This window comes from Melopsittacus undulatus, chromosome 12 (assembly GCF_012275295.1).
Source record: "Melopsittacus undulatus isolate bMelUnd1 chromosome 12, bMelUnd1.mat.Z, whole genome shotgun sequence".
Lineage (NCBI taxonomy): Eukaryota > Metazoa > Chordata > Aves > Psittaciformes > Psittaculidae > Melopsittacus > Melopsittacus undulatus.
The window spans coordinates 2,505,476-2,648,162 of record NC_047538.1 but is presented as its reverse complement, the minus strand read 5'-3'; the positions used below and the strand labels follow the sequence as shown (position 1 = coordinate 2,648,162).

Here is a 142,687-nt window from a genome sequence, read left to right as displayed (position 1 = left end):
TAATCTAAATATCCTCATTCCCCCAACATCTCCATTGCTGTATTTCCCCACACTGCACCCCTACAAGGCAGAAACTTCCCCAGCATCCCCCTATAAGCCACTGGTGAGCTCTCCCCATTCACAGCAGGGATGAGCACAGAGGTCCCTGACTGCCAACCCAGCATGAGGAGTTACCCCTCTGCTCCCTTTCCATCCTTTCTATATACATATATAGATATATAGAGATATGACATGGATAACATGTGGTCCTCCACCTAATGAGCACTCTCAACAAGTCTAGCAGCAGATATACACCCACTCACATCCCCTTTGGCACCCTGTGCAAAGCCATGAGGTGAAATTCAGCATCTCAGCCATTGCGGGTGCTGGTGATGGTGGGGAATGTGCTCCAAGGAGGTTCAGATGCTCCCCCCATTGCAAAAGGCAGTGCCTGACCTCATACAATACCTGGTGGAGATGAGTTGCTGCCCAGGAGGTGGTCTGGGAGGCTGCGGACACCAGGTATGAGCTCATTTAACACCATGCATAAAGACCCCCTATTAAAGACCCATGGCAAGACCTCCTACCACATATACCCATGAGCCATGCAGCAGGGACCCACCACACCCACACCACATACAATGAGTTGTTTTAGCATCACCTGGATTCACTTCTCTGGCAAATCCCACTGGATTAAGGCCGAGCTAGTGAGTCTCTGCCTGCAAATAGGAGCAGCTGCCCACCCCCAGCTACATTTGGGCCTCGCAGGGCTTCATTGCTTTCCTCATCTCTCAGCATGTAAGACATTGCCCTCAGGGAAAAGGAAATTCATTCTATCCTTTAGAATTCAGCTCGCTTAGCAGCAGTTACAGCAGGATGCCATTCCCAAGGCTCCCTTCTTTCTCCTTCCCCTGCTGCAAACCAAGCACTGGGACCTGGCTGCCTCAGGGATGATGGGGACAATAATTCCCCTACTTCTTTGAACAGGAGCAGACACATCACTGACATCCTTCCAGGGGGAGAAAGAAGCAAATGTGGCACTGTCTGGAACTCTCTGTGCCTCAGTTTCCCCACAGTGACTCCAATCCCTGCGGACACCCCCCAAGCACCAACACATCACTTCAAAATGACAACTCCCATCCCTCCCATCCCAGATTTCTTCCTGGTTCCAACGCTTTCATTTACTTTCCTTAGTTCATCCCTCTCCCCATGCATACGGATGCAGGTCTCTAAATGTGGCAGCTACCAGCTGCAGTTTAACTCCTGCTTTGATTTCTTCTCCAGTGATGGATTTCTCCCCTGCCCCCCTCCAAAAACAACCCAGGTCCTTTTCCACCAGCTCTTAATTCTCCTGCCACTTCCACGCTGGCCTTGAAGAGACCCCAGAAGCTTTCAGGCTATTTCCTGTCACCCTTCATTAGCTAACATGCTGCAAACAAAGGCTACTGAATTAGTCACCCGCAGCTGCTGGGTGTCAGAGCAAAGGTCTACCCAGCATCGGGCTGCTTCTCCCTCCCTTTCCCACACCTGCATTCAGGGATGAGGGACCTTTCCCAGACAAAACGACTCATTTTCTCCTTTCATTGCATGTTTGCTTCTAAATAGCCACAGAACCGAGCAGGCAGCACCACCGGGCTGCTCACAGGGGATTCGTGCTTCCTTTTGCTTCCGTCTGAGCCTCTCTGTTTACCAGCCTCATAAAGCCGGCTCTGTGCCACCAGCTCCGGGCTGCACCTTCTCCCCGGAGCCCAGCCCATCCCAAACATGCAAAGCTTGTCCAGAAGCCTCCTGCCAGCTTTGTCCGCTCAAAGTCACCTTGTCCCAAACCAGCTCCACACTCCAGGCTCGCTCGACAATCATTAATCGGCTTCTCCGCATTCCCGGCATGGAAAAATGCCCCAGCGGGTAACCCTGTCCTGGCATTTCGACATGCCGCTGGCTGGCAAGCTGGTCCTCTCCGCTCTGCTCCTCCTGACGCTGGCGTACAGGTTCTATAAGTCCCGTTTGAATGCTGGGGGTAAAATCCCACGGGCCAATGAAGAGCACAGGGAAAATGCTGCCCGGGATCTGGATGGGGATGGGGATGATGTGGTGGGACTGCGGCGGAGGAGGGTGTTGGGTGAGGAGGTGAGGAGGGGTGGTGGGGATGCACATGTGAGTGGCACTGGGACACTGATCACACCTCTCCAGTGGGACTGGAGTCTGCCGAAGGGTGAGGAGGAAGAGGAGATTGTTTCTGAACTGGGGCTGACTGGCAAGAAAGTGGGAATGGGCAGGAGGGCAGGTGAGCTGGGCAGTGAGACAGGAATTGAGCTTGGAAGTGATCTCGGAAGTGAGCTGGCAAGGAAACTAGGAAGTGAGGCAGGAAACAAACTGGGAAGTGAGGTGGAAAGTGAGTCAGGAAATGAGCTGGGGAGTGAGCTGAGCTGTTATGAGTCTGGGGATGCAGCTGAAACCCTGAGCAGCTCTGGGGAGAAGGACACGCTTGCTCCCAGCACAGGGCTCTCCCCCAGGGCTGATGATGATGATGCCCAAAGCGTGGAGCAGGATTTGGCCAGCAGAGGCATGAGCCAGGAGGGTGAGGAGCATGGGGGGATGATCCAGACCCTCAGCATCACCTCAGACCTGGCACTAACGATGACAACGAGCAGCATAGGGGCAGAGACCTCCTACTCTTTCTCCTCGGTTGCGAAGATCCAGGTAGAGGAGGGGTTCATCACTGAGCAGCGGGAGAAGGATGGGGCTGGGCAACCAGGCCCTGGCCTAAAAGGCAAAGTCTATGACTACTACGCGCAGTCCATCTCCCAGTCAGTGTCAAAGAAGAGGTCTTCTCCCTACATCCCTCTGGGAACATCCCAGTGCCGCAGCTCGGAGCAGGTCAATGAAAATATACAGCAGCCAGACCCAACTTTGGCGATGCGGGATCCCACCATCTCATCCATAGCTCCGGCATCTACCGGGAGCTTGGAGCCCTCTCCTGAGCCACCATCTCCTGGCCGCAAGAACAGCATCCTCCACATAGCAGAGAGTCCCCACCTCCAGCTGCCCATGGAGGGGTTTGGGGTCACAGCACCAGTTGACACACGGTCTGCAAGCCCCTGCCCAGGGCTTGTGGCCAGTGCTGACCAAATACCACCATCCACCGACCTGGACCTGGGGAACTGCTACGAGGTTCTCTGCACAGCCAAGGCACAGAAGCTCCAGCACCTCCAGGAAGCTGCCTACAAGGTGATGAGTGACAACTACCTGCAGGTGCTGAGGACACCATCCATCTACGGCCGTCTCAACGCCGGCGAGCGGGACCTCATCCTGCGGCAAAGGATGAAGGGCAAGATGCACGTGGTCGTGGCAGATGTCAGCCTGCAGGAGCCCGGCCTCCACACCAGCCGTCTCTGCTGCTATGATGATGGAGGGGACTGCTGGCATCACCTCTGCCACATGCCACCAGAGGTGGTCTCGCAGGGGTGTGCTATGTGCAGCATGTTCAACTACATCTTCGTGGTGGCCGGCTGCAAGGGCATGGGCCGGATGCAGAGACCTTCCAACCGTGTCTTCTGCTATGACCCCCTGACCAACATCTGGAGGGAGATCTGCCCCTTGAACCAAGCACGGCCGCACTGCAAGCTCGTGGCCTTGGATGGCCACCTCTATGCCATTGGTGGTGAATGTCTCTACACAGTAGAGCGTTATGACCCCCGGCAGGACCGCTGGACCTTCACCGCACCCCTTCCCCATGATACCTTTGCTGTGGCCCACACGGCCACAGTGTGTGATGGGGAGATCTACGTGACAGGAGGCACCTTGCGCTATGTGCTGCTGCGATACACTGCCCGCTCGGACAGCTGGAAGGTCAGCCCGGCCAGCGGTGGCAAGAACAGGACAGCCGAGATGGTGAGCACCAATGGCTTCATCTACCGCTTTGACCTCCACCCTGGCACAGGCATTGGTGTCTACCGCTGCAGTGCCAAGGCCAAGCTATGGTATGAATGTGCCACCTACACCATGGCCAACCCTGGTGGCTTCCAGTGCGCTGTAGTGGGCAGCTTGGTTCACTGTGTTGGACGGCACTTCCACATACGCTTCTTAGCTGACCTTATCTCTCCACGCTTTGGGACCAAGGAGCTGCAGCCCTTCCCATCGCCCCATGGCAGCCTCCTCCCAGTTGTCCTGATGCTGCCAGAAGGAGGGGTGCCACAAACACAGGTTTGAGGGATCCATGCAGCAGTGGTGGTGGCTTAGGCATGATATGATGGTGAAAGATGGTAGAAGAAGCCAGCAGCCCACACTGGACCACGTAGCATGGGACCAACACTACCAGGGCAATGTTACCCACACGTAACACCAAGCAGGCATCCTTCCAGGCCCTGTAAGCAAGCAGACACTGCCCTTGGATACTGCCAGTAAACCCAACCTTGAAGACACAAAGAAGAACAAAGTTGGAGCTGGGTGGACTTGTTTGCTTAGAGGTATTTAAACATAGGTGTGCTTGCTTGGATGCAAATAAGCCACAGCTTGCTGCAGGCTCCCAGGTGTGCACTGCCTGGGTGGGTGCATATTGACGTGGACACACAACACGCAGGGGATTTTATGGTGGAGGAATGTATCAGGGAGGTTTGATCACTAAGGAGGTATCACACCATCGGCATGGAGCCTTTAGGAGCCTTTAGGCTTGACTGTAAACATCACCCCAGGGCTGGCAGCTGGGGTGCCCTGCTCCTACCAGTGCCTTGTTATCTGTTACATAGAATCCCAGACTGGTTTGTGTTGGAAGGGACCTTAAAGCTCCTCCAGCTCCAACCCCTGCCACGGGCAGGGACCCCTTCCACTGGAGCAGCTGCTCCAAGCCCCTGTGTCCAACCTGGCCTTGAACACTGCCAGGGATGGGGCAGCCACAGCTTCTCCGGGCACCCTGTGCCAGTGCCTCAGCACCCTCACAGGGAACAGCTTCTGCCTTATCTCCAACCTGAACTTCCCATTTCAGTTTGAACCCATCACCCCTTGTCCTATCACTGCAGTCCCTGATGAAGAGTCCCGCTCCAGCATCCTTGTAGCCCCCTTCAGACACTGGAAGCTGCTCTGAGGTCTCCACACAGCTTCTCCTCTCCGGGCACAGATTTATCTTCTCAGCACAGAATGCTATATATATTTATATGTACGTGATGTAAATAAGTACTATAGATTTATAGACAGCTGGTCTTAAATGAAATTAAAGTGAACATTGGGTAAAATTAACCACGGCTACTGTTGTGCATCACTTCAAACCGTAGCCAAGTCTAATGGGAACAAAGAGGCTGACGCATGTTTTACATCGCTAATTACTGCACGAACAACATCTCTGAGGAGGCAACCAACAGCAAACCAAGGCCCTGGATGCAAGCAGCTGGTCTTTTATCCCCTTTTCCTCGGGTTTCACTAATGTCACTCTGCTGTCTCCATGTCCTGCCAGAAGCCTACTTCAAGTAATTGCATTTCCTTCTCCTCAAAAGGCTTGTCATCCATCATCTTTCAGCCCCAGACAGGTAAAACCAGCTCCCAGATGGATAAAACCCTCCTGAACCTGCTTCCTTGGTGGCAGTGGTTCACGAGCATGAAGTCATGGATGCACTTGAAGCGCCTGGAGATAAGAGATGGTGCTGGAGCAGCCCATGGTATCACCATTTACGCCCTGCTGCTCGTAGTGATTCAGGAGAGCTTAGGTTAATGTCCTTTTATAGTGCTCCCAAAAGCATTACTTCTCTCATCACTGTGTGAAGGCCTCCTGTTTCTGCCTTCGGGGTTTCCTATGGAGGTCAATGGCATCCACCCATATCAGGAAAGTGTGGGGGGCTGTGTTAATGAACCAGCCTCTGAGATTTGCTCTGTAGCTGTAGCATGTGGGTGATGCAGCCTCTCCCTGTGCCTCAAACTGCTGTGGTCCAGCCTCTTTCACCCACCTCTTCCTACCCCACTTCAGACGTCTGAGGGACGCAGCCTCCTGTATCTCGGCATCTCTCTATGCGGGGATGTTTGGGCTGGTAAGCCTTGTGAGTCAAAACCCTCTTCACTATTACCTCCTTGTTATTTAGCCACCTCCACAGCCACCAATCAGAGCAGCGAGCTCAACAAGATGGATTCACACATACTCCAACACATTTCTACTTCTCCCCCAGCAAACCCCAAGTCATGGCTGCTTCCCCAGAGCAGTCCAGCCCCTTTGCAACCTGCAAAAGCTTCTTGTCCCCATCAGCATCCCGGCTCCATTCCCTTCATCATCCCTGCCGCACTAGGCTGGGCGCTGGGGAACAGAGGACACGTTGGCTGGATGGGAGCTGGGCATTTGGAGCCCTTCCAGGTGACAGCTCTAATTTCCATCCCCTGAAAAGCCTTCCTGGGATCCTGCCCTTCTTGCCATGCCTCCTAGCTTCCGCTTAATATTTCACCTCTCCTTTAACTCCTTACTGCCAGGCTGCAACCTCAAAACCCAGCAGCTTTTCCTCATTCCCCAGTGTGACAGTGAGCAATGAGCAATAATGAGCCATGGGCAGCTCTCCCCCTGCTCCTGCACTCTCCAATATTACCCTGATTCTCCTAGGGAGGCATTTAACAGATTAAAAGCACTGGGGACATCTCGTGCTGGGGCACTGCTTGTTCTGCAGGGAAGGACAAGCAGGTTTGGAGCAACAGCCTGCAGGGATCCCGTGACTGATGGTGAAATGACTTTTGGCTGCAGCTGAGGGAAAGCAAAGGGCAAAGGACAAATGAAAACCAGTATTTAGACCTGGATGACTGGGGTTTCCCCCAAATACCAGCGTGATGCCACCAAATACCAGCTCCTGCCGCTATGCCAGCTGCTGGCCATTGATTTCCAGTTCTGCCAGAACCCCAGCTCTGTGTTTCTGATGAGCAGCAGCTTTAAGCCACAGGCTTGCAGCTCTCAGGAGAACCATAAGACCATTGAGCATCTTCAGTGCAGCTTGTGATGCTCAGGATATTATTTATTTACACTGATTGGGCTGGTGAAGCTGCCAGGATTTACAGGGAAAGGGGTTGGGAAGCACGTGGTGCATCCTAATAAAGCTCCACCGTCTGCCCCATGGAGCTACAAACCACCCCAAGCAAGTTCAATTAATGAGTACTTAGAGGTCACAATAAGCTCAACCAGGCTGGGGGTTGAGCTCCTGCTCTTGGCAGCTTCTTTTGTTGCTGCAAGACCAGTCACTGAAAGCCAGGACCCTCACTGGGTCGGGAACCATCAGGATTAGATGCTGAAAGAGAACACAATGAGCACCAGGCTCATTTCCACCATTCACCAGCAACTCTTCCATCCCTATAACTCCCTCAAGGATACTCTTTCCAGCACAGAGCTCCTTCATCACCAGCACCTGGACCCATTACTGCTCTCTGAGCCCCCCACTCTGGTTCATCTCCCAGAAGAAGGGTGCAAGCACTAAACTGCGCTGCTTTGCAGCCACATAGAACCTTTATGCTAACTTCTAATCAGGAAGATCCATTATCTCCCCTCCCATGTATATTTAGGCAATTACATAGTTTAATGTACATTGATTCTGATTCTTCATTTTGACATTTTTGATGATGAGAAGAAACCAGGGAGTGACGCAGTTCTTATTTGCTCACTGCTCTTTTTCCCCTTTGCAACGTGCCAGGCTGGATACGAATGGAAATTGGAAGTCAATTAAAGAAGTGCAAAAACAGCATTTTAAACTCTTTTTTTTTTATTAGTTCAACACGGTTTCCTCCAATGTATTGGCTACAGCAGGGTGGGAAAGGAAAAAACCTCAAGCAGAAAAAGCCAGCTTCTCCAGACATGTTTTGCATTTAAAGCCAACGTGATACATGAAAGAAATATTAAACGTAGTGAACTGACAAATTAAGTCTCTTGTTCCTGACAAACAGGAGCAAACTCGTGGCGCTGGTTGAGGAGCCAAGGAGGAATTTCAAGCCAGGGGGAAGGGAAAGACCCATCAGAGCATCGCTAGGTGCCAGGAAGGGAGGTAGCATCGCTCAGCCCCTGGCCATGGTTTCTCCTAGACTCTCTGGAGTGTTGCCTACAGCAATATCTGCACTGCTATGGGTTGTGATGCCATCAGGAAAGCCTCCATGAGAGGTTTAAAGCCAAGGAGAGGTGTCTTGTCCTTTCCCATGCGCTTCTTCGCCCCTCCTGCACCTAATCACAGCTGACCACCTATGTATGGACCACCAGCAACCCTTGAATAGAGCAGATCCTGGAGGCAGCAATCCCAACCAGGCTGACCACCAGCAGCCCTTCAGCAGAGCAGATCCTGGAGGCACCAGCCTCAGCCTCTCTCTGCTCTGATACACAACCAGGAACAACCCAGTTGTGTAAACAGGGAGCTGCACCCAAGCTGCAGAACCTACAAGCAGATGCTAATGAACCAGAGCTCAACACAACCCATCACTTCTAAGCCCCAGCCATGCTTGGCTGGTGCCAAAGGGACATTTCCTGGCAGCATCCACAAGGCACCACCCTGGGAATGTCCGCCAGCTCCTTGTGAGCACGGAGAGGTCAGCGCTAATGAAAGATGCTATCGCCGATGCGGCGTCTGGCCAGACAAATGTAATTAGCGGGATTTGCAGAAGACAAACCTTGGCGGGGACAGGGAGGGAGGGAGCACATCCCCTTGTGATCGTTTTGGGGAGAAAACACGGCCGTTTGGAGGCCTTCCAAGGCAGAACAACAGCCTCGCCAACGACTCTTTAATTAAAACGCGGGTGGCGTTCGAAGGGAGAAGGGCTGCGTGTGAATAAGCGGGGTGATAAAATATGCATTGACTCCAGCAGAAGTTCTCCCTCCCCGGCACAAGCTTTTGCTTCAACTGTTGATGGGGTTTTGATTCACAAGCTCCAGAGAGGAGGGAACATTTGCCAGCCACTGTTTCAACCCCGGTGGGTTATAGCCATGCTGTAGTTTAGGATGTGTCGTAAACACAGATCAGAAACGCTATAGAAGGAGGGGAAAAAAAGCCAAACTGTGCTCCTGGCTGGAGCTTAGCATCCTGAGAGCTCAGGCCAAAGGCAATTCGCTGTTACTGGAATAAAATCAATAGAGCTCATTTTTATTTACAGAAGAGCCAAATAAGGGAGAAGGAAAAACTCCTCGAGCTGCAGGAGGGGGATAGGGGTGTTTATGGATTTCAGTTGGGTTTCACCCACAAGGCACTGGGCAGTGTTTTCAAGGTGAAAAGAAGTAGTTGGGCTTTTCTCAGTTACCTTTCATGGACCTTACTAAAAACAACCCCAGGTTCTTTAGAGGTTCCAACCCTGGGGTGAAAACCTGCACCCTAAGAGAAGCTGGGGAGATGTTCTCTCTCAAGAAGCTACCATCTAGCAAATAAACCCACATTTATCATTATATCAGCTCTTTTGGTTCATCACCCTCCTACAACATGCTTTGGGCATGGAGAAGGGTTGAGCATGTGGTCTGCGGACAACGGAGTCCATACAGGGTCACTGCCCCAAAGTTAAATTCCCACCAGGGTGAATGACCTTTTAGCTCATCACTGTTTTCCAAAGGGGAGGATTTGGGCTGATGCTCAGGTTGCTTCAAGTCAACATCATTCGTTCAGTTCACACCTCCCAGAAATTGCCTTTTTGCCAAGCTTGAAGGCACCCAGACTGGCCACAGCCGATAAAGGGCTTAGGGTTGATGCCAAGAGCCAGGGAGGCTCCAGAAAGGGTTTGGGAGGAAGGACACCAGCTCCATCCCAGCCATCCTATGGAAAACCCAAGCCTGCAGTGGCTCAGCCAGGTCCTGTATTTCCCTTCCCCAACAGGGACCTCTTCTCCTCCAGTACCTTCCCAAGAGAGGTGGGGGGGATTGCATTTATCACGATAGTCATCAATGCACAACAACTACCAAGAAAGCAGCTGGAAAGCCAATAAAAGAGAGAAATAATACAGTAAGGAATCAATGGAAATGCTTCCACACTGGGAAGGAGCCGAGTAACTGGATGCTGCCCAGAACAACATCCCAGGCAGCTTGGGAGCTTTTAGGTGGAGGTGGAGGCAGGAGGGCTTCAGCTCAGCTGCATTGTAGCAGCAAGGGGGTTAATTTGCTGCTGTGATGGATTTGCAGTGCCTGAGGTCGATAAACAGGGCAGTAATTATGTTGCATTTCTCTGACGGCTGCAGATCCTTAATAAAAATCAACACAATAGTTCACTAAATCTCAGCGACACGCAAATTCCATCCATCATTTTGCTCCCGGCTGAAGCTTCCCAACTCTGCTGCTTTGGGGGTTGTTTGATGTTTAAACCTGCCATAAAAAGGTTTACATCAGTTTCATACCACCACCACCCCTTCGGTTCCAGTGGGAGGCATCCAGGTTTATGCCTCCCTCCCTAAAAGCAGGATGAAATACCAGCAAAAGGGTTTTTAACAGCCTGCAGCAGAGAAACAGGCAAAATATGCACAGGGAGCATTAAAAACCTGAGGCTGGGAGCAGCTTTACACTTGGTTTGGTGACAATAAACCCTCTTTCCTTTCTTTTGCCTCTCCAAAACTGAAGAAACTTCACCAAAACATCATTTCCATGGAGTGCATCCTAGAAGATTTATTACACATGGATTTCCCTCCAGACATCTCCCCAGGATGGAGGATGCTGCGAGTGACCAATGCCAGCACAACCCCTTCCATCCCTACTATTGTGGTACCCTGTATCCCTACTCCTTGCACTGCTTCACACTGATGTGGATGCAAGACTCCAGCATCCCCATCAGTGATCTGGCTCACTCTTTGCTCCCTTCCAGCCTGGAAATGTCACATCTGTACCACAGACTCACTAACTGGCACGTCGTCCTTAAAAATAATTCCACAGACATGGAAGAGAAGCACGCATGGATTCACAGACACCCAAAGAACCAAAAAAGTGCTGCCAGCTTCATCTAGAAACAGGATTCCTACAAGTAAGAGCTAAATTTAAAGGGAATTGACTCCAAGCTGCTGCAGGTTGTAATAATCTTCTGTGGGCTCCAAAACCTGGGCTTGCTTGGATTGGGAATGGTGCATCTGCGTCCTTTGCCTCTGGAAAGTGATGCCCTATAGCCACAATCACCAGCCCTGGGCAAGCATCCTGCCTGTTGTGCTCAGGAAGATGCAGCTTTCCCAGCACTGGCAACATCACTGGTACCCAGACCATCACCCTGCTTATCCATTACTACCCTCCTCACCCATGCAGGGTGCAATCCCACTGCTTCCCTGCAGGAGCAAGGGAGATTGATCTGGGTGGTTAGATATCAAGTCCTACTCCCCACATCGGCTTTAACCCCCTCAGTTTGTATTTCCAGCCTGGGGCTCCCAGCCTGACATCCAGCTGAGGCGAGGTGCTGACACCAGATGTGCTGCAAAGAGATCTCCTGGGTTGCTATGCAGCTGCTCTCCCCCCTTTTCTTTGCAAACAGATAAACAGAGATGAAGCCATATCAACCATTTGCACAAAGAAAAGCATCTGCACCAAGCCAAGCATCCGAATTCTTTATTTCTGCATGATAGGCCTATTGGAGAGCTTTTTATTTGCAATTAAAATGCAGCCATCACAAGTATTTCGTTTCCTAATTGTTTTCCTTCCCCCCTCCCTCCCTTCCTTGTTTGGGATGATAGACTAGGGCTGAAGTAGCAGGCTGGAATGGCTGGGAATAGCTCCTATAATAAACCCAACCCTTAATAAAAGAGAATCAGGTCTTGCTGCTGCAGGGCTGTACTTTCTGACTTTCTTCTTTGTTGGGTTTTTTCCCATTCCCCAGCCTGTAAACAAGAGCTCATTAGGGCAGGGTGCCTCATTAGCAAGGGCCTGTCTGCCTTGATGTTTCCATCAGCAGCACAAGGGCACCAGGCTGTTTAAGCCAGTCTATCATCATCACCAAGCACTGCAAATACCTTAATCCGCATCAAGCAAGAAACGCAGCTCTCTGGAGCATTGGGTTTAAAGATAATAAACAGGAATAATGTGGGAATGGCTCCTTAACAGCCCAGTTTCCTGCAACCCAAGGTGTGTGCAACCATCCCAGGTCCTTTGAGCTACCAGCCATCTGGTTCCCTATGGAGCGGTGGACGTTTTGCCCTTTCCCCACCTTTTTCCCAGAGCATCTATCATGGAAAAAGGGTCAGTGAGCACAACATAGCACGCTGCAGCATCCAGCTGCTTGCACGGGTCATTTGGATGAGTAAAGAATAGCAGCAGATGGGCAATTCCCAGCCAGGATGGGCAGGGAGAAACCTGCAGCAGCTTCAATAAACACAAGATCTGGGCCAAGAATGAGGGAAGCATATGCAGGGAGAGGAGATAGGGGGTGATTCAGGATGAGCCAGAAACAGCCTCTGAGATGCAGGAGGGTGATGGGTACAAGGCTTGGCATTTCAGGAGCCCAAAAAGATGGAGAGTCTGAATTGGTGCAAGTAAATAGGACCCGGAAATCCCACCTCCTCCCTTGGGGGCTCATGGACTGCTCCCTAACCCCTTGCCTGCTGGGCTGGGGGAGCTGCTATGAGTTCCAAAAGATAGCAATACCAGGAACTGCCTGGTATTTCAACCTGGGTGGTTGATGCCATCCAGATCAATCTCCCTTTTCCTGCAGGGAGCAGTGGGATTGCATCCTGCATGGGTGAGGATAGTACTAATGGACAAGCAGGATGATGAGCTGAGCACCAGTGATGCTCCTGTGCTGGGAAAGCTGCATCCTCCTGCCTCTAAGTACTGGTCACAACAGGCAGGCTGCTTGCTCAGGGCTGGTGCTTGTATCTGCAGGGCTTCATTATCCTGAGGCAGAGGATGCAGACACACCATTCCCAAAGTTCCTGCTGGACCAAGAAACGTTAATGTTGTCTGGGGCAGAGCTGTAGGAAGGGGCCCCCACAGTCACCAACAGCACAAGCATCACCAGCCCTGTCCGAACACATTAGGCACTTTGCCCCTTACATAGCAGCAAGACACACTTGGAGCCACCTCAGCATTCCAGTCACTTCTGCTTTACAGCCTCTTTGCCATTTTGCTTTCTCGGCACCAACCCTTCCGCTTTGTTTTTCCTTGCTCTGCTACATGGAAGGTGCAAAGTTGCCTCTTGGGGAATGTCAGCAGAACCGAAACCCAAGGAGCGGAAGAAAAGCTGAGCTGGCTCCCGGTTAACCTGAAGAGTTTTGCAAGGGAAGGATGCAGCTTTGTATCCCCATTGCTCAGGATAAAGGGTCAGGATGGATGCTCAGGGGGGATAGGGGTACCCAGTTACTGCTGCATCCCTTTGGATGACCCCTTTGATCCGTTGCTGGCTCCATCCCTACATACCCAAGCTAGTGGCTTGCAGCCTTGAAGGGTCATTATCCTTCTTTGCAAATAAGACACTGGAATCACAGAGGTAAAATGAATGGGTGAGATTTATCAAAAACATTACACCACAATGTGAAGAAGGTAAAAACTTCCATCTCCATCCTGACATCCAGCATCGGGATCTACCAAGCGCTGGAATAGCTTTACAGGGGAAACTGGACCTGGGCAAAGCTGCCTCTGGCTGTTTCTTCCACCACCAACGCACTGTGGAATAGCCCTGCCTCTGAATGTCCAGGTCTGGAGATAATGATTCATTTCTTGTTCTCAGATGTGACCTTCAGGGTTTTGCTTTGCCAAAAAGAAGGAAAACTCCTTCTGTGCTGCTGACAGCCCTCACACATGTCCCCAGAGCAGCGATGGATGCCACAGCAGCAGGATGCTTGCTCCAAACCAGCCTCCAGCCCCATGTGAAGGGCCCAGACTGAACTTAGCCAAACACCCAGCAGGGACAGGAGGAGGATGCAGAGCAGCAAATCCCAACTCTGGTTCACCAGCAGAGGCTGCAAACACCTGATCTGCACCTTCCCGGGGGCACCATCCGTTCATCCACCCCCCCCATCCCCATCATCTGCTGCAGCCTCCTGCTCTCAGCACACTTCACTGATTAATGACTAATGAGCAACCGGTTGTGTCACTTCCCTGCCCTCGCCAGACAGCGCTGGTGCGAAGGTCTGGCGTGGTCCAAGCCATCTGTTGAGGCCGTGAACTCCGCACCACCACCTCCCATCTCTGCAGGGGAGGAGGAGCCACCTTTGTGCTCAACCCCTCTGTGCTGCAGGAGGACAGACAGGCTGCAGACAGATGGGAGATGTCTCCCTCCCGGCCCTTCACCTCTCCAGCTGCTGGATGCTTCAGTGATGGAGATTTGCATCCTAAAACTTTGGAAGCTTTACTGGAGCTTGGCAGAGGGAGCGGCACTGGCTGGGGCAGGCAGCACCATGAGAACAGGATCCTTCCCGTTCTCCAGCTGAGGATTCCTCCACCGTTGGTAATTAACAGCACCAGTGTCAATACTGGAAGGCAGTGGCATTTTGGAAGCCGTACACTGGGTGATTTGGCAGAACATCAGCCAGAAGCCGAGCACCCCTATTACCAATCTACCCCACACCACCTCTGCTAGTAATGGACATCTGCACCCATCACTGAATGATTTTATTGCAGGGCCGAAGGGATGTGGAAGATCCACAGGGATAGCTGATAGTCTTCACCATCCTAACAAGGACCGACGTGGTCCCCAAGGCCACTGCTACGGTGGTTGGTACAGGCGATGCTCTGAGTGATGGTGGTGTGGAGCAGAGTGCTCTGTGGTCCTCCCTTCTCCCTGTTCCCTGCCCTGGCATCCCCTGCCTGCTCCCCTCGCAATCCCTGGGCTGTGCTGACCCCTCCTGGGCTGCAGCCTGCACAAGCAGCCGCCTCTCCTTCCTTACCACTATTAGAAACCGAAGAATGAATCCCAACCTGCTTCCCTTCTATCCTGAAGGCATCCGGGGGCTGCCTTCGGGCCAAAGCACACGCGTCTCGATGCTTCTAACCTGCTGCCCCATCGCAGGGATAGCTACAGAGCCCTTTGCCCACCAAAGACATTGGGAAGACCATGGAACAGGTGAGATGTTCAACTGGTTTTCTAACTCCCCCTTCCCAAAGCAGTAATATGAGGATAAACAGAACAGCATCCACTGGTAACAGCCCTGGACCACATCCTGCAGAAATCACCCTCAGATGCTGCATACTCCTGGAAGAGCATCAATTTAAGGGGGACTGTGGCCTCGCCAGCATGAAGCAGAAGGATGCTACAAGGATGTAGATACTAACAGGCAGCTTTCAGCTCCCAAGACCCCCTATCAGTGACTCCCTCTCTGCAGTCATTACCCTCAGTGAGATAATGAACTCCTGAGCACAGTACTCAAGCGACAGCTCTAACAGCTTCTGCTCAAGGAATCATTAAAAGCAAGTACTGGACTTCAGAGATCAGTGGCAGAAGGAGTCTAAATCCATACCTGCAGCCTCACTGCACTCACCAGTGAACTGCTGCTTCCAGAGATAATGGAGCATCAGCTGGATGCTCAGCAGCCACATGGAGAGCACTTATGGGCAAGTGTCAATTGAGGGCAGGCCTCTTGCACATAGCACAGGGAAGCCCCAATCCCCAGGGTGCTCCCTATGGGTACCACAACCCCCTTCTCAACCCTAGAGCTCCCTATAACACAGTTGCTTTGCTTCCCTCCTCCCAGGCCTCTTTCCCCATAAATGCCCTTGCAATGCCCTCATCTCCCTCTCCCACAGCTGATATGAAGGGTGGCAAAACCTTTCTATTCCTTGGATGTGCATAAAACGACAAAGACCAAAAGCTGGTGAGAAACAGCGTTTTAAGGGTTATAAGAGGGACAACCACCACTCTGCTTAAGTTGCAATAAAGTGTTGCAGTAGTGGGGATTTATGGCCCATAAAAAGCACAAAGCACTGATCGGAGATGTCTTCAGCAGTTTATAAACACATAAACCCCTTCCATCCCCTTCCACACATCAGTGCTTCTCCTTGGTGAAAAATTAATGTGCCTTATGTGCTTGTGAAAGCCCACCAAAGCCTCCTGGACAGTCTGGAAGGCAGCAGGGGCCTTTATGGGCTCATGCAAAGCCCAGCAAAGCCTTCAGGGTGTTCTGGAAGAGGAGATGCCTGAAAACCCAAGAGCAAACTGAGCATCTCCCTGTGTTTCCGCAGGGATATGGGGTGGTGCAGAACAGCACAGCTTGGGGTGTACCCCCAGAGTACCATCTTGCAGGGCACATAGGGAAGAATGAAGCCACAAGTACCCCTTCCAGGGAGAAAACAGATATCAGCATTGGTTCACTACATACAGAAGTGCCCAAGATCCTGTCCCCACAGAACACAGCTCCTAGATAAGCTACCATGATCAAGGTATCTTTTAACCAAGCTCCAGGTACTTTTGTACCCCTCGGCCACAGAACCTTTAGAGACAAGGCTGGAAGACATGGAATGATGCTCTTTTCCTCTCTCAGGGGAACCAGGCTTTATAAAGAGGGTATGTAACTGGATAAAACCAGCCCATCTCAGTCAGGTCTCCTGGAAATGGCCAGGACCCTAAAGTAGAGCAGGGGGACCCTCATAACCTGCATCTTGCCCCAGATGCTTCCAAAGACCTTTTCACGGTCAGATTCATTTGTGTGATTCGGGATTAATAAGAGGATCTTTCCCAAGACATTAAAAATAGGGAGAGGAGGAAAAGACAAATGATCAGGCAGCCCAAGAACAAGCATGAAAAGAGGTTTTAAGGTTTGCCAGGACCACTAGGTCGTGGACCATGTTTCCTTCTGCAGCAATGAGAGCTGATCTCAGCATCTTCTTCCAAGCTGCTTTTCGATCACTAACGATGGCAAAGTGCAGCATCAGGTGAAGATTTCTCCCTGCCCAGGTATGTGTTTAATGAAGTGAAGAAGTTCCAACACTGCTTTGCCCCAGCCCTCCAATGCACACATTAAAGATGCTAAATAGCAACAGCCATAAACTAAACATGGCAACCATGTGCTGGATGCACTCAGAGACAGTGCTGGAGGGGAGGGAACATCCAGACATCAAATGTAGCTCAGGATGTCCCCAGAATTCACCATTCTGAGCATCTTCACTCTGCAGCCCAGTTGCCAACTGCTTGCAGGGTGTTCTTGCCATCTAGTGGCTCCTCGCTTGAGTGCAAACACAAAGTGGGATGGATTTTTCCCCTCTCCATTCACTATTTCCACCTTTAAGCTGCGTGAGACCAGGGGATACACGACATCAGCTTTGTTCTTCATCTGTATTTTAGTCACCAGATTACTTCTGCATGCATACTATACGAACAATCCAACTATGTGATAAGGAAGTGTAACCCTGAAGTGACAAGGACTCTCCTGACTCAGTTTGTGCCTGTTGGTGTGTCTAAGAAATCCTGGCACCTTACCAAGGGTGTGATGTTTTGAAGGTCTACCCAAGGAAGCTGTGGCTGCCCCATCCCTGGCAGTGTTCAAGGCCAGGTTGGACACAGGGGCTTGGAGCAGCTGCTCCAGTGGAAGGGGTCCCTGCCCATGGCAGGGGTTGGAGCTGGATGAGCTTTGAGGTTCCTTCAACACAAAGCAGTCTGATGCTGTGATTTTCCCCTGCTTTATTTGCAGCTTGGACCCTTCAGAGCTTTTCTTCTTTCACTCCTGCCACAGTCAGCGCTTTTGTGAGGTTTGTCACTGCTGCAGCAAAGGAGCGTGTGTTTCTGCAGGAATAACGTGGAGCTACAGAAGGACACCCTTGAGGCTCAGCTCCGGCCATCAAACTGTATTGCCAAAAATCATGCAAGCCACACAGGCATTTGTGTGTCCATCACAGCTCCCAAAGCCTTGGTCACACCAAGACCCTTATTCCTTCTTCCACTCTACAATAGAGGACACCCATTTCTTAATGCACTTGACCCCAGATACAAAGGAAAGGGCAGAGGAGAGCTGTAAAACACAATCCCAACCTATGATTTCAGTGGATTTTGACCAGTTTATGGTCTGAGCCCTGGCTCTAGAAGGGTAAGGCTGATTTAGAGGACCCATGCACAGTGTGCTGTGATTTCACCCCTCTCAAGAGCCCCGTTCAAGCCAGAAGTTGCCATCAAGAAGCCTTCACAGCATCTTAATAGGCCTTTTTACAGGCAGTGATTTGCCTTAGTCTGCCATCATGTAGACTGTGCTGAAAAATCAAATCACTATTTGACAAGGCTCAGTGCTTACTCAGTGGCATATTCTTCCTATCAACTCACTCAAACCCATGGTTAGGAACAAGATAACACTTGCTGCTGCTAAGTGAGCATGCAGGAATACTCCTCCTCCTTGGTGTGATATATCGCATTGCTAATTTTTCTCTCTATTTTCATTTTTAAGCAGTTAACCCCTTATATCCATCTTCCAAAGCTGTTTTATGGGGGCAAACCTGAATTTTGCCATAGATAGTCTCTAGAAGGAAAACAAGCATCAAAATACACACAAGGAGTGAGAAGCTTGGAGAAAAATGCATCTTAGCAAATTGACGAGACACATCCAGATAGAGGAGAATCAAAGGCCATCTCTGTGCAACATGAAAGGAGAGATGGTATTGCCTGGGATAGTGGGGACAAGGGGGAAATCACACACTAGGATGCCAGGGAAGGCAAGTGGGGGTGAAAGCTCCAGCCAATCTTGCCTGGAAGTTTCTAAAGGCCATCTCTGCCCACATCCTTCCTACTTCTCAGGGCTAGAAACTGACCCAACTAAAGGAATCAGTCATCTTGACAGCCATGGTCACATTGACAGCTCTTTCCTGGCTTGATGGAAATCTCCAGTAGGAATCAAGCCTCCAGCACAGCACCAGAACAGGGCAAATACATGGCATTTTGTGACATTCCTCTGTGGTTTCCCAGTGCGGAGGTCACTGGGGGAACAGAAGCAAAAGACTCTCCAGGAAAGGCTGGAAAAGAGGGCTCAGATAAGCTGCTTGAGACAAGATTGCCCTAACCAAGGCCAGGTAGACAGGTTGACCCCAGCTAGGATGCAGTGATGGAAAGAGCATCTTGTTCTGCTCCAGCAAGACAGGAGGACAGTGACTGTATCCTAGAGAGAAGAGATGCTCTTATAAGTGTCTATGCAAGACTTCACTCCTGATTCCAAGAGAAACCCTGAAGGCAACAGCTCTTCTCACCACTGCAATGAAGTGGTTTTAAATCAAGCCTAGGGAGGAAGTCCAGGTCAGCTCAGGTTTCCTTCAAGACAAGAGCACACAAGTGGGGAAGAGAGCAATGGAGACAATTATTGCAGCTTCTGCCTTCATCCTGCCTTGCTGTGACACAAGAGCTCAAGCAGGATGGCACAAAGTGCTGTTTGTTCTTCCTGAGCGCACACACCTACTTGCTGTAGGGATACATTTACACTGAGGGGCCTGAACACAAGCTTTAGGAGCCAAGCCAATGCTTTTGAAAGCAAAGAAATCCCATCCCTTAGGTCAAAAGATTATTCAGGGGTACATGGTCACACAACTGTTGTGCTATTCCCAAGCTCAACAGACTGGATACCTTGAGAGAGTCACCTCATCTTGTTCCAATAGTCCCCTGTAGTGTCCCACCTACCCTTTGGCTACCAGGCTCCAAACCATTGTGTGCAGATCTAGTCTCCCAGACCTCTAAACCCTTCTACTCCACAGTAGGTCTTAAGCCAACATCTATCTTTATTACCAACCCAAGGCTCTTAAGAGGGAAGCTTCTCTTCTTGAGGATTATTGAGACCAAAGTTGACATCCATGAAGTCTTGAGGTGAGCAGCTTTTCCTGTAGCATCCACTGCAAGCCCCCAGCAGTGACAGACCCATCTGGAGAATACAGTCAGATACGGCCTAGCATTGCTTATATATAGGATTTATTTCAGGGGGATCCAAAACATCTATTTATAGGCTTCTAACACTGGCATCTGAGATAGCTTTGAGCACGTCACATCCTCCCCCAGAGAGGCCACTTGCCTCCTGGTGTGCCTTTAACGTGACATTGCTTGAAGAGATGAAAAAGCCTGTTACAAGCTGGGAAAGTGATGCAGGCAGTATTCTAGTAACTAACCTACATATTCCAAAGGAGGAGTTGCATCCATATGGAAACCAGCAGCTGCATTGCCTCACCATTCCTGCCTGCAAGGAAGAACTCACTTGGAGCACATCTTATCCAGCTAGTTCTTCTCAAGTGATCCATCAATGTTCCTGTTTGACTTCCACTTTCTTTACTGATGTCTTCCTCCAAGCAGAGGTACCCACAAGGGAGCTACAGCAGCAAAGCACTTATTTAAAGGTCAGGGTTTACCTGCATGAGCTTTTCCCCATCCTTTTCCCTATAAAGCAATGCAACTCTGCTCTTAACCAAAGGAAAGGTTCTCCTATACAAGGATGACTGTACCCTCTATCGTTGAGCACCATTAGGAAGGACAAAGCTCCTGCCCATAGATGCAATTCGCAGCTTCTTCCCCTGCCATTTATCACTAACCAGGTGAAAGCACAACTCAAGCAAGGGTGGCAGCACAGGGCAATGTAAATGCCAAGGAGCTGTTGAAGAGCAGTTCTGCAACCAGGCACATGGTGGTGGCACAGGAGCAAAGCCAGGAAGATCTGGCACCCTCAGCCCATGGCATAAACCTGCCTAGCTCCAGTTCACATATGAGTGTAGTGCTTCAAGCACAGCTATGATTTACAGCCCCCGAGACTCAGTTCCTCCTCCCTGCAACCACTGATCTCCATAGACCAGCATGCTGCGATCAAGAACCTCATGCAGGTACCCAGGAGGCAGGGGCATCTCATGGTCTCTAACTGAACTGGAGGAACAGAAACATCTTTCTCTGGGTTTTTACCCTTTTTACAGCAAAAATTATCTTATTGCCTGGATATAAACCTTAAGCAATGCACAAAGTGACCTGGCCCTATGGAAGGGGTCAGAAATAGACTAGAAAGCTCTAACATGCCGAGAAGTAGGGGACTGGAACTTGATGGTCTTAAACCATGCCATGATTCTATAGAGAAACAATTCTTTCTGCTTATTCAGTTGGACCCAAGATGGACTTTACTGACTGGTGCTGGGCTGAGGAAAGGAGCTGAGAGCAGAAGGAAAAAGCAGAGATTCCAGCACCCATCTGGAGTCATAAATCACAAAATGAGGTTTTGTGGAGCCGCAAAACCACACAGAGACATGTTGGGATCACAGGGGTTTAACCCAGCTGTCCACAAACAGTGTTTTCTCTTGAAGGAAAGGGATTTGCTTAAAAACACAGGCAGGGAGGGGAGCTTCACCCCTTCTGCCCATGCCCCAAGTGCCTGCCAGACACGGCCTCTGTTATCCCTCTCTGCCCCATCATGTGCATCCCTATGCACGTGTCAGCCTAACGACCCAAAGGCCCCTGTGTTCATAGGGTTTTTAATACTATACTATTTAATCTAATGACCAGAAGCTTTCTAATTTTTCTTACGCATTTAAGGCATCCCCCCTGCTGACCCAAACTCATTTCATGTCAGTCCAAAGGCCTCCATGCAGACAAGGGCTCCCTGTGAAAAACCAGCTTTGATGGTGTCCCTGACATCTTTCTGTCATGTGTCAGCAGCATCCACCGTGACCAAGGCACTACAATAACAAGTCTATCCAGTGCAGAGGTTGGGTCACATGCATAGCTGCAGGGAGAAGAGATGAAGAGCAAAGTCATTATATATATCTTCAGATCATTAATTACTCTTCTTCCTTACCCTGACATATACGCAAGCTCTATTTAGCCAAGCCAGACACCACACCAGAGGCTACACACAAAATAAAATGTGGGTCAGGGCAACTTTTTATAGCCTTGAGTAATGAGTGGGGGGACAACCATTTCCTATGGAGCCATTCCTCATCATCACATGGCATCACCTCCTGACAGGCATGATCTACAACCCAGGCCCTGCGCGAAGCTTTTATCACCAACTGGCCCGTGCAAGCCTGTCCCATAGGATAAGAAGCAACACAAGACCTTCAGAAACTGACTGCTGAAACACTCACATAGCAACAAGTGCTCATGCAAAGAGCAGGTCCTGGGGCATTCATGAGACTACCTGAATATAAACCCTTCCCTGTGAGGGTGCTGAGGCACAGGGTGCCCAGAGAAGCTGTGGCTGCCCCATCCCTGGCAGTGTTCAAGGCCAGGTTGGACACAGAGGCTTGGAGCAGCTGCTGCAGTGGAAGGGGTCCCTGCCCGTGGCAGGGGTTGGAGCTGGATGAGCTTTAAGGTCCCTTCAACTCAAACCAGACTGGGATTCTATATGATAAATGCCCACACCATAGATTTCAGGTGTTGGTGTTGTGTTTTTCTCTAACAAGTGATGCGGTGCCTGAGCACAGATCAGTGCTGGCACACACTGCAGCAGTGTTAAGGCAGGTTTTTCTGCCCCAATCCTGCAAATACTTCCCTAAGCCCACAAATAGTGCTGCTTACTTAGAGCTAAGCACATGTACTTAGTTACTGAAGTATGGCTTAAAGAAACGAGAGGCAGAAAATGACTCAAGTTATTCTTATTTACATATATAACAACTTCTAACAGAGAAATCAGCTTATTTGAACAGAGCAACTGCAGACCAGATATGAATGAGGCTTCTGCTCTTTGTGCCATTAGTGTTCTTGGGTGTGAAATACAGAGACCCTTGTTGGCAGCTTTTGCTGTTGAGTCCAAAGGAATCAATAGCATTTCAAGCGGCAACACAGCACCCACAATGCTTAACCATGATGGTTAAGGTGTCCCTGCCTATAGCAGGAGGTTGGAACTGGATGAGCTTTAAGGTCCCTTCCAACACAAACCATTCTGGGGTTCTATGATTTCAGTGCTTGCCAAGCATCCCTGGCAATGACTTGGCATTGGTTACAGCTACCTCCAGGACTGAAACAGAAATCACTGCATATGATGGATGTTTGTCTCCCACAGCCCTTAGCCAGCGGCGGCACAACACGAGCCATGGGCTCAATGCCTGCTTGTTCAATGAGCAGGGTGCTAGCGAGGGGCAAACTTCTTGGAGGCTTTTGTGGTCCAGCAGCAGACCAGAGGGTGGAAGAAAGCCACAAGTGTGACCTTTGGATACCACAGTCTGACTGCCCCAGCCCAGCTCCAGCTGGTTTCCTAGCCAAGATGCTCTGAGCCAATGTTTGATGTCCTCACTGCAGGGTCTCAAGGCTGTTCAAACCTCCGGCTCCATCAAACCGAGACTCAGCTCCCCAGGGCAGGACATAAGCCTTCCCTCCTGTGTCAGCAGAGGCTGCTCCATGCTGCATGTACAAGACTGATGACAATCATTTGGGCTAGACTCCAGTTTAGGGGTAATTGATTGTAGAACAGCTTAATAGAAGATGCCAAGCCTTGCACTTCAGAAGAGTCAGAGCCACAAAACCAGCCCTCTGCTCACTCCCTCCTTCTCCAAAGCTTGCCTTCTTAGTTCAGAACATCTTCCTCCCCATACCTCATCACCCCCAGAGTGATGGGTAGAAGAGGTGGTACCACAGCATCCCTGCCACCACCTTCCCTTCAGCCTGTATCCTGCCCCTTAACATGATTTCAGTCCACTTGGTAGGCACGTGATGGATTTGCTCTGCTTGCTGGAGCCGTTCAGGAGGTGATGCTGCTGACAGGAGGAGGCAGCTGCTCCCTGGACCCTGCAGTTGGTGCTTACACAGGTTTAGACATGCTCCATCTGCCCAGAGCCCATGAAGGGGAGTGCTGAGCAGAAACAGAGCAAAGCAGAACACCAAACCCAGGAACAGCAAGAAGGGAATGAAGGGGGTTTTATCCTTCCCTTGCTTATGCCAGAGGTGGCAGCTAAAGATTGATCATTGTTCAACCCAAAGGGAATTGGAGTATTTCTTATTGAGGGTTTGTGTTTCTCAACTGAAGAACCCCCACAATGCCATCCATCCCCCCAGTATAGGTGGTCTGCCCATCTCCAGCTGCCTCCACACCCAACAGCCACAGATGCTACTCAGATCACAAATACACCTGCCCTGGTTGCCTGCTAGGGGTTAGAGAGGTAAAACCTTGATAGTCAACCCCAAAGCATAAAGGACATGCAAATAAACCCACTCAGACCCAAGCTATGGGGCTGCAAGTGGAGGATGCTCCATGAGGCACCAGCCCCCCAGCCCTGTCAAAAACAGGGACCATTTGCATTGGAAGCGAGAGGTCCAATGCAAATGATCCCCTTTTAGCTCCATTTCCCCTGCTCAGCCAGCCCTGAAGCTCACCCCTCCTGGCCAGGCTGGGTGAATACAAGGACTATTGCTCACCAGCAGCTCATCACCTTGCAGGAGCACTCATGTCTGCAGGAGACCCCCATCCTCACACAGCAATGCTGCTTCCTCCCTTCAAGTGACCCTTACACTAAATCATGCTAAATAAAAACCCAAACAGCAGCCCAGCGTGGAGCATTCCTAAGCTGCTATGGAGCAGCTCCAAGCCTTCTGCATCAAACAAGCAGACAGTGTGACAGTGCCTGTTTCTGATGTCTGCACCTTATTTTTCTCCCCCCTCCTTGTGTTTCCCAGCTTGATATCCATTCACACTGATCTCTCTGCCTTGACACTAACATGACATAGCAGGTGAGACATCCATCTTCCAAATTTCCCTGCTCCTTTTCCCTTCCTTTTGACATAAACTTGGCACAGAAGTGCTACCAAAAAATCCTCTGCTTGGAGAAACAAATGACTCTGTCCAGACCAGGAGCTCTGAGGAGGAATGAAGGACATTTCTCACACACACACCCCCCGGCCCAGCTCCTGTTTCCAGGGCTGGAGGTGTTGCAGGTGCTAAGCAGAGAACAGGATTGAGTGGAGAAATGCGTGTGGTGAGCAAGAGCTGTGTGTTAGGTGGGATTTCACTTGTCATTATTCACTGCTGTGTTACAGCTACCAAGCAGGGCTGTCAGCTGGCTTCACCCATCTCCCACCCCCCTCCATCCAGACAGTGATGGATGCCATGGGAGAGCTCTCACCAGCATCTCTATTTCACGCCCCTAACTGGATCCACATGAACCTCCTCAGAGACCCTGGTGCTGAGCTTTGCTCCCTCCATGCACCTCGGACAGCAAGGAGGGGAGGTGATGAGCACAGCTCCCCACATGCACCCATCCTGCACCCAGTACCAGCTGTGACCTCGATCAAGTCCCTTCCCCTCTGAGCACCTGCATTGCTCCCCTCAAAGCTTTTTGTCCCTTTAGGCCACCAGCTCTTCCAAAGGTGCAGCCCAAAGCTTTTTTCCCCTTGTTTAAGCTCCTTGCATGCCACTAACAGCAACAAACGCTGATCTGTTGAGCTAAGAACGCCAACACTGCCTCATATCCAACCCAAACCATGCTATGATATGATTGAAGCCCTGTGCACACCTCATTAGCAGTAAACACCCTGAGGCTGGGTATAAATACACTTCCAGCTACTGAGAAGGACTTTGCTCATTCCCCTTTGGGATTTGAGCTCCAAAGGGAACCCCTTTATCCCACAGCAGAAATAGAACTGCCCCAGCAGCACTGTTTCCCCCCTCTCCATCCTGCAGGGATGCTTCAAGCAGGATGCAGCAGGAGCAGCACGAGGAGAACGGTTCCCAGCCCAGCAGATCGAGTCCTTGCAGATGCTTTTTCCCCATGGAACAGGCAGTGAGAAGGACACAAAGCATCTTTCCTGCACAAAAGCCCAGCTCTGGAGGTGGGCAGCTTCCTGGTGCCTGCCTGGTGCTTTGATGATGCTGAGCACTGTGGTTGATCAGAGCCTAACAGGGCTTTGTGCGTCGCAGTGATTTGGGGCTACCTGGTATGAAGACAAAGGGCTCTCCAGGTCTCCTCCAAAGCCAGCACCACCTCAATGAATGTTCTTTTGTGGAGCTACCCAAAGCAACAAGTCCTGCATCTCCAGCAACATCTACCCCCAAGGTTGGTTGATGGCAAGGGGTGGAGATGATGCCCCAGGACAGCATCTCCTGGCCCACTGCAAAGGATGCTCATCCACCAGCTTCCCTCAGACCCTGTCCTAAGGGGTCTTGCTCTCAGTCTTGGCTCAAAGCCCTTCCTGCCCCACTGCACAAATTCCAGTGCTCCCTTCCTCCTTCCCAGCTTTTACATCCAGTCACCACCACCAACCCTTGCATCTCCTGCCTCATTTACACCTCCTTAACCTGCATATCCACACGGATGGCTGGCTGCAAGCTTTGGGGGGCTTTCCCCCAACATCTATGTTATTTCTCCACTGCACATGAGGACTATCCACCTTAAAAAGCACCAGAAGCACCCTGAAGGATGCAGCTCCCAAACGCACTAGGGTCAAACATCTCAAATACAGCAAAGCTGCTGAAATCTGGCCTTTTGGAAAGCAACAAGCACAAGCCAGAGCTCTTGTGGGTCGGGTGGTGCTGGTCTACAAGCATGGACACATTGTGGGGACTCATGATTTGGCTTTTGTTCAAAGGTCAAGTGGGAATGAAGGGTTGAAATCAATTATCATCTTGTGACCATCGAGGAGAAGAGCTTGAAGTGGGGCTGGGGAAGGGGTGTGGGGTGAAACTTCAGCCTTTGACATCTCTCCCCTATGTTCCAGGCAGTTCTTTAGATGATTTGAAAAGACAAAGTCATCATTTGAATGCACAGCACCTACTCGGAAGCAAGGCTTTTAGCAAGACCAGGCAGGCAGGGAGATGCACATACAAGGCATCATTCAGAAGGAGCTTTGCCCTTGGAAGCCAGTCCTATCTCATTACTATTCCTTACATTTCTCTTCCCAAACAACTGCCCAAATTGCTCACATGGACCAACCTTCAGACCCAAGTTCTACCTGGATTAGAGCTTTTATGGACATTTATTCTGTTTCTATTCTTAACACTTACCCACAGTGAGATGGCTCCTACTCTGCTACTGACATTGGGAGCTTAGGCAAAATATGTCAGCCCTCTAACTCCCTTTAATTTTCTTATACCTTAATATAGGAAAAACCCCTCCCCCCCCCCCCAAGATGACATGAATTCACATTTCCTATGTGCTATAATCTCCCTCTAAAACAACCGGAAAGCCTGCTCCAAGACCTCTTGAAGCCAGGTGACCATACCCAGAACTTGGCAATCTCCCCTGTTCTGTCAGGTTCAAGCCATTCCCCTTGGCCTGTCCCTACAGGCCCTTGTCCCAAGCCCCTCTCCAGGTTTCCTGCAGCCCCTTTAGGCACTGGAGCTGCTCTCAGGTCTCCCCTTCAGGAACCTTCTCTTGTCCAGGCTGCCCCAGCCCAGCTCTCTCAGCCTGGCTCCAGAGCAGAGCTGCTCCAGCCCTCACAGCATCTCCATGGCCTCCTCTGGACCCATTCAAGCAGGTCCACATTGTGCCAGCACCATTTCACCTCTCAGCATCCAGACTTTTCCTTAAGCAACCCTCAAGCTCGCAGAGCTTCCACAAATCTGGAAGTTTCAAATAAAACTTTGACCCAAACCTGACCCAGAATGACCTAAAGGCAGGCAGGAAGAGCTCACAGTAGCTTGATGGCCCTGGAGACAGGGGGAACATGAGCTTGATGTTGCAGGGAGGGATGGCAGCACGCCCAGGGCAGGTTTAGCTGATAACTGAGAAATGCAATGAGACATCCTCTCTCTATCTGCCTCGTTCACCTTCAGCAGCAAGGCACAAAGGCTTTCGGTTCTGAACCACTGCAGGGCTGTTCCCACTGCTGAGGAAGCCTTCGAACGATTGGGGTTAGAATGAATGCAGCTTCTACTGTAGTTCTAACTGCTCTTGTCATGTTAGCAAAGCTTTAGAGCAGTTAAAGGAGGCACAAGCTCCAGAAATAACTTGGTTAAGGGGGTTTAAGATGAGGGCTGGGGAAAAGGGGAATAAAAGCGTGCTCCTGCATCACGCTTCATCTCCTTCTGCCTCTACAAAGGGCCTGAGCAAGAATTGGGTCCGTTTTGCCAAATCACTCACTAACAGAGCAGGCTCCTTCCAGGCTCAGCTCCCTTCTGCATTGCAAGTACAGACACTGATGTGCGCTCAAGCTCTGCTTGGAGCTCCTACTAGAGGCCACAGACACGCTCAGCACCCACTAATGCCTCATTTGCTTCAGTATCAAGGCTTCATGACCTAGACACAGGGTCAGTGACAGGTCGAGACCACACAAAACACTAGCCAGGTTCCTAAGCTATGATGCTGAAAGGTCTGAGGACTTAAGCAGCATTCAGCCCATCAAAAGCAGGAGCTTTCTGCTCTGAGAAGGATCTGAGGCTCACTCAGACACCAAATACAAAGCCCTGAACCCAGGACAGCCCTTCTCAGGGCTTTCACATATACCTGAGGTTACCAAGAGTATTTAAAGCATGCTCAAGTACCTTTCCTCACCATCTGCAATCAGAAACTCCCCTAATGAACATTAGAGGGGGCAGAGCCATCCTTCCTGCATTGCTAACCCTGCAGTCTGCAAAACAGCCCCAGCCCATCTCCAGTGCACATGAGTGTCAACCCAGCCATTCCTGGGGCACTGCAGGAAGGGCCTGAGCAACAGGGACTGTGTTTTAACACCCCAGGCCATCAATGAGCAGTACCCAGCGGAAGTATCAAGGACACTGTAAAGCACAGGAGGGGCCACATCCCCATCCCATGAAGGCTTCAGTGACCTCAAGCTCCTACTTTTGGTCTCCAAGAGCTTCAGATTCAAGTGCAGCAAGAGGGGCTAACAATCGGGTAAGAAGCAAGTCAACGGCCAAGCCTCAGTAGTTACTTTGGAAATCCACCCTGTTCTGGTCATATCTGTTCCCTCCTAGAACAGAACAAGCCTCAGTGAGTCCTCAAGTTGGCCAACAAACTCCTGGCTGCAAGGAAAATATCTTATACTTTGCAAGATGCCAGAAGAGGGGATAAGAGAGGCTTAAAACCACTGGGAACCAAACGGGAATCGCAGCACAGGCTCCAGCAAACTTCAGGGTGTGCAGAAAATAGCTGACCTTGACCCCAAGCCAAAAGCTTGCCCAAACCATCCTGTATCGTACCCATGGCTCACAAACACAGCACTTCTGGGCTGCCAAGGGATGAGGCAGGGTTAAATGACCTGAATTTAGCTCCACTCTTTTGCCCCGACCCCAGGCAAGCAAAGCCTTGACAGCCTCAGACATCCCATCAAGGAGCCTATTGCACCAGCCCAGGAGCCAACAGCTTCCCTCCATAAACCATCAGTACTTCAGAGGAAAAGGCTTTGAAAACATGGCCAAGAGACCCCTTTCTCTTCCTTTCCTGAGGGCATCATCACCAATGGAGGGGGAATTCTTTCGTTCAAAACACTCATTGTATGGGTCTGATTTTCGCCCCCATGGAGCCCAGCCATGACAAGGGCAGGCAGAGCAGTGGTTACGACCCAGCTTCGTGGCTAACTGAGCTTTTCAAAAGCAGCTTCACTTCCAGCCCAGGGCAGGAAGTGAGTGACTTCCCATAGCACAGGAGCCAAGCTCACAGCTCACCACAGTCCTGATTGAGGAGCTGAGGTGGAGAGGAGGGAGACAGCCCTGTGCCACAGCACCCAGCACATACAGAGCCCCTCTAAACTCATTGTGATGCGTGATGAGAGAGGCATCAGGACCAGGGAAGGTCCTGTCCCTCCCATTCTGTAGCATTGTATTGAGTTCATTGCATCAAATTCAGGTTTTTCTTCTGTCAAATCCAAGTCAAGATGGAATTTGGCAAGACACAAGCACCTGCTTTTAAAGGAAAACTGGGAGTCAACCTGTGCTCAAGCACCTCTAAAGGACCCATTTTAGGGCCACGGAGATGCTGCGAGGGCTGGAGCAGCTCTGCTCTGGAGCCAGGCTGAGAGAGCTGGGCTGGGGCAGCCTGGACAAGAGAAGGCTCCTGAAGGGGAGACCTGAGAGCAGCTCCAGTGCCTGAAGGGGCTGCAGGAAAGCTGGAGAGGGGCTTGGGACAAGGGCCTGTAGGGACAGGCCAAGGGGAATGGCTTGAACCTGCCCAAGAGAGGGGAGACTGAGCTGAGCTCTGAGGCACAAGCTGTTCCCTGTGAGGGTGCTGAGGCGCTGGCACAGGGTGCCCAGAGAAGCTGTGGCTGCCCCATCCCTGGCAGTGTTCAAGGCCAGGTTGGACACAGGGGCTTGGAGCAGCTGCTCCAGTGGAAGGGGTCCCTGCCCGTGGCAGGAGTTGGAACTGGAGGAGCTTTAAGGTCCCTTCAAACACAAACCAGTCTGGGATTAAAAACAGCAAAGTTCCCCTAACATCCTTGGGAAGGAGAACCCCCTGTCACCAGGCTATCCGCACACCTTTGTTGCAGTGGCCTAACCCAAAAGCGGTTTCATCCCTGTCCCACAGGAAGCCAGCCTAAAATCTCTTTCCCCCAAGACTTGCTTAGGGGGCAGCTCAATGCGTTGCCACCCCAAAGAACCCATCAAGTACATGGAAAGGCTGCAAGTGGAGACAAGCAAGGCAGACACAGAAGAAAGAGGACAGAGCCAGCACCCCCAGAGCTCCAGGTCCCAGCGCTGAGGCCACAACTGACCCGGTGCAGCCGGGAGGAGGAGGGTGAATGGGAGGAAGGCAGAAGGGCACCGCTCCCCGAAGCTTCCCAGCAGAGGCCACGGAGTGGCAGCAGACATCTGCTGATGGAGAGCGATCCCAGCTCCTCCCGGGAATCCCCAGAGCTGGGAAAGGAGGAGCAGTTCGCTTCTGCTCTGATAAACCGGGCAGAGGACAGTGAAGGCCTTTCTCCGGGGGAAGCCAAGCGTTCCAAAGCAGGTCCAGCAGTGCCAAGGCTCTCGCAGGATGAAGGGAACACACCAGTGACATCCATGTGGCAACCACCTTTCCCCCTGTAAGGGCTCCCAAACCTCATCCTGCTGCAGGTGGGCAAAAGCACCATGGCCAGGAGGGCACCAAGCCACCCATCTCCTCTGCTCCCTGTATGGCCCTTTTGGACACTGTTTGCTGCCATGCTGCTGATACCCAGATGCTTTACAACATGCTTATACCATTAAAAGGTCACTGCTCTAGTCTTAATGCTACAGAGGGACTTGAACTGGAGCCCCATCTTCAGTGGTCCACGAGGAGCAGCAAGGATATGGCATCCTATGGTTGTGCCAGGCACTGCAAAGGGGTGGCCTTAGGAGCAGGAGGCTCAAGGAGGCTCTCAAACACTCCTCCATCCCTTGATGGAGAGCTGTGTCCGAGCTCACAGCTCTCAGACCACTCATTGATCCTATATGAGCCACAGCTCCAGGTATGTGCATCCCTCAGGTAGCAATATGGGACAGTGAAAGGACATCAGGCTGGAGATGATGTGCACAGTCAATGAGGGCTTGCAAACCACCACTGAGGAGTTTGGTGGATGTACCTGTAGGTAGTTGAGTTGGCACAGGAGACAGCAGGATGGACCAGCAGATTTCACCCCCTTGTTCATCCCATCACCCCTCTCCTTGAGGATACCAGGGATTGGGACCACCCCCCTCCAATCAAGAGCAAGAAGGGATCTGCCAATCCTCCCCCTCCACATGCTTCCCAGCAGGACCACACGGGTCCTGCCTGCTGCCCACCACAATGCTGTGCTCATCGCACAATGGAGACCTTTAAACATCAAGGCAACGTGACATTTGGGAAAGAAGAGATCTTAATAACACATCTGAGCTTAATCATTCCACCCTGTCAGAAATGCACTGTGATTTATCACCAAAAGCAAGTGTGAGGACATGGTGCAATGCCACTGAAGTCCATAAGAACAGATGCCAGGCCCCATTCCCATGGCATCTCCTACAGTGTTTATTAGCAATTGATTTCCTATTCCACTCTCAACGTGTTGCTTATAATAATCTCTTTTGGGTTCACTGGGACTGGGTGAATCCTGCCATAGGGCAAAGGAGCATTGCAGCCACTCCCAGGCTGAAACCAGCTCTATCCACAGAACTTTTTTGGGTTACAATATAGTAAATACACTCCCAAGTGCAGGTTTCCAATATAATAAATACACTTCTTTTGCTCAATGTTGTTCTTTGACCCAACAGGTCTTGTCCCATTCGGGAAAGCATCTTTCCAGGGCAGTGGGGTGAATTAAGCCTTCATTTCAAGGTGCTTTTCTACATGTATTCCCAAGCCTAATCTTGGGAAGAAGAGCAGATGAAATGCTGGGCTAAGTCACCTTCTGACTGCAATAGAGCCAAAACAACTGATAGCAAAACAATCCCGCTTTCTGGATCTAAAAACCTGGGAAACAAACGGATTTATAGGGAGCAGTGGGATGCCATGGCTGCCCTCCCTTCACTCTCCTTCATGCCCTGCAGCCACAACATCCCTACCTCCAGTGGGCTCCCTCCACTGCTGGGTTCCAACCACTTTAAACAGTTTAAATCCTCCTGGATTTCAGAGGACACCCTGGAGGCATCCACAACTGCTGAGTGAGCCGGGACAGACCCCCAGTGCTCTGCTGAGCCAGCACTGGGAGAAGGCAGGGATCCTCCATGCAAGGTCTATGTGGGTTTAGCAAAGTCCAGGAGCCAAGTTTTGGCTTAAAGCTGCACCCTGGTTTCAGGCTTGCTCTATAGCAAAGAGGAACACAGCAAGGTGCTGGGTGCTTATTGCAGTGGCACAACCCATCAAGGCTAGCCTAACGACATGCTCCAAGCAGTCCAGGGTTATGATACAGATTTGCATCACCTTTCCCACCTCCCTTTGTAGTGGGTTTCTAGGGTCTGATCCATCAGACCTTGAAGTCTTGAGGGAAGGGGGAAAAACTTGGCCAACCTGAGGCTTTCAATCCCGCCAGGAGCAGAGCAAGACCAAGCACGAGGCTGATTTCCATTCCGTGCAGATCCCGAAGCCTTCTCCTCCGAGGATTTCCACCCTTTAGAAGTTAATTCCCCAGCAACTTCAGTTTAGAGCAATTTGCAGTTCCCATTATGCCCGCTGCGCCGGGCGATAAGTGTGCGGCTCCGTCACTATCTGGCTCTCTCCAGCCTGGGAAGATAGCTCTGCCTCTGCCCACAAGAGCAGAGGTGATGTTAGGAAAGTGAGGCCATGGATTATGATAAGGGAATGGGTGGTTTTATATGCTGAGCAGCCTTGTAACTTCCCTCCCTTTACCCAGCCTGGCGCAGGCTATTTTCCATGCTGCTCTATCTCCTATCAATAGGAAACAGTCAAGTGCAGCCAGCACGTTAGAGCAAAAGACCTTTCTTTTACAGATACTGCATCATCCAAGGCTAATGTAACCATGGACTTAAAAAATTGGCCAGGTAATGGCTTCAAGAAAATCCAAGTCCACCAAAAAAAAGTGTCCTGAAGACAGAATGATTTTAGTTTTAAGGGAGAAAAAGTGAAAAGAAATAACAAGTTCCCCATTCCAGGAAAAAAAAAAAAAAAAGCCTTTTGAAGGCATGTTAATTTGTTTTCCCTAATGTTGAGAAGTTGTGAATGTTAAATATCTGCTTTTAAGAGTGGGCCCCCAACCCTGCTTTCCATTACACTGGGCATCCATCCAGCCCCAATAACTGCACTGAAGTCAATGCGTTACTTTGGATTTGGGCCAAAATAATTCAGATCAAAATCTCCTCCTGTGTTTATGTTATGGGGACCTGATCCTGCCCCGTGCAGCCTAAGGAGTCAGGTATTACCATCACCATGCCCTCTTTTACATGGGCATGTCCCTTCTCCCATTGTAGCAACGGACATCACAGGCTGCAACAGTGCCAGAAACAGGAGACCACTCCTGAAATACTTGAGCAGATTGAAAGCAAAACAGTTAAAATTACCTTCTTTCAACAGCTTGTCACCTATGTCAAGTACTAAAGCAAAACAATTGATTATGGAGAGGAACTAAGAGGGAAGAAGAAAACCTTTCCCCTCCTTCCTAATGGAAATTCAGGAAATGAGAATTGACTCTTGGAAAGAAATACCCTCCCCTGCCTCTTTTACTGGGTATGTCAGGGGATATTTTCCTCCTACTTTACAGGGCATTAGTGGCCAGATTGGCTTTCATCTCAGGCCCCTGAACTGGTCTTGACTAAAAGAAATCATGTTTAGAAGTCAGCATCAATTTCAAGCAAGCCCCCACAGGCCGCACACCAAAGGGGCTCTTTGAGCTAACATCCATCCTTTGCTTTCTCAGTGTTAAATACAATAAATAATCAATACAACACAACTAACACAACACTTCTTCAGATTTAAACCAGTCTGCAAAGGGCCTCAGGAGCTTTGTACCCAGTTGATACCTCACCACCAAACTCAATGAAGTCAAGAGCATCTTATAGGTGCTCTGGTACAGCAGCATAACACAGTTCAGAGACCTGGCATCCACGTTTGGCTACACACAAACAAATCTCCAAGATATATGGACTCCATCTGGATTAAGAGGATTTATCCTGCAGATTGCTCCTATGGACTCCATTAGCTGCAGAGCTCACACCAATGCAAGCCCCACCAGGACTCCTGACCCAGGTTTTTGCATCAGGGATGGGGAAAACCCACCCAGGGAATATGCATTTCTCAGACCAGGGTTTTTTCCTCCCCTCTTTTAATGTTTTGTCTTACTGTGAATTGGTGTAATCACTATTATAGGATGAGTAAAAAATGGCTGGAAAAGTACATATTAGAAGAGAGACAAGCCACCAGAGTTGCACATTAGGAAAGCAAACAGCTCAATCTCTTAGCAATGTCTTATAACAATATTCAGAGAAAGCATCTTACAGAAGCAGGATGTAAGGGAAGAAAACAATCCTCACCCCAAGCACTTCTGGGTAGAAATGGAGGCAGTTTTCAGGCATCATGTACACCAACAATACAACCAAACACAGCTCCAAGAGCTCCAAAGTAGAGATCTGCTCTTCTCCACAGAGCACCACCCAAGCTCATGGCATTATATTGATCTGAATTGAAATGGAAATCACAACCTTGCATTAAAGCCCTATAAACCAAACCAATATGGGGACTTTTATTCCACTATAAGATAATACCTGGCCATCAAAGGTATCACCTACAAGGAACAGCTCAGCATTGCTGAGAGTCTTAAGCCTGCAGAGAGTAGCAGGGTGCAGGGGGAGCCTGGGCAGGGGGTGGCAGCCCTTAACTTAGTAGCTAATCAAACATTTTCCACCCTATTGTGGCAGCCTCCACCCACCTCCTGACCTTTTTCCTCTTGGAGTAATTAGAAGCTACCTGGTGGGAATGAAAGAGGGGAATTGGAGTCTTGCTCAGTGGGATTTAACCTTTTCTTCCCCTGGGCTTTTTGTTTTTCTCTTAACACTGGAAGCATCCCCCATTGAAACTGGTTTTCAGGAAGAGATGCATCAACCTCGTGCAAAAAATCATAGCAGGGAAATCACAGAACCATCGATATCCTACAGAGCTTGTTCACAAAACAGCAAGGAGAGAACAGGATTATCACCCTGCTTTTACTGAGAGGTCCCACCAAAGTTAAATTAAGAGAGGAAAAGTAAGAACTAAACCAGTTGTTTTAAGGCTAAAGCCAAGTCCTTCAACCAGGATTTCATCATCTACTACCACAACTGAAGTTTGCAAACCAGCCTCCTTAAGAGTAAAACGTGCCTAATAACAACAGCTTGCACTGGTTTAAAACCACCTTGTTTCAGGCTCACACTCTTCATCCAGGGATGTTTTGATTAATAGACAACTGACATAAGAAACATCCCCAAGGAGCTAAATCTATTCCTACATCCACATCTTTATCTGCAGTGCTGATGGAATATCCCATATTCCCCCCTAGCACAGGGCTCAGAGCAGAAAAAGCCCTTTCAGCCTCCCTAAATCCACTTGTAGAGACTTAACCTTACTTATCACTGCCTTACTTGCTGTCAAGTCACTTCATACAGCATATTCCTTCCCCTCTGCTACCCTACCAGCACTAACCTCCCATCATCTATCTCATAACCTCCTACAACAAACTACATAGCACCTACCTTGATGCTGAAAAAGGCAAAATGAAAGCTTTCCAGAACTTGTGAGATGTGATCCCTTCTATTCCTTTACATACACCTTGCTTTAAGTTTTCTAAGAGCTTTACAACTAAACTTGAGAACTATATCAGCACTCTCTAAGAGTTTCCTTCACCTACTTGTACTCCTTCTGAAGGACAAAGCAACTGAGCCTCTCTCTAATCAGCCCCATGAGTAATCACACGTGGAGCTCACACAGCCAAAATGTGTTGTGCCCCTTCCCATAAGATGGGATCCATAGAGGACTCCAGCCCTATAAAAGCCAATGGTTCCTCAATTTCCTTTCTTTATTCCTGGGAAGTATCCTGGTCACCAGTCCTTGGTATGTGCTTTTATCCTCCAACCTTAGTTATTTAAGTAAAGCAATATTATTATGTTGGGTTGCTATGTGTAATCCAGATGAGTTTTGCCTATAGTGAAGGTATATTATGGGGATTTTAATTCTCAGTATTATAATTAAGCACTAGGAAAATGCTTCAAGCTCTCTTATTTTTTCCTTCATATTGCTATAACAATGCATTTATGCAATCCTATAGTTGGCAACAAAGCAGCTCCACTTATACAATACCAGAGCTAAATACCTGATCTCAACTGAAATAGGAAGAAAAATTAGGTTTTGCCCTCAGATACTAAATGATTTTAAATGAAAGGCTTTAAATGAGAAAGTTCTAAGCAATCTGAATAACATTGGGGTTACAACCCAGCAAGCCTGATAGACTCATGTAACGTTTCCTGAAGGCTGATATGGCCTGTGTGAGTCCTGTGTTATTGTTATTGCTTGATTTCTATCATTAGGTGGGTTAGCTGAGTTGTTCCTGCTGTTTCCATAGAGCAGAGGGTAAAGAGGGGCTGGTTTCAGAGTACCACATGGTTATAATCACCTTGTGCATTATATAGAGATGTGAGAAAACATAGCCGTGAACTGCTTCCTTTATTTGCTACCTGTCTGAATCAGTCTATGTATTAATTCCTCTTAAGGAAAGCCATTTTGCATCAGAAAGGGAAGCATCTGACATGTTCAGGGAAGTCTGGTGCCTCTGAGCAACTGGTGTTGCTAAAATCTGTATGTTTAGTGAAGCTATGCCTTTAAATCTTGCCATTTCTTTGCCTGCCTCGTGGGAATCCAGGGTTCTGCTGCTGTCTCAGCTTTCCAATGTAATAGAGGCCAGGTCTTACCTGATTATATATCACCTGGTGAAAGAGGTGAATTGTATCTGCAGCTGGGATCACTGCTTAACCTTATTGCTCCCAGGCAGGGTGAAATACCCCAGCTGTGAACCGGAGTGGGACAAAAAGGGCTTCTCCTGCCCATCCCTTTCTCCTCTGCAGCGAGAGGAGCTGATGGTGCATAGTGCAGTGGCTTCCAATCCAAGTCCTTTCAGGACACAGGTGAGCTGGAAACTATAAGGGAGAAGAGGAAGAAACCTTTGCAAATGCACTTTTTGATCTACCTTAACAACTGCTATAGAGAATTAAATGGAATTCATTGCTGTGATGAAGGAATTAATGGCAATAGGGAGAATCAGGCTCAGGTAGGAGACCGGAATCCAAAGAAGGGAATAAAGCCTTGAAATTCAAATGAAAAAATTATTATATAGGCATAAAGGGAAGCTATTTTACACCTGTAAAACTAAATGTATAAATATGAAGCAACCGCTCCCTCTGGGAAGAGAGGATTGTGCTTTTAATTCACCCAGACAAATATGCAGCTTGGCTCCATCTGATTCCTTCCACTTCAGGAAAGACCAAACCAAACCCTTTCTGTTTTCTCCCCTCTGTGCTCACTGCTTCTTCCAATGACTTCTTGCTGCTGCAATGGCAGCATCCAGGGGCCGGATGAGGCTTGTGAGATACAAACCCAAGAATAGGTTCTGGTTAACCTGGTTCTCCAAGCTTGGTGTTCCTCTTGCTTACATAAAGGGCTGTCTTTACAGTGGATTCAGCTCCCAGAAAATCCAGACAGCTGTGGAAGCACTGAGAGTGGCTGTGCTGTTAGATCCAGGCATCTCTGTGTGCTTTCCTTACCCCCCAGTGCAAGGAAGGAAGAGTGATGTCTTTATGGGGGTGAGAAATGTTCTGGCCGTTAGTACTGGAGTGGGACTAATCCGGGAACAGGTGAGTTATGAGCCAGATAACAGGGGATTTGGCTGCATATCCAGTGTGGAGGCAGCTTGAGTTATTTGAGGGCAGGTGCTCTGCTCTCCTTTGTCAATCCATCTTTAGTGTGCCTGAAGCTGGGGGCTTTGAAAGGCACCTTAGAATCATGACACCCCCTTATTCCCATCCTGTCCTCTTTCCTCTTACAGCATGTTGGTCCCTGGGTGCCCAGGCTCAGTTTTTCCCCCTGGGATGAGCTGTGCCCTTCCCATCTCCTCCAACAGCCCATTCCCTGGAAATATATCATTTGCAAATCCCCTTTTGCATCGTCATTCTGCCCCAGCAGCAGCTCTCACTGTGGCCATGTCCTGTTCCAGGGTGTTCTTTCTAACACTGAAATCAAATGCATGGAGAAAAGTGTTCCCCTTGCCTTGAAAACACCTATGAAATGGGAAGCGAGGCCAGGAGCAGGAGCATAGGAATCCCGTTGTATGCAGGGAAAACCCAATTAGTGTGTGCACCCTGACAGAAGTAGAACTGAGCCTTTTAGCAAGGAGTAGTTAATCTTCTTTAGAGAAACTAAGCAGGGACTACCAGTGGAACAGAAGTTGGTGCGGGACTGTTGAATATCTCTAAAGCCACTTAGAGGTTCAAAGAAGGAACAAGGCCATTGCCAGCCTGATTATTTTGATTTGTTTAATGAAAATACTCTGCTCATTCCATAGATGTTATGCTTTGATAAGGTAATTGTTCAAGGGTGCAGCTTACATCCTAGTAATGCTGCACCCTGGGCAAATTAAACCTGACCCAGTGGAGAGGCAGATCCAAGGAGCCCGGTGGTGTTGTGACACTCAGCCTTTTGTTCAGCACCCTGATGGGGAGCGGGATTGGGGGAGTTTTAGTCTTGGATTTGGGTCTTGCCTTCCCTGGATAAAGGAGACCTGAATTCCTGTTACATGCACAAATTAAGGGTAGGGTTAACCCAGATCCTTGCGGAGTTGTATGGTCAGTGTTGATGGTGCAGGAGCAGCCTGCATTGGGGGAGAAGTGCAAACTTTTCCTTTGGAAATAGTCCTGGAAGTGAAAACTGCTTTGCCCCTGCTCCAGGGCTTCAGAAAGGGACTTTTTTTCCTCCTTCAGCAGTGCAGTTAAGAGCATCTCTGGCAAATAAGCAGAGCCTTGCTCCCCTAAGGAAGAGGAGGAACGAGAATTGCAGATGAGCACCCAACCTGAGGGCAATGCTCGGAGATGGAGAGCCAGGCAAAGACCTTAAATCTCCCTTCCCTGTCTTTGTTTCTTTGAGCCCACCTGCAACCAGCAGCAGATCTTGGCGATGAACGTGGTTTGGTTTTACCCCAGGACACATCTGGGGTCTTCTGGGACCCGGAACATGGGAGGGCTCCTCTGCAGCAGCGGGTCGGGGATGCTCTGAGAGGCTTGAGTGGGATCAGGCACCAACTGTCTGCACCCAGATCCCATCTGCTTCGTGTCTGGACTTTAATGGGAAGGAGGAAAATTCATTCCTTTGGATTTGGCTTCCCCGGTCCTGGAGCCACCTTTTTAACCAAGCAGCCCGTTTTTCCTGAGCCTGCACATATTCCTTTGCTCCCTTGTGGGTTTCCTGAAAAGAACCCCCAGACACTTGAGGCTCATTGTGGTGCTTTTCCTTTCACGATCTGTTCAATGGTCATCTAAAAAAAATGCAGAATTCCCGCCTAAATATTATCCTAAACAGATATTTTTTTAAATCCACGGTTTTCAAGGTGGATTTATCGCCCTTTAAAGAGAGATTTATTGGATAATCGCTTAAAAAAATAATGCTTATTACTCCGGGATCTCAAATGGAAAACCTTCCCACATTAGTAATCTGCTTGTAATTGCAGAAAGTAGCAACTTTTCATTAAATCATTCATCCCCGGGCGGTTTTCCTTTCGCATCCTACTTGTGGAGGGGAGGAGAGGAAAATCGGGATCAAAACCCGCAGGTTTTAGTCGCCCAGATGAGACTCTTTTGGCTTCTAAGGAGATTTCATATTCCTGGATCCGCACGGTTCTGGAAATGGGATGGCATCCCGAAAAAAGAAGAGTGTGACTTGAGGAGAATGAGGATGAACAGTAAAAGGTGGTTGGGGCTGCTCGCCGCCGGCACAGAGCTGATGCTCCGGCGATTTTAGGGGCAGGTTTAGCCAACCTGTATCTTTCTCAAGTCAAAAATTGCCCATAGAGCCCCTTTTTCCCTCCAGCCTGATGCTGTCAGCCCCCTCCGAGGAGGTATCCGACGTGAGGAGCCCCTTTCTCCCGCAGAGGGTGCCAGGGGATGGATGCTGGGGTGAGGGATGCTCCTAAAAAATCAAGCCAAACCCATTCCCTTCTGCTTATGAGTTGGCTTTCAGCGGCTGCTTCACAAGCCGTTTCTCCAAAGGGAATAGCGATGTGCGGCATTTATCAACCAGAAACATACCTTAGGAAACCATGGAGATGGGCAGGGAAAGGGGGAAAGCGGGGAGGAATTCTGCCCCTGTTCCTTTAAGCAGTTACTTGCTCCTTTCCTGATTGATGCTTGTTTTAATCTATTGCTCGCTGCTCCCAGGAGAGAAAAGAAGGGGTCTCTCTTTTGTGAACATGGGTAATGAAGCAGAGCAGGGGGGAAAGGGAAAAAAAGAGGGGGAATGTCAAAGATAGGCTAAAAGAGGGGTTCCCTGTTTCTCTGCTGGCTGCTGGGGTGCGCAGGTACCACCCGGCCCCCCGATCCGCATGTGAAATCGCCATTTCACCCCTGCACACTCCTTAATTGTTAGAAAAATGATTTGTGAAATTGCTTTCCAGCAGGAGGGTGCGTGCGTCCCCTCCGTCCCCCTCTGTGACAGCCCCTGTCACCCCCCATGCCCCCCGAAGCCCCATTCGGGGCTGTTGCCACACGCCAGCGCATCCCTGGAATTCGGAGCAATGACAAAAATCAAAGTAGCTCTTTGCGCAGTGGCTAGAGGAGAAAGTGAAGGGTTTTGCCTGAAAGTGTCAAATCTTACCCCAGTTTGGGGAGGGAAACAACTGCTGTGTTTGATGGGGGAAGGCAGGGACCGGCCCCGGCTTCTGCGGTTTAATATTCCCCCGGTGCTGGGAGAGCAGAAACGTTTCATTTCCAACTTTATTCCCAAGCTTTCCCCCCCTCTTCATCCGAGCAAATAATTGAATTACGGCGGCGCTGGAGGAAGGCGCCGGCCGAGGGGCTCCGCTATGGTCCCGCAAGGCTCCACCCGCGACTTTCCTGACCAAAACTTCGGGAATGCCGAGGTTTTGGGGAGGAGAGAAGCGTTCTTTACGTTCGCCGGAGCCCCGAAGTCGGGGCAGCGCCGGAGCTGCGGAGACTTCGGGAGCAACTTGACACCTTGGAAAGAATTCCAGTATTGCCGGGATTTTGGGTTGTTTTCCCTCTGTCCCGTCCTTTTTTGGGGGGGAGTTTGGATGAATTTTAGGCTTGGAAACGGGAGAAAACCAACTCGGGGCCACGCAGCCGGGGTTTGGCTGAGCTTGGCGGCGGCGGTGGAGGAAGAGGGTGAGGGATGAAGATGTGGCCGGACTGGGAGGGGTCCAGGCAGGGCTTTAGTTTCAAAGCAAAACCCAGCCCCGGTGAAGGGAGGGGGGGGGATTAGGGGTGGCGATGCCCTCGAGGCGGGACAGGGAGGGGGTTTAGGGACTGCATTTTGGGTCCAGCCAGGTCAGAAGCTTCGGTGGCTGCTTTATTCCCCCCCCTCCCCTTTATCCCCAGGGATGGTTTTAAGAGAGCCGGGGGGGGGGGGGGGGGGGGAGTTTCCAGCGGTTTGCACGGCGAGTCCTTTTACAGCTGCAAACAAAAGGGGCCGTGAGCCCTGGCGTCATGCCCCGCTGCGAGGAGGATTCCTGCCCCACTCCGGTTTTGGGGGGAAAACATTGGCTATTTGTTCAGCCCGGCCCGGTGAGCGAGCGGGCAGCGAGCGGGAGAACCGTGGGGAGCACCGGAGCTGCCCCCCTAAGCCCCCGCTCCCCCCCCTCATGGTACCAACTGAGCAGCTCGGAGCCTGTCTCTTAATTAAAGATGGGATGTTAATGAAGGAGGCGCTCAGGGAGATACCTGGAGGAGATGGAGGGGCCGGACCCAGCCGGGGGTGGGGGGAGAAGATGCTCCGAGCCCGGGTTGGAGCGGGACAGGACTAGCCGGCTTCCAAACTACGGCCGGGAATGGGGTGGAAGCGGTTCCCATATCGCCTAGGGAGGCAGCGGGCTGAGAGGTGTTGGGTGCCGGGCTCGGGGGAAAAGCGGGGGGAGGAGGTATTTTATTGTGTTAAATTTTAGTATTTTATTTATTTGCGATATTTATTTTATTTGTTCGTTATATATTTTAATTTAATATTTATAGATTTATTAATAGTATCCATATTATTATATATGATATAATAACGCACCCCTCCCCCCGGCCGGTCTCACCCCGCTGGGACCTGCATTAATGTTCAACTTTTTTAGGCACAAAAATATCAATTTATATGAAGAAATAAATAGAATAAAATAGAAAAATGAACACATCCCATCACCCTCACCCCCACTTCCCTAAACTTTATCCTCGCTTCTTTCACCCCAATATATTCCCAAACTGGGGGAGCCCCCCGCTCAGCTTCCCACCCAAAGGAAGCTGAGCCTAGTTATACATAACAATATCTTTAAAAGTGATGCTAATAAATAAAGCGATCCAACCGAAGGCGAGCCCGTGGCTTTCCCTGCGCGCTGGGAAGCTCCTGCCTCTTATTGGTACCCCCTTCCCCGGCCGTGGATAAAGGAAAGGAGCCGGAGCCTATCGCCGCCCGCTCCCCCCCCCCCTTCACCGCCCCAACTTCGGCGCTTTAACAACTTCTAAACCCTCCATCTGACATTCTCCCCCCCGCTCTTCCTCCTCCTCCTCCTCCTCCCACCTCCCTTCCCCCCCCCAATACCAGCATCCTTTAAGCGACAGCACCAACCACTTAAGGAAAAAAAGAAGCCAACAACAAAATAAGGGGGGACTCGCTCCCCCCTTTCCCCCCCCCCTTCCCCCCCCCCCCCTAAGCCCAGCCCAGCTCCGAGGCAACTTGGGCCGCGCCTGCCTCTCCCGGCAGTCGGGTTTACATTCCTGCGGAGCGCCCGCTCAGGCCGGGCGTGACATAGCCCTAAAACTTTACGAAGACTCTCTGGTGGGTGCCCCCCCCCCCTTCCCACCCCCTCCTCGTTATTCCATATATTTTTCATTTTGGACCCCCTTTTGGAGCAAAGATTTCTCCCTTGTTTTGCAGCCGCGGGCTGGAAGAGAAGCGCTTCGGCTCCGAGGAGACGCATCCCAGCATCCCCCCCCCCCGCCCCGGCTCTCTCGGCTCTCCCGGGGCTCAGGGGTACCCTCCCCCTTCCCCTCTCCCCTCCCCGGTTTGAACCGGACCCTCTCCGCTGCCCCGATCCCCCCCTCCTCACACCATGGCAGCTCTGCCCGGGACGGTGCCTCGGATGATGCGCCCTGCTCCAGGGCAAAACTACCCTCGGACGGGCTTCCCGCTGGAAGGTAGGTCCGGGAAAGCGCCTCCCTGAACTGCTCCTTCCCCAGCACCTCGGGGGGACCAAGGGTAAAGGGGTGGGCCCGGCCTCAGCATCCAACTTCTCCCCAGTATTCAGCTCCTTCTCGCTTTAAACGCTCCATCCCTGCAAAATTACCGGGATTTGCTTTATTTCCCCCCCTGTTTATATGGTAGTTTCGGGCATCCCGCAGATTTAGGGGGACAGGTTCCCACGGGTTAGGTTTTCCTTTTCTTTTTCCTCTTTCTTTCTCCCTTCCTTTTCCCCCTTCTTTTTCCTTTTCTTCTTTTTTCCCCTCTCTTTCCTCCTTTTTCCCTTTCAACCAGCAGAATGCCCCAACGCTTTCACCATCCCGCAAAAATGGGGAAAACCGACTAAACTGATCGTGTTCCACTTTTCCAAGCGGAAAATAAGGGAGGAATAAAAACACTCTTAAAGTACATTGTAGCCAGGGTCTCCTTGGCCGGAGCTGGCGAGGGGACGGGGGGGACTTTGTAGCTGTCACCTCGCCAAGTGTCATCCCAATCTCGCAGCTCATCCATTTCCCCATCATCTGCTTTCCTTTATTATTTTCCCTGCGTTATGGGTTATTATTTCCAGGCATACACCGGGAATTACATATATCTAAAAAAAAGGGCAAAATCCAAGCGGGACCCTTCTCCCCGCATTTATTAAACAGGAAAATTTCCTCCTGACCGTGATCAAGTGGCGAAACTCAAACCTGGGCAAAACCACGCAGGCTGCAAAACACACAAGCTGGGGGGATTTGGTGAAGTGCTTTTCTGTAGCAAATGAAGTAAAACAGACGGCAAGGGAAAGGATCAAAGGATTACAACAATATTTGCACAACATGACTGGGAATAATGAAAAGAGAGAGCGGCCGGCGGTTTTAGTACCTCTTGAATGTAAAATTGGCCACTCGAGTGTTATCTGTCGATAATGATATATCCAGGGAGTGCTGGCCGAGTGACTTGGAATTAGTGGTGCATGATTCTTGTTAAATCGCGAGGCAATTTCTGGAATCGACTTTTCTTTGTATAAAGAACAGCCCCTCGCCCCCTCCAGCCTTCCCGCAAATTACCCAGCTGAGTTCGCTCCCCCTTTTTTTCCCTATGTTTTCCTTCTTTTATTTTCCCCCCCTTCCCTTGTTTTCCAGCCTGTGAAATCGTCTTAATCTGCAAGATCTCCATTGCGAGATATTAAATACATTGGGGAGAGGGATTAAGGAGCCGCCGCTCCGGAGGGGGGGATGCGCTGGACAAGGTGTCAGGGAGCCGCGCTTGTACCGCGCTTGTTCCGCCTTAACCAACACCCCCCAAAACCACAGGAAAAATCAAAAGGGAGAAAAGCCCCTCGAGGGTGTTTCCAGAGGTTATTTCCCAAAAGTTTGTTTGGAAGCAGCTGTAATTCGGAGAAAAAAGTGGGGTGGGTTTCTGGGGGGAATGGGAAGTTTCTTTAGGGGCTTGCTATGCGGTTTTCAATCGTTCCTTATTTCAAACGTTAAAGCTTTTAAACCAGAGGTGTGGAATGACAGGAATTATATAGAGAGGGAGACACGGGCACAGCGGCGTGATGGGCTACGGGCTGGTTTAATTTCCCCTCTATCAACGGGAAAAGTCTTTCCCCATGATAAACGCGGAGGCCAGGGGATGAGCGAGAAGTTTCTCCCTTCTTTACAAGCTTCAGCCCACAAGAGAAGCTGAAGGTGCGGGGAGGGATGTGCCCCCATTTGCCGGATTTTCGCCTGTTTTAACTTTTTCCCTCCCAATTGTTGGGATGTTTTTTCCCCCCTTTTGCTCTCCAGTTTCCACCCCGCTGGGCCAGGGCCGGGTGAACCAGCTCGGAGGGGTGTTCATCAACGGCCGACCGCTGCCCAACCACATCCGTCATAAAATCGTGGAGATGGCCCATCACGGGATCCGGCCCTGCGTGATCTCCCGGCAGCTGCGGGTCTCCCACGGCTGCGTCTCCAAAATCCTCTGTAGGTACCAGGAGACGGGCTCCATCCGTCCCGGAGCCATCGGAGGCAGCAAGCCCAGGGTGAGTGTAATGCTGGGGCCGAGCTGAAGCCCTCGCCTCAGGTTACAATGCAGATTTCTTCAGCGGGATAGAAGTTTCTCAGGTGGATACTCAGGGAAAAGAGGGAGGAGAGGAAAGGGGTTTAATAAAGCTGCGATTTGCAGGCTCCGATGGGTAGAAACTGATGCCGAGTTGAAGGCTATGAATAACTTAAAGTGATTCCCTATCCATGTGCAACAAGTGGTGTGAGTTCAAGCATTTGCTTCGGCCCCGGGGTTGTGGGCAGGAGGAGAGCTGATGTTTTAGAGAGTAATAAATCGCTGGGTGTACATTAAGCATTCCCTGCACCCCCTCCCTGCCTCCTTCTCCCATAAGGCTCAGGATAAACCCATCCTGGCTGGTCTCTGTACTCCCCAGGGAATCTACTTTAAGGGTGGCCAACATTTTGCTTTTTCCCTTCTTTCTTTCCCTCCTTTTCCCCATTCAGATCCCCATTTTCAGCCCCCCAAACTAGCAGCCAGGGTAAGGAGGATTGAACCGAGCTGAACAGCTTCTCTTTTCAATTAAAAGCGCTTCTTCTCTCCCCTTTCCCTCTCTCTGCACACGCGGGCACGCACCGGTGTCCCTTGATCACAAAAGCAGGTTGCAACTCCTGACGTGGAGAAGAAAATCGAGGAATACAAACGGGAAAACCCCGGGATGTTTAGCTGGGAGATCCGAGACAGGCTCCTGAAGGACGGGCACTGCGACCGGAGCACTGTGCCCTCAGGTGAGAAGGCAGCTTGGCAAGAAGGACACCCCGATTCCCATAGGAAAATGAAGGGAATTGAGGATTGCCACCACAAAATGTTTCTAGGGGCTATAAACATCTTCTTGGCCTTTGCTTTGATAGAGGAGAGGGGAAAATAAATCACCCCAAGAAAAGCCACAGCAGCAAATAAACATCACGGGGGTTGTGCCCTTGCCACGCTGCGGTCTGCTGGGAAAACAAACACAAACACAACGGTTTTTCCAACTTATCCCAACTCCCATGAAAGCGGGGAAGGATGCCCGGTGCAGAGGGAGACTGCCTGGATGCAGCCCCCAGATCCAAAGATACAGGGACACCGGTTGTCCTTTTGGGATCTGCTTGCTGAGCGGGGGTTGCACAGCAGCATCTCCATCAGCAAGGGATCCCCATCGCCCATGGAAAGTGACCTTGTACCCCAGTATCGGGCCTGCAGGGATGTGCTTGGGGTCTGATGAGCTTTTTAGGTCCTGTGAGCTCCCTTCTATTTTTTGGGGGGATGAGCCTTCTCTGTAGGTCACATCTCCCCCAAAGCAGGACAGGGACCAGATTTGAACCCAGCTTTCAGGGTCCTATTTGGGACTGGGGTGGCAGCTGGGTATTGGGGGTCTTTTCCCTGTCACAAGGTAGGTTGTAATCCAGGGGGTGCGTGCCTCAGGGTATTGCACTGGCTGTGATGCTCTGGAGGGTGTTGTGCACAAGCGGGTGCTGCTCACGTCGGCTGTATCGGGGGGACAGTGATGAGCGCATCCAACTTCGGGTGTCCACTCGGTGACCTCAGGAGTGTTTTGGAGGGCACAGAGGCCCAAGCATGTGTGTACCCCTGGGAAAAGGGGGTGCAGATGCCCTTCGTGTGTGCACAAGGCCTCCTCCCCAAGTCCCGCAGCCCCAGCTTGGGTTTTCCCAGCCAGCTCCCACCTCGCCTTTCCAGGCAGCTTATACTTGCCTTTTTGTCTTTGACTGTCTGAGGTTTAGTGAGTTCGATTAGCCGTGTGCTACGCATCAAATTCGGGAAGAAAGAGGAAGAGGAGGACTGCGACAAGAAGGAGGAAGATGGGGAGAAGAAGGCCAAGCACAGCATAGACGGCATCCTGGGCGACAAAGGTAAAGGCGGCCGCGAGTGTCCGAGGGCTTGACTTGGAAGGGACATTGAGGAGAGGGGACATGTCCCCCCTTATCAAGAGTAAGACAGGATGACGGCTTCAGAGCCTCTTGTATTTGCCCTCTCTGCAAGCAGAGTCGAGGGTGCGACGTATGGCTCTGGAGGGGATGGTGGTACCCAGCCCCTCAGGCGGCGGATGCTTCCCCAGGAGGAAGAGTTGCTGGTGGTTTGCTCTGGATTAATTATATATAAGAAGGGAAAGGAGATGGCTGAGGGGGGTGGGAAGCATCTCTGATTTCTAAATGAATTTGTTAAACAGATTTCTCTCCTGCTCTCTAAGTGGTCCCCTGAAACTCCAACTGACAGTTGACCGATTTGGCCAATCAATATCAATTAGAGGAGCCGGGATCGGCGCTGCCGCCGGCACTGGGGAAGTGGGGAGGGGAGATGGGGAGTCCTCGGATAGGGGGAAACGGGGTCTGAACCCCTAAATCCAATCAGGGGCAATAAATGTGGCGTTCCTGATGAAAGGCATGAGGCCAGGCTGGTGTGAGGGGTAATCTCGCTGTTGTCACCTCCCATGTTTGGCACTTACCTTGTGGGAGGAAAAATGAAACTCTGTAAAGGCTGTAAATGTGAGGGATGAGGTGCGGCACCGTGGCACTTGTCATTTGCTTTTTGGCGAGATCGGTGGGGGTGATGACTCCCCTTCGCCCCCCAGAAAAAGAGGGAAAGGTGCTGGTTTTAGGGGGCATCATTGAGGTTTATTGATGAGGGAAGTTTGGAGCAGCGGGAGGGAGGAGCTGGAGTATCGGTTTAAGCAGAAAATTATTCCCTTGTGTAGCAGAGCTCAGCACTTTTTTTGGGGGGGAAACAGCAATTATCCAAGACTTGGGGATGGGCTTCAGGAAATTGGGGTTGGCTGCTTTCCTCCCAAATTGATGGTAAAATAGCGATGGCGGTCGGAGTTCCGGGATGAGAGGTATTTTCCACATCCTCAATCCGGGTGTGGGAAGCAGCGGGGGAATCGCTTCCAAAGTTTCTTCCTAGCCACAAAGTTTTCCCTATTTTGGGACAATGCGGGTGAGTGGGGAAATATCGGGAGGGCACAAAAAAAAAGCTTCTCCGTGTCGCCATCAAACGTTCCTGCGAGTTTTAAATGAAGGTGCACAAAAGGGGTTTATTTAAGGATCCGATCCCCCTTTTTTTTCCAACCTTGAAGATGAACTTCACTTACAAAGACCTTCAAGTCTATTGAAGCTTTATAAGTAAAAGATTCCTGACCACAAAAGCAAACAGTAGAAGAAGAGAAAAAGGGGGAAAAAAGGGGAGGGGGGAAAAGGGGGAAAACCCTGGGCTGCCTTAAAACGGGAGTAAAGGGATGGGGGAGGGAGGGCTTGTCTATTCTCATTCAAAATTCGGCAAGGAGGAGAAAAAGTTTGGACAAAGGGCCGAGGAAGGGAAGAAAGGGAGATAAATTATTCAAAACTCCCTGCTGTTAGATAGTTTTGTAATATTATAGGACCGTCTGTTGGAAAAAGAGGAGCCGTTGGACGTTGCAAAATGTTGCTTGTGATTTGGAAACAGGCGATGCTCATTTGCAAATCGGGGCTATTGTGTCCGCTAAGAGCTCCCCCCCATCACTTCGGGGTCACTTTCTATATGGGGGGGGGGGATTTGGGGGTTCGAGATTAATTTTATTCGAGCCTCATCACTTAAAAAAAATTACAAATTTTAAGATCATTTATTTACTTTCTTGTCCGTTCCCGTTTTCCCCATCACCACCCCCAAAAATCAAACGCGTAGGGATGGAGCTGGGGGCTTTTGATTCCTTAAGACCAGTGCGTGTCAATAAGCAAAACGAAACGCTCTCTTCTTCCTTCATGGGCAATATCGCGGACAAATAAATCACGGTCCCTCAGTTCTGTGTGAAGCCAGCTCGGTTTGAATCCAGGGCAAATTCCTGACGCCGGAGCCCTCGGAGCTCCGCGGTACCTCTGCAGCGGCGCTCCCCTCGCGGCCCTTCCGATAAACCCCGCTTTATCCTTAATATTTTCAGTCCTCTTTTTCTCTCCTTTTCCATCGCGTCCTGGCTCTTCTGATGGGAAATTTACCCCAAAGAAGCTCCGGTTTGGGGGCACGGGGGGGGTGGGAGCATCAACCGCGGCAGCGGGATGGAGCCGGCGGCGGCCGAGCGCTGCCGCGATCGCAGCAAGATCCAACGCGATTAAAACCTAACCCTTAGAAACTGATAATAATGAAAACTAAACTCGAATTTACCGCCGTCAATGTGTGTTTTCACGTCCGGAAAAGTTGCAATGGCCCCGATTAGGCGAACGGGTGATTTAACTTGTCAAATATTCAGGGGCGGTGAAGGTAGGCTCGGGTTTGACTTTTAGTTTTGGCTCGAAAATAATCATATTCTTTAGAGATGCGGGTCCCTCCCCATCCATTTTCCTTGGGAAAATAAAAACACAGCCGCGCTCCTGCCACTTGTTCTCCAGCTCCGCTTTTCCTGCGCGGCTTTGGGTTGGGTTTGAGGGGGGGGTTAAAAGCATTTGTATTATTCTCGCGGATGGGGGGAGAGGGGGGAAACTTTGTTTTGACCTTTTTCCTCTTGACAAACGCCTTTGCTCCATTTGCGGGTTCTCCTTGCGGGGAGCCGGAGGAAGACAGCCCTAAATGCTCTCTCTTTTTAAGTGTTAAAGAAAGCTTCCACCCTGCGCCTGTTTCTTTCTATCGTCTGCTTGGCATTTAATAATGTTAAGACTTATTAGAGCTGGTAATGAAAACTGTGGCTGTTGAATAGGGAGCTGTGTTGGAGAAGGGTGTAATAGCTCCAAGGCATGCTAAGAAATGTATTTATCCCCAATCAGTACTCACTCTCTGAGTTCCCAGCACAAACGTTAAGTTGAAGGGTTTTAAGGCAGATTAAATTGAGCCTTTATTTCTTTGCACTTTCATCTTTAAACGGCTCACTCCAGCTCGCCCTGGGCATATATTCATGAGGCTTCACTATATTTTTTTCCCCTTATTTTATTATTTATTTCCCCCCCCCATATCCTTGTTAAAACCGAGTTATTATTATTTGGAGCTGTTGTTATTTATTATGACTGGTGGGGTTTATTAGGGAGGGTCACGCGTGGCTGATGCGCTGCTCTTCCTTGCTGCTCGATGGGGAAGGAGGAGGAAAAGGGGGGGAATTTGAGCACCCCCAAATCTCAGGGGGTGCTGGGGAAGATGCTCAACCTTCAGTGCGGGAGGAGCAAGGAGGGGGCTCATCCTGGCGGCGTATTAATTGCAAACAGACGTGGATGAAAGGGGGGAGCTGGGGTTATGCGGGAGGAGAGAGAAGTTCAGAAGCGTGCCGTGTGTCCCCCCCCCGCCATGTGTCACCCCACGGTCACGCGTGGGGCAGCCGGTCCTGGTCGCCCTGTACGGCAGGGGGGTGTGGGGGATGCCCGCGGAGGATGCTGAGGGTTCTAGCGGTGCTCGAAGGGTGCGGGAGGGGGCCCGTTGTGTGATACCTGAGCTGAATTCAGGGAGTTTTCATTCATTTCCTTCTCTTCTTCATTTCGCCAAACTCTGCTTTCCGACGCGGAGTTGTTTCCACCGATCATTGCTTCGTTCCTCACCCTCGGGATGGGGAAACCCGAGTGGGAAAACCGGGAGGGGGGATTTTTATTGCGGATGGGAACGGTGTCCAAGTGTGAACAACAACTTGAAGGGGGCGATATTTGGACATTTGGAGGTGATAATTTAATTTAGTAGCCGTCATTGATACTTATTGGGGGGTGGGGGGGTGGAGAATGGAAACAGGAGGAGGCTGGACTGGCTATACAAGGTCCTACAAATTGAATTAGGGGGGAAAGGGAGAAGCAGAAAGTGGGGAACCCCCCTCCGGGAAGGCGTTTTACTTCCCAAACTGGGATGGGGGGAGATGCGGAGTCAATTTATCAGCAAACAATCTGCATTGATTTAAAACCAACAAGCGCTGTCTCTGTAAATGTATGTTTAGAAGGGAGCTGGGGGGGGCGGGCGGGGGGGGAAAGAGACACTTCATCAAATCAAGGGATTACGAAAGGTTGGCAATCTAATCAAACAGAGCCCAGGCGGGATTTGTGAGTGTTGCGAGTGGGATCAGCTCTAATAATGGGGGGCAGGAAAGAGATAGGGTAGTGTCAAGCAATTCATTGGCTTTAGGCTGAGTTATTCTGTGCATATTTCAGGGAGAAGAGGGAAAAGGAGGAAAAAAAAAGGGAAGAAAGAGGCAGGGAGAGGGAGAAGGAAGGGGGGTGGATGTGAGCACACACGGAGCTTACATGGCACAAAAAAAGCTGAGACAAATGAGGTACAACAATAAACACAGATAACAATTACAAAGGCAAACAGTGGCTTTTGGGAACAAGTAGCTGCAGAACCTGGTCTACATAAACAAAGTAGGCAAATGTTTGCAAGATAAACTCCTTCCTAAATCAAGTGTGACGGGAAGGAGAGAAGAGAGGAGGAGAGATAAGGTTGGAAGGGGGAATAAACGAGTATAATCTAATACAAGACGTTTTAAAAAACAAACTTAAGACAAGGATGCAGGGAGAGAGGTTCAATTATACAGTAGGGAGTGAAATAATATAAGGGAGATGTTTGTGATCCAGGGTTTGTTTGAGGTTTTTTTCTTTTCCTACATCATCCCCCCCGTTCGCTTTGGGGGAGAAAAATCTGTTCAGTCATAGACCGAGGAACAGGAAAGGGGAATGCTGGTATCGGAAGCTCTGGCTGGCAAGTGGGGTGCCCGGGGTTCAGCTCGGATGGGAAAGGAAATACGTTCGGGACGTTATAATCTCTAATTCGAAGGTGGACGGTAGATTACATTGCCCCGTGAGGGGTAGGAAGCAAACATTTGGCGATGCTGGAGAGATGGATGCCGTGATAGGGGCGCAGAGGAAGGAAGCCGTAAAGGTCTAGTTCTAATCCGAGGTTTCGCCCGTAATTGGGTAAGAGAGAGAAGGCAGAGATTGAATTAAGCGTCAGGAAAGGCTGTGAGGGGAACGTGTGATCCAGGTGTGCGCGGGGGTTATTAGGAAACAAACAGATCCCCCTCCCAAAAAAAAAAGAACCCTTCTTTTAACCCCAAAATAATGTAAAGAAATAGTTTAAGGCTGTGTTGGGGCTTATTCTACTTTTATAAAGCCATGTATATATGGCTCTCTCCAAATGAGAATTGTATATAAGAGGGGAGAGACGTGTCTGCAGTGTGGTTAAAGGAATTAGATATTTACCAGTTTGAAATAAGCCTGGTTATAAAAAAGAAGGGGGAGAGAGAGAGAGAGAGACACTGAAAAGATGAGACGGGAGAACACTTCAAACGAATTCATCATCTGGAGTGGTGAAGGGGAGATTTAGAGACAGTATTGGGAAGTTATTTAGATATTAATAACATATTTTCCTGAGGCGTCAGGAGTGCCTCCATACGCACTTTTTTCTCGCAGCTATTTGGCTGGGTGAAATATGGGAGACCCAAATGTTGGGAAGAGATAACACAATCAGCCTAGCCCTGGTCCTGTGACTGCATCATAGCATTAAACCCGGATTAACCTCCCCTTTCTCCCCCTCCCCTTCTTCCCAGTTACTTCCCCCCCATCCCAAAGCCCCCCCCCCCCCCCCCCCCCCCCATTCCAAGAAGCTTTCCAAATTTTTCAGGGGAATTTACATGGCAGGATTTTAAAGCACATATAACACTGGCCTTAAAGCTGTAAGGTTCTTACTCGAGCATTAGGGTAAGGCGGGGGGGGGGGGGGAAGTATCTTTCTAAAAATTACGTTTGCTACAAAAGAAATAAGCAAATAAGGGACCCTCTTAAGACCCCAGCTTTGCAGATATTATATATTTATAGAGCCTATTAAAAAAGAAGAAGAAAAAGCCCGTTTCACTGCCACATTACTTCTCGTCACCAGCGGGTTTTGCCTTTTAAAATGGTTATTATTTAACCCGAACTTCAATCTGATTTAGGCTCTGGTGGGGTTTTATTGGGGGAGAGAAGATGCTGGGGGTTGGATCCCAGGCCGGGAAGCAGCGGATGGGGATGGGAAGAGGGATCCCCTCGTTCCCGGGTGGGAGCTGCTCCTGCCCCCTGGGCACTGCTTCCACCTTCCTAGGGCTGAAGATCCAGATGGAGCATCCAGAGCCCTCGGGGGCTGGATTTTGGGGGCCTCCTTGTCCCCATCTCCGCTATCAACCCAGGAAAAATCCGAATGAAGGGGTTGGGAAGCGCAGGTGCAGCTCACGGAGGGAGGAGAGATTGGGATGGGGACACGGCTTTGCGGCGGCCCCGGGGGTGTGAGGTTTGCTGCATCCCTCCACACTCCCGGTATCTTCCCATCTTCCAAAAAACCCTCCTCTTTCCCAGCTCATCCCCACCCGGGGCTGGTACCCACTGGGGAGGGCTCGCACTTGGCATCATCTTGCCACAAAAGAAATTAGATGTCAGCTAATGCCTGTTTATAAAGACATTTGTCATGTGGAGTTGGGAGAGAAGTGGGGAAGAGCTGAGGGGGGCGAGAGCCGGAGCTGTTCTCAAGGCAGAATATGAAGGTGCAAATGATGATGATATTTCGGGGGCACTGTCTGGGACTGACCCTTGCACTTGAGCGGACCTCAGGTTGTCGGAAGGGAGAAGGGGGGATTACAACTTCTTGGAGAGGGGTTGTAACTCCTTGGGGGTGGATTGCGACTCCTTGGAGGGGCTGGGAAAGAGAGAAGGAGGGGAGGAAAAAAAAGGGAGAGAGAAAGAAAAAGTAGGTGAGGAAAAGTAGAGGCAGCTTGAGGAAATTGAGAAGCTTATAGTCTTTGATCCTTGGATGCTTTTCCTTATCAGAAACATTTGTGGTGACACCGGTACAAAGGAAGTTCATCATATTACAGACTGCTAGGGCTGCTTGCAGGAATCACTGTCTATTAATTAGCAGGCGCTCTGTCTTGTGGGACATACCAGATCTGAGGCTACGCATTACTTGCTTGGATGGCTCTGGGTCCTGTGATGAATTGTTGTGAAGGGCCGGTGCTGTTTATAGGCTCTGCAGGGACAGCCGAGGCAGGGGGGAGGCGGGGAGGACCCTCTCTTCATTCATGAAATATATCTATATCTATCAATCTATAGCCGGAGATGAGGGGGGAAGGGGTTGCTCATTCATGAAGCCTGCAGCTGAGGACACATTTTAGCTCATCCATTTTGTGCGTGGCTGCGGGTCCCGGCCGGGCTGCACTGTTCGGGGCTTCCCGGAGGAGTTTGCGCTTGAAACGAGGGCAAATAGAGTAAAACAAGAAGGAAAAGAGACCAGCCAAGTCTTGCTAACGAGAGGGCGAATGAGGCGAGGAGGTCGCGCTGGAAGAGGAGGGTTTTCCTTCCCCTCAGCATCCCGCGGGATGCTCCCCTCTCATCTCCACCTGCCAAAGTGGAAAAGGGGGGAAAAGTCCTTTTGGGGAAGAAAAAAGCTGGGGTTCAAAGAGCTGCCTTTCCTATGGCTGGTGTCCCCCTCCCCCCCCCCCGCCCTGCGCAGCTGGAGGTGGTCTGGGGGGCACGGGAGGGCATGGAGGATGCTCTGCATTCCATGGAGGATACTCGCACCCCATGGAGGATGCTCTACACCCCAAGGAGGAAGCTCGCAGCCCGGGGCGGGGGGGGTCAGAGGAGGCAGGGGAAGCACGAACTATTTTTACCCCCTCTGTCCCCTTCCGGGTGACTGTCCTTGCCCTGGGCTCGCTCCTTCTCTTTGGAAGAGGGAGGCAAAACCCTTCTTGGTTTTCACTCGGCTCTTGCTGGTTGTTTTTAGGTGGGTTTTTTTGGTTGTTGCTAAAATTGGAAGGCAGCACTCTGCCTGACCCTGGGGAGGGGGCGAGGGCAGGGCCGCGGAGGGCCCCCCCTCGGGGGGGTGCGGGCAGGAGAAGGGGGGGACACCCCGCAGCCTTCAGTGCTGCCTTTGTCCGGAGACCCTAAAGCCCGCGGATCAAAGTGACCTGGTGGCATCTTTAAAAGAGGGCGAGGAGGAGAGGGGGGAGGAAGTTAGGAAACTGCCCAAATCCAAGGGAAGGAAGAGGGGAAGGCAGAAAAAAAGTGTTATTTTCCTATTTCCCAAGGGAAGGGGGAAAATCTGCCCCTGCTCCTCTGCTATTTCCCTCAGTGTCCAGACCTGGACTGAAGGGGAATGTCCGGAGGGACAGCAAGCCTCTAATATGTATATATGAGTGTGTGTGTATATATACGTATACACACACATAGTATATATATAATTTTTCTCTAGTTCCCATTATAGGGACGAATCGATTTGCATTCTCATTGGGAATTAAAGGCGAGCGAGGAAAGTTGACTCGACAGGATTGCTGCTTTCGAACAACTCCCCTCCAAGCCGAGTTATAAATACCAGGGTGCTTTTCGCCTTCCTTAAAGTTCGAAGGGGCTTTAAATCGTCCGTGAAACTTCCCACTGTTAAACAGCTCCGTAAAGATGATGATGGTTTCTTTTTCTTTGTGAGAATCAGTCCAAGCAGAGCCTCGCCTTACTTTATATGCTTTAACAAACATCCACCGGCTGCTTTACTTTGCATTTTTAAATGTATAAGCGTCTTGAAAAGGAGAGGGTGAAGGTACAAAGGACACTGCGATGTCGAGGGATATTAAGGGGACAGTCATGTTTAAATTCGCTACAATTGTCTCCGGCGCATTTGATTGCTCGGGGAAAAAAATCATTGACATGAATGGGAATGGGGGCTGGGGGGGACGGGATTAATAGCCCCCAGCCTTTGTATGGTGGAAATTATCCAGGAGAGGGTACAGAGCCGGAGCTAGGGATTTGAAGGGAGTATATGGATATATAAATACACATATACCCACACAGACGCGCGCCTGTAGCAAAAAACCTTGCGTTTTCCAGTGGGATTCGCTCTTTTCCTGTGCAGTAACTTACTGATTTTGAATTTCATCCCCCACTTCTCAGGAAGATGCCTGTTTGATGCTAAATAGCAGCAAATTGAGCTATTTGAAGCCTCTTCTTTTGGTTGTTGTTGTTTGAGAATGGGAATATTCGAGTTGTACCTTGTTGCTCTTGTTTCTTTTTTCCTGGAGTTTTCCCCTTAATCTCCTTCCAGCCACAAACCCTCCCTTGTGCGTGTGGCTGAATGTGCTCGCAGCGGGTAAACTGTGATTTCCATTCCTGAAAGTCCAGCAAAAGGAGGGGGAAAGTTTTCCTTCTGGGGGGGGGGAGGGGGTAACAAATGGGGTTTATTTTTAAACAAACAAAATAATGCAGTTCTTGCCGGAGAGGAGGGTGTCAAGAGGGAAAGACGCTACAACCGCAGATTAAGACGCATCTAAAGGACGAGGGGAACCAGAATGATTAAATCCAAGTGATGTTTAGGGGGAAATTAGATATATACAGTCAAAATCTCCTTGCTCCTCAAGGGAAAATGCTCAGGGGTTAATAGTGCAGAGATGGACAATCTTCCCTGTTTCTGCTTGGCAAGAGCAAATCTCCGTCAAGGAGCAAAATAAGGTGGTGGTTGTGATCCATAGCTGAGGAATCAACTAACTCCAGCGCAAAGCAGAAAGCCGGGTGGGTTGAGAGTTCACTTGCAAAGAGTCAACTGTCCCCCGCAGAGCAAAAACTACCCCCGGCACCAGGAAAAACTGAATAGTGGCAGGATTTTTCCCTCTGAGAGGCAAGGAAGGGGAAAAGCGGAGCCGAACCCCCCGCTCCCCACCCGGCTCCTGTGATTTGCGAGTTTTCACTCCGAATTTAAACTTTACCCAGGCTGAATTTGATCTTTTTTTGACTCTTTTGCCACCTTCTTCTCGTTTCTCCCCTCTTTTTCTGCCGATTTTTTTTTTTGCCTCGCTCTATTTTCTCCCCTTAACCTCCTTTTTTTCCCCTCTTCTTCACCCCCCCCTTTTTTTGTCCGCCTTTCATTTGAAGCGAGGCTTTACAGCTTGCTACACTTTCTAAGTGCATCAATAGCCACTTTAGAAATACAAACAACTTTTAAAGATAAAATAACCAAACCAGAATGGGACTTTCAATGGGGGAATAGTTGTTGTCCTTTACCATGGAGTGTGCAGCCGCCTCTGCCTAATCCAGCTTTCATTTTCACCGACAAATGCCAAGAATCTATATCTGTCTCCCAACCCCTCGGGAGCTTGATTACACGACAAAAGGCTGCCATTATCCGCAGGAGAAAACAGGGAGGGGACAAGGGGGCTCGGGCCTCTGAGGATGAGGGCATCTCCAAACTATTGACTTAGTGGATGAAGTCAAGAGCAAACACGCTGAGATCTAAAAGGGGGAAGCCGCTGGGAGGGGGGGAGATGCTCAGGGAAGGAACGGAGGGAAAACAGCAGCAGCAGGTCCTTGAAAGTAGCGCGGAAGGGGAAGGAGAGAGTTTTGGGGGGGGATTAATCCAGCTGTGGAAAGGTTTTGCCCCCCCCCCCCCTCCGACCCAAGAGCAGGTTGATTGGGGAAAGCTCCCATTCCGACCCCCTTATTCCCATCCCCGCCCTTGTCTTCCCTCGTGGTGAGACTTAATTCCTTTTTAAAACTCTTCTCCACCTTTCCCATGGGGAATTGGGGTCTTTCCTTTCGCTGAGAGAGGAAAAAAAATGAGGTAACCACAAGTCCTGCTTCTGGGGGGATAGGAATGGAGGGTGCGGGTTCCCTACGCAGCCAAGCTGCGCATCCTCCCTGGGTTAGCGGTACCCCGATATCTTGTCCCCCCCGAATCTCGGGGGCACGAGGAACACCCTCCCGCTGCCTTCGGAAGCGGCGGCCGAAGTCTGCTTTTCTCCCCAAACTGGGAATAAACTGGGTCAAGGTCTCGGCTGCGCATTTGGCCGAGGAGCCGCGTTGCTCCCCGGGCTCGGTCCCGCAGAAGGGCTGAGGATTAGGGGCTGCGAGGGATGGGGAGGAAGGCAAATAAACTGTCTGCCAAGCCCTTGTGGCTCTGGCAGGGGGGAGAAGTGTCGTGTCCGTGTGTCTGCCCCCGTTCCCATCGCTGCTTTCCAGGCTTGGCTGCCCGCGGTTCGCATGAACCGCCGCAGCAGCCGCTGCTGAGCGGGGTTTGCAGTCCACGCTCAACCCGGCCCGTCGCAGCCAAAAGTTATGCCAGCCCTATCCGTAATATACTTAGGAAGGAATCGCCCTATCCGTAATATACTTAGGAAGGAATCCTCCGGGTGAGGGGAGTCCTAGAAGCGGTACCAAAGGAGTTCCACTGCCTTTAATTACTCTTTAATCAACCTAGCACTGCAGTCCCTTTATAGAGCTCCTTTGGGTGCAAGAGCTGCGGTTAAGCATCTGCTTCCCGGCCGAGGAGCCAAAACTCGGCTACAGCTTAAGGGTTTTAAAGGTGCAGAGTGTACGTTTTGGGCTGGGCCCTGCGAGCATCCCTTTTGCTGTGTGCACAGAAGTATTGAACAAAGGAAGAGGGTGGCGGGGAGGTGGGAAGGAACTGGAGGATGCACTTTGTAGTTTACAAAGGCACAAAAGGAGCCTAAATTCAGCTTTGGAGCAAAATTCATCTTTGGGGACAGCGATATGGGTTTGCGGTGCTCCAAACCCCGGAATGGGCTTTTTTTCTCCTTGCAATAAACCCAGCCGAATAGTTTATTTGAGGTTATTTTCCTTGTTCCCTCCCTTTCTGATATCTAAAGGCAGGCGGTGAGCCTGCTGTTGGCAGCGGGATGCTGACCTAGGGCCGGGGTGCTGAGATTTCCTTGCCGATACGTTGCTTTGCTTTGGGAAAGCTGCACCGCTTTGCGGTCCTATGGACAGTTCAGTGCCTGGCAGGGAAAGAGCAGCTGCTGGGGGAGAGAATAAGTGTTAGAAGAAAGAAAGAAAAAAATCCTCGTAATCTTGGGACGTATATAATCTACGTCTCCCTGAATCCCAAAAGGCAGCGGGCCCGTCTGTGTGATTTATTTTTACGCTAGCCTAGTTTGCATCCCAAAGAAGTAAACTGCTATTTTTAACCACTGGTTTAAAGCTTAATTAAAAGCCCCTAAACTGATTGTTTTGAAAATTGATTTCCAGGACTGGCCCCAGGCGCGCTCCGAGCCAGGCGGCAGCCCCAGCTCGCCGCCGTTAACCCCGGAGTGCCCGGTTCGGGTGGCCAAGGGGCCACCGGGGTCCTCACGGCCTCTGGAAAGAAAGATCCTTTGTTAGGCCCTGCTGCTGGCTTGCTTGGGTGGATCTCCGCTGGTTTCCTGGAGTTCCGAGGTTTAATTGAATTAAGGGAAGCTCTGAGATGCTCGGGACAGCGGGATGGGAGAGCGCTTCCTTTCATCCGCACATCTCAGGGAGCGGGTTCCCCTACCCCCCCCCCCCCCCTCCCCGGGTGTAGTGGGTGCAGGAAAGAAGGGCCACACCACCTCCAAAAGTGGGCTGGAGTGGGGATAATAGGGTATTTTTGGTGCCCAGACTTTTCCAGGCTCCCTTTTTCCCATCCATCTGGGTCCGGACAAGCTGCTGCCGAGCCACCGCTGTAATTATCTTCAATCGCTTCCCCGGGAGAAGGGCTTTACCTGCCTAAAAGGGGTGAAATGAAAGTTGGGATGAAGGCTTGAGGGGGGGTGTGGGGTGGGAAGGGAAGTGGCATTTCAGCCCCGTAATTAGATGTAAACAAGAATAGAGACGGGGCTCGGTGGTCAGACAACTTGATTGTTAAGGGATTAACACCCAAGTAAACCAATAAAGCTCGGCGTTGCTGGTTGAGAGGGTGGTGGGGCTGTGTAAAACTATCGAGGTCCAATGTGTTATGTTCCTCCCCCCAGAAACAGGGGGACACCTCGGGGGTCACCCCAGCAAGTGTAGGAGCCCGGTTTTTAAGGCTTTTGGCACAGGTTTGAGTCATTAGTGATGTTTCTGCCGCCTGGGAAGCAAGGGGTGATTCCTTTATCTCTTTCAGGATGCCTCAAGGTAGGCACCCATCCTTACCTGCACCTCTCCTTACTCGGCATCCATCTATTTTTTTCTCATTTCCTCATTTATTCCCCCTATTTATTAGGGGAATACGTGAGTTTAAATGGGATCTCCTACCCACCCGCGTGGAGCAGAGCATTCTTGTCTATCACCACTTCCACACGTGTGAGTAGGATGGTTTCCTTTACACAAGGGAAACTCCAGGTTCCCTCAACCCTTTAGTTTCTCCATCCCTTCTTAATAATAGCTTAGGGAAAAAATTACAATCCTTCAGAGCCAGCTCGACCAAAACCCTCCTGGGCGTAGCTCTCCAGGTTTGCTTCCAACTGGGCTTTTGTCGCCGTTTCTTTTCCTCCCAAGCTCGCCCTCCGTTGGTATTTGTCCTCCCTCCCCTCTAGCCCTGGCCAGACTTTGAGTGGCTGGAGGAGTTTAACCTTTGGAAAAACTACAAATAAAATGAGATCTGCCTTTAAGTGATGCTGTGGTACCTGTAAGCCTGATTTCCATGGCTTTCTGCCGGCGGATTTGGGATTGAGAGGTACCTGAAAGGTTCAGAGTCAAACTGAGTTCAATAACTTGAGTCTGTTTTGTTTTCCTCCATCTCCCCAGCTTCCAGGGCTGTCTTTAGGGCTAATATCGGAGCACTCTAGGGTGTGGGTATTTCTTCCTCCTGATTGCAAATAACCGAAAGATTAGCACCAGCAGCTGTTTGGAATTGGAACAATGGAGAGACCTAGGAAGTGGAGAAATTGAAAAAGGAGAACCCCCCTCCTAATCACCCAGCTCAAAGTTCACCAAGTCAGACGGCATGACTTAACGTGACCTCCACCTCGGCTTCGCGGGCCTGTTTGCTTATATGAAGGTCGGGGGGAGGCAGAAAGAGGGAAAGCGTGGGGGAAATAGAGGGGAAAAAAGGGGGGATAACGGGCAGTGTAATGAAATTTCCTACAGCACCGCGAGGTCGTGGCTGGACGCTCCCCTCTGGCAGCCAGGTGCTCTCGGTCCTTGTCCTGTAGGGTGGGTTTTGGGGGTTCCTTACCCACGCGGGTGGAGTGAGCTTCGGCCATCCTCTTTAGGGGACAGCCCCGATGTTCCTCCCTTCCTCGAGGGTTCCATTCCCATCCCGGTTTTCGTTCCTGCAAGAGGCGCCGGGAATGGGATGCTCTTCCCGACAGAACCCTTCTCTCGGCTCGCCGCATCCCGGTTAGGAGGACCAAGGGGGGGGTGTCACAGAGCAGCCCGGCCCTGTGCTGGCTGGTGAAGTGTGAGAGCGACTGAGCTGTCAGGAGAGGGTTGAATGGGATCCCCTAATGGATTTGACTCGGAAATCTCGACTTGACCAGTTTTTTCCTCTTTAAAACAAACTCATTAAACTTGTCAACACTCATTAGGGCCTTAAAACGCTGAACTGGAGTCACTGGGGAGAGCGGTTCGTGGGGGGCTGCCTCGGGAAGGAGAGAAGAGGTGGGGGGGAAGCAGCCCAGCATCGCGTCTGTGCCGGGCTCCCCCGGCTTTGCGGGGCGGGAGGAAGGGGCTGCTGCCAGGAAAATAAACGCCTTAAAAGAGAAATCAAGGGAGGAGAGAAGGAGCCGGCACGGGGAGGGGGCTGTGCCTTGGAAATAGGGGCATCTCCGCACCCCCCCGCCTCCGGGCTCGGCTACAAAAGAGGCGCCGGGGCAGGGGAGGGTTCGGCGGGCTGCGGGGGGGCCGGGCCAGAGCCTCCGGCTTGGGGACGCTTCCCTGGGATTTGAGAGTGTGTGTGGGGAAATATATCTGCTGGGCTGTGATTTCAGCAATTGCAGAGGGAAGGGGGAATGGGGGGGGAATGGAGGGGGAAAGGTTAGAGCCAGCTTTCAGCCCTAAATCCCCTGGAAATGAGCCTGGTCTCCGAAATTCCTTCCCAATCCCCCTACCCCAAATATTTTGAGAGCTGTAAAATTAGTCGGAGATCGTCTTAATTCTGTCGTCAAGACGAAAATTGCTTTCGGAGGGGTGTGTGGGGCAATTAAACGTTGCACATTTCCCCGTCTCTATTGAATAGAGGTTTTGTTTAGGGTTGATTCAGATTTCTTTTAGGGGTTTATTCTGATGCTTTTCAAGTCTTGGTTCGCCTTTAAGGGGGAAAAACCCACCCCTATTAAAAAACAAAAACAAAACAAAAAAACCCCTTCGAGACCTTCTGTTATTCCCCTCTCTGAGAATGAGAACATCAGCTATTCAAGCGTATTGATGAACTCCCCCAAAAAGTTTATTAAGAGAAGCGAAAACAAAAGGACTAAAGGCCGCAGGCAACTGGACAGACAGTTTATAAACTAAGGTCCCATTGTCCCCCTGAGGCAGATGCATGAATACCTCTGAATGGGTCCCTTTGGAGTGACAAGATCAAGCCAGACAACAGCATGTTAAAAGGAAGGAGCGCTGTTTCTCTTTCTCCAACCCAAAGATCTGCTCCCCCTACTCCTCCTGCATTAATGTACATCTGCAGGGGGAGGAATAAATAGCTCCTTAGGATCTGCGGCCTTCGGGGTTTTTATTCTTCCACCCCCAGCACCGGCTCTTTGCACCATATGCTGCAGATCAGGGCTTTCTCCGCAGCCTCCAGCCAGGCAGTCGCCTAAAATGATCCCCAGCAATCGCAAACTTTCTTCCCTCTTTCTCTCTTCCTCCCCTTTATCTCCTCTTCCCCCTGCCGCTGTTCAAATCGCGATTTACGGCCCTGCTTGTCTAAGAGATCCCTCGTGGTCAATTAGGTTTGCACAGAGCAATTTAACTAATAGGCTTTGATGGATTTATTTGATTTTATTTTCCCTTTCCCTGGGATATCAGCCTTGTGCTATCAAGATACGGTGCTGGGGAGAAACATCCCGAGCATCCTATGGAGAGGGGCTGGGATGGCAAACCTGGCAAAGTCTCCAAATGAATGCTGTCGTCCCCTCGCTTTCACCAATGGCTCCAAACTCCAGAAGCGGATGGGGTTTGCAGTGTTTGGGTAAATTTGGGTAATACCAAGCAGCTTTGGTTTCTCCCATGGAATCAGGAAGGTGTATGAGTGTCTGTTTCCCCCCCTTTGCCTCTTTCAGATGTTTTCGACCTTGGTTAAGGTTAATTCAGAGAAGTTTTGCAAAGCACTGGGAGAAGGGCTTTAATGTGCATTTGCAGTTGAGTTGCTTTGAGAACTCGGGGAATTTTGTTGCCTGGACAGTAGGAGAAACAGGGAAAGAAGCGAGTTTCTCAGCACTTTGCTGTTGAAATAACTTCTAGAGGTGCAGACTGCAACAAATAGCCCAAGCAAGGTGTGAATTTGAATGCAGAGGCTTTTCCAGCCCACCTAAACACCTCAGTCCTTGCCTTCACATCCCAGCCCTGAATGTTCATGGGTCCCCACTGTCTCTACTGTCACATGAAGGGGATCCCGCCGAGGTGGGAGTGTCTCAGCCTGGCTGCTGCAGTGGCTGAGAGGGCATTTTGGAGGCTGATAGCTCATGTCTAGCTGATTCCTGGTGCTTGCAGAGCCTGCCTGCACACTCCTTAACAAGAGACAGTTCCCAGCGCTGGGTTGGGAGGTCAAGCGACGATAATAACAATAAAATTACCCCCCTTTCCCCAGCCTCACCTTCCCCTCCACAGCGGAAGAGTTGCTATTTCATGGCTGGCTAAAGCCAAGCTTCCCTCAGGGGGGTTATGCAACTTATGACCCTCCTAACCTGTACTTAGTGCCTTCCAAAAGGAGATGTGCTCCTGGAGAGGTGACTTCAATGGAGATGGAGCCACAAGGGCAAAACCAACCTGTTAAAAACCCCTCAAAACCAAACCCCAAAACAGCATCAGGCAGAAGAAACACTGAGCAAAAGGAAGCAATTATAGCTAAAGCAGAAGGATTTCCCAGTTAGGGAAATACCTGCTTAATCAGCTAGAGCAGTGATTTGTAGGGAACTGTAGGAAGCCAACCAGGGGTTTTAGTGGCAGTCTTGGGTTTAAGTCTTTGCAAATCCAAGGAGGACTTTAGCATCAGACGAGCATCCCCATCTCCAGCTGTGGTTGGTGGTGATGAAGCTCTTCATGAAGGGATGGTGCAGTGATGGCATCTTACTGCCTCAGACCAGCTCCAGAACAAACCTATGTATATACCCAGTGCCAAACCCTCATTTTCAGGGAAGCAGGATAATTTGGTCCCATGCTAGAATGAATTAAGCCTCTGACCCTTCAAGCAAGCACATATTTGATTTTACTGCTACAGGTAGCCCTGTTGGCTTCAATGGACCTACCAACAGGTCCTGGGTTTTGCACCTTTGGAATATTTTGATTACTTCCTTTTGGGAAAATGCACCCTAAGGTACATTTGCCTCAAGACATCACAAATGGGGCAAGGGAGAAGAAAAAAAAGGAACAGATGAGGAGCTGACATGATGAAAGACCAACAGATTTTGGGTCATTGCTGTTCCTATAGTGGCTCCCTGAGGCATTTCAAAGGCAAAAAAAAAGCAATGGCAAAACACAAACACATAATCAAACCAAGGAGGCAGTTAACCAGGCCAATCCTTGCAATCCCAAAGTCCCATTTAGCTGCTTGCAGGATTATCACTTGTTGCCGATTCAAAACCAGCAGGTGTTGTCAGCTATTTATGACCACTGTTATTTATACGGTGGCACTGGTGTGCCTGGCGCTCAGCAGCCACGTCCAGATGAGAGCCAACCTCTCCCCTGAGAAGATACCAAACGAAATTAGACTTAACACAGCAGCAGACGTTAATACACAGCATCTGAGGGGAAAAAGAGAGGTTCAAATCCACAAAGATCGTACAATCGCCAAGCATTAAATCCCGCACCTGCTGGATTGTTAGCTCCCATTTGAGAGGAAAAGCAAAAGGAATAGATCTGTGTTTATGTGCAGGGAAACTGTGGCACAAGGGTAGGGACCAAGGCAGGGCATCATGGATGACTGCTATTTGCTTTACGGGTCAGTACTGAGGTTTGTAGTGGGTGTTCAGTGGTATAGGGATGTGTAGCCAGAGTCAGCTTGCGGCACAGGAAAGAGCCAGGGATAAGCGAAGTGAAGCAGCTTGCACAGGTCTATCAGTGACAAATCCAAGACTGGAACCTGGTGTAAAAATTACTAAGCAGAGCCCCATCCAGAGCCTTTTTTCTTCAAAACTTAGTGGGTTTATGCAGGAAAATTCCCCTGGTATCTGCAGGAGTTTTACCCGAAGATTGAATATGGACCTGGAGATTTGGCTTTTTCTTTTTGCTTTTTCTTAAGAGGCAAATCAGCTCACAGAGCAAACAAGTAGATGCTCCTTGGAAATAAAACACATTTCCAGCTTAGGCCTGCAAAGGCTTACGTTTGTGGGCGACTTTATCCAAATGAGTCATCCCATCCCATGTCTGTGAGAGGATTCCCCGTGTAAGCAAAATTGACCAATACGACATTTATAGGGATTGGGCTGGGCACCGGTAAGAAGCATTCCCCAGCTGAAGGAGGCTGTGTGGGGAAAGAAATCAGCTCTGCAAAACTTCAGCAGCCTCCTTCCATCTTCTGCCTGAAAGACAAGAGTCATGAACCAAGGAACCGGTCACCACTTCTCTGGCAGTGGTGTAAAATGCAAAGTGACCCCCTGTAGTTGTTTGAAGAAGGCTGGACCCTGCTGTAAAGCTCCCTAAACTGGGCTCCCCCCAGCAGGTCCTTCCCCCTATCCTCTCCTCCCCAGTGTGTTTTAAATGATTTTGGATTTTAATGCAGGGCCTGGAGCTCATTCCTTCTTATTCATGGCATCAAACAAGAGGCTGCTGCCCCCAGCTGGGTTCCTTGAACTTAGAAGTAAAGCTCTCCTCAATATTACCTTAATTAATTAACTAAAGAGACAATGGCTTTGGAGGTGTCACCTCTGTTTCCAGGGAGGGGGGCCTTTTGACAGAGCCCTGCCATAAACTAATTCCCAGTTCCAGCAAGGAGTCCTAGGGGGAAGAGTTAAGTGACACCATTTACTTGTTTACCAAGACAATTTATGTCATATTTGTTTTTCCCCACCTTCTGTCTGCAGCCCTGAAAACTCTGTTGGGGGTGCAGGGAGAAGGAGGAGGAGGAGAGAGTATTAGTTGCATGAACCACTGAAATCAAAGCACATTCCCATCTGCAAAATCCCACTTCACAGCTTTTGGTATCTTCTCTTTTTTTTTTTTTTAAAGAAAATAATTTAATTTACACAAACTTTTTGAAGTTTTCCAGGTTCAATATAACAAATCGGAGCTTTGATGCTTTAAAGGTGCCATAAAGAGCTACAGGCAACATCACAGTTAACCAAAAATATATATATTTAAATGCTCCTGTGAGCACTTGTCTCTCTTCTGAATGTTGTGGCTGCTTTTATTTTCTTTTCCAAGCAAGCACTGAAGGGATGTTTGCTGGTTTATTCCACCCAATAACAGGCAGTTTGTATTTTGAAGAAGCAAGAATCATGTTTTAAAAGGTGACAGTGAAATGTGACCAGCTGGAAAATCTATCTGGGAACACATATGTTATATACCCACCAGTGCATCATTACTGGAATTTGGGTCACCATACCGCAGACGGGCAACGTGGTTGTATTTTGATAGGTAAGGAAATTAAAGTGCAGGCTGGATACGTATGTCACTTGATGGGAATTCATAGTTAAAGAAGGAACAGAACTGTGTCTCGTGGAACTCGCTCACCCATCTTCATGAATCATTTCCATGCTGAGGCTCAGCCCCCTCATGGGCCCAGTTCTCAAATAGCTTAACTTCATGGAGGTTTGGATTTGAGGAAGGGCTTTCAGTGTCTGGGGTCTGGGATCCACAAGCACTGAATCTCCTGTTTTTTAATACACTTCCAGGTGTAGCATCTTGATTATGTGGAAATGATTCCCCCCTCTGTCCAACTGTGTTGGTAAGAATCATCCATTCCGATGCATCTGAAATGTCACCAGGATTGATCTATAAGTATGTTCTGATGTGCAAAGAAAACAGGGTAATGCACAGGAGATTCCTCATTTGGACTAGAGAATGGACTGGCTCCTGCCCCCCGCCGCGCCCCCCCCCCGCCCCCCCCAACCCATATCCATACGTTTTTTGGTCTGGGTTTCATTGCTCAGAACTTAGGTTGGTGCATGAAAAATAGGTTTGTATGTATTTCACAGCTCTGGGGCATATGAAAATGTGATCACTCATAACCGCATCTCCCAATTTAAGGCATGCAGTTTTGGAGGCCTAGGCTTAGCCCCTGAAAATTCAGTCCTTATTGTCTCATGTCCCAAATCTGCAATTACTTATGTCTATATTTAATCTTATACATGTGTGTACCCTCATGGTATGAAATACTGACACGATTAAGAAGATACTTCCACTACCACCTCCTATAAAAGTGAACAGCTAAAGAGGGATGGTTCACTCAGCAGTAAGCGTTCCTCGGAATGTGGATCTCCCTATATACTCGCTGTAGCAGAGTTGTGTTCACACACAAGGTTCAAGGGAGAGATTCTACCATAAACCAGTGTAAACCAGTGAATTTGATGGACCTACTTTAGCTTGCACCAAATAAGGAACTTCATTTGTTAATTCTAGATACTGATTTAAGAGCAAATCTGATTTGTATTTCACCACCACCAAGTTAGTTGATGTGCAGATATGTGATCTGGTCCTGCTTTGCATGTGCTATTGGTTTTGTTGAAAGACTATAGAACTGAACCATGGCTCTGAAGACTTAAAATCTGGCTCTGCCATTGGATTGTTTTGCCTTTGACTGAGCTGCTTCACCTCTCCACGGCTCTCTTTCTGTTCCCACCTCTGTCTCATCTGACCAGGGGTAGTCTCTTACTGCGCATTCATTCAGTGTCTAGCACAATGAGGAACCGAAACAACCAAGATGTCTCATTCTTGAGATAGTAACAGAGAAGACTGCTGCTCTGGTTTAGCTAAAAGTCTCCTGAAGCTGGAGGATGTCTAAGAAACCTCTAAGTGCCACAAGAGCTGCTGTTGATAATTCAGTAGGTCAAAATGAACCAGCTCAGGACTAGCACTTCTTCACCATGTCTTAGAAATAGTGAAAATGACATGTCAAGGCTTCAAGGATATCATCCTTAATAATTATTGTTCCCTTAGGTCTCCTTAGAAGATTTAGGCTGTTGCCATTTTGGGTGTTGAAGAATCTTCCTCATGGGAAGCTGCCCTACTGCAGTCAGACTCTCCTTTTCTTGGTTCTTGCACTAGTTACATAGCAGTTAGGATCTGTAAATGAGCCCCCGCTACAACTCACACACTGATGTACAACTTGGTGATGTGTAAGGAGTGTGTTGATATTCATTGTGAAGTTGTGTTAGTGTTTCATGATCAAGGTTATATGTCACAGTGAGAAGTGCTTCATTCCTGACTAACGACAACAAACAGTGCTATCAAGGGAAAACATGGGCTGTTAGTGATTTGTAGGGGGTTGGTTGGCTTTGATTCCAGCATTCCCTCTAGTTGCCTGCGTATTCTTGCCATTCAAGCCTCTGATCTTTGCGGGGGGCTCGGAGGGTTGGGCAGGATTGTCTACTTGAAACGCATTAGAACAAAAAGTGACATCGTGTCACTTTGTCCCTCCTCTTCTCTGGGAACTGTAAGCCTCGATTAGAGTTGTGTGACTTCACAATTTCCATTTTCTCACTTCCCAGTCACAAATATGACAACAGAGCAAGTGATGGCGCTTCAACAGAGGGAGAAAACACTTCTAGCGCTGTTGGCCAAACTGATCTGAGTCCATGTTCCCCCAGAAAATACAGTGGCACAAGGGAGCTGCAGTAAAAATTGATGGGCATATGCCTGTCCCATTTCTTTGACACCTTCTCTTTGATCCTGATTAAGGCAGAGCTGCCCATGAAAACAGGGAACTTACAGCTTATTCTCCACATTACTGGGACTACAGAATGATAATTGCTCAGACCTCTGGGTTCAGGACATAAGTCGGATTTCCTCAGGGCTCACCTGAGCCTGACCTGCTCGGCGCACACAGGATTTCAGTTTGGAGCTGAGCCAGGGACCCGAGGCAGAGAGCAGCTCACTGCTAGGAAGAGGGCAGTAGAAAGGATGTCTTGTGTATCGGAGAAGCCACCTGGCTCCCTTTACCCAGGCGGCGCTGCCTGTGATGTCCCTTTCAGAGGGGTAAGAGAGTGAAGGGACTGGAAACACTTCAGAAATGGAAATGCCGTCCATTTGTTTATAATTTCATCCCTTGACATGTAACCTGAACCTGATGGAGCCAATAAAGAATTAAAGCTTTGCATGTTTCCTACCTCAAAAACACTGGAGCAAATCCAGGCTTCTTGAAGGCAAATTATTCCAAAGAGCTGAAAGGAAAAGCAGAAAAAAAAGCAGCTTGACTTTTTGTATTTGTTTTTTTCTTCTTTCCTTTCCCCAAAGTTTTGATAAAGTTCCCTTATTTGTTCTCCCCCATCAATGGGCATCCAGTGCCCTTTCAGGAGCACTGCCAGCAAGCTGTGAAGCAAACCCCATGATTTACAAATAATGACATTTGTTCAGAGGAGTTCTGAAGACAGAAACTAATTCTGGGAATGAAATCCCTCACTCTGAGAAGGAGTCTCATTGAGGACTTTTAATTTTCCATTATTTTTCAGGGAGAAGAGTTTTCTGCTCACAAAATCTAAGTTAAGCACCTGGGGATGAGCTTACTTGTTGCAATGATGCAGTTTGGGTTATTAAATAAGCTGTGAATATCTTTTGCCATTAGCATTCCTGCACAGGGAGGTTTATTGGTTTATTTTTTTAATGTAGGGTATAATCAGCTCATACAGGGTAAAACTGACTGGGCTGTAAATCTAGCATATGGATTTTGCATGCCACACATTGAAGGGTCACATGGAGATAGAGGTGTTGATTTGTCCGATAAAATCAAATTAAAACTAGTTATCGTGTAGGACAGTGTGATGCTGCTCTCTCCATCTCTCCTTGCTCAGTATCTCCAATGGATTTTTATATCCAGCTCCTGCCAGTGGTGAGCAAATTCTTTTGAGGCGTTACCTCAAAATTTGTCTCTCTTCTACTGGAGTGCACTGGTTTAGACTGGGAAGAAAATACACCAACAAAAGTATGTGCTCAGGTTGTAAGGTTTTAGTGCAGATACCATGCTTTGGGTTAGGATATGTACAGCTCTGGGCAGAGAGCAAGGGAGAGGACGTTATCTTGGCAAATCTACACACATATATTATGTAAAGTAACAAAACTACAACCTGTGGGACTCTGAGCCTATGGGATATATAAAGAACTGTACATCTGAGATACCTCCAAGTGAGATTTTTACGTATAGACTATACACGATCAAAGTGTACATTCAATTTATGATAGCTAGATAGATAGATCTGGGAGTAGGGAATTAGCAGGTTGATTGCTCATGCCCTACCTTACCCACAATGTTATGTCAGGGCAAAGTGATCAAACAAGAAGTAGTTGCCAGCAACTGCTCTCAGGGCACAGCAGCAGAGAAATGAAATTCAGATCCCTGGACCTGCAGAGAAAGGAGGGGTTGGTGTCCTGGCAAGACTCTGAACAGCTTTGTACATAAGCCAGGTCAGCTCTGTAGCCACCAGAAGTCAGAGGAGCTGTGCTGCGACAGACAATATGTTGGTTTGCTGTACTCCATCATCTACCTATGTACACCCCTTGTTGGAGCTTAATTCTGCTCCCAGTTATAACCTTCGGCTCTGAAAACCGTGGTCTGGCTCAGTGAGGCTAAGAGGAAAATCCAGCTCTTGATCTTTCCAAACAGCCAGACAGCAGGGACTCTCCCCTTCCACTGTCCTAGTGCCGCTGGTCCTCTCAGCTCCTTCCAGTCCCCTATAGCTTTCCTGCTCAGCCAGCTGGAAGGCTCCCAAGAATTTATTCCCTCCTGCCCTGCAGATCTAGAGGTAAGGAGAGCATGAACCCACTGCACCCCTTTTTGGGGGCCAGCCTTGCCTTTTCCCAGCACCAGCCATGACCCCCAATAGCACACTTTAAACACAGCCTCTCAGAACAGTAAGGGTGCTTTGGTTGGGTTGGCTGTTTTTTTTTTGTTGGCTAACTTTATCAGTGCCCGAGCACGCCTTGAAGTGTCAGCTTGACATAATATGTAACAGTAATTAAGAAATAAGCCTCTTGCCCGGTTTCACAGCAATCATTTAGCTAAGTAACTACCATGGTCCAGTGCCTCAAAAATCACCATTAGCCCACGCCACTTATGGCCATAAAATTTCTTGTTTTCTGCTTTTCATCGGACTCACCCTGGAATCTTCGTTTTGCTTTATTTATACATTTGCACTCAAACAATGGCAATAAACCCATTCCCAGAGTGTTGCAAATCAGAAATTTGTCCACATTTTTTCCACCACCTTCCTGGGTGAAGCTGCCTTTTGCTTGGGAACGGCGGTGGCTGGAGGCAGCTGGGAGAGGGGGGAGCAGGGTGTCGCTTGGAGATTGATCGGTGCTGTTGGAAGTCGCTGGGATGGGGCAGAGAGGGGGAGCCGGAGGAATCTGGCATGAAAAGGCAGTTTGTGGTGACAGGGGTTTCTTTTGAAAGACCTGATTGAATCAGACCTGAGGCGGGAAGAAACGGCTGTTGCCTTCATTGAGTTCTTGCTAACTTTTCCCCCCCTCCTACCATCGAGGTTTTCAGTTCGGGCTTTTTTGTTTTGTTCTGTTTTAATGTGTCCTATACTGTTTAAGCTGGAAGGAACAACCACGAGGTCCTGCCTGCAGAGTGGGAGGAAAAAAAACCAACAAGGACATCTCACTCAGTTCCTAGCAGGCTGCGAGACATATTTTTAACCATTCTAAACCAGTGGACCGCTCATTTCCACAGTGATTTTAAAACCCGTTCCTTATTAGGCACTTAGCCTCCATAAATTACGATTAAAGCCCTCTGCAGACAACTCAACGGAGCAGATCGGGATGCTGAGACGTGAACTGAGTTGTCTTCGTTGGTGTAATTTATGGAGAAAGCTGCTTGCTTGGCCTTATTTCTGCACTATCTGCAAAGTGCCTTTCCCTGGGGATTCAGCTGCGATCCACGTTTCCGAACACAGATGCTGAACAGTTCTTTAATGAAATAGAAGTCTATTTCCCTCAATATCAGGCTTGCCCCTTTACCACTGCATCTCCTGCGGGCCAGGTTCATGTTTTACTGGGCAGTCAGCTTAGAGAGTAATGACTGCTCACTCAAGCAAGCGCCAGCTGGCATGATGGAGATTTACCCCCAGTGACATCTGAATTGAGCTTTGAGTAAATGCCCTCGTATCTGGTCCCCTCAACTTCAGAGGGAGTTTTGTCTGAATCAAAAGAAATAGGGACGGGGAGGAAAGAAAGAAGATTTTAAGACTTAGCAGTCGGTGAAGTCGGATTTCCCTCTCTTGTGGCATTTGGACACTGGAGAAAGCATCAGGACTTAAACTGAACTATCGACTTGAGAAGGAAAAATTCCTACTGGCAAGAACAGCCTTGTGCTGACTGACGTGTGCAGGAGGTGACCTACTAAGTCTGGGTTTTATTTGCTGTTTTCTCCCTCCTTGCCTTTTTGGTTATTCGAAGTCATTCTGCTAAAATCCACCTTCTCCTTATGCAAGCATCTCTCTCTTCAGGGACACATCAGAATCCTGCTCTTCCTGCATAAGGAGCTGTGTAATCTACCCCAGTCAGAACTGACTGTCCTTGCTCCTGCACCCCCAGTCTCTTTCACCCTTCTTTCCTCTCTTCTTTCATCCCTTGTGAACCATCTCCCAAATTTCAGACTTTAATCCCCAAAACTCTTCTTGGTTTCATTCAGAGCGTCCCCCTCAAGCTGCTATCAGCTCCTGGCTGCCTGCATCTCCTCATCCCACTGCAATGCACACAGAAGCCAAACTCTCCCTCAGTGAAAGAGCGCATATATGATGATATAATGTGGGTTTAATCGATCTGCCAGGGCCCCGTCACCATCACCCTCCAGCTGAGGTACTGCACGTCCCTCACAGCAAATGGATGCCTTAAGTGCTCCCATCTCCTTTTTGCTTTTGGGCTGGAGGGAAGCTATAGCAAAGCCCTGACTTCTTTTGCCTGAGGGGCAAAGGACTTCTTCTACCTCCACATCCTTTCTCCAGAACACTGTGGGCGCAGGTGCCTGAGGCACTAACAAAATGGCTGCAGGGCACCTGTGGTACTCCTGCTTCTGGCACCTTCCACCACACCCAGGTGCCTGCTGGGCCCTGATTGGCTGGAATACCAGCAGGAGGAGGGCCGGCCGGGAAGGGAGCCAATGGGAGCAGAGCTACTTACGCCTCAGGTGAGGAGTGGCACACCAGGGGTAGTCTGTGTGTAGCCATGGTGTGAGGTAGGTTGGTGGTGATGGTTCATGTGTTAATGATTAATCAGTCAGGGCAGCAGTGGTGGTGAGTCATTGTGGTCAGCTCACAGAGACCGCTGTGGTGCAGTGGTGAGGACAGTAAAGCAGATGAGGTGTGGTGTGGTGCTACTCCAGCAGCCTGTGGGGACCCAGTGGCCTGCTGCAGCCTCGCCAAGGTCAGAGCCCTTCTTTGCAGCCTGTGCTGAAATAGCTGCCTGCCTCCAGGCAATGCTCCCTGAGGTGCCTGAGTTTGTTGGTGCGTTGGTTTAGCCCTTTTTGTCCTTTCCTTCCCTTCATGTATTGCTGTGCTCATATATCTATACAGCCCCAGGCACTACTGCAGCCTAACATTTGTGCTTTGCAATAAAAGCAGTGCACAGTAAATACTATATTGGGTTCAGCCTCTACTTCTATCCCCAAAGCACATCACAGGGACTGGGTTTGGTTTTTAATGCTCTCCAAGGGCATGCCTCGCTGAGTGCTGATATTCATGTGCTCTTCCATCCTGCTCTATCCCTTTCACTCCTGCTCCTTAACTCACCATAGTGGGGCAGGGCAGCTACTGGTCTGTTTTCCAGTGCCAGCATTCAGGTACCACCACATTCCTGCTTGTCCTTGTAGGCTTTCTTGCCCAGGAAAGACTGCCACCACACAAGTTGGCTCCTGGTCCCATCTCGAAACCTGGCAGGTGCACAATAAACTTCCATGATTCTTACCAGCAGCAGATCCATGGGGAGGGAGAGGCTGGGGCAGTCCATCCAACAAAAATAGTAGCAGAGCAGCTGAGTTGTTGTTGGGTTTGTTTCAGAGGAAGCTGAAGGGTAAGGAAAACCAGCTCTTTCTAACTGAGCTCTGTAACTTCTTCATCTCTGACTGATGGGCAGAAGGAGCCATAGGAGGAGGCACTTTTCACTCAGGGAAGGGTCTGCCCACAAACAGGTTTTCATCCGGATGGATATGTGGATCAATGTCACTGACTTGGAGTCACCCTTGCAGACAATCCCGATCAGTTACTTCACAATGTCTCTGCTGGCCTGTGCTGACAGATGTTCTCATCCCAAAGGACTTTCAGACTTCTCATGCCTTTTCCCCTCTGTTTTTGCCCTTCCTGTTTCATTTTAAGGTCATAGCATGTTGCTGAAAGTACACTTCTTGCCTTTAGTCATTCCCGCTTTTTCTCTTCCCCATCTAGTGATGATTTTTAGGTTAAGAAGGAAATTCACCCATAGTTGGTCAACCCGCCAGGCATGCAGTCCCCTATGTCTCTCTTTCTGCCTACACTCACACCTGATAAGTGTCAGCTACCTTGGAGCAAGGCTTTCTAACTCCTGAACATTTACTAGGATAAATCCCACTTGTTACCAGACATCAGCAGAGCACACTGGCTCAGTGCTATGACACAAGATGAGTGCTATAAATGCCACTGGCAATGGCACTTAGAAGTCACAGAATGCACAAAAATAAATGTGCTATTTTGATTTATCCCTTTTGTTACTTACCCCAGTCCTGTTTCTGTTCTCTGTGTTATCAGATCTTTAGGTACCACACAAAATATGTAAGCACATAAGAAGGTCCATGTATTCTTTGTATATAGTTCATTAACCTTTACCATGCTTTTCACCATCTTTAGGTGTGTGCCTTTGCTAGTAAGACATACGTATTGCTATATTTAAATTTACCGGTCTGTTTGGACTCACTGAGTACCAAATGAAAGCATTTGAATACAATTTCCATTCTGTCCTGCATTAAACCATGATACATCTCATAATTTGCTTATGGAACAGGGTTGAGAGACTAGTGCTAAAACAGTACCTTTTAAAGACAAAACAATTCAGTGAGCATCCCCACACAGTTGAGTGACCAGGGATGAAGATCAGTAGGGAGACTCAGGCCTTGTTTCATGAATATGAAAGCTTTTCTGATAAAGAATGGCTCTTCATGACTTACTTAGATAGCCTCCCAGGCTTTCAGGTTTCATAGCAGAGTTTTGTGGGCAAGTAATGAGCTGTTTGTGGGGTGTCGCCATCTCTTTGTTTATGTCAGTGTTTTTAAAATATTGATTTCTCTGTGTTCTTGGGAGACTTTCTCCAGCGCAGGTGTTCAGGCTCAGGTTGTCTTAGATAGCCGCAGAACTTTTGGGTACTGCCCCAGTTTGATCCTATGTATTGAATAACTGTAATGAAAAAAGGAAACCATGTTTTTGCACAAGTCAGCCATGAATTAGTGGCACGGGGAAGATTCTGTACTCAACAGAAGTAATGGTGCACAGAGAATTACAGAGCAGCCAATGGCTCTGTTGAGAGGGATCCAGCACTGGAAGCTGTCAGGGGCAGGAGACTGGATTAAATTGACCGTTTATCTCTTTTGTTATAAAAACTTCTCTTTGAATGCGTCAGCAGAGGGTGACATTGTGCAGGTTTGGGAAATAATCTGGAGTGCCATCAACAAAAACTTGGGAGCCCCAGTATTTAGAATGGATTAAAATTTAAAGCAAGTGAGGTTTTGTGAAAATTGGTGACATGTTATAAGGAATTACTTTAATGCACTGTTGCTATGGGCTGAGAAAGTATTTTAAATCTAAATGAAATTATTGCAGTGCCTAATTTATTTTGGTTTAGAAATCCCATCTAATTATTTTAATATCTAAAATTATGCACCTGATGGAAGTTTTTAAATGTTTTGATGGAAATTTCAGGGGTTTTGGAAGAGAAACTTGTCTGTCCTCTGGGAATGAAATTGATCCAAGTGAAATTCTGCAAGAATATAAAATCATACAAATGTTAGATTGTCAGGAAACATCTGTGCCGTTCCTATGGGGTTTTAAAGACCCATATGGATGGTTGTCATGAACTTAACTAAAACTAAGTGTGAACGTGTTTGTCCCAGCTGTTGAAATGTGTAACACCGGATTTTGCTGGTATTTGCTGGTGGACCAGGTACTATGCATGTTTTCAGGGCTCTGTACAGCACCTACTATGAGAAAGCTCCATGGAGGCAGCGGTGCGAGGGAAAATCTTTAATTATCAAGGCAACGGGTACAAAGGGAGCACTTGATCTCTGGTTTGAGATGGGTGCCTCCACCTAATGCTAAGTAGGTGCAGGGCATGCATTTTTTCCCAGAACTATCAGCATCTCCCTCAGATCGCAGAGACGCAGTGTGCAAAGCAGCCTTTAAAAGACCCAGTCCTGGCCTGCGCGACAAGGTTCAAGGCTTACTGGAACTTCTTGAGTTGTGTCTGTGTGTGTCAGCTGTCCCCAGGCCCAATACCAAACAGGGGACAATACAGACAGATAAGATAATGGATGAGAAGGGAGTGGAAAATCTAGCCTGTATTCTGGTGGCATTTCTAATAGTGATAGCGCTGGCAGCATTGGACCGAAAAGCGTATCCAGCACAAAGGGCTGGTAAGTCCTCTCCAGCTCCCACTGTGACGCTAAAGCCGGTTGCAAATATCCAGTGCTGGGGCCCCTCACAGTGGGGAGTGGAATGGTGGCTACGTGACCTGGGGCAGCCGTGCCATTCCCAGAAAGGGGCTCAGCTCCTGCTGAGCCAACTGGAGCCCAATGCTTGAATATCCCAGTGGGGTTTCTCCCCACCAAGATCACAGCACACCCGGGGTTAAAATTGATATCCAAGGAGCACATCCAGCTCTTCGGCTTGGGTTTTGCCGAGGTTTCAAGTGTGGGTCTGCTGCTTACTCTGCTGGGTGTCCCAATGCAGGGTTTATTTTGTGTTGTGGAGCAGGTTGTTCTCATGTTGGCCTGTCTGTTCTGCTATTAGGAAACATCCATTAGAACAAATAAACACTAGTTTGGAAAGGGCACCTTCCATTTCAAGCTTTTGCTGACCTGTTGGATTTGCTAGGTGGCATCTGAATGCTTTGCTTGCTGGTTAGTAGAGGGGTCTGCCTTGTACTGCGGCTAACAGCTCCAGCATTGTCCAGCAGATTCTTACAACACAAGAGCTTGTTCTCTCTGGGATTTTTGAAGCATGAAATGGGAATCTTTAAGCATGGAGGAAAGTGTTGGAGTAAGAAGGGCAGGCTAATCAATTACCTGAATAATGTGTTAGAGCTGCAGGTGATATTCAGCAGTGTGGCATCCTGAAAAAGGTACGTTTTCACCTAGCCTGGAGTTTGGGACTTGACACAGGAGTTATGCAGTACATCTGATAAGGTGCAAGGAGCCAGACCAAGTCATGATTTACTTTTGGCATTATAATCTTAAAAGGAATCAAGCAGTGACCCATCAGGCACTTGGGAGTCAGGACATCCACATTTGATTTCCACTATTGACTCAGATCAGTAAAAGTGAATTTGCATCATCAGGTTCCTCCTGCCATCATTTGTCCATGTTTGCTTTGGTACAGCGCAACTCCCCCACCTAAGCCTAGTTATGGTCTATATGAACTACAGAAATACAAATAACATTCAACACTGTTTCACACTCTGAAACACAGAGAATTTGGACAATTCAGACAACTGCGTTTTTGAAGTGTTTCAGATTTCAGGGGGAGGTAATTTCTTAATTTAGCTAAACCAGCTTCCCCTCTCCCAAGAGGAAAATCTCCATGCTTGCACCCTGAATGTCCTCAGCGTGCAGAATGAAATTATTTACCAGCTGAAGAAGTATGAATATCAAAAGGTTCATTAAACATTCCAGCTAATTTTCTCTGGTCTGTAAAATTTGGTGGGGAAGAAGGGGTGGATGAAAGGGGTTAGGCTTTTGCATGGTCAGTGCTCAGCTTTCAAAACTGGATGTGGTGTGGAACTAACTTCCATATTACTGGGCCCCTTGAAGGGTGAGGGATTCTCATGTGGGCTCATCAGTAGCTGGAAAAATACTTTTCCTGTGACACTTTGTGCACTTGTTCTGTCTGTTCAAGTTCAGGGTGAGAATTTTCTTCTTGTAATAGTTCACTGCTTGGTTTTCAGGTTGTTTTCTTGGGTTTTCTTTGGGTTTCTGCCCTTTCTTATTTGAATGAGAGTCATTGATATCTATTTTACTTGCTGATGTTGCTCAGAACCTGGTTTTGTTACTTGCCAGTGTCAGTTCTATGTGTGGCTCATGAGATGGAGTTCAAGTGCTTGCCACCCTGCCAGCCTGCCTGCCAGAAATGAGCTCATGCCACAGAAGTTTGCGTGTGTCTGCAGGTCCCAGAGCCAGGCACACAAATCCTCTCTCTTTTGCACTGCAGTAGTCATTGGGAAGCAATAGCTTGATGTTAGAGACATCACATCCCTAAGCAAGCACCAGCTCCTTGCTCTCTTGGTTTCTGCAACTGGCAAAGGGTGTGTGGTCAAAACTGAACTAGAGTAAGAGGGAGGCCTCAGCAAGGATCCCAGGGTCTTTGAAAGAGAGCCAAAAAATACAAAGGGTTTCCAGTGTCTTCTCAAATCACAATTTCATGTTGAAATGAAGCTGCTTCCTAATGGAGGAAGAAAATCTATTGAAATAATATGAAAACAAAACAGTTTCTTTTCAGGTCAATGAAATGTTTCTACTCCCTTAGATGAGAATCTTTTGTTTCTCTATTAAAAAAGCCCCAATGAAACACTTCAGTCAAACAGAAAATATTTAGGATTATCCTGAAATGCTTTCACCTCCCTGCATCTGGGGGATCTGAGGTTCAAACTGGAAAACTCAAGATATGCACAGTTCTAACCACGGTAGATTGAGTAGCAGAAGTACCTGATCCTGCCTGTGACTGACAAGCTAAAACATTATTCTCCATGTATTCAGTCTGTCCATCTGTGAAGGACAGCTCTGCTTCACACATCCTTCTGGTTGAATGATGGTGGGAAATGTTGACTTTGCTCCTCATCTTGAATTCCTAAGCAAGAAGTAGCTGTGAAACATTTCAGCTTCTACTGTGTGTCTGTCCAGGCACAGTTGCCTCATAGGATCACAATCCAAGAAGGAAAGAGATCATCACAACCTCCTGAATGATCCCTTGTTACACTATAAAATACCTAGAGAATGAAGTCATGTGTCCCAAGCAACACTTGGCACATAATCCCACAGACTATAATGAATCTATAGCTGTCCACCTCCTGAAAAACTCTGCAGGGCTGGAGACTTTGAGGCTTACTTCTGTCCTCATTGTGGCCTCATGGGACACTTGTGTCCTGCCTTCATCATGGTGAAGGACATATACAGCACTTATGTTTTGGTGGTGGCATTGTTCCACCCTGCCCCTTCAGAGGAACTGGCATCTGAGACTCCAGGTATTTCATTCGAACAAAATAGGTTCTAATCTTTACCAGAAAAATAATACTTCAGAGCTGTGATCTGAGTGGAAATGGAGGCTGTGGACAGCATGTAGCCTTCAGAGAGCCTTAGCTTGGATCTGAGCTTAACACAGCTCAGCTCTCATGGGGTGAGCTGCCTCTTCTATTTCAGCTGTGCATGTTCACTCTGGAACCTAGTGATGGAAGGTGTCAGCAGAGGAAAACAAATTGTAGCTAATGCTAGCTAATGCTAACAGGCATGGAAGATGACCAGTGCTTGTCATGATGCTGCACTTATGCCTCTGGGAAAGCACCTTGTTAGAGTGTCTGAAATGGCAGAGAAATTGCTACTGGGCTCCAGTGTCCCGTCAGCAAAGGAGGCACTTCTGATGCCTGGCTTCTCCCCCTGGCCTGGAAGTTTTGCTGGCAGCACAGCTGAGGCTCTGTCACTGATGGACACCTTTGAGCACTATCATTTAATGACCAGCAGCGTGTGAAAAGATGATCTATTTGCTCACTTGCGCATACACTATGTCCATCAAGCAGGAGGCAGAATGGAGTACTGAGCAGGTATCCCAGGCCCTGTAGCAGAAGCTGTCACATAAACCCGTATGCGTCTTGTTCTTACTGGTGGTCAAGAATAAAACCAAAAGGGCACTGAACAGTTACTGAGACAGCAGGTAGCAGGTCCGCAATGGTGGCTCTTGTTTTGTCTGCTTTGCCCCTCACTTGTGCTGGCGCAGCCCCCTCGCCCGTCGACCTCATCTTGCTCTGAGCCACCTCCTCCCCCCCCTCTCCAGCCCCAGCTTGTTCCCTGGCCGCTGGAGGTTTTAATATTCAAGCCGTACCTTCCACATGAGCTGTGCTGAAGAGTTGACGTGTCGGAGTTTATTGATATCACATCGGGCTGCGGAGGGCTGTCAGCTGCACATTCAGCCTTGAGCGACCCCCTAAGGTGCGGGCTCTGGCAGCTCTAAAGGAATCTGCACAAAAACGCCTTTTTGTTTTGTTCAAGGTGAGACAATGCAAACAGGGCCCTGCACCAGATGACAGGGCTGATAAAGGACCAAGCGGCGCAGGGATATCTTTCTTTCTTTTCACTCCTTCATTCAATCCTTCTTTCTGTCACTTGCATTCTCTCCTCCCTATACTTTTCTTTCTTCTCTTTCTTCTCCTGGCTTGGTTAGCAGAGAGCAGCAGAGACAAGCAGAGGGGTTCAATTGCAGGCGAATGTCACAGTCCAGCTTCTCAACACATTTTCAGCTGCAGCCAGAGTTGCTGTTGGCCAGCTTGATGAGGGGCACTCTCTGCTTGTGGGTCCTTTCTCCTAGAGCTCTTTACAGTCACGTACTTTGGTGTTTTCTGTGTGGGCTGAAATGAATGTAAAGCTGTGAGTGTGTTGGGGAAGAAGTACATAGGAGAGGGGTGTAAACAGGAAGAGAAAGTTGGAGGAGCTGGCAGAAGGGCAGTAGAGCAGGAAAACAAATGGAAGTAGCAATGAAACAGAAGGGGATTGTGTATATACACATATATAGTGTGTGTGTGTATGCACGTAAGTAAAAAAGCATAAACAGGAAAAGGAAAGAAACAGAAGAAGGGAAAAGAATCAGATGTTTTCCAAGGACAACTGCCTTAATGTCTTTTGCTGCATCCCTCTGTTTTCACACACATGGCAGAGGACAAAGTGAAGGAAGCAAAGTGGCTGCTCGTGCCCACTCTTACACACCTCTCGGCTTCAGGCGGCCGGTTTGACATTCAGATAAATGAAGCAGGGCTTGCAAACAGCAGGAGGAATGTGTTTCTCATGTGTGGTTAAGTGGTCTCTGGTGCCTCATTCTCACGGGCTGGTTTTGCAGGATTGGGAAAGGTTTATGAGGTTAAATTTGTTTATCTTTCCTGAAAGAGTCTTATATTGAAAGGTCTTTAACTTGATGTATCCAGCCAGGGAGGCCCTGGGCTGGAACAGCAGAGGACAAGATTAAGGGCCATTGGCAGAGCTATATAGGGGTTTAGGATGAAAATAAAAGAGGGTGTTGCAAATTGGGATGGAGGAGCAGTGATAGAGCTGTGCAGGAACCCCAGGGTAAGAATAGCAAGGCAGCTATCGGCCAAGATTGAGATGTGCTGGCAGAGTGTGTGGGGCCCAGAACTGGAGCAGAAGGGGTGGCAGTACTTCAAGTACATGAGTAGAGCTGTGCTGGGACAAAGCCAGGGGCAGCAGAGGTTGTCACAATAAGAAACTGTGAAACCTGGATTTGTGTGCCTTGCTAGGATGCTAGACATCTGAGGTGACATGTCTGTGCATGCATGACGTGCCAAGGAACATGGTGCACCAAGTGGAATCCAGCCCAGATCTGGAGAAAGGTAACTTTTGCTTAGGTATCACCAGCATCTGAGACACAGCTGTGGTGCTTCTGCTCAGTCAGCTTTGGGAAAATTACAAAGTAAGAAGTACTGGAATAGATTAGGGATGGAGGATTGGGTCTGGGATAGAAGCCTACATATTTCTCAGGATGGGAACTGATGTATAAGGATAAAACTGCCCAGAGGTGCCTATAATCTGGCCAGGGAAAGTTCTGAGCATCTCTCTTGTGGATTTGAGTTTTATTTTCACAAAGGTGTGTGGATAATACAATGTCGTTTCTATTATGGTACTGGTACCTCCAGGCACCCTCAGAGGGTGGTCGTAACACACATGGGGAGCAGTTAGATATTGTATTGTGCTCAGAATGAGGAGGCAAACTGGTGTAACGGGCTCCTGGAGGTTCACCCCCTTACTATAGCAGCCGTACTATGATGTTATGTACTCTTGTGCTGGGGGAAAATGGGCATAGCTGAAGCACAGAGTGGGATTACAGCAAGCTGAGCATCACCAGGGTTTCCTTACAGCTCTTTGCTGGTGCTTCAACCTGGTCAATGAATGGCATGAACTCAGTGGATGACGGTTAGGGACTTGAGCTGAGAGGCTGCTTGCTAGGTTTGGGCTGTGCCTTATCACTGCCTCAGGCAAGTGCTAAGGACCTGTGCCAGGAAAAGTGCCGAAACAAAACACAGAGCTAAACATGTACATTTAATTTTTCCCTTTGGTCAGTCACCAGCTGTTTTTTACAGCCTCCACTCCTCCTTCTTACCTGGATAAAGACCTGGCTTTGTACATTGCAGGCCAGGAAATCTGCCTTAGTTTTACCTGCTTCTTTAACTTTTCAATGAAGGAGGTTACCAAAGGATGAGATTGCCCACCTTTAATGCCAGGAGGCTTCCAGCATCCTGGGTATTATACTTACATATATACTCTACTGTATATACTTATGCCTGGTTCTCCTGCACAGCTCATACCCTTGAGTGGGACGAATTTGTGTTGCTCCATCAACTTTCTTATGTCTATGAGAAATCTCTTTAAGGGAACTGGAGAGGTGAAGCTGAAAAGGGCAGGAAGCAAAAAAGGGAAAGTAAACAGACCTTCTCCCTGCATCTTTATCCCTTTGTGTATCCCAGCTGGTTTCCCTTTGCTTCCCAGTTTTGGGCTCACTATTGATGCCTCTCTAACACCATCGTTTCCATTCAAGTAGAGGAGCCAGCAAGCCGCTGCGGTCCCTCTCGTGCAGGCCTCTGCTGGATCCTGCGCCTGCCACAAGCACGCGGCTATGAATATTGAAGTGAAAAAGGGGCCTTTTATGGACTTCACAGATGTGCTGGGGAGTTGGGGCAGGCCTCATTACCTCGGGGTTCTTTAAAAGGCCAAACAAAAGCCAGAAGAAAGAGTGTGAGGGGTGGAGGGGGCAGGGAGGCGAGAACTAGAAAAAAGTTGAAAGAAAAGAAAAGAGGACTGGAGTTGATGGATATTCCATCTGTTTATGTTCAGGCCAGTGCTGGGAATTAACAAAGGCTGTAGGAGACATAGGCTCTCTTTTGCTCTCCCTCCCTCCCTATCTTCCTCCAAATGTTCTGGATGATTTGGTTTTGTTCACTCCTCGCAAGGAACAGAATATGTTGTGTTTTTTGTGACCATGTGTCTTTGCATGGGGGCACTGCAGCTGGTACCTACACTGCCAGACCCTGATTTGCGTTAGGATTTGCTGGGGCCCTGATGTCTCTTACTACTTTCACATGCAGAGTAGATGGAGCCTCTGGGGCCAGATCCTTCCACCAAGATAAATGAGTCCAGCTTCTTGGCTTTTACCAGACCTGCACTGTTGTGTGTCAGCAAAGGAGTTTCCTTGGTCTGTATGCATGGATTATGAAAGAGCATCTGGTTAGGGATGCAATTCCTCCTTCTTTGTTGGTTTGGAAAAGCCTTCATCTCATTTAGCTTTCAGCTTCAAGGCAGAGGTATGTTCCCAACCCAAACAGAGTTACCTGGAATGGCTGCAGTTGTTACAGAGGAATACAGAGTGTGCTGTTGGATATGTCTTCGCTCAGTGCAAGTCCTCATATTGGCAAGAGGTTTTTGCTGACGGATGACTGTTCCAAGGAAAACAGGGTCTCTCTAGCTTTTTCTTTCCAAAATCTTGCAGTGCTCCACTTGTGGTTATACCTATAGGCCTGGTGAGAACTGAGCCCCAAAGGGTAAAGTACTTGTTCAAGAAGATGCAGGGATCTTTATAGTGAAAAATGGAGGAGAATTTTGGACCTCTGTGCATCCAAACTGGCACTCAAGCCAAAGAGAAATTGATATTCTTGATATATATGCATTTCATGACCAAGTGCCAGGTGGGATACTCCTGTATAAGAGTATTCTTAAAAGCCCCAATCCAATCCATGAGTAATGAAGCACATTCTGGCAGAGCTGGGAGGGAAGGTTTCGGGTGAGCACTTAGAGAAGTAGGACAACCAGAAGCAGGTAAAACCTAACACATTGCACCACCTTTGAGTCTTCATGCCCAGCGTGGGAAGGTGGGCCTCCTCCTGGGTCAACCTTTGGGATTAAGACATGGAGAAATCACTGGCTTCCTCATTCCAAGCTAGAACAGGTTGAACGGTTCTCACTGTGGGTCATCCTGTCAGCTGGCAATGTCCCATCACACATGCTTGCATACCTTTTGCATTCACTCCCTTTTCATCCCTTAAAACTTCCAACTTCTCTTTCTCCACCCCCTCCTGCAGCTTCTCCTTCCACATATGATCTTGCTTATTTGGGAAAGATCTCAACATGATGGAATTCTCCAGCTGTGAAGCACTTCTCTCATTGACCCCCCCCTCCCTTTCTGTGTCCACCCCAGACAGACACACACACACTGTCACCCCCTCCCTGCTCAAGAGCATCAGATCCACTGTGAGTATTATTCCCAGGTTGTACAGCCCACAGTGGACATTACCTCAGCTAGTGCTTTGGTTACAGCTGGCCAGTTCAGTGCCTGAATAAAACCAAATACAATAGAACCCCCCCAAACCATTCTCTTGGAAGGCCCCACACTAATGCTTTGCTGAACACTGCAGTCCCCAGCTGAGCTGTAAATGACTTTTTCATTTTCCTAGGCCTGCTCCCTGGTCTGTTTGGTATTCAAGGGCACCCCACCAACAGGCACTATCATTCTGCTTGGCCCGAATTACTTGATTAAAACGCATATCAACTATTATGGGATTGGTTTTCTGCTGCTGCTCCACACCACAGCCCTCTAAACTGTGTTAAACTGTAATACAGCTGCGCAGGCACGAGCAAATGCTGGAGAATGGGGAGTTTACAGGTTGGAAAGGGGAGGGAGGGGGAAATGCAAGCTTTATGCTGTGTGCTGGGTCGATTATTGGTTTTCTTGTGGCTGGGAATGTGCTTGGATGGCTGGGGGAAGGGGACACAAGATGAATCTGAAACACTTGTTCCCCTTTGCAGTCCTACCCACTGTTGCATAGGTTTGGTGGGGATCAGGGGTTATTCCGCACACACCCCTGCACCCTTCTCTCATTGTGAACTCAGGGCTTCATCCTTTTCCAAAAAGAGAGAGAAGAGGGTGTTCTGCTTTTCCTGGTGGGAAGCAAAATCAAGGCAATGCAATTCTGTGCCTGCAATGCTGCCCCCGAATCACCCTTCTCGCATAGTCTTGTTTGTATTTTGATGGGTTTTGTTTGCTCTCTGCCAGAGGGAAAGGCACATGCTAAGAAGTGAGGGAGAGTTTCAACTTTTGCTTCTGAAGCTGCTGACTGCAGGTCCAGCACAGAAGACATGAGCTGTGAATAAATGGCTATGTCTTGGTGATCCTTGTTCATCTCACATCCTTCCAAGGGGAGTAGGAAGTGTGAGGTGTGCAGTCCCACTCTTCCTGCTCCACACATGTACTATATAGTTGAGGCCAATGGCATGGATCTCACCTCTAATAGATCTTACTATCTTACAAGGTACTCACAATCAGGAGATACTTTCCCCTGCAAGATGGGTACCTCCTCACTTCCTCATGCTATGTGGCTCCATTTATTAAGGCAATATCAGGCAGCAAAAGCATCCCATGGCAGGTGAATCCTGCCCTTTTCGGGGTCTTTAATTATCCTTCAGCATAAACTAACCTGAAGTTATTTTGTCTACTTGAAGTTCATGTACACATGGCACTGGCAAATCATGCACACATATGTGCATGTTGGGGCCACCAAGCAGGACAGCTCTGGTGGATGGAGAGTGTTGTGAAGCAGAAAGGACCTGGTGTGGGGCTCTACTGTGGCTCAGATCTTGCTGGTACCTTCAAAGTGAGTCTAACTTCTCTCATACCATTAAATCCAAGCTCCCCTAGGGCTGTATTAGCTCCCCAGCCAGTCACCTCCAGATCTGGTTTCTGTTGCTCCAGCAGTGTATGGGTAAGTTTGCTAGAGCCAGTTGCAGCACAAAAGGTTCACTTCTATCGAAGCCATTCTCAAAACTATTCCCTTCCCCCTCTTCATCTCTCCCCTCCAACACACATTTAATTTTTAGGATAGTGCAGCTGGAAGCAAGAGAGAGAGAGGAAATGAGATGAGAAATACTGAAGGAGAGAACGTGCAGCTCCCCTTTAGCCTCTAACAAAATCCGAGCCCCATTTTAATGAATGCGTTTTCATGTCTGGTCCTGTCTGCCAATCCTTCCAGACGGCACCAAGGTGCTTCAAGACAAGGCAGCAGGTCCTTGTAGAGCATCAAGGGCTCAGTCTGAGCCTGGAGGGTCCTGTTGTGGCCGATTCCACCTAATCCTGTTGATTAATTTAACTCCAGGGCTAAGAGGCGCCCGGAAGCACTGAATGGAGGTGGAGAGGAGAAAGGCAGAGGGGGAGAAATGGAGATAGAGGAGCGAAGGGAATGAAGAGAGACACAACACATCCAGGCCATAATTAGGGAGAGTTTTTCTTGTCCTTTCCTCAAGCTTCAGTCTACTTATATTTCTTTCAAACCCCTCCAGAGAGTGCTGCCCAGATCTTGCTAATTGAACCCCCATCTGAACGGGGAGCATTATCCAGGAATGTGAGTTTGTGGGCCATAATTTACACATTTCCTCATGCTAGAATGAGTCCCAGGACAAGCCTGGGCTCATAGTTGTCACCTCTCCTGTGCCATCCTGCACACGTGCTCTGCCTGCACTCATTTCCATGGGGAGAAAAACGTTTTGCTTTATTCAGTTTTCCCCAGGTCATCCTCACTGAAGATGTGGGACTTGAGGCTGATCCATGCAAACCTTCAGCAAGTCTCTTCACACCGTTGTCTCTTACCCCTTGCACAAGCTGCACTGTATCTCTGCTCCAAGAAGGTGTCTGTACATTTGACTACCCCCCCTCCCCGAACAGAGGGAAGAGGTTATGGATTTTCACACTGGCAGCTTTGCTTTTGTTCCCATAACAAAGCTTTCATCCCTGTTTTTAAGAGTATTGCAAAGAGATCTGAGCACTTTGGGGGTTGCTTTCTGAGCTACAGAGCAGTTACACTAAATAATAAAGATGGAATTGCTCTAAAAGAAACAAAATGTAGTGAGCTCAGTGCACATGCCCTGTAATACACACACTTTTCTCTTAGTTTTTCCTTTCCCCCTTCTTGTACTGCCATGAGATTTTCCCTTCCATTCACCTCTCCATTCTGTTCTTTTCTGTCAGTCTTTAGCCAGTATCATATCCTAGGGGAGCTGTTTCCCATCCTTCATCACAACTAGGGGTTAGTAAGCCACACAAGAAGCTGCTGCTAGCTATTTCTTCACCTTCCTATTTACAGGGTGTTCATTGCTGTCCATGCTGAGTCAGTGTAAAACACTACCAGCTCATGCTGATGATTATCTCTATGGCACGTAGCCCTGTTGTGTCAGAGACTCCAAACTGGGATTCACCCCCTGCTCATGCTGAGGGTGGTTTTTCACACAAGGATATGTGGCAAAAACTGAAGTTGATGCATCCCTTTGGATTTGCCTAGTGAAGGAGTCTCCCTAAGTTACTGCTGCAGCTTTGTGAACCTTCCAGTTGCACAGAAACTCTGTGGAAATGATGGCAATGGGTTGTCCAGCAGATTTCAGCAGTTTAGGGATGGAAAAGACCTGTTAGATCCTTGAGTTGCATCATAGGTAGGTAAGAGAGACTGTCCCCTGATAGTAGGGGATGTGTTAGATAATAGGCTCATACTTCAGCGTGTCTCAGCTGAAAGACTTTATTTAATGATTTCTGTGGCTGACAGCAGCAGCTGCACTCTACTGAGACCAGCTGGGTCCACACATACCCTGGGATTTTGCTTGCTCTCTTGGTTTCATCTTTGTAGTCGGGTTCTTGGAGCCTTGGACTTGGCACGAGGAGCTGTGGCTGCTTTTCCCAGCTTTGCTCCTGACTCACAGGGTGACCGTAGGTGGGTGACTTCCTCCATCCCTGCCACGGTTGTGAAATGGAGATAATGCCAGTTGGGAGCTGTTTGGATAGAGAAGTTTCCATTGCAAGCTTTAGCTCTCTACCCTTTTAACCCTGTAGCCAGCACAGTTCCCAGTGCTGCTATGAGTAGGATGGGTTGTTGCTCATGACAATCAGTTGTCCTCTCCCAGAACTTTGTGGCCAAATCAGGGATCTTTAGTTAGGAGCATAAAGCTACTAAAGAAAGTTTGGCTGTTTTCCCTTCCAGACCTTTGCAGCAAAGAAGTGAAGTGTGGGAGATAAAACATGTTACAGATCCTTATCTAGACTCCTCTTCTGCACTTGGGGAGATGGTGGATCCCAGGCTTGCTGTGTGAGCAGTTGGACCAAAGGAGCAGATGAGCTGTAGATAGATGGTACATCATTGCTATCAGGTGGCCAGAAGGGGTGAGATTGTGGTCATTTTGACATTGCTGTCACAATGGGACTTGCCAAGCAGTTTGGGGCTTTGTTGCACGAGGTGTAAAAATGCTATAAAGGACAGTTCCTGTGCTAAGGAGCACGTAGGCTGAAAGTTGCTGCTAAGCATGCGTACTAACTACATGAAATCTGTGTTATCTGTAAAGAAACATGCTCAGCTGTAGTTAAAATGACATTTAACTTAGTGTATTTTCCTTCCCCTTCCTTGCACCAGCCTTTTCCTATCCTGACCTGAACCAACTGCTCTCCTTACTTCTTTTCATATCAAATATTTCCAGACAAGATAGTAATTAAACCATTAATAATGACTGAAGTGATTAACTTTAAGAAATTTACTGTATGCTATAGGTTTCCAGATGTGCTTTTTCACAGCATGGGACTCAAAGGTCCAGATGTGCTTCTGCCTGCCCTGAATCATCTGGGACCCAGATGTGAAGGGCTGATGTTTTCAAGTGCAGATGTTCCTTTTACACCACTTGGGACTCTGGACCTTCCCTGAAAATGGATGTGACCCAGAAGCTGGTGTAGGAACAAATTTCTGCTACGTAGAGTAAACCTGTCTTTAAACCATGGACAGATGATGCTGCTTTGAAGTTAACAGTGACTTTCTCACTGACTTCAGTGAGAGAGAAAAGGTTCTTCATCTGAAAAGATGAACATGCGTAAAGACCCTGTGTATTATTAAGCTAGAGGTAGAAGGGAAAACCTCTGAAGATGGTGTGTTTCTCCCAAAAGAAGCAACTCCACAGCAGTTTCTCTGTCTCTAGCTCTACTGTAGTTATCAGAATCCTGCCACTGCATCCTCTCCATGAAGCCCCAAGCCATAAAAGCATTTTAGTGCTGCAGTGAGCTGAAGATGATGGCATTTTGTGGGGATCTCAGGATAAACAAGTGAGCTCCAATGGGGTATTTGCCTCAGCCTCCTCAAACTGCTGCCGCTCTGGAGCAGCTGTTGGGGAAGTCACAGCTGCTGTTCCCAGCTCTGAAGAGAAAAAGGCAGATTTTTGGATGATGATAGTATAGAGAAAGACAAAAGAGAGGGCTGAAAACCCTGTTAGTAACTTTAGGAAAGTTGTTCATCAAGAAGAGCTTACAAACCTGGCTTTAATTCTGAATTAGCAAAGGTTTACCCCAAGGGAAAACTTGACTTCTCTGAGCACAGTGTTTAAACACATTCTGGCTCTCAGTCTGCCTCTGAAAGACACAGTCAAGCCTGATAGCAAAAAGAAGTGAGCATTTAATGACTCTCCTATTTTCATGAGAGAGAAGGAAAAGGTGACTGAGGCCACATGTCTCACCTAGCTGAAAAGCTTCATGTATCACATTCTTCCTTCTCTGCCATGAACCGGTGGCACATTTTTCACTGTCCTGAAGGCAGACATAAAGTTTTGGCCTGGCTGAGATCCTCCATAGATCAACATCTGCACAGCAGGGAGCCAAGTGCCTCACATCTTTGAAACCCAAGCTTTGCTCCATGAGAGGCCCCTGGCAAACACTGGAGTCCCAGCTAGCACTGGTCTCGGTGTGGCCCCTCTCAAATCCACTGGGTCTGACTGTTGACTTGGTGAATACCAGTGGGGTGCCTCTATCTCCAGAAACAAGCAAAAATAGAGCAAAAGTGGGCTTACTTATCGTAGCTATAACTATTCAGTTCTGATTTTCATAGGTTGTCTGTTTGCAATGTAGGGGAAAAATAATAGTACGAACCTACAGAAATAACATAAAGCTTGTAGGTGTGTGGCACAGGGCAGAGTATTTGCTTTGATGGACACCACCACAGTAGAACTGAGATCACTTTGCTGGGTTGCTTAGCTCTTCCAATAGCCTTTCTCCACGTGGCTTTTATGCATGCAAACCTTATCTCCTGCTTCTTTCCCACCCCAGGTAACAGGCTGGATGAAGGTTCTGATGTTGAATCCGAACCAGATCTGCCTTTGAAGCGCAAGCAACGCCGCAGCCGAACCACTTTCACTGCTGAGCAGCTGGAGGAGCTGGAGAAGGCCTTTGAGAGAACCCATTACCCAGATATCTACACACGGGAGGAGCTAGCTCAGAGAACCAAGCTCACCGAGGCCCGAGTTCAGGTAAGGCCTAGAGCAAGTCTGCCTGGTGGCACAGCTTCTTGTTTACCTTAAGGAAGGAGATGGTAATGCTGAGGGTGTTGAAAGGTGATAATGTGGACACGCTTCTTCTCTAGAGCCACGTCCACAAGGATCTGAGACTTAAATCCAGTTCTGCACATTCCCACGTTCCCATGGACTTGCAGATACGCCATTTGGATTTGGCCTGTTGCAGAGGTACCAGCTGGAGAGTTTCCATCCAGGTTGGGACCCCGAGCCAAACTTTCCCTTGCTTGGCAAGGCGTTGAGCTCTCTGTTTTCTGTTGGAGGGAATCTCTCCATTTGCCTAGGAGGAAGCAGTGTGTGTGAATGTTTGGTGTTTTAGGAGAAATCACACAATTTTCCAGCCTTGCCCAGGGGAGCAGCTCAGATTTTGCAAAGTTTGCAAGTTGTGTGTGTGAATTTTCATCAAACTTCTTTTCCCTCCTCCTTGATCTCCAGAGAGCACAAAAAGGGTGCGGGGAGAGAGGGAAGAAGAGGGGAGGAGCAGGAAGGGAGGGTTTGGAGCCCAGGGACTCTGACATCTACACGATTAATAGCCCTTGTGGGAACTCCACACAGAGACCCTTATGTCTTCCAGATAAAGGCTGGGTCAGCAGTGTGTGCAAACATGCAGAGGGATAAGTAGTGTGAACAGATCGGGGGGTATAATAGAGTCCCTTGGGGAAAGGGAAGGAAAGGGGGAGGGACTGGGGATTGTGTTGGGTTAAAGAAGTGAAATGGAGACCCCAGCAGTCCATCCTCCGTGTGGCCAGAGTGATTTGGTTTCAGGCTAAGCACAGGGTCTCTGTGCAGGCAGCAGAGGGATGAACAGTGGGCACTGGGAGAGGAGAGAAAGAGGTTTGTGACAGGACAGCAGTCAATCACTAACCAGCTCCTCCAAAACAAAGCAGGCTGGTTTTCCTTCCGTGCTTCTCAAGGTAATGAGCTTGATGTGCTCACTCCAAAGCCACCAAAAATTGTTGCTCTTTTCCCCCTGCTGTTCGGGAATGGCCAGTTCCCTATCCACACCTGGGATGTTCACTGGTTAAAGACTTTTCCCATTAGCTTTCTTTCCCACAGAAGTCACATCACTGTAGTGGGTGCTCACTCACCTCCCTCCAGCTATCTCTTGAATGGTGTGCCTCACTCCAGCATCCCTCAAGATTTGGCTATGGAGACTGCCAAAAGGAAATCTAGCAGACTTTAAACTGATTCTGGTTTTGATCTCAGCCAAAAGACCATGTCAGAGTGTTCAGCACTAAAAGTGTTAATTTGCTAGCCAGGGAGGTCCATAGATAGATGGAGCCTGTGAAAGGAACTAATTGAGGTGACTAAGTTACCAAAGGTTGGAATGTGTGAATTCCCCCATTTTTGTTTGCGTATTCTGTTTCTAATTGCTCTTACTTGTGTAGATGGACATCAGATGTTAAGGAGGAAGAATAAAGGTAGATGTTTCTGTGGCAAACAGAAAAAAAAATAAGGAGTTTCCAAAGGAGAACAGAGTTTAAGTAAGACCTTTTTATGGGGTGAGAGAAACCTGCATTGATGAGGACATGCTGGGGAGGAGGGAAAAGCCCTGAAGTGCCAGCATGTGCACAAACCAGAGGCAGGTTCTCTGTTCCAGGGCATTCTGACCTCACTGTGACATGGCTGGGAGAAAGGAGGGAGGTGAAAGCAGAGCAATGGAAAACTAAATCAATAAATAAAGAGAACCTTTCCCTTGTCTCAAGCTGTGATCCTCGAATCCCCCTACTTGCTCCCAGGCAGCTTGCGTGGAGGTTCCTGCCAGGGCTCTAGTAGCAGCTGTTCTCCGAGGCACATTCCTGATGGCTTTCTCATTCCAACATCCTGGCAGAGTCAGCTTCTTCCCACCACTTTTAAGCCTGCCGCCCCTTGTAAAATTTTCTGGATATCAGAGCAGATCTTTTACTGGCTCTCAGGACCTACAAACATTAGTCAATCAAGTCCTTGTGGAAAAAGAGAAAAAGGCCTCCCCACACACACATCCACACATGTAGCCATCCAGCAGGGAATCTTCTGCCACCTTATAGTCTTCCTCGTGTCTCAGTGGAGTCTTTAAGGCCAAGAGACGTACTTTGGATTAAGGATGGCTGTAATAACAGTAGGGCCAGCTGAGATGTGTCTGGGTGTTAAGGGCCATGCCAGCATCTCCCCATCTATCCCATCCCCAAAAGCTTATCATGTTAACGTGTAAAATGGGAGGCAGACACATGAGAAGTGTTACAAAAGAGACTCAAGAGCAGCCCTCAGTGTCTGGTCATTGCTTCACCCAGCTTCTGGATTTCAGTGCACCCTCTCTGCTGTGCAGCCATGGCTGGACAATCCCCAGATCACATCCAGGTCTCCAAATCACAGTTCAGGTGTTGCTATTGGGCTGTCTTACTGTATCCTTTCTTACTATATAGGGTGGTGAGGCACTGGAACAGGTTGCCCAGAGGGATGGTAAATGCTTCATCCCTGGTAGTGTTCAAAGCTATGTTGGACAGAGCCTTGGGTGACGTGGTCTAGGGTGAGGTGTCCCTGCTTATGGCAGGAGGATAGAACTAGATCATCCTGAGGTCCTTTCCAGCCCAAACCAATCTACGATTCTATGATCGTATATACACAGCATCCCTGCACTTGTATCCCATTTTGATAATCACTGTACAAGCACTGAACAAAACCAAGCAGGCCTGGCTACCTCTTTTCTTTTTTCTCCTCCTCACCTCTCTTTGCTCTACCATGTGAAAGGTGAACTTACCTCAGTCTCATTCCTTCTCTCTGATACCTGAACATTCATGTACCATAATCACTTCCATGTGAAAGGCTGATAGCTCTGTTAAACTTTACTGGCAGGCCTCGGAGGCTGGCTGCTCATGCAGCTGCCCAGCTAAGTGGAAGTTTGACACGTTGACAGCTAATAAAATTCCCAAGTTGCAGAACAAGAAGGGGTGGTGGTGGGAAGCAGCTCCAGGCTCCGCTTTCTCATCTGCTAGGAAGATCACAGGATGGCAAGCAGTATTTTTGCAAGGTCACTGCAGTGGTTGTGTGGTTGCGACACAGGATTCCAACATTCAGACTTCTACACACCCAAAGGTATGAGCCATGAAAAGGTTAATCCCAAATTGAGCATAAACAGGGCCGAGGCTTCCGGATGGATCAGGGTTGTGATGCCAAACCCATGCCCAGAGAGGCCACAGGTGGAAATTCCCACTGCCTTGTTTTTGTGCAAGGCAATGTCTTGACTCATGTGTCCACACTAATTGTCCAGCACTGAACAAATTCTTGCCCATCCACAAGTTCCCTTTTCCACCCTCTCAGAAAACAAGCTGCTGAATGCCAAGTGTTCATGGATTTAAAAATGAAGTCTAACAGCTAAACAATTCACTCAGCTAATTTAGTGGAAGCTTTGCCTTTGATCTTGAATGTATTTTGGGGTTTTACACCAGGTTTTGCGATTATCTAACTGATGATGTCAAAGTTTTTGATATGGGAACATACCCCTAAGTGGGATTCTGTGACAATTCTGCCTTTTCTCCCTGGCATTCCTTGAGAAGAGATGCTTTCCAGAACAACACTTTTCTCACAATCAGTTTAGCTTTGTCAGTACAGTGTTTTTCAATAACAGGATAGTTCTGCCTGGAAACTTGTCTAGGTGTAGAAATTACTTCTCAAAGCAATGCTGATGTCAAAAGAGACACCAGGTACATCAGTCAGGGGTTTAGGGAGTCATAACTAACCCTTTTCCTAAACAAGCCCATTTGTGGATGTTTGCCCGAATGTGTTGCATTTTTAAGGCTAGATACAACAAACCTCTGTGCTTATTCCTGGTTTTTACTTGAACAATGCCGACAGAAAGAAACAGAAGGTAAACCAGAGCAGTGCATACACCCAAACTACCCTCAGCTGAGCACCAGAATCTCAAATCAGTGAGACATTTGCACACCTCCGATAGACCTTAGTCTCAGGTTCCCACATGAGCAGCCAATCTCCCTTTTTCCTGCTGCTGTAATGAGTCAAATGTGACAGGCTCCGGAGTATTATCTCAAAAGGCTTTCCTAGAAATGTACCAAAGTCATTCCCAAAAAAGAGATGGCAGCTTTTGCTTCTCAGCATCACGTAGAGATGATTCAGATGGTCGTACCACAGGCGTGAGTACCACCAGCAAGTACCTTGATCCTGGTTCCTGTGGACTGGGCAGTGGGTGCTCTATGGAAAGAAATCAGAAGCTCAAAGAGGTGGGTGTGTTGTGATGCTGATGTCTGTTATTATTAATCCCCAGGAAACTCCATGCACTCAGAAACCTTTATTTCAATAACAGAATTAAACCAGACAGCAGGAGTCGCAAGCCAGTGCTTTATTGATCATTTTTATGATGGATACCATTGTGATTTCTGCCTGGGAGAAAATGGCTGTTTCATTTAATAAAAAGCCTCAGAGCAATTCTGGCTCTGAAATCTCGGTGCATTTCTAGGCTCCTCAGATAATCTGTATTTTCTGACACAGTTTCAAACTGTAGTAAACAAACAGCCATATTCTAGATCAGACATGCCAAATGGAGCGCCAGCAAAGAAATTCCATTCCATTTTCCTTGAGATTATTCACAAAGCAATTCTGTTCTCAGTGCAAAGCAGCTGAAAAGCACCGTTTGCAGCAGCACTCTGCACTCTAGGCTCCTCAGGAACTTCTCCACTCTGTGCTGTGTGCTAGTGGGGACCCCAGGGCTCTGTCACTGTGCTCGAAGCTCTGTCCCATTCCCTAGTATGGTGCTTGTTGAAGGTATTATAGGGAGGGACAATGCAGTGGTTAGCATTAACTGGAGCCATGCAAAGCTGCTGGAACCTGATGCTGTTTGCTTGGTGTTCTGCTTCCCAGACTCTTTGAGGTGTATCCAAACTGGCTTTTCTGAGGCAATCCCCCTCCCTTCAAGGTCAGCTGAGAATGTTGTCTTTCTTCCCGAGGGTCCCACTAGTTCACATTTCCTGTGCAGAGGGCTGCGAGGAGGTTAGGACACAACAGCTGCCCTGGGGTTCTGGCAGCACCGAGGGGCTGTGCGGAGGAGCCGGGGCTCCCGTTGGCAGAGCCTGGCTTGGCACGCTGGTGTTCCACGGCACGGGGCCAGCCGCGCTCTCGCACACCGGAGCGTCCACATAGAGAGCCCAAGGCAGGAATCGTTCCTGGCCCAGCCAGCCCCTGAGAACCACCGCGGTGCTGCCGCTGCGTGTGCCCAGGCACGTCGGGACAGCCGCGGTGCGGTGCCGAGCAGCGCTCGGTTCTCGGTGGAGGTCGGGCCGGGGGTAGTGCGCTGCTCCAGCCGGCTTTAAAGAAGCGGCGCTGCAAGGTAATGCCAGCGAGGGCTGGATGCAGCCGAGGGAGTGAGGAGGGTCCAGCTGCTTCCCACTCATGTCTCATGGAGATCTGGCTGGAGAAGGGTGCTAATGAGGGAGGTCGGTCGGCTGCAGTCTTGTTACTTTCTGTTTGCTTAGTGGATGCTTGATGGCTCACGGCGTTGCTGTTCTTTCACTTCTCTCCAGCCTGAATTAGAAATGCAATTGGGTTGAAGAATTCTTGCTTTTTACTTGAACAATGCCAACAGAAAGGAATATAAGGTAAACCAAAGCAGTGTATACACCCAGACTATCCTCGGGGCAGCACCACGGTCTCAAATCACTGAGACATATGCACACCACAAATTGACCTTGGATACAGGTTCCAACACAAGCAGCCAATACCCCACCTAATATGCTCCAAATAAGCCCTCATTCCACCTACAAGTCACATAAAAATGAGCAACACTAGTCTGTAAAGCTAATCATCAGGTATCCAAACTATAGCAGTGAGTCTTTTTCCACCTGAACTTCGGAAAAGACAGAAATGATCTCTTAAAATTGCAAGCACATCCTATGTCTTTATCTAAGGGTTAGTTTAGAAAAGCATCAGCACTTTTGGTATTCATAGTAGAATTACAGTAACCAGCCCCTTTGGAAATAGAAATGTCCCACTGTCAGAGGACACAGTCCCAGCTTTGTAAGCCTGAGGGCATCCTGCTGGAGAGAGTCAGCGCTATTCCGTTAAGTATATTATACTTCAGTGCAGATGAAAATGATAAGCCTAATCCTGTAGTCCTTCTGGCAAAGCATTGGTGCAAATCAACAGGAATGAATATCAACTTTAGAACATGCAGCATAATTTGACAAGAGCAGCTTGGCTTGTATGTGTAGGACAGGGAATCTGTATGAAACAAAGGGAGAAATTCATGGCTCCTTCCAACTTGTTGGCTTCTGCAGCTGGAGGAATCCTTTCTGCGCAGTAAGCCCTGGTTGTTAGTTAAAATTGTGGCTTTTTGTGTTGAGATGCAAACCCTGGAACTGACTTCTGATTGTTTGTCATATTCTGCTTTGGAACCAGCAGCAGAACTGCAGCCTCATGCTCTCAGCCTGAAAAAAGGCATCCCTTAAACAATGTGCTAACAATTGGATTTTCTTACAAAGGATAAAGGGCCCAGAGGCCAAAGCAATGAACCAGATCCCAGCTCCTGGGCTGGAGCACTTGTGTGGAACACTGCACACTCAGCTGGCCTAAATGGAAGTCAGTGAAGTTGCACTGATTTATAGCAGTGCAGTGTCTGTCGCATTGTATTCAAAACAAACAGGGCCTCCCAAAGGCTTTATGAGGAGAACCTTTATCACAAAATTTCCAGTCCGACAAGAGTATGGACCTAAATATTTCTCATACACTTTGCTCATGTGCCCTGTGCTGAACCTCTGCTTCTGTGTGTGCCTGGTAAGTGAGCAGCCAGCACACGTGGCACTGGCCTGTTTTCCATCTCCCCAACTAAGGAGGCTTTCTGTTTACTGGGACATCAATTAAAGAGATCCTGTTTGGCCACCAATGGAAAAGATTTATAAGGAGGAGGGTTTACCAGGGTGTTTTAATCTTTGAGCCACTTTCCATAGTGCTTAAGCTGTTTTTAAAAGCTCACAGCTTTTACTTTGACAAAGAAAATCTTGATAGTGGGAATCATGTGCTGCTGATTTGCTCATAAGCCTGGCCTATCTCTAGCTAAACAACAGCAGCAGGAAACCTACTCTCCAACATCTTATTCACCTCCATGAGGTGTGAACATCAAAGCCTGTTCTGAGATGTTTACATGCAACTTGAACACCATTAAGATTTGGCCTTCTAAAAAGCAAGTGTTCAAGTGGAGAGAAAGCACTTCATAAAATACAGCTGCTTTCTGACAGCAGTGAACAGATCCTCATGTCCTTCAGCTTCCACAAGCCTCACTCATCCTCAGACACAGGGTGTATAAAGAGCCATGTAGATAAGTAAAACAGGGTTTGTTTTAAATTTAACAGAATTTATCCTCTGACAACTCAAAGAATCCCTGAGAAACACAGTTTGCAAAACGCAGAGCTGGAAAACACATTTGCAAACAGTCATTCAGTATCAACAGTAATTTCATTCAGTGATAACAATTTTTAATTTACAGGTATTATGAACTTATATTACAGTAAGAGGTGAACCTGCACCACTGGTCAGAGTTGGGCTTGGAGCTGTGAAGCCATGAGGTCAAACCTGGGCTTGGGATGTCTCAGTGTGACAGTGGACAGATCTATCCCATTTCTCCTGCTTCCCTGCCCAGAGTATAAAATTCATAGTAACAAAGCGTTCATGCTGTGATGAGTGCTTAAAGGTAGAAATGACCTTTAGGTTGAAGAAGTGTTTGTGGCATTAATGCTAAGACTAGAAAGAATATTGCAAGAGTAATCACTGTCATAAGGAAATCTTTCACTGCTAGCAAGGGTTTCTTTAAAAACAAAAGATTATTTTTTTTGTATAAAAAATCCACATACCACTAACTGTTTATTGAAATTCTTCCATAGAATCCCAGCCTGGTTTGGGTTGAAGGGACCTTAAAGCTTCTCCAGCTCCAACCCCTGCCACGGGCAGGGACCCCTTCCACTGGAGCAGCTGCTCCAAGCCCCTGTGTCCAACCTGGCCTTGAACACTGCCAGGGATGGGGCAGCCACAGCTTCTCTGGGCACTCTGTGCCAGTGCCTCAGCACCCTCACAGGGAAGAGCTTCTGCCTTAGATCCAACCTAAATAGATTGTTATAAATAGCTAACACCTTCAGGAACTGGGCTATGCCAGGAAAAATATAGGCTAAATTCATTGAATAATCTCATTTGTGAAAAGTCATTTGTTCTGCTCCACTAACCTTGTTTAATATTTATCTTAACCATCTCACCCACAAGTGACAGAGGCTCAGCTTTTTAGGCACTGCACCAAAGTGTCACTAGATATAGTTGCATCCCTACACACACTCAGAAATCTGTGTACCTAAAATCTCTGCACTCTCCTGGGCTTTTATGGGCTTTTATGGTTGTTCTGTAAAGAATTATCTCAGTAGCCTCAATGATGCCTCTTCATCAGGGATTGTAGCAGTAGGACAAGGAGTGATGGGTTCAAACTGAAACAGGGGAAGTTCAGGTTGGAGATGAAGAAGTTCTTCCCAGTGAAGGTGTTGATGCCCTGGCACAGGGTGCCCAGAGAAACTTTGGGCAAGGCAAGGCACTGGAGGGATCTGCACCTGTTCAGAGGAGGACCAGGTCCAGCAAAGTCACCTCTGTGCAACCTGGAAAGGGACCTCATCTGACTTAGGTGGAATTTTGTTGGTGTGCTTGGGCCATAAATGCCCACATGACACTTTTCCACCTGGTTCCTGTAACCTCTTGTGCCTGTGAAAGCAAACACATGCTTCATCTCTTCCATTCTACTGGAGAGCAAAAGCACAAATTGGCTTTTCCATCCCTGTTTCCATTTAGGAGCTCATTTATCCCATCTATCTTTCTCCAACATCAAGTCCTGATTAGGCTGAGCAGGAACACAACAGGCTTGCTTTCCCACAGGAGCCTCTTTTGACCTTCCTTTCCTCTCCTTGTCTGACAAATTGTGGGAGCTGACCCATATCTGGGCGGCTGCAGGGATAATTCAGTCCAGCCCCATCCTGGCAGGCAGCTGCCTTTGCAGCCCTTCTCCACTGGTTGACAACAAGTGGTTGGGGCATCTCGGGCCTGGCAGGATTGGGTGCAGGCGTTCAGGTTAAATAAGAACCAGTTCTAACCTTTGCCCCAAACCCGATCTGGCTGGGATGATGGGCTCTTGTGAGATCAGCTGGTTCTGCAAGGCAGACAGTGATGGATTGGAGAGGTTTCTTAGTCCCGCTGTGCCTTCCTCTCCCATCTGTGAAGGTAACAGTTTGAGTGATACTCTGCAGTGAGCATCTAGCATTCAGGAGCAGCATATTCACTTACTGCACAAGGTGCATATGGCCCAGTGAGGGACTCTTATCTTACCTGGACCTTGAGCATGACATGAAGAACCTGCTTGGACATCTTTCAGGTTATTTTCTGTGAGGACATTTCTATATTTCTCTGCTTCCCCTGAAACAGTTTCTATAACATTTTCTGTCTAATGAATACATCCTTTGGAAGATGATTCACAGGGACAAAAGCCCCGAATGTCTCTAGCAGGTACTAAGTGTTGTCTTCGGTGGCCTACATTATACTTCCATGCCCTTGGAAACCAGCATGTTCACACAGTGCAGGAGCTCTTTGCAATGCACAAATGATCACCAAGAACTTGTCTTTTTGGAAGGAAACAGGTTTCTGACATGTTGTTTTTAATGCTCTTGGGTTCTTCACACAACCCTTTTCCCTACATTTGTCCCAGCATAGAACTCCAGTTGTGCAATCCAGCCCCAGCAGCCTCTAGAATGTCTCCACAGACAGACCAGCAGCTTCAAATCCTCCTCTTCCTCTTCTTCCTCCTGCCAGCCTGGGTTTAGCAGCCGTAGCCTTCACTCCAGGCTTAACATGGTGTAACAGGATCCTCTGGCAGGGGGAATCTTTAGTGGCTGATAAAACCTTAACTGTTGGGAAATGAAAGCAGGTTCCCTTTGAAGTGCACCTCGCATTTCAGCTCCATGCTCCAGCCTCTCTATTTTAACTACCAATAAAATGATTTATAAGCATAAAGGCCTGAGCCACCTTTAAGGCAGGGAAAGGGAAAGAATTGCTAACGTCATTTGCTGCAATGGATCATCTATTTTTTTCTGTGGGTTAGAAATAAGGGGCAGAATCAACCTGTTTGGGCCATGAAATGTCCCTTCCTCTGCACGGGAAGAGAAATCCTATCAATTGCTTTGTGGAAGGTTTCAGTGTATTTGTGGCTGGATTCTTCAGGCAGGCTCTGGTAGGAAGCACTACTTTTAAGCATGTAGTTAGGAATCTCATTTGGTGCATGTGTATTTACTGTTATTGTCATTCCTTATTTGTTTTGCTCTGATGCTTCAGCTAAGAAGGAGCTCTTGCTGTGCCAGGTATGGTGCCTACTGGCAGTTAGAAAGAGCCTCTATCTCAGGTGGCTGGTTGTTGAAATAAACTGAGATGTGATGAAAATACAGGTTTTATCCTCAATTTAGAGGTGATCTGATGCATGGCTTGTTTAAGGACCCAAATGTGTTGAATGCAGCAATGATGAGAAAAGCAATCCCCAAGTCTTAGAAGGAAGCTGTAGCATAGGTAAGAACTGACTTTGTTGATAGTCCATTCTTCTGAAAGTTATCTTTCTTCAAAGCCCATTGTAGACCAAAGTAAGCAAGACACCCCAAGAACAGCCCATTCACAGGCCTCTTTTGTTGACTCTACCCTGTTGTAAAAGGATCCAGAGTACCCCCTTTAAAAACCAGAGGAACTACGTCCCCCTCACTGGCTGTGGGGAAGCAAGACAGGAGGAGTTGTACACACCGGTTCTGACCAGCGGCTGCAAACGTGTGTGTTGGGGCATGGACATGAATAACCTCACGTGGTGTAACATAAGACAGCACAAACCTTTGCCAAGCTGTGTTTTGGTCATGTGTTAGCCAAGCCAACTGACAAACCACCACGGGCATGGTGGGGATGGTGTCAGAGAAACGTGTCCTATACCAGCCTATCTCACTCCACATGCTGCTTCTGAACTTCTAATCCCAAGTGGATTTGCCAGCATCTGGCTCTTGGTTATAAAAAAGGAACTTTCCCACCCTTTGTGATGTTGGGAAAGTGTCAGAAATCACTGAGTGTCTTTTGCATTCTTGGAGTTGGGTTTCCCTTTCCGTGCCTGCATTCAGAGCTGCTTGCTTATGTCTGCCCATCAGGTACTTTGCTTTTTCTAGGCTATTCTCAGCCCTGAGATCTCTTTTCTGGAGTGGAAGCTCTTCCAGTCTGGGACCGGGCCTCTTTCCCTGCAGAGGTTTATTTCTCTCCTTGTGTTCAGCTAACAGCAATATTAGGGGTTTATGCCCCTATCTGCAAAAGTGGAAACAAAGAGGAGCCATGTTCCATGCCCTTAATTCAAGACATGGATTACACATACATGCAGGAGGAAAAGACAGGTCCTGTTTGCATGACCAGGGCAAACAAAAGGTTATTTATCCATTTCTATTACTCCTAGACACTGTGCCATAGATTGGACTATATAAAAGAGTTGTGAAGTGCTACAGCCCTTAATGTTCATTCATTTCTCTCTCCTTAACTCTGTCCTAGATTTTGCTAGCGACTTCTGGTGCCAAAAATGGACACAGGGATTCTGACCTGCATGGACTTTGTTGATCAATGCAGATCGGATGTAAGCTGACCCATTTCTGTCACCCTTTTGGAAGGTGCTAAGAGGTTCTGCTGCTTCAGCCAGTAGTGCAGTGCAATAGGAACAGGTCTGTAAAACGACACATTTGGTGCCAAGGACCTGACATCAGCACTGTCTACATTTCAGGGGGCTTATTTTAGACCAACTTTTCCAAAGAAAACTGGGTTTTCACTGTACAATGGGTGTAAATAACAGTATGAAGTGAAGGATTGGGTCCTTCCTAGCCAACACCAGCTCACACACAGCTATGATTAGCAGCTTTTAATCAAACTATTTCCACGTAGATGAGGAGAAGGAGCAATAATAGACTGATCTGAAGAGCCTCACAGGAATCTGTGTGAACTCAGTGTCTGGTTTTGCAGCAAGAGCCACTGCAGTGCATGTGGACCAAGAGCCAACACTCAGTTAAATAAGCAGCTTTCAATGAAAACATGCTGCCTTGTGAATTAGATGTACCCACAAGTCCCAGTAAGAAAAAGGCAAACCAAAAAATGACATCTGCAGGGGGACTCAATTTAAAGGTCAGAGGTTTCCACTTTGAGATTGGGATCATGTCTGAAGTACAAGGCACATTGGACTAAGGTTCTGCTCTATCTAGGGAATGGAGCTTTGCTTTGGTTCACAAGATGTGGGGGCAGTTTGGATTCAAACCCTTGTAACCCCAGCTTCTGATCTGACATTGAACAGCTTGGAGGCCTGATGGAGGATTTTCCCCCCCGAATGCTTTACACTCTTGATTTTTGGTCATTTTTTCTTGTTGCTGTGAAATTTAATCATGTTTTCTAGACCTTTAGGCCTCACAAAGTCCAGCAGCTGCATTCTCATCTGGCTTGAAAGCTTATCCGCATACTTCTGAACCCCAAACAGAGATGGGGCCTGAGACCCTCTCTGATTAAATGAAGTAAACCAAGGCCAAGAGACAGCTTGAGAAGCCCTTTCCACAATGCAGAAGGCAGATTGCCCATGATAAAGCACATCAGGGCAGACAAATGCATTTAGGAAAATCTCCCCTTGAGTTTTCCAGGTAAACTAGCACTGTAGGAAACATGAACCCAGCTTTGCATGTGCATTAATACTGGGTTTCTTATGCATTAATCCTGGGTTTATTATGCATTAATACTGGGTTTATTTTAATGCACAGAGATTGAATTTGGCTGCAGTACAATCCTAGCGCAGACTGCGGTGCCTCTTGCAAGGAGAGCATGTCTTAGCATACAGACAACAGTGATTTGCTGCAATACAGAGAAGCTGAGAAACCCCTGTATTCCCTCCGGTCTGGTTCTATCTGTTTAGCTTGTCTAACACTGAAACCATGATGCTAATCTGTCTATTTATCCCTTCTAACAGAGCAGCCGTGTTGCTATTATGGTACTTAATCCTTCAGTATAATTCACACAGTTGTCAGATAACAAGGCAGAATGGCCAGGTGGTAGCAATGCATCTATTTGCTATGGACTCTCTTGGAGCACAAGCTAAAATATTCCTCTTCATCTCACCCTGCTGCTGGTACATGCTTCCACTCTCTGAGGAATATCTTTAACAATTCTAAATGCAAGTATCCTCACTGAGGAGACAGTGTGATGGTAGCTTTATCATAGAATCACAGAAGGGTTTGGGTTCAAAGGAACCTTAAAGCTCATCCAGCTCCAACCCCTGCCATGGGCAGGGGTACCTTTCACTAGTGCAGCTTGCTCCAAGCCCCTGTGTCCAACCTGGCCTTGAACACTGCCAGGGATGGGGCAGCCACAGCTTCTCTGGGTACCCTGTGCCAGCACCTCAGCACCCTCACAGGGAAGAGCTTCTGCCTTATCTCCAACCTGAACTTCCCCTGTTTCAGTTTGAACCCATCACCCCTTGTCCTATCGCTCCAGTCCCTGATGAAGAGCCCCTCTCCAGCATCCTTGTAGCCCCCTTCAGACACTGAAAGCTTCTCTGAGGTCTCCACACAGTTTCTCTTCTCCAGGCTGAACAACCCCCGTGTTCTCAGCCTTCATCTGGGAGGAAGGAAGCTGAGGATCAAAGATGAATTCTTACAACGTCTTTGTTAGGCAGGAACCTGAAGCTGGTTTTGGCCAGTGCTGTTACTCAGGATGTGTTTCCATCAGCAGTGCAGGTGAGGTGGGACAGCAGCTCAGAGCAAGTCACACGTGGCCTTTCCTCTTCCCATCAGGTGTGGTTCAGCAACCGAAGAGCGAGATGGCGCAAGCAGGCGGGAGCAAACCAACTTGCAGCTTTCAACCACCTGCTGCCAGGGGGATTCCCACCGACAGGAATGCCGACCCTCCCTCCGTACCAGCTGCCAGACTCCACCTACCCAACAACCACCATTTCCCAAGGTGAGCACCCATTTACCTGCATTGCTCCTCTTCTCTAGCCCTAGATAATCCCCTCATCCCTTCCCTGATTCATGGCATCCCATTGAGGCTCTTGTAATCATAGAATCATAGAATAGTTAGGATTGGAAAGGACCTCAAGATCATCTAGTTCCAACCCCCCTGCCATGGGCAGGGGCACCCCACACTAAACCATATCACCCAAGGCTTCATCCAACCTGGTCTTGAACACTGCCAGGGATGGAGCATTCACTACCTCCCTGGGCAACCCATTCCAGTGCCTCAGCACCCTAACAGTAAAGAATTTCTTCCTTAGATCCAATCTAAACCTCTGCTGTTTAAGTTTCAACCCGTTACCCCTTGTCCTGTCACTACAGTCCCTAATGAACAGTCCCTCCCCAGCATCCCTGTAGGCCCCCTTCAGATACTGGAAGGCTGCTATGAGGTCTCCACGCAGCCTTCTCTTCTCCAGGCTGAACAGCCCCAACTTTCTCAGCCTGTCTTCATATGGGAGGTGCTCCAGTCCCCTGATCATCCTCGTGGCCCTCCTCTGGACTTGTTCTAACAGTACCATATACAGATGGTTTTCCTCAAGTTGGGATGAGCAGGTTTTTCCTCAAGTCAACAGTTTTCTCCTCTACCTCATGGTAATTTCTGCTGTATCAATGTGTCTCGTGACTGTAGTTGTTCTGCTCAGCTTTGGAATGATGAGCACATCACCAGGAAGTATCATATAGGCAATCCCTTGTTCTGGGTAAATCTCCATACTGGGGTTCAGTGGAAGGAGTATTGCTGATTCCAGTTGGCTTTGGCCTTTGTAAAAGAATTTACAGCTTCTTCACCCCTTCCCTCTGCAGATGGGGGAAGCACAGTACACAGACCCCAGCCCCTGCCACCATCCACCATGCACCAGGGAGGACTTGCTGCAGCTGCCGCTGCTGCCGACACCAGCTCTGCCTATGGGGCCCGACACAGCTTCTCCAGCTACTCGGACAGCTTCATGAATGCTGCAGCTCCTGCCAACCACATGAATCCTGTTAGCAATGGCCTCTCTCCACAGGTATGTGACCCGCTTCTGTTCACTTTCTTTGGCTGACAGTATTTGGCTGGTTCAGATCCTCTGAGAGCAGGACAGGCTTCAGGCTATCACAGTGTGTTATGATTAACAAGGGAGTTATTGTCATGAACTCATGGAGGCAGCCTGGTTAAAGCAAGGAGTTTGTTTGTTGCAGTGTCTATCCTGAGCTCAGCACTGCACTTATATCCTGTTAGCTCCCGTATTCAAGTTAGCACACTGGAATCACAAACACCAGGACCAGGAGCATTGGTGTTCCAGGAAAAATTCCAGGGTAGGTGTGGGCCCTTCCATGGTGGGGTTTTAGCCTTGCTGTTCTTAGTTACTTTCTTCAGGCTCTCTTTAGAAGTAGTCCATGATTTGTGGGTGACTGATTTAGAGATTAGCTGAAGCCAGCTTGTCCAAGTCTGGTTGGAACATGAAAGCTCTATGGATCCGAGCTTCCTCAAAACACAGGGATGTAGGTCTGGGATTTAGTTTTGAGAAAATAACTGCCATGCAAACAGTTCTGCTTTCCACAGGGTCACAGTAAGGGGTGTAGGTAAGCTTTAAAGGAGGAAAGATAAAGCACATCCTTGATTTTACCCCCCCTGCCTGAGCTCAGAATGGAGTACCTATGAGCTGACTCTGGGCTCTGTGCTCCAAGCCTCAGTGCAGCCACCTCTTGAAGTGCCCAGTCCCAGGTTGGATCCGACTTCTGCCATGTATCTTGTGGCTTTTCAGAGCTGGTGTGACAGAGAAGCAAACCTCAGCAGTGCAGAGAGGTTAAAGCCTCTGTCATCAGCTGGTCTAGAGAGAGCAGAACTTGTGCTAAGTGTGTGCTATGGTAGTAGAGAACCATTCTCAGCCTGTGAACTGCACTGAAGTCAGTGGAGATCCCAGGATATAACAGTTTTCTGTCGCTTCATTAGACAGAGCCTTTACCCTTCTCTTTGGTTTACTTGCTGTAATCTGTATCCTGAAAATTAACAGCCAGGACTTGCATTCATGTGGTGCCTGCCATCCTGGAGAGGTACCAAATACGTTTCACTTTTGTCCTCAGTCACTTGTGAAATACAGAAACATGTGAAGTGCACTATAGCAGTTGTTTCAGAGTGGACAGTAACACTGTTTAAGACAGGAAGGGCAAAATAATTTGAAACTACAAGGAGAAATTAGGTAGGCATCTGAAATGAAAAGCCTACAGCTGCTGAGAGAGGAGTCCAATAAATGGGGACATCAGAGAGGTAGATAGATTTTAAGGTCCAATAACTTGTAATCTCTCGAGTGTGAAAACAGACATTGAGTGTCAGTGGAATGAGGGAAATTTTGCAGCTTTTCTGAAATGGTATAAACCCCCCACTTTTAGCTTTGAATGCTCATGAGATGGAAAATGTAAAAGGCATGAGGCTGAATGTTGCCTCAACCAGCATCATCTGTGTGGGAAATAGGGGGACATTTTTCTGACAAGGGCTTTCTAATAGCACTGGGTTGAGGAGAGGAGCAGACAGTATGGAATTCAAAGGCAGGCTGCAGGTTAGATGGTCAAGGGCAGGTGATTAATTCAGATTATCACAAGTGAATTCAGCACCACAGAATAAGGATGAGATCCACATGATAAGCTGCACAAGCATTAGGCATACACAGGTCCATCATGCAATTTCCATTTCTGTAGCTTCATCATCTTCTTACTAGTTCTGCTCACTAAATCAGAGGCTCATTGAAATGGCCAAACCAATGCTATATCTATGCTTATCCCTATCCCAAATTACCCTGCCCCAGGCTCAGGCTAGGAGAAGATGAGTCCTGAGCCAATAAGCCCTTTGTATGGGAAAGAGAGGATACATTATCTGGCAGTTCTGAAGAAAAGAAAGCTTTGCACCCCCAAGAAGAGGAGATTCCCATTTTTCTAATGCATTTAATCATGTGAGGGCCAAGACATCAGCATATAAATTCTTCCATTTCTTTTGTGCATAGAAAGGCTAACCCAGGTTATTTTATGACTGCTTTATATTTACTTATCTGCTCCCTTCCTGCCTAAGTCCTCTGCTGTTCCTAGTGGAAGGATGCAAGAAATACTCCAAACAGCGTGAATGAGAACTCATAGAAGTGTCCTCTTTTATGGAGCAGGGTGGGTAAAAGCTTAGTGAGGTCTCAACATGGGATGCTCTGCATGATTTATCATGGAATCCCAGACTGGTTTGGGTTGAAAGGGACTTTAATGTTCATCCAGTTCCAACCCCTGCTATAGGCAGGGACATCTTCCACTAGAGCAGGTTGCTGTGTGCATAATTCAGCTATCCCACAGCATTACAGGTAAACCCTCTTGTGCCTCAACCCTCTCATCATCCTGTGCAGCTATCAGTGGCATCTGGTTGCTCTCTGCAGGGGTAAATGTTAACTACAGGGAAGGAGGGAGTTCAGGAGATAGACAACAATTGGCAACTTAAAATGATGGCAATTTGTCTGAGCTGCAAACAGACACTTCTCTGGTTTCAGCCCTCAGCAGCAGCAGGAGGGACATTTCTTTGCAGTTTAGACAAGGAGGTGGGGGTCAGCCTGGCCCAGAGCTCCCAGCATTTGCTGCTGCTTGCTATCCAGTTACTGCGGATTGGGTGTCCCAGCCAGAATGCACCAGACGGACTCGGTGCTGGCAGCTGAAATTCTAGAGGAGAAGCGTGGTATTTCCATTCTCACAACAGAGAGAAGGGGATTACGTTTGGCCACTGCGGGCTCCGTCCCCCCACGCACACACACACTTCAGTGCCCCCCCTCCTGACAGACTCTTGCAAGTTGTGCCCAGCCTTCGCGTGGGAAAGGACCACATTTCTTGCTTGGGTTCCAGCCTGGAGCACACAAAGCCTTGTGCCTGTCCAGCTCTGCTGCTTGGTCCCCAAAGCAATTCCCATGCAGTTTCCTTAGTGTAGAGACCATTCTGCCTCTATTCCAGACCTGAGACTGTCAAGGAGGGTGAGGGAACCTGGGAACTTTTGTCCTCAGCTGCTTCATCCCATGATGATGGTTTTTGTGGTGCTTCATATGAGAACACCGACTTGGCTGTGCAAAGGATAGTCCCATGTGCTTAAACCACTATCAAGCATGATCTCTCATGTCATACTCATTCCTAGACCTCAGTGAGAGCCCTCAGGGTGACCAGAGCAGTGATTTGTGCTGGTTTTGTGCTGGGACAGCCTTTGTAAGACAGAGATCTTGCTGTAAGCGTTGCCTGCTGGAGACAGCCAGCTTCCCAGGCCGACCAGCTGCAGCCAGATGAGTCACCTTCCATCTGTCAGGGTGCTCTGGGTGGCTAGAGCAGTCATGGATCATCAGCAAGTGGGTTGGTACCAGAACATGCAGCAGCGAGGTCCCCATCACTCCCCAAGGCTGTGTGGGTTAACAGCAGCTGTCACAGATTCAGCTGGGCTGACTCAGTGGCTTGTAACTGCCTCCAGACTGGTGTTAATGCCTGTGCCAAGACTTAGCAAGGATATAGACACCCAAAGTGAAGTTAAATCTGAAGAGTGAGTAACCAGTTAGCAGTCATCAGAATGTGATTTCTGGCCCTGGAGCTTCTGTCTCATCATTTCTCACAAGAGTGGGTTACAACCCAAGAGTGTGGGATTTCATAAATCCGTTGTAAATGTTCTCAAGTCATTTTCATCCTACAGAGGAATCATCTTCCATTTATCTGAGAATACTTATCAGCCTCAACTAGAACAAGGCCAGGCACCAAGATGTCCTTAGCCACTAGCAGAGAGAGTGAAGTCTGCATCCATTTATAAAGTTCAGATCTGTGCTAGCTGAGTATCACCCTTCACCATGGCTGGGATGAGGCTGGTGACAAATAGCTCAGTGTAATGGTAAACTCAGTATCAAGCCCAGTGACATCTTGATCAGCACCTGATAGTCCTTCAAGGAATGTAGACGCTACAGCATGGGATGAGGTGGGAGGAAATTAAACAGTAAGTGAGGGCCACATATGATTGCTTCTCTGCCATTATAATGATGGGATATTCCCTGGGTACTTTCCAAAGAGGAAAGAAGTAGGGCCACAATGCATTCTGCTTTCCTCTCTAAGCCCATCTCTTTCTGCCTTTTAAAATGTCTTCATGTTCGTAAGATGTTGTCCACTGTTTTGCCCCCTCAAATTTCTGCTGCCCTCTTAGATCCAGGTCTGTATCTGAAACATATCTGACCATTCACTGCAGCATGTTGGGATCTTGCAGGGGATCATCAAAAGGAAAAGGTCCTTATTTTGTTGCAGATGGCCCCTGTGTGGCTGGAGAACACATTGAGGTATAGTTAAGAGTCAGGAGTTTCCTGTGCTCTCAGAACATGTTATTTCTGAGACTTCTGAATCTTTTAACAAACCCACAGGATCACCCAGAGGTTAAGACAATTCCAGGAATAGGAAAAGCCAAGAGAAACTTGTTCACCATCTCATATTTGTTGCTTTATTTTTTTAGGGCTTTCGGTGGCTTTTTTTGCTCCTTTAGCAAATTCATTCCCAGTGTAATGGCAGTATCTGAGGCCAGATTTTAAACCGTCTCTGGTTTAAAATCATCACCATTTCTTGATTGTGTTCCTGGAGCAACACTTGAGGCACAGGCCAGGCTTTGCCCACAAATTCCCACTCTAAACTCAGGGACCTTCATACTCTCCATAGCCGCAGCCCAGTTTTGTTTCTCCTGACATCGTCCCTCCACTGTCCAGGCTAATGTTTTCCTCAGCCTCATTGGGCTGGGATTAGAGATCATCTGAATCCCTGTCAGGAGCACACTGATCCTGGCAGGAGCAGAAGAGCCAGCTGAGCCCTGGTTTTTGGGGGGAAAGCTGGCACTTGGGAAGGACACGATGTTAGCTGGCGAGAGGGGAGCAGCATCCCGGTGCCTGGCTCCAGTGAGACAGTGCTTCCTCCGTCAGTGACATGGATCCCTTCTGTCTGCTTCCTTTTCTTCCCTTCTTTTTTTTTTCTCGTTGGAGACACTGTGCCTATAATAAGCATTCAAAATGAGTCTTGCTGGGCCAGGAGAAGGGGAGGGGAAGAAAGGGGGAGGAGAGAGAGGATGAGATTTAGAGGGTGGGGGGAAAGGAGAGAGAACAGGAGGAGGGGGTTTAAATAGCAAAGAATTAGGGAAAAAAAAGGAATCTGATGCAAATCACTAGTAGAGAGAAAATTATGTGCAATTACCCAAGCGATACTGGGCAGCCGTGCCCACCCCAACCAACAAGATCTCATTAACAAGCAGAAAATAAGATTGAAATGGTGTGTAAAAGAGCTGAAAAATGAATTTGAATGCTGCATTTGTCCACAATTACCCCCTCGTTCACACATATTTTATTGCAATTTTTTTATTATTCTTAATCTTTCCATCCCTCAAAGCAGATTGGGAACATCCTGGCATTACAGTTGCTGAGGGAGGAAGCATTAAGGATTCCCTGTTTCCCTGAAAGGAGACCCTTCTCTCGCTCAGATTCGAAAGGGTTGGGTTTGGATGGATAAGGATTCATTTCTCTGGCTTATCTTTGTGTAGGAACATGTTCTTCTAATGTTCTTTAACCTCTGACGCTCTCGGGTGCCACCTCACACGAGGGGTTTTCTTTAACCTTGTCTCCTGGGTTCTTCTTCCTCCCTTTTCCATCACTCCTTCCCCTTTCTCCTACCCTCCTTTTCCACTCCAGGTTTTTTCCATGTGATCTCTGCCCTCTTCCCCCACTGCTGCCTCCTCCACATTCCCCCTGCAGCCCCATCCCTCTAGAGGACCACGATTCCCTCAACTGAACTGTCTGCCCTTCAGAAAGCGGCTGATGTCCCTTTTCCAAGTCACATTTATCCCTGTTCCTTTTCAGCTTCCCCACGACCTTGGGGCAGATTCCAGGCAGGATTTTTGGAGAAGGAGGTAAACACATGCTAAAATCCATGCCCTTTCTTTGCCAGTGGTATGGAATGGGGGCATGGGAGCTCCAGGTTTCTCTCTGGGAGCAACTGGCTCTGCTGTGGCTGCGTTGGCGTTTTCCCTTAGCTCGGTGTCAAATGCAGCTCCCTGTCTCTCAGCTTTTAACCTACGTGTGTCCCAGGAAAGCTGGTGTTTTTTTCCACTAAATTTCTTCCTTTTTTTCTCCCTGTTTAACCAAACAAAGCCCATCTGCTCTTGTCAGTTACACGCCTCTGCTCCCAGCAAGGGAAAAAGGGGAGAACAGAGCATTTTTCTCGTGTGAAAAGAGATACGTATTTATTTGCCTGATTCCTAATGATTGTTTCTGTTCCGTAGGGTGGGAAGGGGGAAATTCATATCTGAGGGGCCACCTCACTTGATGTCATTCTTGAGGTTTCATGAGCTTCCTTGATTGATTTGGATGCTCTGGTCCCACTGAAGGCTGATTAGAAGCCAACAAGGCAGCATCTTATTGCTTTAACCCAAACTCTTATGCTCTGGGTGGCACTGACTGTGTTGATTCCCACATGATTTCCACTCCACACATTCTTCTCTGTGTGTATTAAAATATTAGAAACTCTGAAGGATTTCAGAGCGAAGAGTTGGTTCCTGAGCTTTGAATTCAATACGGACTTTGTCCCCACCTTCAGTGGGTCAAGGATCAGCCCCTGTGGCACTGTAAACTGTGGCTGTTTGTAAACTCAAGTATCAGAAATACTGGGAGAAAAGGGAATAAATAGAAAGTAGGAGAAGAGAGAGAGGCAAAAAGCTAAGGAGAATGACAAAACCAATGACAGCAGGAAGAAGAAATGCAGGGAGGTGTGAGAGTGCCTGATAAGCCCCCAGACATCAGGGCAGGGAGCAGGTATTTAAGACCCCTAGGGCTAAGACATAGAAATCAGTACCCATAAATCTTCAAATATCCCTTCCCAGACCTCACTACTTGCTCCCAGAGTGGTGAGAGCAGAGCCAAAGCAGGGTGGATGGAACAGGCATGGCAGGGAACGTCTTTCCTATGGAAATCCAGACAGGACTGGTGCAGCTTTCAGCTCTGCTGAAACACCTCTCCCCTGGGTCCTGTCTCTTTTCCACACCAGGGAGAGTAAGGACTTGGCCAGGAGATTTGGAGAATTCAAATGCAGGATTTCAAATGCTTTATGATTAAGAAGGGAACTCGAGACAAGGCAGGCAGGGCAGATAGAGCAGAGGAGAGCCAGCAGCCAGCCTGGTGACGGGCACTGCTGAGCCACCGCTGGCATTCAGTGTTCTGCTGCCTGGCTTGAGGAATTGCAACAACCCAGGGAGCTGGTGCTGAGCTGCAAGAGGAATCAAGGGACCACAACAGGGAAAGCGCTGGAATGAGGGATATGAGATAGAGGGGAAGCTTAAAAGGAAGGAATGCAATGAAAGGAATAATTAGGACTCAGAGGCAGGGGCATGCGCGCGTGCTTTCGCACGCCTGTGTGCACAAGGGCAACGGTGTCCTGCATGCATGTTCTGTGTGTGCACACCAGCGTGTGTGCCCATGCATTGTGTGTGCCTATTAACATCTAGCAAGGGTGGAACAGCTGTGCTCCAGCTGTGCCCTGGCTGGGAAAAGCCATCTCTGGTAGGAAAAATCTACAGCAACATACTTGGCGGTGGATCAGGCACTAACCCAAACTTGCCCTCCTCTTTTGTTCCACAAAGAGGGGCTGTGGAATGAGTGTTCACTTCAGTGGGTGCGACAGAACAGCAGACATACTATGCTGGAACAGGAGGTGGGACCATGTATTGCAGGTGTACACAGGTCCACTGGTCCTCATGAGCCTCAAACCTGTCCCAGCTCAGGAAACACTATGCACTGAAGATGGATGCAGGATTGTGAATTAATGCCATGCCAAGGGGATATGCTGTGACCTTCAGAGCTGACACATACAGTTTTGAAAGGAGTCATTATTTAGTATGGTTTATTTTCTGTTTGCTTTTACCATCTGTGGGTGCTAACAATGCAGGAAGCCCACATTGCTCCCATCCCAAAGTCACCCAGCCACTGGGATTACTGGCAGATGGATTGCAGCATCTTGAGGCAAAGGTTGCAAGCAGGATGTTTGGGGCTGAGAGGACAAGGAGGTCTTCAGGGGCTGTGTAGCATCCTGAAGGGCTGCTTACAAGGTCTTTTATGTCCTGAAGCACCAGGAGAGGCTTATGGGGGCAACATACCCTAAAGAGATGTGAGATAGGTGTTGGGGTATTGCATCAACTTGCAGTGTGATCATCTTGCTGGCTATCTAGGTGTGAGAGGGGGAGCAGTACATGACTCTGCTATAGGTGTTTTAGCAGATTGGGGTTACAGAGCTGTGCAGGGGCTTCTGTAGTGTACGGGGAGAGTGGAAAGTGCAAAGAATAGGAGATAGAGCTGTGTGTGCAACAGGTGAATAATGGGGGGCTATCAGATTGTGGGGTGCGTGCTGTGTGTGGGATTCCAGCTCACACACTGAGGTTCCTCCTGCTGCAGGGTGCTGGTTTCTGCCTCCATCAGACAGGCGTGCATGAGATCAGTTTACAGCAGGGGCTGAAGATCAGAAATCCTGGCAGGGTCTGGGCTGGGTGAGCAGTAAATTGATCAAAGGTGCAGAGGGTCTTAGCTCGCTGCAGTAAGCTGGAGTCAGCCCTTAAGCCTATCCAGTTTGGAGATGAGGGGGATCTCATTTCAAGGAATAAGTACCTGAAAGGGAGTCGTGAGCCACATAGGGGAAAGGGTGGGGAGCTGCTTGCCAAGCACATACAGGAAAATCACAAGGGCTGCTTTGAGAGATTGAAGGGGAAGAGGCAAGCCTGACATGGAGGTGAAATTTACCCATCAGGCCAGTGCAAAGCTGTAACAGGGAGGTCAGAGTGGCCTGCACAGTGGGAGCTCTCACTATGACTCTTGCTTCGTGCACTGCTTGGCCTGGGACCCACTGAGGTGTGGGGCCAAGCCTGGGTTGAGGCAGGCCCTGTGTGGAGCTCACCTGCAAGACTGGGGGAAAGACCTGCACTGCTGTGTGCCCCACACCTCCCTTTCCTGGGATGCTCCTGATGGGGACTGGGGAAGAGGGAGAGTAAAAGCTGCTGGTGTCTGTCTTTCCCCTGAGATGTGGAGCAGCAGCGAGAGCTCCTCTCTCTGTGTGTCCCTCCCAGCTTTGCTTCTCCCTCTCCCTTCCCTTCTTTCTCCCTCTCCTCTCTCCTTCCATTTGATGTGGAGGAGAGCTGTCTGCCACTCGCGCGTCTGTACCGAGAAGGGATCAGAAGTTGCAGCGAGCGCTCGGCGCCTCTCCTTTGATCCATGTCCTGAGGCCTGCTTGACAGCGAAAAAAAGCATGGAGACAAAACGACTCAGTCAAAGTGATTCCTGACAACTGTCTCCATGAGATAAGGAAGCGCTCTGTGTCTTGGTTTTCTTTTTTTTCCCCCTTTTTAATACCGCCTCTCCGTTTCCATAAGAAGCCGAGTCACTTTAAACCAGAGGAGCCAGCCAACAGCCAAGCTGCACAGAGAACAGCTGAGCAGAGAGTGCCTGCCTGAGCTTTATCATGTTTCCTGTCTCCCTTTCCTCCCCCCCCCCCCCTTTTTGCCTTAAAAACCATCTTTTCCCCCTTTTCCTTTCCCTTCTCTCTCCATGCTGCCGCCTTACCCCAATGCTGCCTCGAATTATGCAGTTGCAGAGAAAGCCTGGTGCATTTGCAGGTGGCTGGGACATTATTCAGCTCAATCCCAATCACAGGGAGATGCCTTCCTTCCCCACGAGGGGCTGGTGGGGAGAGAAAGCCCTGTGTGTTATCTGACAATAACCAATCCTTGCAGCAGGCTTCATTAATAGCAGGGCATTATGCACTTACGTGGTCCTTAGAGCTGTTCCCCTGCTGCTGAGCCCCAGATTGTCTTATTATTGTTTTATTTCTCTTGCCTAGTTCATGTCACACAGGGAAGTGTTCCCCCCCTTTCCCCTCTTGCCTTGCTTGCGGGTATGAGTTTGCAAGGGCTCAGCGACACTAATCCTCACTGGAAGAGGCAGGACTTGGTGTGTGTGTTGGCGCATGGAGGAGCAGGATACATACCTTGGAAGGGGATTGTGTTTGCAGCTGGGCTGTCAGGAGGCTCCCCAGACACAAACAGGACAATGCAAAAGGGACAGGGAGGTGGCCTTGTAGATTGTGATGCTGAGGGCCACCTGGCTTGGAAATACTTGGAACACTTCATTCAGGTGAGGAGCTGGGGGAAGGCAGATGTGGCATGGCTCCATGTGCTCCTGCACTTTCCCATCCTTAGCTCTGTAAAGTTGGAGGGGACTTGGGGTCTGCCTGTGCTGACAAAGCTTGGCTTAGGAGTGGGTCTAGAGAGGGGTTGGTGGTTTAGGATGAGGGAGCAGCCCTGTGCTCTGTCTGGCCCAGGTGATGAGGACAGGGATCAGAGTTCATCCCAGCCTCTTTGCCAAGGAGTTGTTCTTCCCTCCACTCCCTGTAATTAAGCTATTGTGGTGGCTTTGCTCCCAAATCCAGCTCCATTAGCATGAAGGCTGGGGGGTGGAGAGGATTGAGGGGGGACCCAGGGAGAGGGAGAGATTCCCTTCCCCCCCAGAACCGCACTGTGCTGCGCTGATAAACAGTAAATATCGGGGAACAGGATTTCCACATTATCTGAGCAGGGCAGAAAATCAAAATTTCAGTCTAAATCCGAGGAGACGAGGCTCCTAAGCTGCTCCAGCTGATCCCGACGCTGAGCCCAGGCGCTGAGGCTCAGGAGGCACGGAATCACAGGGTTTTGTTCAACAGAAAGGAAGAAAAGCAAGCAAAAAGAGGAGAAAAGGCAAAAAAAAAACCCAACCCAATCTTTAGGGGCTGATTGCAAGGAGGGGAGAAGAAGAGGTGGTGCAAAGTAGAGCTTTGTGTGTTGTTGAGGAGGAAAGAAACCCCCGGGTGTATTGGGGAGGGGGTTGGATGCTACCCATCCAATGGACTTTCCAAATGGCGGCTCTGCCTCGGCACAGTGTTGCTTTGGGGATGGACCTGTAGGACACCAACAGCTGCTGCAGGATGATGGCAAAACCTTTCATTAGCGATTAGAGTGTGCAGCTGAGCACAAATCCAGCCCCGAATTAGGAGCCACATGAGGTCTTCCTGACCCTAAAAGCCAACACTTGATTCAGCAGCTCTGTCGGAAGTGTGGTTCCATCAGCTCTAATGAAGCCCTGGGCCACGCATGCTGCTAATAGCATCTCTGTGCCCTGCTCCAGGGCAGGAGCCACCCCAGTGGGCATCAGCTCCTGCCATGGGACTCATGCTGCAGCAAGAAGGAGTTGGTGTGGAGGCTGAACCGCTCTTTGAGGAGCACAGGGCACCCTGAGACTGAGCAGCAGTGGGGAGAGCACAGGTGAGGGATGCAGCAGAGAGAGGCTGGAGGTGGTCACTCGTCCTGCAGTGAAAAAAGGACATGGTTCTACCTGCTTCTAAAGGAAGGAACTGTGTCTTGGTTTGTGATGTGGTTTCATAGTGCTCTCCCAGGAGCAAGGTGGTTTCAGCCCAGGGTGAGTATTCCTCAGGCATTCAGCTTAGCTACCTGCTGTGTCCCAGACATTTTTGCATCCTTGGCTAGTTCTTCCCTACATAAGACTCCATAAAAGCATTGCTTACTGTGCAAGCCATAGTGCCAGGTTTTTATCCCAAGGGAATGTGTTTCAGCCCCATTTTTGTACAGCACCAGAGGCTTTGAGCTCTCCCTGGAGCATTTAGTCATTGTTGCTTAGAGCAGTGAAGAAGAAAAAGCAGGGACTAGGTGCAGAAAATGTTTGCTTAGTTACTGTGCAACCACTTGTGTCCCATCGAGAGGGTACAGGCTCGAAACACAGACAGCAACCAGATTCCTCACTCTGAGCTGCTTCCTTAGCTCTCAGTCTTTGCCCAGCTCCCATGAATGCCCATTCCCTTTCTCTGCCTCTTTTCTACACCCATCTATAAAGTGGCATCTTTTCATACAAAGAATTTTAGGGTCTGTGTTCCAGCTTCAGCAGGTTTCTAGGGTAAAATCCGTACCTTATAGATCCAGGGGTCATTGATGGAACAGAATCCCCGGTATTCAGCTTTCTCACAGGCAACGCTTATTGCTCTCAGTAACTTCAGTGCTTGAGTGACTTCTGGTGCCAAGGAAAGGAGATGGTTCTTGTTCAGATGAGGAGGAAGCAGGGATTACAGATACCTGGTGGAAACATCAGAGTCTTTCCTATAGGCAAACTGATGTCTTTCACTTGTTAAATACGGGAGCTTACAGGACGCTGCTTCTGGCATAGGATGTCCCAACCCGTTTGCACTGTCAGTTCAGATCTTGTTCTGTACCATTCTCAGTATCCAGGCAGGTGCACAGGGGTAGTTTTTCTGAAGTATTTGTCCTTTAGCTTCTTACACAGACACCACAAAAAGTCCTGAATTTGAACATAGGAAAGTCAGAATTAGGGTGGCATCTTTCTGGTCACATCAGCTGGGTCAGTGCTACTGGAGTGGCCAAACCATTTTCCATCACCTGAGAATCTCTTCATGCATTTTAAAGAGAAATGCCCCACATCTCTTTACAAATTAAGATCTTAATCCCATCCTTTGAGATTGGTATTTCAAAATCCCTTGGCATGCATGCAGGGCTTTCTTTTGCTGTTCAGCAGAGTGAGCACTGCCTTAGGTTTCACTGTTTGAGCAGGCATCAGCATTAGCACAGACTTTTGGCCTCCATTAACAAGAAAGGCTGATTTAACACTGAAACGTGCTGGACTGCTAATCAGCACACACTGATGTATCAATATCTCACCCAACACAAACCCCATCCAGGGGATATATAGAAGGTCATGGAAACATAGAATGGTTTGGGTTGGAACGGACCTTAAGATCATCCAGTTCCAACCCCCTGCCATAGGCAGGGATGCCTCATACTAGACCGTGTTGCTCGAGGCTCTGTCCATCCTGGCTATGAACCCTGCCAAGGATGGGGCATTCACCACTTCTTTGGGCAACCTGTGCCACATAATTTACCTCTAAATATGTTCAGTGTCTTTTTTCTATCCAGCCTCTTCTACCTGCAGCACTGAGCCTCAGCCAGCGCTTGCTCTTGGTCTGTTTCCCATTGCATCCATGTCATGACACCAGCTCTCCAGCCACCTTCTCCCAGCCCTGCTAGGAGATTGCCAGTCCTCCTACCATCCCCACCAGCTACAGCCTCTTCCTCCTTCCCCTCCTAACCCAGCTCCTGTGGCTCTCCCTGCCTGTGCTTTATTCCACCCGGGGTCTCTGAGCTGCAGTCCCTGCAAGAGGCTTGCTCAAACCACTGGAGAGCTGCAGGCTTGTCTGGAGGGCGAGAGGTCAAGCACTAGCAAGTGTTTCCATTTAGTTCCAGATACCAGCCTGACAGGTGGGTGCCTCTTGATTAATTCCCAGCTCCCCTAAATGCTCCCATCATCATGTGTTGTGGTCCTGTTCAAGCCTAGGCACAGTTAAGGCAGGAAAAAGAAGAGTGGAGGGCATTAAGTTCTCTCCATTCTCTTGCAGTGGGAGGGTGGCCTGATGCAGTTGCAGATCTTCACCTCCAGCACACATGGTGCTGGCAGTACTTTTGAGTAAAGATGTGTGCTTGGAAAGTACAGCCAGAAACCTTCAAAGCCCCCAGTTCTCCCAGTTTGGCTGCTATGGTGCTGTTTTTAGCTCTATCTTCTTGCTAATCTACAACTAAATGTCCAGCTGAGATTTATACAGTCCAGGAAAATAAGGATTTGGGATTAAGGGAGTTTCCTCATCATCTGAGCTGAATTGAGCCTTTTGAGGTGGGCACTGAAGAGGTTTGTGAGCCCTGTGTGGTGTAAGGTCTGGCTGCTGCCAGGTGCCTCAGTCAGCTTGTGCTGGTTCCTGACCAGTAACAGCTATGGTAGCATGATACTGGTAATCTTTAAGGCAGCACAGTCACATTGTGGTGATTCTGCATTTCAGACTATTGTCATTTAAAGAGAGAACATCACCCAAATTCATTCCATTAGGAGCTCAGTCATCTTACATGCTCCATATGATGAGTGCAGAGACAGGCCTCAATCAAACTGAATCATTCTCTGTTGACACCATGAACCACAGAGAGATTTATTTAGCCCTTATTGGAACAAGTCATTTGCTAGAGTCCAGATCCAAGGAATTCTCCTTCCTTCTTTATCATTCCCTCTTTCACACACACAGGTGTGTGGCGGTGTCCAGAAATCTCACCAGAGCATCTCTGCAAACATCCACGCTGGGGAAGTTCCCAAGGTTTAAATGGCTGAGTGAATTTCAGAGAGTAGGTACATCCCATTTACCCAGTTAATGCTGCAAGGATGTACCAAAGGTGTCAGTGGAAGACCTCAAGAGAAGGAATTTAATCCCTGGCAGTGTTTAAGGCCAGGCTGGACACAGGGGCTTGGAGCAGCTGCTCCAGTGGAAGGGGTCCCTGCCCGTGGCAGGGGTTGGAGCTGGATGAGCTTAAGATCCTTTCCAACACAAACCAGTCTCTGATTCTCTGTTTGGGGCAGCATAGAACTGGAAGTGGTGAGACTCATGTCCCCTGCTAACTTGGTTGCCCAACCCTGGCAACTACTTAGTTTTTGTCTTCCGTGGTTTTCCTGTCTGTGGAACAGGGAGGGTTGGCACGGATCCTCCATGCAGGAATGCAGAGACCCTACAGTCACAAAGAGCTGCAAAACACACTGAAGAGCAGGGAAGGACAAATCCAGAACACTTCAGGTGTTACAAGCTCACGAGCAGCAAAGCATCAGCAGTGCTGAGCTCCTCAGGAAGCAGCCGGTGCCTCAACACTACTTTTTCTTCCTTAAACCCCCCCCCCAACTTATTAAAATGTTGCCTGGTTCCATCTCTTGCTTATTCAAACAGTGCCAATTTCCGTGGCTTCATATCAGCTCCCAGCATCTCGCAGCCTCAGTGCTTGGGTTATGTGGGGAGAGAGAGTGGAATAAAAACCTGCAAGCCAAATAAAAGCTGTTATCTGACAGGATCTCTCCTGGGGATCTCAGTTATTAAAAAAAAAAAAAAGGAATCATTTTTTCTCTTAGCTGCTGTTTGTTAAATGTGCAGGAGCCATAGGCAAATTCTTGCTAATTTTGTGCATGCTTTTATCATCGTGGTGATTCACTGGCAGCTTTATCCTCCGATAAGTGGATTAGTTGTTGAGCTAAACAAAAAGGTGTTTGACAACCAGGAAGCTCTAAAGAACATATTTGTTTTCCAAAGAATGGAGCTGTGTTTGTTGCTCAGTGCAGTGTGGGGTGTTGTTGTGAATTTCATTAGCCAAAAGGAAAGGCCTCAAAGCTTTTCTCCCTTATATAAGGCTGGGGTTCAGAAGGAGCATCTCCCTCCTGTTAGTGGCAGGTTGTTGTTGTTGCTGTTGCTATTATTATTATCATCATCATAATCGTTTATCATCATCATCATTATTATTATCATTATTTTAATTCTAATAGTTTGGCCAAGGAGCGATGCAGATTAGGCAGTGGCTAATGTGGTGTCAGCATGAGCATGACATCTTTTGGCAGTGGGGCTGGGTAGCCACCAGCTTCCCTCAGGATCAAGTATCACATCTCAGCTAGATTTCTAGCAGAGCTCCATGGCTCACAGTTAGACCTGGACTTGTAGGGCTGGGAGCTAAATTGAGGGCACACAGAGATCAGTTGAGCCAGTGGAAGAGGAGAGGGCTAAAATAATGAGCTTAACTTTATCTGAGGCTTTCATCGTTGTATCTGAGCATCTCATCATCCTGGGATGTGTTTCTCCTCATGGTACCATGGGGAAGGTTGTTATCTCCAAGGCCAAGAATGGAGGCACAGAGATTTTATCCTGCTTAAATGTAAGGTAGGAACCTGAGGCTTTGCCAAGGCCCTTTGCTGGCCCCACATGCCTTCTCTGTAACAGTGCTTCTTATTCAGTAGCTCTGTATTTCTGTGCACTGTATGTTCATATCAGTCCTCTGGAGTCCTCCCTTTGCCATATCAGCCAAGTGCCTGGGAGACGATTTTTCCCTTGGAGCTGCAGGGAGCTTGGTGACAATGACAGTGCTTGGGGCTGAGCTTATGGTCTCCAGTAGTGTCTATAGGCAGACTCCTCATGAGGATCAAGAACAGGGCACTGTCCTATTTTCAGCTCAGAATATCTCCTTCAGAAAAGGTGGTTTGTCCAGTAATCCTCGGTGGATATTTCTTCCAAATACTTATCCAGGCTCCTCTTCCATCCACAGAGCTTCACATCCACTGCTTCTTGTGGCAAGGAGTCCCACAGGTTGACTCCATGGAGTGAAGCACTGTTTCATTGCTTCCTGTTTCATCCTTCCTACCTTCATCCAAGGCCTCCTTCTGGAAGTGATGGGGAATAGTCAGTTACTATTCACCTCTCCAGGTCATCTATGATTTCTTAGACTGCCATCAAATCCTCGCTGCCTGGGGAACCAGGAGAGGTGCTGATGGATTCACCAGCCCACCTTCACCAGCAATGCTGCTGGTGAGGTGGCTTTTTTGCCCACCAGAGCAGTTGTGTTGTACTGATACCCTTGGAAGGAAAGGTGTGGGTTTGTAGAAGTGCATTTTGTGCTTGAGCAAGGATTGGAGGCACTACTCAGGCTTATAAACCTCTGTGGATACTACTGATAGCAGAGGGAGATGTGTCTCCTGTGGAAATGAAGCATTTTGCATCCTGATGCCAAACGACATGTTCTTGGGTGTCCTTTTGAAATACAGACAACCTTGGTGATAAGAAGAACATAATCCCAGTGCTTGGAACAGATAGCTCCATCCCTCCTGATGTTTGTTAGGAGCCCACAGAGCTGGAAGGATAGTCAGCCACACCATTCCCATCCCCTCAGCTTTACTCATGCAACAGCCACATGTGACTCCAGTAAAGCTTGTTTTCCCCTGGCAAGGGGCTAAAAGCACCTTGAGAGCAGTCCCTGGCTGGGAGGGTGATATGCAGAGGGAGCAATGGTGGTGCCATGAGGAAGGGGGGAGGGCCGGGAACAGACCTGCCGTCTCCAGCAATTGCTGTTCAGCTCTGGCATAGATGAAACAGGGGGGAGGAAGCGAAGCAAGGGGGGAAAGCGGCAGTGGAAGAGCGAAAGGTCCCCAGCTGGCTGTTAGTGGCATCTGCACTCAGAGTGCAGACTCCAGCTGAGAGCTATTTCACTATTTATTTACATGTAATTATTGCTATGAGGTGCAGATATTAACACTGTCAAGAGCAATTTGCCCTGACATTTTTCACTTGCTCTGCTCCCTGACGGTTGGGCTTTGGTGGGATTTTTTTCCCCTTCTCTCTCCATCTCACTGCTTCACTTTGGGCTTTTTAATCCAGTGCCCTTCCCAACTCATTAAACTTGGAAATCTCATTGTGGGCAGAGAGGAGCAGCTCCCACCTCCCTTCTCCCCATGCTCTCAGCCCCACCACCCATCTACCAGCAGTTGAAGCATTTCCACTCTAAACAAACCAAATTTACCGGTGGCCGCGTTTTCAATTCAATGCAATCTCCAGCATTAACCTTTGCTTTCGACGCTGCATTTCAAACACACTGAAACCTGCCCAACCGTTTATTAGGGGGAGAGTTGCAAAGTGCACACGCAGAAAGCAAATGCAGAACAATAGTTCTCAAAGCAGTGCCCACACCAGCATCAAAATCACAACCCAAAAGGTGGGTTGGGACCAATGACTGTTTCCTACTGCTTTAGGCCCTATTTCTTTCCCTCCCTTCACTCTGCTCCTGCCTAAACCATCTGATTTCAATAGCTGGTGACACTTTAGATTAAGACTTCCGGCCTATGCTCAAGCCCTGATTTAATGAGACAGTTGGTGTATGTCATTTAATAAATACCAATTGTGCATTAGAACTTATTTGCCAAGCAGGAGCAGTGATGTGACAGGCACAACTCATCACAGCCCGCTTTGCTCCTCAGCCAGTATGGTGCTTGTCATTATTTAGCATTTGTTTACTCCACAATAGACCATAGCCCTCCTGGCAAAGCTCCACCACCCAGAGACCCATGCTTGGGTTTCATAAAGCAGAAGGAAAAAGTGAGGTGGGTATGAGAGTCTGAAGGACTATGCCACAGGGTTGTGTTTGTGGAAGGAGTTATAGAACCATATGGTTCATAGAACCTGCCAAGGTTTGGCTTGGGAAGGGACCTTAAAGCTCATCTTCAGTGCCACACATGGTGAATTTTTGAAGGAATGAATTAGAAGTTCCCATTCCTCCATTTTATCTGCAGCACCCTCAGCCCTTGTCTTCATTCTTAGAGTTGGACCAGGCTTGACTTCTACTCTCTTCACTTTGCAGGGGAAGAGATTTGGGAATCTGGTGTTTTCCCCCTCTTGCTTTCCCGGTTTGCTTTCTTGGGATGGGATTAGAAAGAGCCAGGCCCAAGGGAAGGCAACCAGACCCCAAGTCTGAAATATCCAGTGTTTGGGGCTTTTTGGGTTGTGTTACTTTTCTTGGTGCAGGGTCTCGTGCAGTGGGACATTCTCCTTGACTGCAGCACTTCTGTGTCATTGCAACACAAATAAATAGTGATAGGAACAGCTTCATTATCCATCGCGTGTGGAAGGGACAAGTGAGATCACTATGGATGAGGGGACAGGTTGCTGGGACATTTTGGGAAGAGTAAAATGGTTTCAATACCTTTTTGTCACAAATAGCAGGTTTTTACTTCATTTTGATCTTTCACTCAGGAGGTTGTATTTACACTTGCATCCCTCACCCATTTCCTTCCAGTTTTGCATTTACCCTGTTAGGAAAGCTTTCTTTCTAAGAGAAAATGTTGTTTCTCTTTTCATACCAGTTACACATCACCTTTGTGAACCTTTTTGAGAGGGACCTGTAACGCAATGCAACAGCTCAGTGGTATTTTCATTACTGCAGGCTGTGTGTTTAGATGTGATCAGAGCCCAGCATGGAAACTCAACAGTTTCTATTCTTAGAGCTCTTTCCCCCCCATGCTTCTCACCCCATCACCTCTTTGTGCGTGTGGCAGTGAAACAGAGCTGATAAAACTGTTCCCACCTTTGTAAAACTTACATCTTCCAGGGATATGCTTATATACATTAGACAGCATCATAGAGCACTAATGTTTTCAAGTTCCCCTCATTGCTGTGCTTAATGTCTGGAATGAGGACATTGATCTTGGCTTTGGGATGGTCAAATTCCTGCTCCCTCATAAACTTTGGCACCATCTCGAGTGTAAACCTTTATAGGGCTCAGTTTTCCACTTGTAAGGTGAGAGGTGGCAGCGCTGCTCTGCCTAATGCTGTTGATAAATACATTAGAGCAGAGCACAGAAAGCTTTGAAAGACCATTGCAGAAATAAGGCAACTTTGTGCTTTTTACACAGGTGGGACTTTGGGGTGCACATGTTCTGTCCTGCTGCTTCCTTGAGGCGTCTCTGAAAGGTTGGGATGCTCAGCTCTTGCTGGAGTTCAGTGGGTTGGCTCCCTGATACAGAAAGCCCCAGACTCCCAGGCCTTTTTTTGCATGGACAGGTTTTCTTCTCCATATAATGCCCAGGGGAGAATTAATCAGATGGGGGCTTTATTACCATTGACCCAAATGCACCCCGAAAGCTCAGGGACCAGCTGGTACATACATTAACTCCAGTTTTGCTCCATCTTGCAGTTCTTAAGACAGTGTTGTAGTGAATGTGCAGATTTAAGAAGGGTCTCTTAGGTGCTAACACTGAAATACTGCTCTGAACCCAGGACAGGCTTAGGGCACATAAGACCCAGGCAGTGCTCTTGGGTTGAGACTTCAGTCTTTCTGCTTTGCCCATGGATGGCCTCAGCCCAGCACCCTGAGTCCCAAGGGTCCCAAGCTTTAAACCAAGATCCCAATTCCTCTCTAAGCTGGAAGGTGCAAACCCAGTGGAGGAGATCTGTGCCCAGGGCTGCAGATCTATGTACTAAGCTCCTGCCCCAGCAGTCCTGTCTGGGGGTGCTGGAGCGCAGTGGGAGCAGGGGGAGTGTGCAAGAGATAACCACTGCTGTTGTCAACGCTGCAGGGACTTAACAGATTGTGAGATATGGCAGCTTGTTTGCACGGGTGTTAACCAGCCTCTCCTGTCCCCTTCTTGTCACTGCCCAGTCCCTGCCACAGCCAATCTGTGTCCTAATCTCTATCAATTAACAAGAAACACTTTCACCCCCCTTCCCAATGCAGGCACCCACCCTGCAGCCTGGGATAAAGAGGGAAGAGCCCCCACCAGCCTCGACCCTCTCCCCCTTTTACTTTCCACTAACTCAGCGCAACCAATTAGGCATCTGACACCCGTACTGGTGACAAATTGTTTCTGTCATCTGCTTTCTGTCTTTCATTAAAGGAGAGGCGGGGAGGGGGGGTGAGGAGGCAGGGGGGGCTGGGAGATGTGATCTCCCATGCTTAGCGAGGCCAGATACATTAATTACAAAACGGCCATTTGCAGCATGAAAATGCATTAATTAAATTTATGCAATCATTATCTTTAAATAGTCATATCTTGAAAAGAATCAGCCCTTCCTGAGCCTTCCCTCTCCTCTGCTAAGGAGCTCTAATCCCTTTTCCGCCAGTTATCTTGGGATCAGCAGTGACTTGTATGCTTTTAAACTTCTTGCATGCAGGAGATGCTGTAAAAACTGTGCTCGAGTCCTACAGGGGTGTGATGACACCTTCACATCGCAGCGAGGGGGATAGGTGAGGGGTACATCTGTACACAGCAAGTTAGAGGACTTGAAGGTATCTTCATAGAAGAGAGCTTGTAGCTCAGCCAGGAGTTGTGAGGTTAATGGCTAAAGTTCTCTGCTTGCATTTGTACAGCCACGTGCTGGTTTCCATCCCCACTTAGTAAATGTAGTGCTGTTTCCCTTTGGAATCGAATAAGTCAAGACCCCTCCCTTTGGCACAGACACCAGACAGTTCCCTTTTATCAGTGTATCTTATTCCTCTTAAAAATCACTTAAATCAAGGCAGTAAATGAAGTTCATAAGAAAGCAAGGTTTAAAACCCATGCAATTTGTTACTCCCATGTTTGAGATCACTTTTTGGTGGCTTCATATGGTATATCTAGAAAGTGTTTTACCTTCAGACTTAGCCAAAATCAAACTGTGCTGGATAAGTAAGAAGGAAACACTATTAATGGACCAGGAGCTTCTACTTCTACACTTCACTATTCAAAGACTTCACCTGTTTGTGTTGTCCACTCAAATCTATGTTTGTTTGACAACTCAAATGTTTGTGTTGTCCATCACAAATCTACTGAGGTTCCTCAACACACACCAGGTTCAGGAGTGCCAAAATACTCAGGGAACAATTCATGTTCCTGCTTAAGTAAGCATCACAGGATATCTCCACTCCAAATAGCATTTAAAGAGCTGGAGGACTCTAAGGGGGATACTTATGGAAACTCAAATCCCTTAGGGCTTTCTTATCACTGCTGGTGAAAGATTTTGTGCTGCTCTTTAGGTGTCTCCATCATTTTTAATAAATCCTGTATGTTTTCCTCCCATCTCTAATGTTTAATGGGCCAATGTCCAATTAGGAAGGAGTGGATACAGTGGTGTTTGGAGCCCAACCTCATGTTGTATTCAGTTAGGATCAGGAGTTTGGGATTAAGACTGGATAGAATCTGGGGGTGGATTTAAGGGCACCAAATCCTGCCAGAGTTCTCACATCTGAAGGGCAGAAAGGAGCTCTGGGCTTTCAGGAATGGTAGGAGACAGGAGCTTGTCCTGCACATGAAAGTACCCCTGACAGTCCTGAGCTTCTCTTCAAGAAGTGCATTATGAAACTGCAAGAGATCTGTTTGGATCCAGCACAGCATGAACTCAGTGTAAAGGTGATCACAAATAATGACCACAAAAGGCTTATTTTTCCCTGGATCATCTCTGAGAATGGACATTCTTGGAGAGAGAGGCAAAGCTTTACTGTGGAAAAGCAGGGGCAGAGGCTGTAGAGCCAGAACACCTCAGCTATAATGTGTTTTCAGCACAGATCCACACTTCTCTTTACTACTGTTTGTTTACACAGACACTGCTTGTGGGTGGATGCAGCTCCCTTATCCCTAAGTTCAGATCCTATGAGGATTTTGGTTCATGTTTGGCCAAAGCAAGCAGCTCCCTGTCTTTGAAAATACCACAGTGCTCCCTAGCAGCAGAGAGAAGTCCGAAGGAAGAGCACATGGTGCTTTGTAGGGCTGTGAGAGGCATTTCCTGGGATTCAGGAGCTGCTATTTTCCTTTGGGTGTGGGAAAAAGAGATCCTGACTTTAACATTCATCCCTGTGGTAGCCTCAGAAGATCCAAACAGGATCCAGACAGGACTGGGGTCTGCGTTGTTCATTCATTAGAGTGAGCTGGAAAGAGAAACCCTCACCTTAAAGAATGCTCCAAGCTCCCCCACCCAGGAATGCAGGGAACTGAGGGAGCAGGGAAACAAGCAGCAGAGGAGCTGGCAATGGGAAATGCTTCTGCTTTTCCCTTTCTTCCATTCTTTTGCCAGCCCAAGTTATGAAGTGTTTGGTGCGAGCCCAGCCAGCCCTGCACTTGCTGAACTTATCAGGGTTATTTCATCTCCCCATGACCTCTCTGTATTTACCATGGGAACCCTGGAGGCATTGGCTTTGCTTAACTGGTGTATCTTACACTGCAGTTAAGCTGGACCTTAACTGATTACAGCCCTTGATTGATCAGAGAAAAGAGGGAGGGGAAGAGAAAGAGGAGTCCTAGAGCAGATTCAGGACTATCAGTGCACCAAGCAGCTTCGCCTGGGGCTGGGATATGCCACTCAGGGGACTCTTTGTAGTGCAGCTCCTTTCACATTTATAGAGGCTCCCCTCCACTCTCCAAAAAGAGAGACACAGAGAGAAAAGCAGGAGAAGGGGGGGGGGCATGGAGCAGACTCAAAGGATCTCAGGAAATCTTGTTTGGAAGCAGTAAGTCAGCACCCGCACTCCATTACCAGTGTCCGCGGGGGGTTGTGATAGTGAGCGAGCACAGAGCAGCTTAGCTGAGAAATGGGGAAAAAAGAGAGAAATAATCAAATGAGAGAGAGAAATGGAAAGGGAGGAGGGGAAGGAGAGGCCTTTCTGTGAATTTGGGGTTGTCTTTGTTAGGCTCTGTCAGTGGGCGGCTGTTGGGGAGAGGAATAACACAAGTTTATCAACCAGTTTGAATTCGCTGGGACTTGGTTTTGCTGTGTGATCGCTCCACTCTGCCATTATCCACGTCAGGCAGATGCAGAGCTATAGATTTAGGGCCAATTGAGCATGGTTTTGTCTCCTTCTTGGTATTCTGAATCTCTCACCAAGCCCCAGAAGCTTTTTGTTCCCCGCTGGCCATCAGCATGTGTTAACTTACCCGACAATGACCAAGTAGGTGTAGAAAATACAAGCCCAGCCCATTCTCAAAGCCAGACCTAACCTGAGTCCTTCTGCCAGTTTGAAATGTTTAGGAATTCCAGTTTTCCATGGTTTCACTTTCTGCTCTCTTATCTCAGGTGACTTTGTGAGTTCCAAAATGCCACAAGCAAGGTGCATATTCCTGCAATTAGGTGTAAAGTTGCTCAGAGATGCTTTGTATCTCCACACAGGGACTTGAAGAGTTTCCTTTCCAATGTATTCACTTGACCTGTTCAGAGAGGCATATTCAGAAGGAAAACAGCATCAGGATAGGGTTTGCTCGTGGTGGCTTCTGTTAAGGCAGACTGCTGCCTAGAAATAAGGAGGAGGGGGTGGCTCAGTTTGCTGACCGGCACATTTGGGAAGCAATGGCCTTCTTTTGGCTATTCTATACAAAATGTCTTAGCAATTCCAATTTAATCAGGAAAAAACACTTCAGGCTTGGTTAACACAAGATGAATAACAATATTGATGGTTAGTAAAGTGCAAACTGCCTTGTTTTCAGAGGGGAGATACTCAGCAATGCATGAAAATCAGCCCCTTTGGACAGTTTGGTTACTGAGGTGCTAGTTAGTCTTTTGGTTTGAGTCTCTCCCATTCTGGCTCTTGATTTTGCTTGTTGGTGAAACTGATGCCTATAGAACTGGGCCCTCCTTTGCCTCCAGCAGCCCATACTAGCACAGCATGTCTTTTGGTTTCCTCTCTAGTTATCCAGACTGTAAAAATCTTTGCCATCTGCTTTTATCTAAGTGACAATAGAGTTGGGTGCCCTAATGCCAGGGATGGTAGCTCGTGTTTCTAGATCAAGCAGCTTTTAATGTAGTAATTCCCATTCCCAGTGATGCCTCTGCCCTTCCCCTCCAAATTACACATCTCCTGCGGGATATCTCATAGCCCTGATTGGATGTGTAACCCCGTGGTGCTTCTGATTTCCTGATGGTATTTCCACTGCGAGAAGAGCCCACTCCTCTTTCCCAAACTATCCAGACTTAAGCCATTTCTCTTACCCTTATAGCTAAGACCTTCCCATTCTTTTGTATAGCTTAGAAACTTTTCTTTAGACCTTCTCTATAATTTGTACATCTCTACAGAAGCAGGGTGCCCAAAACAAGATGCAGTGCTCCAGGTGGAACCTCACCATAGCCTTGAACAATCAGGTAATAACTTCCCATCGCCTTTTTTTGCTAATCCTCCCCTTGTGCAGCCTGCATTGGTCTGCTTTGCTGCAGCTCACCATTGCATCCCCAGCTCCATCGCATCCCCAGCACCTCCCCAAGCCCTCTCCATCATAAGTGTGTGACAGTTGCTCATCTATTAAGTGAACAGGTTCATTATAGGATACAGATGCTCATCTCCATTTCACCTGCTGTGTCCTAGACCACTTCCCTATGGCGCTGAAACATCCCTCAGGTGTTTGAAGTCATTGAAAGGCATTAATGATATTTCTGGGTTGATTGGTGACTGTCAAGCTGTTCAGGCACAGGCTTACAGTAACTGTGACCACTTTGAAGGGATCCCGTATGATCTGTCCCATACAAACCAGAAGGCATTCAGGCACATGGTGTTCTGCTCCCAGCTGTGCTTCTGACAGACTTTGGAAAGGCTCTTCACTGGCATCCACATATTTTCCCAGGAAATGGTGAAGGTCAGGAAAATGAGACATTACTACAATGGAGCAGCAGCCACGTCAGCCCTGGAGTCCTTCCTGCTGAGGAAGAGATTGTGTTAGCTCATATAGCTCATGGAACTGTTGGAACAAGTCAGAGCAGGCCACGGGGATGATTAGAGGCTGGGGCAGCTCTCATAAAAAGACAGGCTGAGAATACTAGGGCTGTTCAGGGAAGACAAGCTGTGTGGAGACCTCAGAGCAGCTTCCAGGGTCTGAAGGGGGCTACAAGGATGCTGAAGAGGGACTCTTCATCAGGGACTGTAGTGATAGGACAGGGGAAGTTCAGGTTAGATCTAAGGCAGAAGCTGTTCCCTGTGAGGGTGCTGAGGCGCTGGCACAGGGTGCCCAGAGAAGCTGTGGCTGCCCCATCCCTGGCAGTGTTCAAGGCCAGGTTGGACACAGGGGCTTGGAGCAGCTGTTCCAGTGGAAGGGGTCCCTGCCTGTGGCAGGGGTTGGAGCTGGATGAGCTTTAAGGTCCCTTCCAACCCAAACCATTCTATGATTTCTATCACATTGTGTACGGATGGAATATAAATACCTGGCTGGATGAGGCAATGGAACATCATATTTCTTTAACTTCACTTAAAGTCCTCTACAAAAGAGAAGTAGAGAGTTAAGCCACATACTCATTTATACCAGTGTGAATTCAGACTGTGCTGGGAGTCAGGGAAGTTACCCTTACGGAAAGCTAATACGAAGTTTGCTCCCTGGGCCCCAAAATGTAGTTCGAAATTACTTTAGATGGAAGGAACTGCTCTTACCTGGCTCAGAAGCGTGTAAGGAGTATGAAGCACTATCTGGATCCTTGGCCTGATTGCAGGATCAGATCGGATGAGTGTATGTGCTGCATTGGGTTGGCATATTGGGATACAATTCAGCTGGATGGAATGATTTAGAATACACTCAAAATTAATTGCTTGGTTGGGAGTGCAGTATTAGTGATTGCTACATAAGTCACTTTAGTCCTACCTAGGGGCATATTTGCATATATTTATCCTCCTTTCAAGTGAAGATCTTTGGGGAAACTGTATTTATCTCCTCCTAACTCTCTTTGGCTTTCAGTAGTCCTACAGTCACCTCTTCATTTTGTTTCCATTTAATGTATGTATAGAATAATCGACTCTTCCTCTTCCCACCAAGTGAAAATGAATCCACAGAGATCAAAAAGCATTAACATAAGGAAGGGTTGCCTTCTGCAAGAGAGAAAAGAAAGATTAGCTGAACAGGCTGCACAATAAAGATGGAAAAGATTAAGCTGTGTTCCCCCACCAAGTAGGTAGGAAAAGTCTTAGAGCATGAAGCTGAATCAACCACAAATGGCAGAGACCAAGTCCTTATGGAGGAACTCAGAGGGAATCACTAACTTGGTCCATGCCGTTAATAAATCCATGAGATCCAACATGTTTCCCAGCATGGCCATCAGGCCCCTGGCAGACTTCCCGTTCCCTAGGAAGGAGTGTAATTGTTAACACCACAGAAAGCTGATACAAAGAGATTTCAGCCTACAAATGCTCTTCACACACAATTTCCTAGTGCTTTTTGCCTGATGCAGTATGAAATATTCCAACCGATCACATTTGTGGCCTTTCCGAAAGTGAGAGAATCTCTACCCATTCCTAGGAAAGCAGACCACAGCCTCAGCAACACTCCTTGCTGCCAGGAGACCCTTCCTTTGCATTCTCTGGGGACCACGCAGCAGCTTCTCTGGAGTTAACACCCTTCAGCTACTGCAGATCATTTCAGCTTCCCTCAGTTCAGGACTTAGCCAGGCTCAGCAGTTTCTAAATGCAGCATTTCTCTAAGGCAGCCTCTGATTTTGGATGCTTTGTGCTGTGTCAAATCAAATGTCCACAAATGGAGACACCACAGAAGCAGGGGTCACTCTGGGAAATGCCATCCATAGGCTCCTGCCTCCCCATTGCTTTGTTTCCTGGAGCTTGAGCTCCTTGTAACACCTCAGTGTCCTCCTGGACCATCACTGAGTGTAGGTATGAAGCCTGCTGTGGCCAGGGCCTGATGTCTCTATCAGCTGGGTATCTTAGGAAGCCTAAAGCAGGCTGATAATACGGGCAGGAGGTGGAGGGACTCTCAGGATGTATGGCATGGTCTGGGCTGCTCTGCTATCTCCCATAGAGCTCCTGACCACAAAGAGCAGTGCTGGGACAAGGTTCTGTCACAAACCTTTCTTCTAGCTTACAGTATATCTCCCTATCAATTGTCTGCCCCTTGAGCCCCTCCGAACACCCCCAACCACCCCCCCAACCCGCAAATCTGACGGCCCGATTGCCCACATTGAAGGCCCTAATTGCACTTCCCTTCCCAAAGCCACACTGGTTTATCATAAAGGGTGCACATTTCCCCTGCTGCAGCTTCCATGGCCAGAGGCCCTGAGGCCAGCTCAGAAATGGAGGGAATTAATTACATTTTTTTAACTCCCCTTCTTTTAAAGTATGGGAGAGAGTGATGAAACGTCCCTGGGGGGGGGACAGGGGGGAGCTGCAGACATGAGGGTGAGGAGGGAGGCAGCAGCAGGAGGTGAGGGGGGGTGGCTCTTTCATCCAGGAGGGTCTTTGTGCATTAACCTTGGTCTCCCCAACACACCAGGACCTCTTGCCCATGACAAATGACCTCTGGAAAGAGTAGAAACAAGGCCAAAGGCTCCTTCCAGCACCGTGGCTGTTATTGACTTAGCCCAAAGTGCAAGCCCACGCCATGCCTGTGACTGATTTGGGACAGCAGCAAAGGGAAAGGGGATGGGGAAAGGGAGAGAGACAAATGATGAGAAGGAGGGGAAAGGGAAGGCTGTCAATCACTGTGATGGACAGGGAGCAGATTTCCCTCCAGATAAAACCTTACAGATGTGAAGAGGTTATTGATTTTTAGTTAGTGATAATAATGCACCAAGAAGTAATAAATTATAAGCAAGCAAGGTCAAAAAGAAAAGGTAAAATGACTTTGCATTCTTGAAGAAGGGATTTCTCCAGATGCCCCAGACTTTCCTAAGTTCAAAAGTTGCCTGGAAAATGAGGTTATCCATCTGAAACAAGAAGTCAGATACCAGGGGTCTGCTGAGGCTGGAGGGCTCATGGAGGGTTATCTGTGCTGGGTGCCTGAGTAGTGAAGAGGGGATAGAAATCTCTGATTCACACGTGTTATTTCTAACACCTTTGTGTCCTGAGGTGGGGAAGATCAGATGTTGTCCTCTGATCTGTGCAAACAGCATCTCAGGAGGCCTCAGCCTTACATTGCCTGGAAAAGGCATTCCCATGGTCAGTGTTGCTGGAGGGAATGGTCATTTTGGAACCCCCACAGCTGCCCTCAGGATTCCTTTACAAGACTCCTCCACCCTGCTTCCATGGGAGCATCCAGCAGGGATGTTCATCTTGTAGCCACCTTCCAGCATCTCCCCTTTCCAACCTCCATACAGCTACATATCCTTTCCCCACCATGGCATCGCCGTGGTGAAAGGCTGACATCCTTGTATTTCGAGAGGGAAATTCATCCTGTCTTGTCCAGAAAGGGGTCCTAGGTTGGGTTGAATTGTCCTTCAGAGGTGTCAGTCTCTCTGTAGAGGGATTCTAAAGGATTAGCACTGACCAGAAACTTAACTTCCCATGGCTAAGGTTAGTTGAGTTGAGTCCTAGCTTAAGTGACTTGCACAAGCCCTGGTGAGTCAGTAGCAGAGCTGGGATTAGAAATCAGTCCTGATTCTGACTGATTAAAGCCAATTACTGTCTTTAGTAGGATTTGAGCAAGCATCTTGTCTGAATCTGCAAAGTGTGAATCTGGGTTTCATTTACCAACGTTGCTTTACATCCTCTGTTCTTTTTAGCAGGGCCGTAGCGGAAGTGTTAATACGACTTCTGCTTGCTGTAAGAGCCTTTTCCCTGAGTAATATAAAGCAGCTGACTCTTTTGGGGAGACAGCCAGGAGAGAGAGCACTAGAAAACCCTCTGCTCTGTGAATGGTTCCAGTTGCCCTTCATTTGATAGAGCAGGATTTCTTTCAGCACATCCACAGTCAGGCAGCACTGCCAGACCTGGACAGCTCTGGAAGGGAGAGGAGAAACCTTAGTGCTTCCCAGGCTGGACCTCTCCAACAATAACACATCATTTGTATGTCTGTGTTTTTCAGAAGGATGTTTATTGTTTTAAACATCTGATTCTGCTTGCGAATGAAATCCAGTAGCGTCTTGTGGCTCCTGTATGTGGGAGTGTCCTGGTTGTCCATCAAGAGAAGCAGTACAGGGTGTAACACCTACAGCTGAGGTGATGCTGAAGCTTTGAGGTCTGTAGCCAGTGGGATTGAGGGGCGTTTGAGGGTATTCATGGTGGACCCAGATCAAAGTTCATGACCTGGCTTGAGTGGAAGGTTACAAATAACTCTGCAGCTGGAAAAACCCCTTCAGGCTGCACTCCCTGCTACATAAGCCTTGGGGCAGAGAGGTTTGCGTTACATCCCCATAGAAAAGCAGGACAGCCCTATTCTCATATTAATCCACTCTGTCTTGCATATTTAAATGCAATGTCCTTTCTTCACCCCTTTCAGTCTTTGGGCTGTCATGGGGCAGGCAGTTCCATGGGCACGTTTTGCATGGTGTTATGGCTAAACAGCTTCATTAGATGCCTCCAGGCTTAATCACTGTGATTAAGAAGCTGGGCCAGAGGATCTGGAGAGCTGGAGGTAGCTTAGGCTCTATCTGGAACGTATCTGCCCTGCAGGGTAGAGGCAGCTCAGCCAGTTTTAACTTCTGGGGACCAGCAACAAACAGAGCTCAGTGCAGGCTCAAAACCCTGAAGGAGGAGAGCTGAAATGAGCCCTCTGAGCTCTCTGCTGCTGGTGCAAAGCTTGTTCCCTTGTCTCTGTACCACGTTGCAGGCAACCCCAGTGGTCAGCGTTAGATGGATTTTCCAGGCTTTTCAACTAACGCCCTCCCCAGATCCTCCCCACTGCCTCCCCCTCCATGGGGGTCCAGCCACCCCTGCTCCCAAATTCCCCTCCCAGACAAATGCCTGGGAAGGATCTCAGGCCGGTCAAGTCGGGAGGTGGCATCACATCAAGGGAAAGCATCTTTGCAGGGCTCCTGAGTCCTTCCGGGGGGAGGAGAAGCTTTAGAAAGCAAAGGCCAGCACATAGCTGGTTATTCAGGCTAAGCCCCAGCTCCGGCAGGAAGGTGAGGGAGGAGGGAATGGGGAAGGTGTCGGGGTGAGCAGGAAGGGGAGACGCGGCTCTATACAACCCCGCTTGTGTCCTTCCAGAGAATGTATCCTCTGCACAATAGCTCACCAGGCCTCTGCTGGGGGATAAAGGGCTCATTTTACCACTTGCCAGGCTCCAAATATTTCCAATTTGCCACTTTAATTGATGTCAATAAGGTTATGCTCAATTCGGAGGGGTTCAGCCGCTCGGCATCTGAGCGCAGGCCTGGCCCCCTGAGGTGAGGGCCTGTCCCCGCTCCCCCCTCCTTCCCCAGCACAACTCCAGCAAGATCAACCAAGAGGCACCAGGAATTCCCTTCCTTCCCTCGCCACGGCCCCACTCCTGCAAACTCTTTCCACTTTTAACTTGGCAGCCCCGGGGTAATTTGGCTGATTGCAGAAGGCAATTGCATTAGAGAGCTGGCGGATCAGGGTCCTTGTGTGAAGGCCAGTGGGCAGCAGCTTACCCCAAAGTCACCCGCAGGAACAAATCTGGCATTTTTTTTGTTGCAAAAGAGGAAAAAAGTTCATCTGTTTTCAGGTCTCAAAGCAGGAAGAGCGTTTGTGTGCAAATTTAATTACATTTTCCAAGCAAACACTCCACTGAAATGAGCCGAACCAGGACCTGTTCTCCTTTAACATTGGAGGGGAAAGAGAACTTTGACTTTTTAGTTCCTAAAGCTGAATCCGCATCAAAGCCAGAAAGGGGTTGCATCTAATTTGGTTGGGGACCTTCACAAACCAAGCCCCAAAGACCTCCAAAGGAAGGAGCTGTCTTCAATGTCCCTTTTGGAAAATAGGGATTTTTTGCTCCGTCTTCTGTGTCTCTGAGGGCAGTGCTGAGGAAGGGAGGATGCTTGTCCTCACTTCATGGCAGTATATGCTAAACAGGTTTGTCCCAAGTTTCTTCCTTTCTCCAGTCTTCATTCTGAACAGCACTAACACTGTAACAGGACTAACACAACAGCTAACATTGTTGGCAGGTCAGCAAAGAAACACTAAAGACTGAGTGTACCTTGAGGGATCTTCTCAGTTATCCCTGTTAAGGACTCTCATTAGTCCTAAGGACTAAGCGTTAGAGCCAGCTCTGGGATCTTTGTGTTGTTTTTGGTGGAAGCAGACCTTCATTCTCCAGCCTGGCCAAACCTATTTTGATATTGTCTCTTACAATGGTAGAGCACCATTGTATGTGCACTGTTGCTCCCTAGTATGCATGAAGGCAGCTGCACACCCCGCCTTTCTCCTCCAGACACTGACATGTTGTCTCTTGTGTTTCTGCAGGTGATGAGCATCCTGAGCAACCCCAGTGGGGTTCCTCCGCAACCCCAGGCTGACTTCTCCATCTCTCCCCTTCACGGTGGCTTGGACACCACCAACTCCATCTCTGCCAGCTGCAGCCAGCGGAGCGACTCCATCAAGTCCGTGGACAGCCTCCCGACTTCCCAGTCCTACTGTCCTCCCACCTACAGCACCACCAGTTACAGCGTGGATCCAGTGGCTGGCTACCAGTATGGACAGTATGGACAAAGTAAGTGCTCTGATTTCATTCCCCCTGTACAGGGAGCAGGAGAAGGGGGGGGGGGGGGGGGGGGGGGGGGGGGGGGCGGAGGGGGAATGCAAGAAGTTATTGTATTGGAAGGGATTTCTGTAGAAATCATAGGATCATAGAATGGTTTGGATTGGAGAGGACCTAAAGATCATGTAGTTCCAACCTCCTGCCATGGACAGGGGCACCTCAGACTAGACCTGTCCAACCTCACCCTGAGCACTGCCAGGGACAGAGCATTTACCACTTCTTTGGGCAGCCTGTTCCAGTGCCTCTCCACCCTCACAGTAAAGACCAGTAAAGGAATCTGTCCATCTAGAGAATAAAAGGAAATGTGCTCGTCAGACACAGAGATTGCTCCACAGAGCCTCCCCAGCACCCTCACAGTCCAGTTCAAAAGTCCCCACTGAAATATTTTAGGTACAACATTTCTATTCAGAAAAGACAACTTCCAGACCTGTCTCCTTCCATCTCTAATTCTTGCTTCTCCAAAAGCCCTAGAGCGTGTTCACCCTGCTCAGCCAAAGGAAAGCTGGGATTTTAACACCATTCCTTCGTGTAATGTGTCTCTTCCTCCCCTGCCTTCCATCAGGCAAGGGCTGGGCCCGTACACCAAGGTTTTGCTCCAAAACACATCAAGGCAATGCCCGTCAACTGGGCTGTGCTGCTGCAAAAGTTGAAGTGAGCCTGGAATTGTAATCCTGAAGCTAAACCTCAGCCCTGAAAGGCAGAGGGACCTGGGGAGGGTCTGTTTCTGCTCTCAAATGCTTGGGTCACGCAAACACCAGCAAGCCTGGCAAAGGGCTCACCTGCTGGTGTTAAACTAATAATAAGAGTGGTGGTGTGAGATGATCCGCAGAGGGTTAAAGGTGCATCCTCTTCCTCCGGGAGCACTCCTGCTTTGCCCATAGCTTGTCCTCAGTGACCTTTCCTTCCATTTGGCTGTGGCTTTTTATTCCCCTCTCCGTCACAGCCCTTTAATGTCTTTAACTTCTCCAGCTAAATGAGAACCGGCTGTGGCGGCAGACGGGATCAATAGCTGCTTCCCCACAGCCCCCCTCTTTTTGGTTTTCAGGAGTTTGATCTGTGACCCCTTGACCTTCCCCTCGCTTCTGGATGTGAGGCTGGACACACGTGCTATTGATAAAAATCTTAAACAAATTCCAATACCATGGATTTCCAATAAAGATTCCCTTGGGCAGGACGTTAGTCACACCCATGTGTGTAAAAAATAAAGTAAGGAGGACGGACGACGTTTTCCTTCTCCAGCAAAGGAGGAGGAAAGAGAAAGAAGGGTTTGTCTTGCTTTGCTGCAGGAATTTTCACTTGGGCCTCTCCTTGTGCTGATGAACTGCTCAGCAGCCCTCTTTATGCTGTTTTTTGCCCTGCTTTCCTGACTTCTGTCACAGCACTCCCTTTTTTCTGCTGGACACCATTCTATTTGCCAGTCCAGTTCAGAACCCACTGGGCTCGGTTTGGAACAGGAATGTCTTCCTATTAATAGTGAGGAGAGCCCAGCAGCAAGCCTTGTGTGGTTGACAGTGTTAGTCCAGCTGTGTCCTGTACTTAGAGACATGCAGGTCACTAGTGATGAAGGAGTTCTTCCTGCTGAGGCAATGAAGGTAGGTGAGAAACCATCACACACCATCCATGGTGCCACTGCTTCCCAGTGCCAGGAGCTGGGGTCCCCCTCAGCATAGTGGCCAAAGCCAGATCCACACTGGACTGCAGGTGCAGCACAAACCAGCAGTGGCTGTTCTAAGGTGAGAGCTAGATTATTGTGAAATCCCACATGTGAACACATCTGCCTAGAGATATTTGCATGTACAGCTCTGCAAGGGCAATATGTAAGTCTGCTCCACTATAAACTTTCTTATAATGAGCCCCATTTACAATAATCTCTGTGTGTGGAAACAGTTTTCATTGGTAATAAGTCCTGTCAGAGTAATCACTTACATGAAGATGCCCTTGATATAGCAACACTTTTCCTTGTCTTGGTACATGTTGTGTTCAGCAGATACTTCAATTCTTCCTGCTTTTGAATTCTTCTCTGCTTCTTTTCAAATGCTGACCTCCACAAAACCATTTATTGATGTTCAGTTCAAATCATGTTTCTTCCTTTTATGATGCAGCAAAGAAGTATCTGAACTCTTTTTAATGAACGCTGATACAATAAAAATGGGGGGTTACTATAATTTGGGGGTAGGCTCTGTATGACAGGGGATGTAACCAGGGCTGGTAAATAAGAGCTCTGTAGTTTTGATAGGCTTTGGAACTGACCTGCAGGGAATCTCTCCCCCCCACTTCTCGCCTCATTCTCTGCTTTAGAAACCCGAACCCAGGCACACTTTCTCTCTCACATAAGCAAATAAACACCCAGAGTACTTCTGCTGGGTTTCTGGTTTTATTTTGCCTTCCACTGTATTAAACCAACAAACTGTATTTTGACTTCTGGCGGGGATACCCTGGTGCCTTTGAGCTCTTCCCGCAAAGAACAATTATTGGGAGGTTAGCAGGTTTGTTACAGAAGGGTGGAATTGCCACCAGATTCCCATTTTTCCCAGAGCTCTGGCTATTTACCTCCTTCCCTTCCCAAGCACCCATCTCGATTCACCCAGAGCACGGGTGACAGCAGCAACAGAGGCCCAACCCTACCCACAGTGTGGCTGAGGAGTGAATTTCCTCTTTACCTGCATCCTCTCTAAGATATATTTAATGTGGTTACCTGACATATCAGGGGACAAAGGTCTGGATAAGAGCCATAGCTTGGGGTCTAATCCTGTGTACACCCCACCCTTGAAGTTGGAAGCACCATAACACAACATTACAGAGCCCAGCACCCGAGCTGAGCTACCCCAGGACTCTGGTCCATGGGAGGAACCAGCTCCACTTGCCTCACTGAGCTCCTTCCAGACCCTGCTGCCTGCAGAAGCTCCCCAGCCCACCTCCCTTCAGCCCCACAGAGCTCACCCTGAGCCGAGCCTGTGCTGTCCCAGCCGGTGAGGAGCAGAGATGCCAGATTAATGTGGTCCTCTCAGTTCCCAAAGGCCGGAGCTGTGTTAATGATGCCGGTGATGGAACGCAGAAGCGTGAAAGGAATTCTAATAGATATGACAAGTCTAATAAGAATTTGTGTCTGGAAGGGACCTCCTCTGGGGCAGGCGCCTGACAAGACGTTGATGGCTGAAATTTGTTTACTCATTGGCACCGATTGTACATCTCCTGCCAGCTCCTTATTAATCTAATTTAAGACATTAAAGCTAGTGAAAGGGAAGGACTTTGACTGAAGCTCAGCTAATGAGCAATGTCACCATCCTGCCCCGGTCCTCTTCCCCCTCAGACCATGGGGCAGTCAGGCGAGCTGGGATACAGGTTAAGCATCACCTCAGGAGTTATGGCTGCTCTTTCTCACCCAGATGGAGATAAGCAAAGCACTTTCCCTTAGGAAGGGTGGATGGAGGCAAGGCAGCAGAGCTTGCAGAGATGAGTCAGCACACAGCAGTGAGTCAGATTCAAGCGCTGTCCAGCCTTGCTGAGCTTCCATTGGAATCTCTCGAGTCATTTACACTGAGTGCAGGAGTTGGCTTTGCCACTGTGAGATGATACAGGGAGGTGAGGCTGGAAGGCTTATCCCAGTGGCTTTCTGCTCAGGCTCATCTTCAGGCAACTGCCTTGGAAACACCACTTTCAATGGCAGAAGTACAGTTTTAGCTCTTTTCCTGGAGTGATTTGATGAGCTGCAGCAGCACACACAGAGAGCGCTCTGCACATCAGCTTAACCCCAGCAACATCTGTCCCATCAGGTATTTCTGGCAGGACCATCACCCATTTGCAGGATCCTCATGTCTGTGACAACCACTGCACTGAGCCTCTTTGTATGAGTCTGTTTGCAAGCGCTGTTGGTTACACACCCTTTGATGCTGAAAGCCTCCTTCCACTGCATGCTAACGTTGTGCTGTTTTCTCACCCTCCTCTTTTTTTCCCCTCCTCTTCAGCTGCTGTTGATTATTTGGCCAAGAACGTGAGTCTGTCCACACAGCGCAGGATGAAGCTGGGAGAACATTCAGCCGTTCTGGGCCTCCTACCAGTAGAGACAGGCCAAGCTTACTGAAGAGTCCGACTGTGCCAACAACCCACTCCAGCAACTTGGTAGCACTGGAGAAACACCACCAGCCTTCCAGGGATCTACCTGTACCCAGACCCTGCTCCTTCCCAATACCCTTCCACCTTGCACCAACTTGAGCTGTGAAGGAGACGGGAAGGAGGGGAAAGGCTCTCCAAGTCTCCAGCTCCTCCTCATTCCAGAGGCAAGCCTGGCCTCTGTGACCTGACTCCTCCTGTGGCCAGAGACAATGGGTTGGGTACATTTATTAACCCCAAGTTCATGCCCTCCCTCTAACCTACCTGGCCATGGCATTTTGCCCATGCTTAACGACTTTCCATTGATCTAGGTAGTTGGCATAGTCAAAGCCAAAATGATCTTTTTCTCTTTGTAAAAATGAAATGTTTCCTTTTGTTTCCTTTTCTTTCCATTGCTGTAAATTTGGTGAATGTTGTATAGGAAAGAAT

The 142,687-nt window shown here is 48.6% G+C and overlaps 2 protein-coding genes across 5 annotated transcripts; both read left to right on the top strand.

Annotated features, from left to right (window-relative positions):
• Window positions 1–1,592: 1,592 nt before the first annotated feature.
• Window positions 1,593–4,726, top strand: KLHDC7A (kelch domain containing 7A). The gene has a single exon (XM_005145464.3). It carries the CDS (start codon window positions 1,873–1,875, stop codon window positions 4,186–4,188), a length of 2,316 nt encoding a protein of 771 aa, XP_005145521.2. The 5' UTR covers window positions 1,593–1,872; the 3' UTR covers window positions 4,189–4,726.
• Window positions 4,727–43,364: 38,638 nt separating this feature from the next.
• PAX7 (paired box 7) lies at window positions 43,365–142,344 on the top strand. 4 transcript variants are annotated; one of them, XM_005145419.2, is made up of 10 exons: window positions 43,365–43,449; window positions 45,265–45,500; window positions 46,119–46,248; window positions 47,242–47,370; window positions 91,049–91,248; window positions 105,126–105,291; window positions 106,146–106,348; window positions 130,797–130,862; window positions 137,854–138,100; window positions 142,114–142,344. In XM_005145419.2, exons 1-10 carry the CDS (start codon window positions 43,365–43,367, stop codon window positions 142,227–142,229), a joined length of 1,578 nt encoding a protein of 525 aa, XP_005145476.1. In that variant the 3' UTR covers window positions 142,230–142,344. The 4 variants fall into 4 exon arrangements, with proteins under 4 accessions (XP_005145476.1, XP_005145478.1, XP_005145479.1 ...); XM_005145421.3 differs by lacking the exon at window positions 130,797–130,862 and having other exon boundaries at window positions 46,122–46,248; window positions 47,236–47,370; XM_005145422.3 differs by lacking the exon at window positions 130,797–130,862.
• Window positions 142,345–142,687: the final 343 nt, after the last annotated feature.

What these genes read in the sequence shown, in the direction of transcription:
- KLHDC7A (XM_005145464.3), top strand. Translation starts at nt 1,873, where the DNA reads ATGCCCCAGCGGGTAACCCTGTCCTGGCATTTCGACATGCCGCTGGCT.
- PAX7 (XM_005145419.2), top strand. Translation starts at nt 43,365, where the DNA reads ATGGCAGCTCTGCCCGGGACGGTGCCTCGGATGATGCGCCCTGCTCCA. An exon ending in GACGGGCTTCCCGCTGGAAG is followed by an intron (nt 43,450 to 45,264) that starts GTAGGTCCGGGA and finishes TTTGCTCTCCAG; the next exon opens with TTTCCACCCCGCTGGGCCAG. An exon ending in TCGGAGGCAGCAAGCCCAGG is followed by an intron (nt 45,501 to 46,118) that starts GTGAGTGTAATG and finishes TGATCACAAAAG; the next exon opens with CAGGTTGCAACTCCTGACGT.